Source organism: Rhinatrema bivittatum, chromosome 5, assembly GCF_901001135.1.
Source record: "Rhinatrema bivittatum chromosome 5, aRhiBiv1.1, whole genome shotgun sequence".
In the NCBI taxonomy this organism is placed as follows: domain Eukaryota; kingdom Metazoa; phylum Chordata; class Amphibia; order Gymnophiona; family Rhinatrematidae; genus Rhinatrema; species Rhinatrema bivittatum.
Window position 1 is genome coordinate 5,574,099 of NC_042619.1, and position 131,628 is coordinate 5,705,726.

A 131,628-nucleotide genomic window follows, 5' to 3' on the forward strand; every position below is an offset into this window, starting at 1 on the left:
TTGACAGGATTCTTTCGCTCTATTGCAAGCTATTTAGGCTTCCCTTTAGCTGCATCGTGAGCTTTACAGATTTATCCAGAATTCGGCAGTGCGTGTTCTTATTGGATTTGTTGATTTGACCATTATTACACTCATTCTTTTTCACTACATTGACCTCTAATTGAGTGGAGAATTAATTTTGAAAGATTAACTTTAATTCACAGAGCTACGAAAGCGATGCTCCTCAGTGTATCAGCCCGCTGTTAAATATTCATAGGTCTTCTGGGCAGTACCTGCTTGGCAGTAAGGCTCACAGAGTCCTGGAAGAGGACGTTTGCTGTTTCAGACCCGTGCCGTAGAATCATTCCCGGATAGTCTCCGAAGAGAGCCCCGTTTCAAAATCTTTAAAAGGGATTTGAAAACCTTTCCTTAGCACAAGTGAAGCTGGTTGAGGAATCCACTGTTCCTGTTCATACCCCAGATCTGTCTAGACAAGTGGGATTTCCATCCCTACCAGCAGATGGAGGCACAGAACAAAAGCTTTTCTGAAACTGTTACATAACTGAGAGGGCCACCTGCAGTCCCTCAGTATTTCTCTGACTCCAGCAGATGACAGAGGTGAAAATCCTGCAGTTTGGAGAATTAGATTAAAAAAAAAAGGGCAGTTAGAGGGGGATTGGCCCTTTGTTACAAGGAGTAGACCAAGGGGTGTACTGGATGTGATAAGAGGCAGCTTCATCTAAGATTTTGCTCATCTGGTCCAAGAAGATTCATGAGCTCCCTTTGCACGTCACGAGTAAAGAGAGACGCCGTGCACACCATGCTAGAAGCGTTTATAGCATCTGGAGCCGATGGTGGAATGGGGGAAAGGCAGATATTCAATCAATTTCAGAATGTCAAAGAAAGAAGATACTTTTACGGCCCGGTCTGGATCTGAAGAAGATCGGTGACGCATTCCAGGTACCTCGTTGTTGCATGGAAACATTAAAATCAGTAAGAGTGGCAGTTTGCAAAGGGCAGGTTCTGGCATCGGACTGTCAGAGGCTTCTCAGGACATCAGAAGCTTCTGTGGTTGGCCCTAGGTGAGCATTTTTAGTTCCAGGGGCTCTGCAGTTAGGATTGGCAACTGCTCCTCAGACCTTCACCAAGGTGAATGGTGGTGGTAGCTGTGGCCCTGTGAAGAGAAGGGTTCCTGGTACAGCTTCTCAAGGCAAAGTCCATGCCGTGGGTGATGCAGAGGTTGCGGTCTCTGGGCTGGTTGGTGAACTTAGCATAGAGCAGCCTTATTATTCCCTTCCAATCCCTGGAGTATCTGGGGGCGAAGTTCAATACCAGCTTGGGAAGACTATTCCTCACGGTGGAGAGGCTCAGGTCCAATGTCTATTGTGGCTTTGGTACTCAAAGTGTGGGGTTATTTGCAAGTCCTGGGTGCTGTGGCTTCTGTGCTGATTCCGTGGGCATTCGCACATATATAGTCTCTCCCGAATTTGCCCTCTGAGGAATTTCAGCTCCTGACATCGCTTCAAGAGATAGCCAGGTCCAGTCCTTCTCGCTGGCTTTCTCGGGCCAATTTAGAGCGAGGAGTGGAATTGGGGATCCTGGATTGTTAGGGTTGAGGACTCAGCTCGGCTGGGGGGGCCCCCAAGGGAACATTCCAGAACTCCAGGGGCAGACTAGACTAGGGGATCTTCAGCCTATACCAGCCACCTTCCCCGCAGGTTGGGCCCTTGGGTTCTGGTGGCTGGAAGGGGAGAGACCTAACGCTAATGCTGGACTGGAATCCGGAGTGGAGAAAGAAGTCAGGCAGGACTGAGAAGGCAGGCTGCAAGGCTGTAGGATGATGGATGTGACTAGAGACAGAAGCCAGAGCATACTTGGGATGCCAGCTGCAGGGCCGGAGGCTGAAAACATGGCTATTCAAAAATGCATTCAAACTAACTTAAAAACATCAGAATGTAGAGCTCTGCATTAACAAGAAGGAAAGGAGATACAACTGAAACAAGAAGAATAAATTATCAAGAGTGTAAGAATCTAAAGACAACGTACTGACTATTATGTGAAAATTGTTATATTATAATTCCTATACAACTAGCCTGATGTCTTACATCTTTAGCTAAGATGCATTAGAACATATCATTGGATTTAGATTAATTCCTGTTTACATCCATAAACTGTCATTATTTGTTGATTTACAGTATGAATGTTACTTTTGTAAACTGTTTTGATCTTTATATGGAACGATGGTATATAAAATATGTCTAAATAAATAATATTAGGAGCTACCACCCAGGAAAAAGATCTAGGCATCATAGTGGATAATACTTTAAAATCGTCGGCTCAGTGTGCTGCGGCAGTCAAAAAAGCAAATAGAATGTTAGGAATTATTAGGAAGGGAATGGTTAATAAAACGGAAAATGTCATAATGCCTCTGTATCGCTCCATGGTGAGACCGCACATTGAATACTGTGTACAATTCTGGTCGCCGCATCTCAAAAAAGATATAATTGCGATGGAGAAGGTACAGAGAAGGGCAACCAAAATGATAAGGGGATGGAACAGCTCCCCTATGAGGAAAGACTGAAGAGGTTAGGACTTTTCAGCTTGGAGAAGAGACGGCTGAGGGGGGATATGATAGAGGTGTTTAAAATCATGAGAGGTCTAGAACGGGTAGATGTGAATCGGTTATTTACTCTTTCAGATAGTAGAAAGACTAGGGGGCACTCCATGAAGTTAGCATGGGGCACATTTAAAACTAATCGGAGAAAGTTCTTTTTTACTCAACGCACAATTAAACTCTGGAATTTGTTGCCAGAGGATGTGGTTAGTGCAGTTAGTGTAGCTGGGTTTAAAAAAGGATTGGATAAGTTCTTGGAGGAGAAGTCCATTACCTGCTATTAAGTTCACTTAGAGAATAGCCACTGCCATTAGCAATGGTTACATGGAATAGGCTTAGTGTTTGGGTACTTGCCAGGTTCTTGTGGCCTGGATTGGCCACTGTTGGAAACTGGATGCTGGGCTTGATGGACCCTTGGTCTGACCCGGTATGGCAATTTCTTATGTTTTCTGCATTTTGGTTTTAACGCTGGATTTTGTTCGCTCTGTGAACATACCGCAGATTTTTGGCACCGGTTTGATTTGCATACCATTAGTTTACTGCATCGAGCAGGGCTGCGCGTTTTTAATGCGCGCGGTAAGAAAAATCAGCGCTAAAATGTTACTGCTGTTTGTGCACATGAGTGTGTCAGAGCTCCTCCACTGCTGTTGCTCTCAAAACTCAGAGTGAGTCCCCTGCAGGGCTGAGTGCCTGCTCTCCCCGGGGGACAGGACAGAGGCTGGCTGCGAGGAGCCCGGGTTACCCCGCTGCTGGCTGCAAGGAGCCCGGCTGCACGGGCAGGGCTGACTCCTTGCTGTGCTGCGCCTGATCAGGGTTGCGGGCTCACTGAGTCACATTCAGATCAGTTTACTGGATTCACAATTTTACAAGCGTTCCCAAAGTAATGTACAGAATGATTACATTAAAAAGGGTAGGAAAAGAAGGGAAAAAAATGACAAAATGGTAATAAGTCAAGCCAAGTTACAGGGTTCAGAGCGTGCAGCTTCTGGTGCTGGTCCGCATGGGCCATGGCCCGGGGGCTGCATCCCACAGACCCTGCTGCTCCTCTTTCCCCGGGGGACTGTAAAGAGGTTTTCTTGCTCCTTCATTTGTAGGAAGTCTCTGCTTTTCTCGGCAGCTCCCATGCCTTTGTATTTTGCACAGCTGCTGTTTCCCTTTCTCCAGTGCTGCTTTGCAGGCAGAGTCTGGCTTCCTGGGGTTTCATCTTTCTATTTCTCTGATTACTTACCCTGCATTGGGTGGGGGTCTGCCTGTTTCTTTACGTGCGCGACCTAGGTGAGGGATTCTCTGTGTACGGCCCTATCGCCCTCCTGTTTTCCAATCCGAATAGGAGGAGTATGGGTACTGTAGAGCTCATTGCAATACAATATTTGCATTGCTGCCTTTTCGTGTGCCGGCTGCCAGTCTGAGTTCCGGGTGTTGGTGCTGGATTGCTACAGCAGGTGCCCAGTGTCCTCTTCCAGGCTGCTGTGTTGTTTCTCCGAGAGCCTGCTCGCGTCGCTGCTACTGAGATGACCCCGGAATGTGAATATCCTTTTTTTGTTTTGCATGCTGAGCAGTAAGGGGGAAGCTCCCGATTCCGCTCTGCACGCGCTGTCCCTGCTGGACAGGGCGGCAGGCGGAGTCGGACTTCGGAAGCTTTGCTGGCACGAGAGCTCCGGTATCGGGCACCAGGACAGCGCATGCGCACACAGGGGGAGACTATGCAGGAGGCCAGGCCGCGCGCGCGGCTCTCCCGGAGGCGGAAGTGGCCCCCCCTCCCGCAGGCATGCTGGGAGTTGTAGTCGCCCAGGAGGCCAGGGGGAGAGAGCCAGGTCACAGGAAGTGGGAGGCGGCTGCCCGGAGGAGCACTGGGTAAGGGGCCAGCGGAGCCCAGGCTTTTGAAAAGCAGCGCCTTGTGTCCCGGGCATGGACTGAGTGGCCCGGAAGCCCGGTGAGTAGGGCCGGCGGCAGGCGAGCCCCCTCCGGGCCGGCTGGGCTGCTGCCCAGGCCTCCGCAGCCGGGCTCGGCTCCTGTGGGAGCGGGCACTGGCTGGAGGGGGCTGCGGCTGGCCTGCTGTCACTGGGCAGGGCTGGCGGCCGGGCTGACCCCGCGGAGAAGGGGGCAGCACGAGCGGCCCCCGGCTGTCTCTTTGTTGCAGAGACAGCCCCTCTCCATTCCGCTCCTTCTCCCCCCCCCCATCACCTCCTCTCTCTCTGTTTATACTGCGGCCCAGGGCCATTGGCTCTGCTGTACGTGCGTGTGTGCGCCTGCCGGAGACTGACAGCCCCTTCCCTTACACTGCGGATGGGGGGAAGGGGCTGCTCCTGACTGATAGATCCCTTTCTTATAATGGGAGGGAGGGGGGGGGAGTGCAGTGACTGATAGATCCCTTTCTTATAATGGGAGGGAGGGGGGGGGGGGGAGTGCAGTGACTGATAGATCCCTTTCTTATAATGGGAGGGAGGGGGGGGGGAGTGCAGTGACTGATAGATCCCTTTCTTATAATGGGAGGGAGGGGGGGGGGAGTGCAGTGACTGATAGATCCCTTTCTTATAATGGGAGGGAGGGGGGGGGGGAGTGCAGTGACTGATAGATCCCTTTCTTATAATGGGAGGGAGGGGGGGGAGTGCAGTGACTGATAGATCCCTTTCTTATAATGGGAGGGAGGGGGGGGAGTGCAGTGACTGATAGATCCCTTTCTTATAATGGGAGGGAGGGGGGGGGAGTGCAGTGACTGATAGATCCCTTTCTTATAATGGGAGGGAGGGGGGGGTGCAGTGACTGATAGATCCTTTTCTTATAATGGGAGGGGGGGGAGTGCAGTGACTGATAGATCCCTTTCTTATAATGGGAGGGAGGGGGGGTGCAGTGACTGATAGATCCTTTTCTTATAATGGGATGGGGTCTGTATTTGGGGGGGAGGGTGCAGTGACTGATAGATCCCTTTCTTATAATGGGATGGGGTCTGTATTTGGGGGGGAGGGTGCAGTGACTGATAGATCCCTTTCTTATAATGGGAGGGAGGGGGGGGGGAGTGCAGTGACTGATAGATCCTTTTCTTATAATGGGATGGGGTCTGTATTTGGGGGGGGAGGGTGCAGTGACTGATAGATCCCTTTCTTAAATGGGAGGGGGGGAGGTGCATTGACTGATAGATCCTTTTCTTATAATGGGATGGGGTCTGTATTTGGGGGGGAGGGTGCAGTGACTGATAGATCCCTTTCTTATAATGGGATGGGGTCTGTATTTGGGGGGGAGGGTGCAGTGACTGATAGATCCTTTTCTTATAATGGGATGGGGTCTGTATTTGGGGGGGGAGGGTGCAGTGACTGATAGATCCCTTTCTTATAATGGGAGGGGGGGAGGTGCAGTGACTGATAGATCCCTTTCTTATAATGGGAGGGGGGTGCAGTGACTGATAGATCCCTTTCTTATAATGGGAGGGGGGAGTGCAGTGACTGATAGATACTTTTCTTATAATGGGATGGGGTCTGTATTTGGGGGGGAGGGTGCAGTGACTGATAGATCCCTTTCTTATAATGGGAGGGTGCAGTGACTGATAGATCCCTTTCTTATAATGGGAGGGGGGAGGGTGCAGTGACTGATAGATCCCTTTCTTATAATGGGAGGGGGGAGGTGCAGTGACTGATAGATCCCTTTCTTATAATGGGAGGGGGGTGCAGTGACTGATAGATCCTTTTCTTATAATGGGAGGGAGGGGGGGGGGTGCAGTGACTGATAGATCCTTTTCTTATAATGGGATGGGGGGGTGTCTGTATTTGGGGGGAGGGGTGCAGTGACTGCTAGATCCTTTTCTTATAATGGGAGGGGGGTGCAGTGACTGATAGATCCTTTTCTTATAATGGGAGGGAGGGGGGGTGCAGTGACTGATAGATCCCTTTCTTATAATGGGAGGGGGGTGCAGTGACTGATAGATCCTTTTCTTATAATGGGATGGGGGGGTCTGTATTTGGGGGGAGGGGGTGCAGTGACTGATAGATCCTTTTCTTATAATGGGATGGGGGGGTCTGTATTTGGGGGGGGTGCAGTGACTGATAGATCCTTTTCTTATAATGGGATGGGGGGGTGTCTGTATTTGGGGGGAGGGGTGCAGTGACTGCTAGATCCTTTTCTTATAATGGGATGGGGGTCTGTATTTGGGGGGAGGGGGTGCAGTGACTGCTAGATCCTTTTCTTATAATGGGATGGGGGGGGTCTGTATTTGGGGGGAGGGGGTGCAGTGACTGATAGATCCTTTTCTTATAATGGGATGGGGGGGTCTGTATTTGGGGGAGGGGTGCAGTGACTGATAGATCCTTTTCTTATAATGGGATGGGGGGGGGTCTGTATTTGGGGGAGGGGTGCAGTGACTGATAGATCCTTTTCTTATAATGGGATGGGGGGTCTGTATTTGGGGGAGGGGGTGCAGTGACTGATAGATCCTTTTCTTATAATGGGATGGGGGGTCTGTATTTGGGGGAGGGGTGCAGTGACTGATAGATCCTTTTCTTATAATGGGATGGGGGGGGTCTGTATTTGGGGGAGGGGTGCAGTGACTGATAGATCCTTTTCTTATAATGGAATGGGGGGGTCTGTATTTGGGGGGGGAGGGGTGCAGTGACTGATAGATCCTTTTCTTATAATGGGATGGGGGGGTCTGTATTTGGGGGAGGGGTGCAATGACTGATGGATCCTTTTCTTAAAATAGGATGGGGGGGTCTGTATTTGGGGGAGGGGTGCAGTGACTGATAGATCCTTTTCTTATAATGGGATGGGGGGGTCTGTATTTGGGAGGAGGGGTGCAGTGTCTGATGGATCCTTTTCTTATAATGGGATGGGGGGTCTGTATTTGGGGGGAGGGGTGCAGTGACTGATAGATCCTTTTCTTATAATGGGATGGGGGGGGGTCTGTATTTGGGGGGAGGGGGTGCTCCTGTCTGATCTTTTTCCTCCAGGAGTTTGTCCACACCTTTTAAACCCCGCTGTGCTCGTCGCCTTGACCACGTCCTCTGGCAGCAGATTCCACTGCTTGAATGTGCACCGAGTGAGGAAGTACTTTTTATAATTTCTTGTAAGTCTGTTAGTCTCATGGTGTGTCCTCATGTTTTAGCATTATTTGAAAGGGTAAATAGTCGTCCTGTCTTTACCCGTCCCACCGCACTAATGATTGTATAAACCTCTATCCTGTCCCCTCTCAGCCGTCTCTCTCTTCCAAGCTGAAGAGCCCTCGCCTGCGTAGCCCTCTCATCACAGGAGAGACGTTCCCTCCCCTTTATCATGTCTGTCATTCTCCTCTGCGCTTTTTCTAGTTCTGCTATGTCTTTCTAGAGATGGGGAGAACCAGACCTGCGCACAGTGTTCAAGGTGTGGCCGCATCTTGGACACAGAGTCAATACGATATTTTCCCGTTGATAGCAGGGCTGAGTTAGCCCTGCTGTTATGGGAACTGTCTATCGGGGCCCAGGAGGCGGAGCTTCCATAGTAGAATTCAGAGCTTTGCTCTGTGTGGCTGTGCGTGCCTTCCTGTGCCAAAAAAAATTCTCCTCAGTCTGTTTTTTCTGCGTGCGGGATCGCACGCGGAGCTTCATTCTCCTCAGAAAGGAAAACAAAATGTCAAGAAAAACAGATCCTAGGCCGTCAGGCTTCAAACCGTGTTCATGTGGAAAGATCATGTCCATCACTGATGGACATGATTGATGCTACAGGTGCTTAGGCCCCGAACATGATCAGCCTTCATGTCCTCACTGTGGCCGGATGTCGCCGAGAGCTCAGCGGCAGCGAGCTCAGAAAATTTATCAGCTAAAAATGGCAGCGGGAGGGTCGTACACCCCTCCATCAGAGGCCCATTCTTCCCCGGGTCCAGCAAAGGATAAGGCCCCAAAGCTAAGGAGGGCAGCATCAGTCGAGCCCCGAACCTCCAGGATTGGAGGTCATCAGGAAGAGGTGAAAAAAGCTCGGCATCCAAAGTCCTCAAAAGGGCCTAGTCACAGTGACAAAGTGTCGGCCAGGCCTCGATCCGTCGAAAAAACCTTGACGCAGGCCGTTCAAATGCCTCACCCTTCCAAACGAAGTGCGGTCGAAGTCGGCAAAAAACCCGACGGCATCGAAGCACAGAGCACCCACTTCGAACGGAGAGTCAGGATCGACGCATGGAGCGTCGGGATCGACACTTGGAAAATCAAAATCCAGACATGATGGAAAATCTTCGACGCATGAGCAGTCACCCTCGACTCAAGATCCACACAAGAGGGGACCGCAGACAAAAAGAGGAACACAAATCTCAGGGACAAAACCCCATTCGGTTCACAGTTCGTCTACATCTAAATCCTCCTCTTAAAAACATCAAAAGTCAGCACATGCAGGTTCCAGCCAACATCAAGGAAGAATACCCAGATAAAGTGTTTCTGAACACTCTCCATCACCCATCGGGGATCAAACTCCAAGTTTTCCCCCACAGTCAGAGGAAGAGTACGTTCCAGTGACTTCACATTGTTCTTCGACATCTTCATCATCATCATTACTACAGGTATATTCTGATCTCTCATCTAATTTCAGACATAGGGAATAAGACATGGGTCTGCAAGAACCTTTATATAAACAGAGGAGAGTAACACGGGATTTATGACCACAAAAACATCTCACTGGGTTTCCAGACGCTGTTATAACTACAAGCAGCATTGCCACCTAAAAATTCAAAAGCTCAAGCAAAGCCTAAGATGCATGCACAGACAAGCAAGCTTTTTTCGCAGCTGTTGTCAGGTCTTTCTGACTTTTTTTCAAGTCATGCAATCCACCTTCATGTTACTTCCCTCTCCAACGGGAAGTGACGAAGAATTGCAACGCATTTCCACTCCATCCTCCCCAGGGGATAAAGACATGGAGTCAATAAGGGAGTCCTCACCTCCACCGATGGAGCATCAACCTCTTCCACGTGAGCCTTTATACACTGTGAAACCGGACTCTCCACAAACATCACCAGCTACGTCCACAGGATATCCATCTGATCCTCCGGAACCATACTCCCCTCCAGAGGATTTGTTGTACCCCAAATTCCTGGAGAAAATGGGCTTTATTCTGAACCTCGAGGTTCAAAAAACACTGGATCCAAGGGCAGAAACATTAGGATTACTAAAAATATTTGACTTCCCAGCTGAACCCACCTCATTGCCATCTCACAAGGTTTTGGATTCAGTACTAGAAAAATCGTGGGAAACTCCTTTCACGATCCCTCCGGTCTCCGGGAAAACTGACTTAAAGTTCAGAATGAGAACATCTCCATTCTATTCGGTAACGCAACTCCCTCATTCCTCTCTGGTCATAGAATCAGCTATGCAACACGCAAAAAAGACAAAGTTGCTCGCGTTGGTGCCACCTTGTAAACAACAGAAATTGCAGGACGAGTTTGCGAGGAAATCATTCCAAGGAGCAATGCTATCTGCCCATATTCAGCAACATCAGTTCTGTATCGTTCAATATTTATATGAATGTGTTCAGAACATGAAGAACAGGCTCCCTGAGACGGAACATCCTACAGGTGATATTATTCAACCGGTACAGGACAATGGAGGAGGGCATTCGGCACCTCTGTTTCCCTGTCTCACAAGGTCCTTCTGCAGTTCCTAGCTATGTGCTGCCATTTTAACAAATTTGAATAATTTTGTGTCGTCTGCAAATTTGATCACCTCCCTCCCTCGTCGTTCCCTTTTCCAGATCACTCACTTATGGATATGTTGAAACAGTACAGATCCCAGTACTGATCCCTGTGGTTCTACACTAACGATCTGACCATTTCGTCCCACCCTCTGTTTCCAGCCTCTTCACCAGTTACCAATCCACAGTGGGACACTGTCTCCTATCCCCTGACTTTATAAGTTCCTGAGGGGTCTCTCCTGGGGGACTTTGTGAAACACCTTCTGAAAATCCCTAAACATTATATCACCCGACTCACCTTTATCTACATGTTTGTTTATTTATTTATATTTTATTTATTTATTTGCTTTTATATACCGACATTCGATCGAGATTTCATATTGGTTTACATATAACTGAACAAATAAGGCAAGATCTGCTTATTTTACATTGTAACGTGGTAACTTGTATAAAGAGGGAGAGAAACATTTATAGTATAACATTTTAACTTGGGAAGATAAGTTATAGATTACGATCTAAATGGGATCTTAGAGTGGTTAACTGGGTGTGGAGACTTAGGGGGTAAGCTTTTAAGGTGTGGTAGGGAGGAGGGAAGGGGTGGGAAGGGGGATTAATTGTGGGGGGGGGGGGGGTGCTAAATATCTGGTGGAAAGGCTTTCTGAAGAGCCAGGTTTTGAGTTGTTTTTTGAATACTTGACTGGAAGGTTCATTTCTGAGTAGGGGCGGGAGGGAGTTCCAAAGTGTGGGGCCCGCCACGGATATGGCTCGTTTGCGGGTAGATGTGAGGTGTGCTGTTTTGGAGTTGGGAATGGTGAGGAGGCCAGAATCTGAGGACCTGAGATTTCTTTATGTGGAGTATGGGAGTATGGCAGTGTTTAACCAGTTCATCTCATTGTTGTTTATTTTTTTGTGGATGAGGGTAAGGGTTTTGTATTGAATTCTTTGGCTGATGGGAAGCCAGTGAAGTTCTTTTAGTGTAGGTGTGATGTGGTTGCATTTTTTTATATTTGTGATGGACCTGGCAGCGGCGTTTTGTAGTACCTGAAGAGGTCTGATGGTGGTTTCGTGGAGGCCAAGGAGTATAGTGTTGCAGTAGACAAGTTTTGAAAATATTATTGTTTGTAGTACTGTTCGAAAGTCCAGAGTGTGAAGAAGGGGTTTGAGCTTTTTTAGTGTTTGCAGTTTGAAGAGTCCATCTTTGATCATGTTGGATATGTGGTGCTTGAGTTTGAGTTCATTGTCAATAGTCACTCCCAGATTTTTTGTAGATTTTGTAAGTTGCACCCCTATGTTTTTAGAGGTGTTGATGTTGAGAGGGGCTGAGGGACGATCATTGGAGATATGAAGTATTTCAGTCTTGTTTTGGTTGAGGCAGAGTGATAATTGTGATAGCAGATGAGTTATTTTCGTGCTGAGTTGGTTCCATCTGTCTAGGGTGTGTTCGATGGTTTTGTTTATGGGGAGTAATAATTGAATGTTGTCTGTGTATACAAAATAAGTGAGGTGTGATTCTGAGAGGAATTTGCAGAGTGGGAGGAGGTAAATGTTGAATAGGGTGGAGGATAGGGAAGATCCTTGTGGGACACCGTGTGTAAGTGGTATTCGGGAGGATTCTGATGTGTTTATCTTACGTTGTAGGATCTGTTTGTGAGGTATGATTCAAACCATTTGATTGTGGTGTCTCGAAGTCCGATTTCTTTGAGTCTGATGAGGAGTGTTCTGTGGTTGATGGTGTCGAAGGCAGCGGATATGTCGAGGAGTATCAGGAGGTATGATTGGCCATGGTTGAGCCCTTTGAGGATGGTATCGGTGAGTGTAAGAAGGAGGGTTTCAGTGCTGAAGAGTTTTCTGAAGCCATGTTGTGCAGGTTGAAGGATGTTATGGGCTTCGAGGTGTTCCGTGAGTTGATTGTTGACCGTTTTTTCAAGGATTTTTGCTATGAACGGGAGGTTGGATACTGGTCTGTAGTTAGCTGGATCGGATTTGTCGAGTTGAGATTTTTTGATGATTGGTTTGACTATGGTGTTTTTGAGTTTGTCAGGGAATATTCCTTGCTCGAATGATAGGTTGATGATGTCAGTTATGGGTTTGGTGATGGTCTTGCTGATGAGTTTTAGGGTTGGATGGGGTCTAAGGGGTGGGAGGCGGGGTTGGTTTTTTTGATGATGGGTTCTATTTCTGTCGATGCAACAGGGATGAATTGTGACCACGTGGCGTTGAGCTGGAGAATTTCTGTTGCGTCAGGGTGGACAGGGGGAATTTTGGCGATGATGGTGTTGACCTTGTCTTTGAAGAAGTGTGCTAGCTTTTCGCTGGAGATGGTGGGGGTGTCCAGGGTTGAGTCATTCTGGGTTGGGTTGGTTAGGTCTTTGACGTAGGAGAAAAGGGTCCTGGGGTTGAATTGGTATTCATGTATCTTTGTTGTATAGAAGTTTCGCTTTGCTGTGTTGAGATCCATTGCGTATTTGTGAAGTAGTGTTATGTATTTGTCTTTCAGTTCTGTCGTTGGGGTTTTTCTCCTTAGTTTTTCCATTTGTCTTATGGTTCGCTTTGAGATTTTTAGTTCTGGGGTGTACCATGGGGATTTGGGTTTCGTGGAGGCTTTGATTACTTTTCTTACTGTGGGGCATAGTGATTTGGCCATATATGTGTTAATGGAGATCCAGGAGTTCGTGGCAGAGTTGGCGTCATTTTTGTTGAGGGTCTTTAAGGCCTCAGGTGGTAGATCAGTGAGGTCATCGCTGGAGCATGGTTTGATGAATTCGATGATGTGCTTGTTGGGTTTCATTGGGGTGCGTTGAAGTTGGAGTTTGACTTGAATGAGGCTGTGGTCCGACCAAGGGGTTGGGGTTGCCGTGGGTAGGCCTAGGGAGGATATTTTGTTGTTGATGAATATTAAGTCTAGGGTGTGTCCGGATTTTTGAGTGGGGATGTTGATAATTTGGGTGAATCCAATGGCGGACATGGTGGAGAGGAGGAGTTCGCTGGTGGAAGAGAGGGGGTTGGTGTCTATGTGGAGATTGAAATCCCCCAGTATAATGGCTGGCTCTTGTAGGTTGATGTGGGTTGTTATGGTTTCGATTAAGGGGGAAAGGTTGTGTTGGAGTAGTCCGGGGGGTGTATAGAGGAGGAGTATTTGGAGGTTTTTAGATTTAAATAGGTTGGTCTCAAAGGGGGGAGGGGGAAGGTTTAATGTGTGGGATGAGAATTTGTGTTTGTTGTGTGCTACGAATAGTAGGCCGCCTCCTTTTCTTTTGGGTCTGGATATGGAGAATATGTTGTAAGTGTTTCTTGGCAATTGATTCAGTAGTACAGTGTCTGTGCTTTTCAGCCAGGATTCTGTGATGCAGAATATGTCAGGTATATGTCAGGAATTTACACCTGGTAAGATGATGTGTCAGACAATGTGTCAGAATATGTCAGGAATTTATACCTGGTAAGACGAGCTATGTTGACTCTCTCCCATTAATCCATGTCTATCTATATGACCAGTGATTTTGTTTTCAAGAATGGCTTCTTCTATTTTGCCCAACTGCAAAGTCAGGCTCTCTGGTTCATAGTTTCCCTGATCACCCCTGGCACCACACTGGCCATCTTCCATTCTTCAAAATTCATAGCTGTTTTAAAGGAAAGGTTACCGATTATTAGTAACAGGTGAGCAATTTAATGTTTTACTACTTTAAAACACTGGGTGGATGCCACCCGGCCCCAGTGATTTGTTACTCTATAGTTTGTCCATCTGATCTCTGATATCCTCCATTGTCACCGATATTTGTTTTAGTTGCTCAGAATCTCTTCCATCAAAGAATGCTTCAGGCATGTGTATGTTCCCAGCATTTTCCCCAGTAAAGACCGAGACAGAAAATTCATTCAGTTTCTCTGCTATTCCTTGTCTTCCCTGAGCACCTCTTTTACTTCTCAATCACCTAGTGGTCCAACTGACTTGCTCACGGGCTTTTTGGTTTGGATGTACTTGAAAACATTTTTAGTATTAGTTTTTGCCTCACTGGCAAGTGTTTCTCAAATTCTCTCTTGGCCTGACTTACTGCTGTTTTATATCTAACTTCCTAGTGCTTATTCTCTTGCCTGTTTTCATCGTTTGGGTCTGCTTTCCATGGTTTAAACAATGCCCTTTTAGCTTTAACTGCCTCACCATTAAACCACCCTGGCAGCCATGTATTTGGTCTTCCTTCGACTTTTTTCTTATGCATGGCATACATTTTATCTGGGCTTTCAAGATGGCATTTTCATACAGTGACCATGCCTCATGCAAACATTTAACCCTTGCAACCACTCCTTTCAGTTTTTTCTAACTGATTTCCTCAGTTTGTCACAGTCTCCCTTTTTAAAGGTATCTGCTACTATGTAGTTTTACTTCATGTCCTCCCTCCATGTTTGCATTATGATCGCTATCGCTAAGCGCCCCTTCACAGTAACGTCGTGCACCAGGTCACGTGCCCTCCTCGTAGGTTCTAGGACCAGCCACTCCATGAAGCAGTCATTAATGGCATCTAAAATCCTGACATCTCTAGCATGTCTTATTGAGACATTTACCAAATCAGTACTGGGATATTTCAAATCTCCCACTATTATTGTGTTGCCAGATTGTCAGGCTTAGAGAGTTTCTTGCCCCTTGTGTCTGGGAAGATAGTGGAAACCGCCTGTGGCTTTTCTGTGTTTCTTGCCCGAGGACGTGGCCACTCTTTTACTGTTCCTTGTTAAGAGCTTCTGAGAGGGGCCACCGCCTCCCGGGTGTTTGTCCAGGTGGCAGGTGCTGCTAAGTCTTGTCGGTTTTCATTCAGGATTTGATGCTGTGGTTTGTGCAGTCAGGTTGCGTCACTTTCCTGACAGTTAAGTGATTTGGCTTTAATATCTGTTTCCTAGCGTGTAGCAGATGGACTCAGGACCAATGGGTATAGTGTACTCGTGCTAGCAGTTGGAGATGGATCAGATTTCAATCTGACGTCAGCACCTAGTACATAGACCCCTGCAGGAAGTGCAGAAGCTCAGTATTTTCCGTCTCCAAAGCAGTTAGGAGCTATCTTCAAGCTCGCTGAGCGTTCTACCAAATTTTAAAGAAAAATCCTACCTGAAGACGAGCCCCGCACTCCTGCGGTGATACCCTCGGGTCCCTCCCCCAGTTGAGTTTCCCGAGGTGATTTCCGTGGTCCCTCGGAGGTAAGAGCCTCGGTCTGGTGGCCGATTCGCGGCAGGGACCTAGCCCCCGAGCGAGAAGGGCTCGGGCGCGGCATAGAGGCAGCCTCGGTCCGGAGCCGTTCGCGGTGAGGACTTAGCCCCCGAGCAAGACGAGTTCGGGCGCGGCTTAGAGGCGGCGGGTGCACTTCCTCGAGCGCGGCGGTGAAGGTAATCACCCTCTCCCCCCGCAGCCGGAGACCGCCCGGGTCGCAACCGGGAAGCGCCAAAGACAAGGTAAGGCGTACATCCTTTACTTACTGGTCTCCGAGGATCGAGGATTAGCAGGGTCTGCCCACGTGGAGACCCTCCAAGGAGGTCGCCATCTTGCCTGCCCGCTCGCAGTCGCCATCTTGGCCTTGTTCGCCGCCCTCCGCCCAATCGAGCGCTCAAATAAAGCTAAGCGCACAAGTTAACGGGCGCGTATCTTAGGCGCCCGAAAATATTGGGCGCATATTTAAGCTAGGCGCCCAAGGTTTGGGCGCGTATTTTAGGCGCCGATAATTGGGCGCGTATTTTAGGCGCCGATAATTGGGTGCGCGTCTTTGCGGACGGTACCCTTGTTTTTGCTGAAGGTGGTATTGGCTTTTCAGGTGAATCAGTCTGTAGAGCTTCCGGCCTTTCTGAGATGGACTCTTCTCCATCTCATGCGAGGGAGCTTAAGCTGTTGGACGTACACAGAGATCTGTTGAGGTATCTCAAGGTAACGAATGAATTCAGAGATCAGATCATCTCTTTGTTTTGTGTAGGTTCTCAGGCTTCCAAGGCTATTATTGTGAGGTGGCTCAAGGAGGCCATGGATCCACGTACATAACGAAGGGATGTCTTGTACCTGAAGGTTTGAGAGCTCTCAGGCAGCCTTGTGGGCAGAGGCTGAGCTGGTTTTGCCACAGGAAATTTGCAGAGCAGTGATTTGGAAATCGCTGCATACTTTCGCGAGGCACTATCACTTAGATGTGGGGGATCCAGAGTCCCGGTTGTGTGGCGAGAATGTTTTGCGAGCGGGTCTCTCCGGATCCCACCCTTAGTAGGGAGCTTTGGTACATCCCATGAATCTAGACTGATCCTGGTATAAGAAAATTGGTTCTCACCTGCTAATTTTTGTTCCTGTACTTCCATGAATCAGTCCAGAATCTGCCTGATCTCTGGAGGTGGAGAGTCGTCCACTCAGCTGGGATTGATTGGTAGAGAATACAGATGTTCATGGTATGGAATACAGACTTGTTGAAAGTTTTTGAAAACTGGTGAATTGGTTGGTGTTTTTACGATTTTTGTGCTTGGGTACAGGTCAATACTGAGGAACTGCAGGTAGCACAAGTGATTATGTAGCTGGGTCAGTAAAACTTTCTCTGTCTCCATCTGCTGGCAGGGATGCAAAACCCCAGGAGTCTGGACTGATCTGTGGTACTACAGGAATGAAAAGTAGCAGGTAAGAACCAATTTTCCTATATCAACTGGCTCACTTTTACCTAAATATGAAATTATGTATTTATATCTTTTCTTTTAACTTTTGAAATGCAAATGTTTTTAAAGGAATATTTGCTAACAAGTGTAAACCAATGTGATATGTTCTCATGAACACCGGTATATAAAACATTAATAAATAAATAAAATAAAATAAATACATGTTTATTTACAGCTTCAAAAAGGTTGATAAGGCAAGACTTCCCTTTGCTAAAACCATATTAACTCTTCCCCATTAAGCCACGTCTGTCTATGTGGCCAGTGATTTAGTTTTAAAACATGGCTTCTACCACTTTGCTGGGCACTAACGTCAAGCTCACCAGTCTATAATTTCCCGGATCAACCCCGGGGCCTTTTTTAAAAAATTGCAGTCTTCAGGAATCATGATCGTTTTAAATTATTGGTTGCAGATGACCAGTAAGAGGTTAATAAATTCATGTTTGAGTTGTTTCAGGATTCTGGAGTAAATGTCATCCAGTGCTGATGATTTGTTACTCTATAGTTTGTCACTTTGATCGTTGACATCCTCCATGCCTTAGGAGCGGAGCTTAATTCAGGGATTTTTGATGCTTAGTAAGCCCCGTGAGGCATGCTTATTCTCCTTTTTAATGCAATGGTTTATTCTTTTTTTTTTTTATTGTTTACATTTTTTTTATTTTATTGTGTTAATTACTGGTTGAATTTTTTGTTTTAAATGTTTGACATTTTATGTTATACTTCTGTTCATCACTCAGGGCTGTTTAACAGGGAAGGTATAAAATGTGAATTATGAATAAATAAATAGTTGCTCAGAATCATTACCATGAAAGAATGTTTCAGGTGTGGATCTGTTCCCAGCATCCTCCTCAGTAAAGTCCGAGGACCTATTGGTTGTCTTCTACCAGGTCTCTGAGTTGCCTCTTACCATACGTCTGCATCTTCCGTTAGGACTATAGGGCTGCACTAGTTGACCTCTTGCTGTCTGCTTTAAGATTCTTACACCTGGATTCTCTTCCTTGTCCTGCAGGTGGATGGAAGATGAACGGAGACATGAAGGATCCTGGACCATGTGCTTTAACGCTGGGGCCTCAAGTGATACTCCCAGAGGAATGCAAAGGCATTTCTTCCAGTACTGAGCAGGAAGAAACCTGGGCGGGTCAGCAGCAGGGCCACCCGGCCGGAGATGGACAGGAGCAGTGCGCCGAGGGGAATAGAGATCTCGGTAATGGAGCGGTCTTCAGCATAGAGCAGGCAGGGGAAGGAGCACTGACCCCCTCTGAGGGTGACGGAGGTGTCGGTCACACAGGACCATTTGGCGTACTCCTGAGCATTCGGGCTGAAGAGGGGCCACGCCTTCCTGCTCAGGCTGGGAGCGCCTTCAGGAGTAAGAAGGCTTGCAGGCCCCGGCAAAGGATGGGTTCAGACGAGCGAGCGTTTCCCTGCAGCGAGTGTGGGAAGAGCTTCCTGCGGGGCTCCGACCTCATGAAGCACATGAGCGCCCACACGGGAGACAGATCGAACATCTGCAAGGTCTGCGGCAAGGGCTTCCGGCGGCACACCTCGCTCATCATCCACGAGAGGATCCACACGGGGGAGCGGCCCTACCAGTGCGCCACCTGCGGCAAGAACTTCATCCAGCGCCAGCACCTCACCACGCACGTGAAGACCCACACGGGGGAGAGGCCCTTTCTCTGCATTGAGTGCGGGAAGGGCTTCAGGTGGAGGTCTGAGCTTGTCAAACACCAGCGGGTCCATGCAGAGAAGGTAGGAGCCACGGATACCGTGCGCACGTGACTTCCAGAAAGCGTGGTACTTGGTGGGTTGTTTTTTTTTTTTTAAGAAGCAGATGCATAGAATGAGTAGAGAACAGACATAGAGGCGCAGAAGAGGGGGGAGACCATGCCGAGTACCCTCGTGTGTCTATGAGATCTGGAGCAGTGCACGGATCCTCTCCATCCACACGCTATAAACTTGGTAGTACATTCAGATCAGTCCTTTATTTGTATATTGGGCGAGGCACTGATCAATAGCAAGAAAGCTCATCCAATGCGTGTGATGTGCTATTGTATATCATGTAACTGTGTGCTCCATCAGGCGGGTGAGACGTAGCTGTGATGGGATCAAGCCAGGCCTCATGCCTGTTCCCTGTACGTACCAGGATCAGTCCAGACAGCTGGGTTATGCCTCCCCTCCAGCAGATGGAGGGGAGGCATAACCCAGCTGTCTGGACTGATCCATGGTACTACAGGAACGAAAATTAGCAAAGGTAAGAACCTAATTTTCCTATATGTTGTACTAAAAGTGCCCAGGTCTAATGATTACCCCATCCCCCACCACCTTGTCATGTTCTAAGGGAGCAGTAACTACCTGTGTTAGTGCAAACTTGGTGGATATTTTTTACCTGTGCGGTTTCCATGGGTGCATGGGCACTTTAGTTTGGTTATTGCTCCCTCAAGCATTACCTGCAGAAATACGCCCCTGCCTTCCCTGTGGGGAAGTTTTCTGTTGGAAACATTGCCCCCACACCCAGGACTGCCTCTTAACAGTTCAGGAAGAGATCCGCACTGTGTACAACGGCTTGCGTCTGTTTCCCTGCATTAAGGTTGGGTAATAAAATGCTGTGGAAAAGGCTTTTGTTGTTGTCCTCAAAATAAATAAATATTCCTTACAGAAAACATAGGAATAGATAATCAAAGTAACCACTGTCCAGCAAACCCATGGACGGATCTTACCTGTGGGGTTTGTTACAATAATCAGAGCAGGTACGATAGTTTTGCTTTGTGCTCAAACCTGCATTTTCTCTTTAGGGTGGATTTTAAATGCCCTGTGCGCGTAAATCCCTCGCGTGCCAGCGGCCTATTTTGCATAGGCCGCTGGCACACGCAGAGCCCCGGGACGTGCGTAAGTCCCGGGGCTTCATAAAAGGGGCGTGTCGGGGAGGGGGGCGTGACGCGGCGTTTTGGGGGCGGCGACGCGGGTGTGGTTCCAGCCCGAGGGCGTTCCGGGGGCGTGGCTGCGGCCTCCGGACCAGCCCCCGGGACCGGAACACGGAGCGGGGCAGCCAGCCGGCGCGCGCTGATTTACGTCTGCTGTTAGCAGGCGTAAATCATGAAACAAAGGTAAGGGGGGGGGTTTTAGATAGGGCCGGGGGGGTGGGTTAGGTAGGGGAAGGGAGGGAAAGGTGGGGGGAGGGCGAAGGAAAGTTCCCTCCGAGGCCGCTCCGAAATCGGAGCGGCCTCGGAGGGAACAGGCAGCGCGCGCTGGGCTCGGCGCGCGCAGGTTGTACAAATGTGCACCCCCTTGCGCGCGCTGACCCCGGATTTTATGATACGCGCGGCTACGCGCGTATCTTATAAAATCCAGCGTACTTTTGTTCGCGCCTGGTGCGCGAACAAAAGTACGCTATCGCGCAAATTTAGAAAATCTACCCCTTTGTGAAGCTGCCATTTAAAGGAAAAATGACATAATTGCCTCCTCTGGGTGGAAGTCGTCGTTCTTGCTGTGATTGCATTTGAGGAGCCTGGTTATGCTGATAAACATGGAAGGGGCAATGTGGAATGTAAGCTTTTTGAATGAGAAATACCGCACCTTCGATACTGCGTATAATTCTGGTCACCGCATCTCAAAAAAGATATAATTGCGACGGAGAAGGTACAGAGAAGGGCAACCAAAATGATAAAGGGGATGGAACAGCTCCCCTATGAGGAAAGGCTGAAGAGGTTAGGGCTTTTCAGCTTGGAGAAGAGACGGCTGAGGGGGGATATGATAGAGGTGTTTAAGATCATGAGAGGTCTAGAACAGGTAGATGTGAATCGGTTATTGACTCTTCCGAATAATAGGAGGACTAGGGGGTATTCCATGAAGTTAGCAAGTAGCACATTTAAGACTAATCGGAGAAAGTTCTTTTTCACTCAACGCACAATTAAATTCTGGAATTTGTTGCCAGAGGATGTGGTTAGTGCAGTTAGTGTAGCTGTGTTTAAAAAAGGTTTGGATAAGTTCCTGGAGGAGAAGTCCATTACCTGCTATTAATCAAGTTTACTTAGGGAATAGCCACTGCTATTACTGGCATCAGTAGCATTGGATCTTCTTGGTGTTTGGGTACTTGCCAGGTTCTTATGGCCTGGATTGGCCACTGTTGGAAACAGGATGCTGGGCTTGATGGACCCTTGGTCTGATCCAGTATGGCATGTTCTTTTGTTCTTATGGATGTGTCTGGGTAGATGATTGATTAGAAGTAGACGATAAGATTGGAGGACTACGTGCTGTTCCTTAATTTGTGTTGCAGTCTTTCAGACCTTGTCTCCAAGCTTGCTCCTCGTAGTGGCCAGGCTGGTGGTGGTGATGAGGTAGCGTTCACAGCCCCTGGAAGAGTGATTACCTGCTGTGCAATATCTGAGGGACTCAGCAGGGCAGGAAGGAACTGTCATGGGTGATATTGAACAGAGCCGCTCAGAGTGGGGAAGTACCAGAGGCGAGAGGAGCATGGGAGCCACAGTCCTGCCTCAGAAAACAGACAGATAATGGAAGGAAGCTGGTAGGACAGCAGAAAATCTCCCGCCCCCAACTCCATACCTTCGAGCTTTCTTCCAGAGGTGCGCGGCTGGGTCCGAGGCTCGCTGGAGGTGGGCAGCCCGGAGCAGAGCCAGGAATGCTACTTTTCAGATGTTACCTTGGCATCTTGGACATGTGTGCTGCAGACCTTACAATGACCTCACATTCTTGTCCTTCAGCTGCAATGGCCAGCAGTACCCTCCCTTAATTCTTCATCCTTCCCTGTTTCTGCGGCACCGGTGTGCCTGCCACGCCAGAAGTCTTGTAGTCAGAAGATAAAAACAGCTCTGGCTACTGATGTCATTTATTTTATATTTTGTATACCACCAATACCAAAACCCAAGGCAGTGAACAATAAAAACAAACAAAAAAACAAAACAAAAGCAGAGCAAGCAAGTCAGCAGTCTCTTCATCTACCCTAGCTCAGTCCAATGCAAGGCCAAAACAATAAATCTCTAACATCCCTTTTCATGTCTTAGTGCAGCTTATCAGACGCAGTTTCTGAGGGAAGGCATTCCAGAGGACTGGGGCTGCTCAGAAAGGGCTCGCCTGCAAGTCTCTGCCAGCCGTGCCTGGCACAATGTTGGAATGGGGGTGAATTGTATGGCGCGGAAGATACCATCATAAGCTTGCTGGGCAGACTGGATGGACCATTTGGTCCTTTTCTGGCATCATTTCTATGTTTGTGTCTAAAAGCCTTCTCTGGGAGGGCTGTAAGGCTCGGGATGGGTTGTAAACATGAGCCCATGGAAAGGAGTCTATTAAAAGAAATTTATGGACAAGCATTAATACTTTATAGGTAACTCTTGAGGTGATCGATAATCGGTGGAGGTCCTTGAGGACCAGAGAGTTCTGATATCTCTTGGAATGGCCGGAAATTAATCTTGCCGGAGAGTTCCGTAATATCTACCAAGATCTTAAAGCTGAAGTTGGGAGCTCAATGTACAAAGAATTGCAATAGCCTCTTATTAGCAAAATTAGGGCCTGCACAACAGAATGAAAATCAGCAAAAGGAAAGTAAAAGATTTAAGCCACGTAATACATGGAACTTAAAGAAACCTGACCTAAGAACAGAATTGATTGTATTGAGAAAAGTAAGACCAGAATCCATGGCCACCTCCAAACTCTTTGCATGAGCAGATAATAAATTGGGGGGTTCTCAAAGAAGCAGTATGCTGCAGCACTAGAATTGCACTTTTAGACAACTTGTTATGTGTCAGCCACTGTCTGATAGGACGCCAATGCGGAAGTATTGTCCCATGAGGAACCACTTGAATATTAAACTGTATGTTGTTGGCATTCAGCCGGTATCCCGAACAGAGCCCAGCCAATAGTCTGCAAATTGGGGCCATATAGATGTTTAATAATACAAATAAAGCTGAGCCAAATGGAACACAGAGTTCAGTGGGTGCCAATTGGAACAGCTTGACCCAATCCTGGCTTGCTGCCTTAGACCACACAAATAGGATGGAAATCAGTCTAAAACAGTCCTGAGGATTCCACACTCTCTCAATGGCATCGAATGCTGAGGAAATATCCAGCATAACCAGCACATATTTATTCCCCGTATCAAGGCCTCTTCTGAATGAATCGATAAGAGAGAGCAGTAGAACCTTGGGCTTTCCAAAACTGAATAATCATCAAGGATATTAGAGATCTTCTTCAACCAATGAATACCATCATTTTGGAAAGAAAAGAATGTGATGAAATAAGTCTGTAGCTTGCAAGGTCAGAAGGGTCAAAATGTGGTTATTTTAGAAGGGGCCTTACAGAAGTTTGTTGAAGAGAACACAGAACAATCCTTAGTAATCTACATTGGCTTCCCATTAAACAAAGGATACTCTATAAGGTACTCACAATCATCCACAAAGCGACAAACAAAATAGCTCCCATCACGTTAAGCTTTCAACTCCAACCGCACACATCTTCCAGACCTATCAGAAGCGCTTACAAAGGATCACTGCATGCCCAACAAGTAAAATCATCTCTGAGCAAAAGAGCGCTATCCTTAGCAGGCCCCCACCAGTGGAACATGCTCCCCCCAAATCTAAGACTTGAACCCAATCATCAAGAGTTCAAAAAAAGGCTAAAGACTCTTCTTTTCCAACAAGCCTTCCCAGACTCACAATCCTACCAAGACGGAAAGTCTTCCAAATAAGAAGTATCCCCTAATTATGGTCACCATACCAAGTCCTACCTTCAGGTCTCTGTAACTGGACAACAATCTTTGAGTTCTAAAAATTAATCTTATTTATATTTTCCTCTGCAACTGGACTACAATTTCTAAGTTCAAAATTCATTTTATCTTATTATTTATATTTGGCATGGTTAATATGTCACTATATCCAAGTTAAATATTTAAATTATACAGTTTATATTACATAATTTTATTAATTACAAGTAAAACTATTCTATATTATTTATTATCATTATGTTAAATTGTCATCCAGTTATAATGTTCCATATGTACCACTGTTCTATGTAAAGCCCCCTTATCTCTGTTGGGCAGTTTATCGTTATATGTAAACCGGAGTGATTTATAGTCTCTATAAGAACATCGGTATATAAAAATTAAAAATAAATAAATAAAATAAATAAATAAACAAAACCCTCATCCAAAGAGAGGTTAATCAAAGATGTCAAGAAAGGAACAATAATATCCTTGATAGCCTTTAGAATGGCTACATTACACAGATTCAAAGGACAAAAGGCTGGATTTAAAGATGACACCACATTAGAAACTTCAATTTCAGAAACCTTCTGACCTCATTTGCTTCAGGAAAGTCTAAAAATCAGCTATGCAGAGTGGAAAAAGTAGCTGAAATGTTTGCAGTTTTAGATAATAGGAAGGCCAAAAGATGTTCACAATTAATGGTAGATATTTGAGTGGATGAAGGCCCATACAAGATGTGGTCAGATTTTGAGCAATCCTAAACAATTCTTTAGCATTATTACTAGCACCTTGTAGATGCAATAAATAATCATATGCCTAGATGCCTCTAACATTGACTTGTACAACCTAAAAGCATCAGAAGATCGAACATGACACCGATGGCGTTCCTGCTTATGTAGAGAACGTCTGTTCTGTCCCCATTAAGGGTACAATGTCTGAAGCTCCAGAGAAAACCCAGATGGCTTCTTAAATTGCCAGTTCTGAAAGATCTATAAGGGAAAACTTTGTCCAATGCACTGGTCAGGGCTGTCTCTCAGACGAAATTGTTGATTTGGTACTGGCTGGTGAATACTCTTCCAGCTCAGATGTTAACATGACAATGATCAATATCAATATGATCCCTTTTAACACAGGTGGACTCCAATGGTGGGGGGGGCAGACTTATCTGAAGAGAGAGCATAAGGGATAAAGAAAAGAAATAAGAAAACGGTCAGATCATGGTACAGATGTAATGTTAATATTAATGGACCAAGCGCCAACTAAGAAGGCATTGACAAAAGCCAAGTTCACAGTTAGTGGACAAAGGTGATACGTCCACGTGTTGGTTAAAATCACCTACAAAAAGCATATTGTTCAGGTTGGCCTTTGATTGCAACAGGTGTTCAAACAAAAAGAGGAAGAATTAATACTTAAGAAGCTGGGAGGAGAATAAACCAAGCAAATACTAAACTCTTTAGAGAACAACATTAATATTTCATGACCAGAACAGTCACCCAGATTTTCGTGGGAGGATTTCTACATAGCTTTATGTACAATTAACGACCCCTCACCATGTTCTTTCCAATGAGGCTGAGAGACCATGAGATCGCCAAGTAAACATAACTGCTTCAATAAGAATATATCTGAATCTAAAAGCCAGGTTTCTGTAACTCTGAAAAAAATCAGGTGTCTCAGCAGATAACATATTGCATAGAAGAAGAGTTTTTTCCCTAACTACTTGCCCATTGATTAATAACATTTTCATCCCAGCCTTTGTTTGAGAAACCGAATCATGGGAATAATAGGCAGCAGCCGAGATGGCTGCCTCTCAGAGACAACCAGATATCATGGCAATAGATCTCCATCCCTGCCGTGAGCAGAAATGACTTGAATGGAAGCCAGGGAGCCATGAAGAGGAGTGAACGGATCACAGATTTGGTCTGGCGACTCAGCGCCTAAGAGAGAGAGCTCTGAAAGGGGAGTCCTTTGTCTGGCTCCTTCGTGTGTGTGCGACGGAGCGCATGCTCTTCCGGCACGCAACGCTTCCAGCATCCTCCACTGGCTCCCGATCCCCCGCGCCGGTGACATCGGAGCCGACCCATGACTGACGAGAAGAAGCTGCACCAGGGCAGGAGGCGGCGAGCAACAACCTGATAACCCGGGGAACATAGCCGAGCAGGTCCCAGGAGCAGGAAGCCTGCAAAGAATTTCCCTGGCTCTAGCTCTCTCCTATAAAAGTATTTCCCACAGAGTGATTCGGGAATAATCAGGCTTGGTCCAGGGCTCCGGCCTGCGTGGCCGCCCAGAGCTGAGCTGATCGCATTTAGTGTTTTCAACATTCTGGGTTTCCAAGTTTCTTCCTCTCCCTGCAGACCGTTCAGAACAGCGCCATGAGCCCTTCGTTCACACCTTACCCGCATTATTTTCCTGTCCAGACACCGTCGAGCCTCTCCTGGGCCAGGAAGCACAGAGTGACCGCAGCTCTCTGCACGTCCAGCGAGTCTGGCCTCAGGGCGTCGCTCTTCTTCCATGACTTGGAGCCCAGTGCCTTCCCCACCAGGGACTGTGAGCGCTGCCCCCACAACATCTCCAACCCTCCCCCCTGCAATTTGGGTCTCCTGGCATGGAGGACGGCCACCGGGCCCATCGTGTTTCCTTCGACCTTGAGCGAGCTGTGCCACAGTCCATTCCTTTCCCAGGCAATGCATTACTGTCTTCAGATGTAACTTGAGTTTTTCAATCCATACATTAAGTCGGCAAGAAAATAAAAGCACAGGGCCATCTTCTTTACAGAGAAAGCCGTAAAGTAGGGATGTTAGACAGCCCCCCTGCCCCCACATCCTGCCCCGTCCCTCTTGGAGAGAGGGCGGCAGTCGCAGCGCTGAGCTCTGATGTCCTCCTAGTGCAGCCAGAGCGTAAAGAAAGCTCAAGGCTTGGTTAGTACTGTAGCCCAGAAAAACTTTCAGTGCTTTCTTTCTGTGTTTAAATGACAGGGATTCTCCTCTCCCAGGGCAAGACGAGTGTGCGTGAGAGTGAGAAAGAGAGGCAGTGAGCGTGAGAGAGCCTGTGCGTGCGTGTGTCCGTGTGGAGGGTCAGCAGCAGTCGCTTTCTCCTCACCGTGCTTAAATGACAGGGATTCTCCTCTCCCAGGGCAAGACGAGTGTGCGTGAGAGTGAGAAAGAGAGGCAGTGAGCGTGAGAGAGCCTGTGTGTGCGTGTGTCTGTGTGGAGGGTCAGCAGCAGTCGCTTTCTCCTCACCGTGCTTAAATGACAGGGATTCTCCTCTCCCAGGGCAAGACGAGTGTGCGTGTGCGTGAGAAAGAGAGGCAGTGAGCGTGAGAGAGCCTGTGTGTGCGTGTGTCTGTGTGGAGGGTCAGCAGCAGTCGCTTTCTCCTCACCGTGCTTAAATGACAGGGATTCTCCTCTCCCAGGGCAAGACGAGTGTGCGTGTGCGTGAGAAAGAGAGGCAGTGAGCGTGAGAGAGCCTGTGTGTGCGTGTGTCTGTGTGGAGGGTCAGCAGCAGTCGCTTTCTCCTCACCGTGCTTAAATGACAGGGATTCTCCTCTCCCAGGGCAAGACGAGTGTGCGTGAGAGTGAGAAAGAGAGGCAGTGAGCGTGAGAGAGCCTGTGTGTGCGTGTGTCTGTGTGGAGGGTCAGCAGCAGTCGCTTTCTCCTCACCGTGCTTAAATGACAGGGATTCTCCTCTCCCAGGGCAAGACGAGTGTGCGTGTGCGTGAGAAAGAGAGGCAGTGAGCGTGAGAGAGCCTGTGTGTGCGTGTGTCTGTGTGGAGGGTCAGCAGCAGTCGCTTTCTCCTCACCGTGCTTAAATGACAGGGATTCTCCTCTCCCAGGGCAAGACGAGTGTGCGTGTGCGTGAGAAAGAGAGGCAGTGAGCGTGAGAGAGCCTGTGTGTGCGTGTGTCTGTGTGGAGGGTCAGCAGCAGTCGCTTTCTCCTCACCGTGCTTAAATGACAGGGATTCTCCTCTCCCAGGGCAAGACGAGTGTGCGTGAGAGTGAGAAAGAGAGGCAGTGAGCGTGAGAGAGCCTGTGTGTGCGTGTGTCTGTGTGGAGGGTCAGCAGCAGTCGCTTTCTCCTCACCGTGCTTAAATGACAGGGATACTCCTCTCCCAGGGCAAGACGAGTGTGCGTGTGCGTGAGAAAGAGAGGCAGTGAGCGTGAGAGAGCCTGTGTGTGCGTGTGTCTGTGTGGAGGGTCAGCAGCAGTCGCTTTCTCCTCACCGTGCTTAAATGACACGGATTCTCCTCTCCCAGGGCAAGACGAGTGTGCGTGTGCGTGAGAAAGAGAGGCAGTGAGCGTGAGAGAGCCTGTGCGTGCGTGTGTCTGTGTGGAGGGTCAGCAGCAGTCGCTTTCTCCTCACCGTGCTTAAATGACAGGGATTCTCCTCTCCCAGGGCAAGACGAGTATGTGTGAGAGTGAGAAAGAGAGGCAGTGAGCGTGAGAGAGCCTGTGTGTGCGTGTGTCTGTGTGGAGGGTCAGCAGCAGTCGCTTTCTCCTCACCGTGCTTAAATGACAGGGATTCTCCTCTCCCAGGGCAAGACGAGTGTGCGTGAGAGTGAGAAAGAGAGGCAGTGAGTGTGAGAGGGCCTGTGCGCGCGTGTGTCTGTGTGGAGGGTCAGCAGCAGTCGCTTTCTCCTCACCGTGCTTAAATGACAGGGATTCTCCTCTCCCAGGGCAAGACGAGTGTGCGTGTGCGTGAGAAAGAGAGGCAGTGAGTGTGAGAGAGCCTGTGTGTGCGTGTGTCTGTGTGGAGGGTCAGCAGCAGTCGCTTTCTCCTCACCGTGCTTAAATGACAGGGATTCTCCTCTCCCAGGGCAAGACGAGTGTGCGTGTGCATGAGAAAGAGAGGCAGTGAGCGTGAGAGAGCCTGTGCGCGCGTGTGTCTGTGTGGAGGGTCAGCAGCAGTCGCTTTCTCCTCACCGTGCTTAAATGACAGGGATTCTCCTCTCCCAGGGCAAGACGAGTGTGCGTGAGAGTGAGAGAGAGAGACAGTGAGCGTGAGAGAGCCTGTGCGCGCGTGTGTCTGTGTGGAGGGTCAGCAGCAGTCGCTTTCTCCTCACCGTGCTTAAATGACAGGGATTCTCCTCTCCCAGGGCAAGACGAGTGTGCGTGTGCGTGAGAAAGAGAGGCAGTGAGCGTGAGAGAGCCTGTGCGCGCGTGTGTCTGTGTGGAGGGTCAGCAGCAGTCGCTTTCTCCTCACCGTGCTTAAATGACAGGGATTCTCCTCTCCCAGGGCAAGACGAGTGTGCGTGAGAGTGAGAAAGAGAAGCAGTGAGCGTGAGAGAGCCTGTGTGTGCGTGTGTCTGTGTGGAGGGTCAGCAGCAGTCGCTTTCTCCTCCCCGTGCTGAATATTTCAAGATCACTTGTCAGAGGAGGGGTGAGGCCTGTCCTAGGTGCTGAAGTATGTGCGTCCGTACCCAACGCAGGGCCGCGCTCTGCTGCTGGCCAGTGCCACGGATGTGCCAGGGTTCAAACACTGAAACATGGAGGCTCTGACAGGCCGAATATCTGCAGATAAGCAGAAGGGAGGCCGCAGATCCCAGCTACTTCTTCTGCTGAGGGAAGCGCACCCCTGCTCTAACTGGGGCCCTGCTTTGTGTTTCAGGTCCCTGCAGCCTTCGACGATGTTCCCATCCCATTCTCGGAAGAGGAGTGGAAGGAGCTGGAGGAGTGGCAGAGAGAGATCTACAGGAACATGATGAAAGAGAACGTGGCCAGCTTCCCGGCACCAGGTAACCGCGTGCTCAGCAGACGGGTTGCATTTGCTGAGGCAGTGTTTCCGCACTGGGTCTGCCAGTTTCATGCTCAGGGTGAGAGTTAAGGCATGGGGAACCCGGGCACGGGCCTAGATGCCCAAAATCCAGGACACTCTGCCGCATTCTCCAAAATCTAGGAGGGTCCTCTCCCTGCCTTGCCAGCGTCCTGTCCTCTGGCCTCCAGAAGCGTGTACATGCAGTGTACCCGCCGTGCACAGGGTCAGGCAAGGCCCTGTCCCTCCCTCACTTCTATACGAGCGGCGATTGGAGCCCTCTGAAGAGGCGTTACACTACAGCAGGAGAGACCGGGATACTCTCTGACAAGATTTGCGGACGTATTTGCAAAGTTCTAAGTGGCTGTGCTGGTCCTAGAAGAGACGGAGCTCTCCGCAGGCTTTGATACTATTTATAGGCCCAAGCTAAGAAGTCTGTGGCGATGACGGGGTTCAGGAACCTCTGAGGCACCTAAGTCCCTCAGTCCTCTAGGACAGTGGTCCCCAAACCCTGTCCTGGGGGCCCACCAGCCAGTCGGGTTTTCAGGATATCCACAGTGAATATACATGAGAGAAAATTTGCATGCACTGCCTCCATAACATGCAAATTTTCTCTCATGCATATTCATTGTGGATATCCTGAAAACCCGACTGGCTGGTGGGCCCCCAGGACAGGGTTTGGGGACCACTGCTCTAGGACACCTAAAGAAGGGCCTCAAAAGCTCCTGTCCATCCTCCTCTCTGCACAAGTCTTACATTGGTCCAATAAATGACATCGCAGCCCATGCAGGGGACGTCTACTGAAGTACTGGATCTTGGGAAATGAAATCAGTGGCCCTTGAGTTGCGCCAAGCACCGCTCTCTGAGGTCAGCTGCTTGAAGGTAGCTCACCTCTTCTTCATCCTTCCACCCTCCCTGTCCGTCCCACCTATCCCTCCACCTCCTTCTCCTGTTATTCACACAATGCTGAAATGTAACAGGACTTATTAAATGACCATGTTCCCTGTACGTACCAGGATCAGTCCAGGACACCTGGGTTGTGACTCCGCACCAGTAGATGGAGACAGACTAAAACTTGTGGGCGGAGCCATATAAGCCCCTGTGCCAGTCACAGCCCCTCAGTCTTACTCTGTCTCCAGTAGGTGGTGCAGGTTTGGTCACAGCCCCGGTTCCCTGGGGTTTTTTTCTTTATGGTCAGGGTTCCTTGGTTAGTTAGTTTTGTTTAGTGTTAAACACATAAGTTTTCTGCTTTTTTTCTGATCTTTGGATTCCCGCTGGTCCTGCCTCCCAGGGGGGTTTTGGAAAGTCCTGAGGGGACCATCCCCCCCTGGTCGAGGCCGCTGCTAGGGTCGAGGACCCGCCTTTTGCAGTAGCAGCGTCGGGGGTGACACCGGGGAGCCCGGTTCACTCACCCCCGCTGGAACACAGGCCTCAGGACCGAGGACAGCGGCAGTAGTAAAAAAAAAAAAAAAAAGTTTGGCTGTTTTTATTTTGCGGCGGCTCCTGTTTTACTTCAGTGCCGGCTCTCCGTTCCTTCGAGGGGGGGGGACTGTTGGTGCGCGTCCGCTTCAATTATTTAATTTAATTTCTTTTTATTGCTTCTCTCCTCCTCCTCGCTCGCGCGGCTCGTGGCATGCCGAGAGGCTCGGTTTGCCGCGTGCGCGGCTCTCTAGAGAAAAAGTTTGCTCTGTCAGCATTTCTGGCGGCGAGGGTTCGTCGGGGGCCGCTCCGGGGGTCCGGGCTCGAACGCCACGATCGCCGGCGCGCGAATCTGCCGTCGCTGCAGGCCCGGGGGACCCGTTCCCGCTCAGCACAGGAGCGGCGGCCATTTTAGCATCAGGCCGGGAAACCACGAGGGAGGCAGCAGGAGATGGCGGCTTGCCTCCCGCGCTTTCTCCACAACGGCGACCCGCTGGGGGTGGCCCCGGGGGAGCGGGGTCTCCCGTGCATTCCGGATCTGGGGAGTCCGGTTCGGGTCTTCCTACTCCGCGGATTTCGCGCTCTTATTGCGTAAGATTTTAAAATGCAAGCGCCGCAGTAAATCCGGGAAGACAGGTGCAGCGAAGGGATCTGGCAGATCCACCAGATCCCGGAAGAGGAAATCTATCACGGGCCCTGATGGGGGCGCCATACGGCGAAGCCGTCCCTTGCGGGGTGTTCCGCAGGACACGGACTCAAGCTCTTCCTCCCAGGGAGAGGATGACCCGGCCGAGGAGCCTCTGGGGGGGGCTGATGGTGCGCCGGATGAAGGTCCGTCTCAGCCAGCAGGGGGAAAAGGAAATCCTGCCGTCGAGGGGGACGGCCCTAAGGTGGTTCGCTTGTTCCGTAGGGAGGAACTGTCCCCGCTTATCCCGGCTATACTCCAGGAGCTGGGAGTGGAAGCGCCTGCGGTGGTGCCCAGACAGGGAGCTAATATGGACCCAGTTCTACTGGGCCTCACGGGGCCCGCAGTGGCTTTTCCGTTCATCTTTACGGTCTCGGACATCCTGTTCCGGGAGTGGGACACTCCGGAGCTGGGCCTCAAGGTGAGCAAGGCCATGAGGAGGCGCTGGAACTGCTCCGTCTGCCGAAAGTGGATTCGGCGGTGTCCGCCGTAACGAAGCGGTCGACGATTCCTGTTACGGGAGCCACAGCTCTCAAGGATATCCAAGACAGGAAGCTGGAGGTACAGCTAAAGAAAATTTTTGAGGTGTCCGCTTTAGGGGTCCGTGCAGCCATCTGTAGTAATTTCGCTTGGCGGGCCAGCCTGCGCTGGGCACAGCATCTGAAGGCTAATGCAGGTCTCTCGGAAGGGGAGGCCAGGCAAGCTGATCAGCTCAAGGCGGCGATTGCTTATAGTGCTGATGCGCTCCATGATCTCCTTCGGTACCTCGGCTAGATCCATGGTTTCGGCGGTGTCGGCTCGTCGGCTCCGCTGGCTTTGCAACTGGGTGGCGGACGGATCATCCAAGGCCCATCTAGGGGCCCTGCCGTTCAAAGGAAAGTTGTTGTTTGGCAAGGAGTTGGATGAGTTGATGTTGTCCCTTGGTTAGAATAGGGCATTCAGGCTGCCGGAGGATCGGTCTAGATCTCGGTCTTCTTTCACGGGCCGTTCCCGCTTCCGCGGCGACAGAAGATCCCGTCCGCAGGGGGCCGCTGGCTCTTCTTACCGTTCGGGGCCCTCACGGTCGTCCTCTTGGTCCCAGTCCTTTCGAGGAAAAAGATTCGGCCGTCAGAGAGGAGCCCAGGGAGGCGCGGGTCCAAAATCCTCCCAATGAGATGAGGCCGGTCCATCCCTCGCAGCAGCTGCGGTCGTTCGTCCCAAACGTGGGAGCTCGGCTGCAGTTGTTTGCCGAGGTATGGGCCCAAATAACGTCGGACCAGTGGGTTCTCGATGTGATAATTCAAGGTTACACGTTAGATTTTGCACGGACCCCATTCGACAAGTTCCTGGTGTCGCCATGCAAGTGCCCCATAAAGCGCGCAGCGGTAAGGGGAACCCTCCAACGGTTGCAAGCCTTAGGGGCAGTTCCCCCGTGCCCATAGGGCAGCAGGGCTTCGGCCGTTACTCCATTTACTTCATCGTGTCAAAGAAGGACGGCACCGCAAGACCAATTTTGGATCTGAAAGGTGTAAACAGATGCCTTCGCATTCCACGCTTCAAAATGGAGACAATTCGGTCGGTAATTGCCTCAGTCCAGCTCGGCGAATTCCTGGCATCCTTGGATCTCACGGAGGCGTACCTTCACATCGGCATCCAGCCGTCCTACCATCGGTTCCTCAGGTTATGTATCCTGGGCCGACATTATCAGTTCCGAGCCCTTCCCTTCGGCCTGGCCACGGCTCCCCGGACATTCACCAAGGTGATGGTGGTGGTCGCAGCTCAGCTTCGGAGAGAGGGGTTGCTGGTACACCCCTACTTGGACGATTGGCTGATTCGAGCCAAATCCGAGACTCAGTGCCGGCAGGCAGTCAACAGGGTTGTCGCTCTCTTGCGATCCCTGGGATGGGTGGTGAGCCTCAGCAAGAGCCACCTAGTTCCCACTCAGTCTCTGGAGTACCTGGGGGCCCTGTTCGATACCAGGAAGGGCAAAGTGTTCCTGTCTCTGGACAGAGTTCGCAAGCTTCAGTGTCAGGTTCGCCGCTTGTTGTCTCTTCGGCTACCACTGGTCTCTGATTATCTGACGGTTTTGGGTTCTATGGCTTCAACTCTATCATTGGTCCCTTGGGCTTTTGCTCATCTGTGTCCTTTGCAATCAGCGTTGCTTTCCCGTTGGAAGCCGGTGTCGGAGGAGTTTCATCTACCACTTCCGCAAGCAGACCACTTGACTGGCGGAGTGTCTCTCCTGGGGCCCAACTGGACGGTGGTAACCATGGACGCCAGTCTCTCTGGCTGGGGAGCAGTCTGCCTGGACAGGTCAGGGCAGGGCAGGTGGCCCTCGACCCAAACTCAGTGGTCCATCAATCGTCTGGAGACCCGGGCGGTGCGTCTGGCTCTACAGTCCTTTCTGCCGCTGATACGGGGAAAGGCGGTTCGGGTGTTGTCGGGCAATGCCACCACCGTATCCTACATTAATCGCCAGGGGGGAACAAGAAGTCCTGGCGTGGCAGAGGAGGCGCAGCTCTTGCTAGCTTGGGCAGAGCGCAATCTCAGCGACCTAGCAGCGTCTCACATTGCCGGGGTCGACAACGTTCAGGCTGATTTTCTCAGCCGTCATCATCTGGATCCCGGAGAGTGGGAGCTGGCGCCGGAGACTTTTCACCTCATTTGCCGAAAGCGGGGGACGCCTCATATGGACCTCATGGCTACCTGGCAGAATGCCAAGGCGCCCAGGTTTTACAGTCGTCGGAGAGAGAGAGGAGCCGAAGGCGTCGACGCGTTGGTCCTTCCTTGGCCGACGAGTGTCCTGTTGTACGTGTTCCCTCCGTGGCCGATGATCGGCAAGATTCTTCGGCGCATCGAATTGCATCCGGCAAGTGTAATCTTGGTAGCGCCAGAATGGCTGCGGCGACCGTGGTTCGCAGACCTCTTCCAGTTGTCGATAGCGTCTTCCCTTCGCTTCCAGGGGTTTCCGGGCCTCCTCCGTCAAGGCCCCGTTTGTTCGGCGGATGCGGATCACTTCTGGCTCGCGGCATGGCTTTTGAGAGGCAGCACTTGCAGAGGAAAGGTTATTCGGATGCGGTAGTCGCTACGTTGTTGCGGGCCCGAAAGCAGTCTACCTCGATGACTTATGTTCGCGTCTGGGTAGTCTTCGACGAATGGTGCACGGAGCGCAATGTGGTTCCTACCGTGGCTCCCGTATCCGATATGCTTTTGTTTCTGCAGGCCGGCGTGGCTAAAGGCTTATCGTACAGTACCCTTAGGGTCCAGGTGGCGGCTCTGGGGTGTCTGAGGGGCAAGGGGCACAAGGGTTCCCTGGCTCTGCATCCAGATGTTGCGCGTTTTCTCAGGGGGGCTAAACACCTTCGTCCTCCATTGCGCCACCCCTGTCCGTCATGGAATCTCGATTGGGTACTCTCTGTGTTGTGCTCGTCTCCTTTCAAGCCCATTAAACGGGCAACTCTCAAGGATCTTACGTTAAAGGTAGTTTTCCTTGTCGCAATTGCATCGGCGCGTCGCGTCTCAGAGTTGCAGGCACTGTCCTGTAGAGAGCCGTTCCTTCGGATCTCGGATTCTGGAGTCTCTTTACGGACGTTTCGGCGTTCCACGTGAAGCAGTCCATTGAGCTTCCAGCTTTTCCCATTCACGATGCGTCGCTGCCACAGATGTAGGAGTTGCGGAGGTTGGATGTCCGGAGGGCAGTCCCTCGCTATCTAGAGGTCACCAATCCGTTCCGAGTTACGGATCATCTTTTTGGTCTCAGGCCCAAAGCGTGGGGGTCCGGCTTCCCGGGCTACGATTGCACGCTGGCTCAAGGAGGCCATTGGTTCGGCGTACATAGTACGGGGAAAGTCTATGCCGCAGGGTCTCCGAGCACATTCTACCCGTGCCCACGCTGCTTCCTGGGCAGAGGCTTCTCAGGTGTCGCCCCAGGAGATTTGCAGGGCGGCTACTTGGAAGTCGTTGCATACCTTTACACGTCATTACCGGCTGGATGTTCGAGACACTGCCGGGGGTTTTGGAGTGGGGGTACTCCGTGCGGGACTCTCTGCTTCCCACCCTTGGTAAGTTAGCTCTGGTACATCCCAGGTGTCCTGGACTGATCCTGGTACGTACAGGGAAAGGAAAATTATTCCTCACCTGATAATTTTCGTTCCTGTAGTACCAAGGATCAGTCCAGGATCCCGCCCCAGCTGCTCTGAAGAATCGGAGAGTCCGCTCGTTGAGTTGTTAGGTTGCTGTTTCTCGTTTTGAGAGTTTTGTTCCAGTTGGGCGTTTTTGGACATGGCTCCCGTTGGGGATAGTTTCTGTAGTTAGTTTACCTGTCCTATGCTACTTTGACATTACGTAAGACTGAGGGGCTGTGACTGGCACAGGGGCATATATGGCTCCGCCCACAAGTTTTAGTCTGTCTCCATCTACTGGTGCGGAGTCACAACCCAGGTGTCCTGGACTGATCCTTGGTACTACAGGAACGAAAATTATCAGGTGAGGAATAATTTTCCTTTGTATCCTGGGAGGGAGGTCCGTTTTTATCTCATTAAAGCCCCCACTACCACCACCACCACAAAGACAGCATACCTGGGTGGCAAGAGGAACCTTCTCCGTGAGATGGAGAGATGTCTCCTCCGAGACGACCCTTGGCATCACTCCTTACAGCTGGGAGGGGGAGCACCTCCAGTGCTGAGGCATTCAGTGCTCTCAAAGGAGCTTCTGGGGGATCGGAAGAGCACCAATCGCCTTGCCAGGTGATGCACAGCTGCCGAGACTCTAGACAAGGTCCTTCCGCCTCTTTCACTTTTTTAAAGATGCACTTGGAGTCCACGAATCTCCGTACAGCCCGCCTCCTTCTCTGACCTACCACCACCACCTCCCCACTTCTGCAGCTGCCCCCGCTCACCCATGCAGTAGTGGCTATAGTTATGAGTTTCCAGTCATGGCACAGTAGCAAATGAAGATGCAGATGAAAGGGTCAGACGTGCAGCTCCACAGGAAGGCCCTTAGGGGCTTCAGTCTGCTTCTCTTTGCTGGTGTAGCACAATTCGCGACCTTCTCTGACAGCGCAGTCCCAGTAAGTGATTGCTTTAGAGCAGTAGTTCCCAGTGTGGTCCTCAAGGATCACCCAACCAGTCTGGTATTCAGGATGTTCTGCATGAATATTCATATAAGAGATTATTTATACAGTATCTACTTTATGCAGATTTATTTCATGCATATCCATTGTGAAAATGCTGAAAACCCGACTGGCCAGGCGATGTAGGAGGACTGGATTGGGAAGCCCTGCTATAGGGCACAGAGTGCGTGGTGGATGGGAGGGATTGGAACTTGGGTTTCGGAGTTCACAGCTCTCACACAGCATTGCCAGTGCTTTGGGCTGGAAAGGGCAGGAGTTTACTGGCCGATGAGCCTCCAGAATGTGGACCTGGAGGAACTTGATGATGCATCACAAATGGCTCAGGACATGTTCCTTTGTTCTCTGGCATGATTAATGTCTGCCACTCTTTGTACAGCAGGTGATGGAGAGTCAGATAAATGCAGTGAGAAGAATCCTTCCAATCAGCTGAAGGCACAGGGGTGGTTAGCAGGAGTCTGCAAGGATGGAGATGGGGAGCAGCTGCAGCAGAGAAGCTCTGCAGGAGACGAGCCAGGCCCGTCCATGCAGGGTGAAGGCGGGGGTGGCAAGAGAGCCAAAGCCGCCCCCAACCTTAGGACTCCTAAAGGGGAGAGGGTGCACGCCTGCGCCGAGTGCGGGAAGTGCTTCAGCAGCAAGAGGACCCTGAAGACGCACTTGAAGGCTCACGTGGGCGAGAGGTCCTACATCTGTAACAACTGCGGGAAGAGCTTCCGGCGGCACACCTCCCTCATCATCCACGAGAGGATCCACACGGGGGAGCGGCCCTACCAGTGCTCCACGTGCGGCAAGAACTTCATCCAGCGCCAGCACCTCACCACGCACGTGAAGACTCACACCGGGGAGAGACCATTTCAGTGTACGGACTGTGGTAAGGGCTTCAGGTGGAGGTCGGAGCTCGCTAAACATCAGCGGATTCATGCAGAGAAGGTAGGCGTGGTATGTCTCCTGTCAGCCCCCATCCTGTCATTCTCTTGTCTGCTGAGATTGAGCTGGGGGGATAGTGAAGGGCTGCAGTGAGGTCAGAAGGTGCTAAGTGTGGACTGTTTTTATGTTTCAGGCACCTCAAGCTGCGAACGCTGTTCCTAAGAAGGAGAAGGTGGAGCCGGAGGAGTGGCAGAAGGAACTTCCTGAGAATGGGACTGAGGAGAGCTCAGAGGATTTGAAGCCCCCGTGTAACTGTGAGTGTTTGTTGTCACTCTGATTCGCTGAGAGTGAGTAGATAGTCAGCTACGCCAATGGGCCACAAGACAAGCCTCCCATGCTGAGTCAGAAGACTCTTCCAATGTGGCTCTTACTTATGATTGTCTTCACTGTTCATTGCAGGGCTAACCTTCCATAGTAACAAAGTAATGACGGCAGAAAAAGACCAAAATGGTCCATCTAGTCTGCCCAGCAAGCTTCCCAAGGTAGTAACTGCCGCTCCATGCAGGTAACCCCCATGCCTTCTGTTAAGGGCAGTAACTGCCAGGGCAGTAACTGCCGCTCTGTGCAGGTTACCCTCATGCTTTCTGTTAAAGGTAGTAACTGCCGCTCTGTGCAGGTTACCCTCATGCTTTCTGTTAAAGGTAGTAACTGCCGCTCTGTGCAGGTTACCCCATGCCTTCTGTTAAGGGCAGTAACTGCCAGGGCAGTAACTGCCACTCTGTGCAGGTTACCCCATGCCTTCTGTTAAGGGTAATAACTGCCACTCTGTGCAGGTTACCCCATGCCTTCTGTTAAGGGTAGTAACTGCCGCTCTGTGCAGGTTACCCCCATGTTTCTCTTAAGGGTAGTAACTGCCGCTCTGTGCTGGTTAAGCTTTTTTATTTATTCCCATCCTCTAGCCTTTTAGAGAGCCACAGTGTTTATCCCACTCCCCTTTGAAATCCTTCACAGTTTTAGTCTTCACCATTTCCTCCTGAAGAGCATTTCAGGCATCCACCACCCTCTCCGTGAAGAAATATTTCCAGCGGGCTGCTGCTCTCATGTTTGCACCTTCTCTGCTTCATTAGTGATCTGGAAGGTTTTCTTGGTTTTCTCTCTCTTTTAGTGCCTGATTCTTGAAGGTTTTCCTCTCATCCTGTATCTGTGAGAAAATATCTTGAAAAATCAGCCTCCTCTTCTCACTAATTGGCCTTTTCAACAAACTTTGTAAATTATTTCATGTACCACAATTTCTTAAAAACATCAAATCGGTGAGCCGCTCTCAAAATAGCACAGGAATTAATATACCTAATACAATAAATACCTACAGAAATGAAGTAGCACAATGCAGCAAATACTATGAGATACCAACTGCAATAAGATAACAATCAGAAGAATACAATGGACACTTACACGTGACTGTAGCTTCAGCCCTGATGTTGCAAAGGTCCTAACAGAAAAGGTGGAGGATGCCTGGAAGATAATCCCAGAGGAGATGGCAGAGACAAAAACGGTGACAGACTTCAAAAAGTCTGGGATAAAAGCAGAGGATCCCCAGTGGCAATAGGATGGTAATGAAGTCCCTGGATCTGATGGAAGCATACTTGCATATACCCATCCGCAAAATTTCTTCGATTCATGATTCTAGGTATGCATTTCCAGTTCTGTGCACTGTCGTTCAGTCTGGCTACAGCCCCTCGCAGGTTCACCAAGGTTATGGTGGTTGTGGCAGCAGCCCTGAGGAAGCAAGGACTTCTAATTCATCCCTACTTGGACGACTGGTTCATCCGGGCAAAGTCAAGAGACCTCTGCATAGAAGCGGTCAGCACAGTGGTAACTCTTCTGGAGTCGCTAGGATGGGTTGTCAATCAAGCCAAAAGCAACCTCATCCCATCACAGCTGATGGACTTCCTGGGGGCATGGTTCGATACCAGGGTCGGAAAAATATTTCTTCCACTGGACCAAGTAACCAAACAGATGGAGCAAGTTTGTCGCTTGTTATCGCTGCCGCTCCCCAAAGCCTGGACTATCTACAAGTCCTCGGCTCCATGGCATCCACCTTCGAATTGGTCCCCTGGGCTTTTGCTCATATGAGACTGTTACAACGAGCGTTACTTTCCCGTTGGGATCCCAGGTCGGAGGAGTTCCAGTTCCCTCTGCCGCTCACCGATCCTGCCAGGTCCAGTCTTAGATTGTGTGGGCAAAGACACCACCCGACTCGCAGAGTAAACCTCGATGTCCCACATTGGATCATGGTGACCACAGATGCAGTCTGCCAGTCCCACTCAGTCCAGGGCACTGGTCCAAGGAAGAATTCAGCTGGTCGATCAATCGTCTGGAAACCAAGGCAGTTCGGTTGGCGTTGTGGCAGTTCCTCCCGTTGTTGCACAATTGAGTGGTCAGAGTCCTGTCTGACAATGCGACGACGGTGGCCTACATCAACCGTCAAGGTGGCACCAAAAGTCAAGCCGTGGCCAACAAGGCAGAGCAGCTCATGATTTTGGCGGAAAAACATTTTGCTCTGCTGGCAGCGTCTCAATCACTGGGTCCGACAACATTCAGGCGGATTTTCTGAGTTGGAAGCAAATAGATCCAGGGGAGTGGGAACTGTTGGACCAAGCAATGGATCTTATCTCGCAAAGATGGGGAAATCCCCACATGGATTTGATGGCGACGAAAGACAATGCCAAGGCTCCTCGTTTCTTCAGCTGCAGAAGAAATCACGGCGCAGAAGGGGTCGATGCATTGGTACTTCCATGGCCCGCTTCAGTTCTTCTATATGTATTTCCACCCTGGCCTCTGGTGGGCAAGGTTCTACGCAGAATAGAAGTTTACCCAGGGAGCGTGATCCTAGTTGCTCCAGAGTGGCCCTGACGTCCATGGTTCGCAGATCTAGTCAATCGTGCAGTGGACGGGCCCCTGAGACTCGGTCATCTTCCCAATCTGCTTCATCAAGGCCCTATATTTTTCGACCAAGCAGATCGCTTTTGTCTAGTGGCTTGGCTTTTGAAAGGAGGAGGTTAAGGAAGAAAGGGTATTCAGAAGAAGTAATTACTACTCTGTTGCAAACCCAAAAAACCTCTACCTTCCTCTCCTATGTCAGGGTGTGGTGAGTTTTTGAAATGTAGTGTCGTGACCAAGGTATACTTCCCAAACAGGCTTCGGTGGCTCATATTTTGGCTTTTTTGCAGGCCGGCTTAGCGAAAGGTTTGTCCTTTAATTCCCTCCGGGTACAAGTGGCGGCCTTAGGCTCCCTGGTAGGTGTCTCCTTAGCATCACATCCGGATATAGTTCGATTCCTCAGAGGAGTGAGGCTTTTGAATCCGCCCGTCGGCCCGGTATGTCCCTCCTGGAACCTTAATTTGGTACTTTGAGTCTTGTGTGATCCACCTTTCGAACCTCTTAAAAAGGCGACGTTAAAGCTCACTTTGAAAACGGTGTTCTTGGTCCCCATATGCTCAGCTCGCAGAATCTCGGAACTGCAAGCACTTTCTTGTAGGGAACCTTTTTTGAGAATTTCTGAGTCGGGAGTATCGCTTCGTATGGTTCCTTCCTTTTTGCTAAAGGTGGTTTCAAGTTTTCATGTAAGTCAGTCAGTAGAACTCCCAGCCTTTTCCAATTTGTCCTCTGATGAGCTGCACGCGAGGGAGCTGCGGCGTCTGGATGTTCGACGAGCTCTTTTTCGTTACTTGGAGATCACTAATCCTTTCACATATTCAGATCATCTGTTTGTCTTGTGGAGCGGTCCTAAGAAGGGTCAGAAAGCTTCTAAGCCAACGATTGCACGATGGTTGAAAGAGGCTATTGCATCCGCTTACATTTGCAAAGGAAGAGCTGTTCCCGAGGGATTAAAAGCCCATTCCATTTTTCACAGGCAGCTTCGTGGGCTGAATGCCAGTTGGTGTTTCCAATGGAAGTATGTAGAGCGCCCTCATGGAAGACGCTCCATACATTTGCTCGTCACTACCTCTTGCATGTTCAGGCCCCAGATGTCAGTAATTTTGGCAGTGGGGTTCTTTGCGCGGGACTCTCAACGTCCCACCCTGTCTAGGGAAGCTTTGGTACATCCCACAGACTGGACTGATCCGGGTACGAACAGGGAAAAGAAAATTGGTCCTTACCTGCTAATTTTCGTTCCTGTAGTACCACGGATCAGTCCAGACGCCCGCCCAGGGAAGGGTTTCTCGACGAGTCCGTGCTGATATTCACTTTCATTGCAGAAAGCTAGAGAAGAAGGCTACAGGCTGCTTTCTTGTTCACAGACAATTAATTCACAAAAGTTCAGTTTTTTTACAGTTATTGCTTGATTCGTTGTTATGGTTATTATTATTATTCCTGTTCTGCTTGGATATTCTTTATACTGAAGGGATGCAGTGGGCACGCCAGGTTAAGAGAGGGCGCACTTCCAGTTTTTCTCTGTCTCCATCTGCTGGCAGGGAGGCCTGACCCACGGCCTGGACTGATCCGTGGTACTACAGGAACGGAAATTAGCAGGTAAGAACCACTTTTCTTATAGAACACCTCCTCTAGTTCATTGTCCAGTCCCTGGCTTGGCTGCCCCTGGCCTGACCTTTCTTACGTAATGCTTCTCGCTGCAGGGGCAGCAGGATTTGGGGGAGGGGATTCTTTCTCTAATACTAAAAGGACTCCCCTGTGCAGGAGTGGAGTGAGATTATAGGAGTAACTTCAGGCGCCTCATTCTCTACCATCTCCTGCCTCTAACTTCAAAGTATTTTTTAGGTTTCTTCTTTTTTAAGCGGCAGGAGAAGAGGACCTTGTTTGACTTGCTTATAGAAGCTAGTACATGTCAGAAAAAGACGTCTTCCCATTTCTATCCATGTGCGTCGCTGCCCCAGATCCCACTATAAACGTCTGATCCTGCCACACAGGACTGCACATTTGTGCTGGGGTTTTGTTTCTGTGATTTGCTTGTTTGCTTTTCAGTACTCATTTTTTTTTTTTTTTTCAGATCATATCTTCCCTTCTGTCCGCTCTGTGAATAATTCTTGATTCCTCTCTTGTGCCCTGCAGTGATAGGGGAGATGAGCAAGGAGCAATCTGCCTCTGGGGTGCAAGAGCCTCACATAACATCCTCTGGGGAATCAAAGGCCAGCGTGACCCTATGTGGCGAGGGTCAGCAGCAGGGCAGCCCCGCTGGAGGGGTCAAAGCCAAGTCCCCCGCGTGCGCCCGAGGCTTTGCTAAGCGAGCAAAGGGGCAGCGAGCTCACAAGCCGGAGAGGCAGTACGCCTGCGCCGAGTGCGGGAAGTGCTTCAGCAGCAAGAGGACCCTGAAGACGCACCTGAGGGCCCACGCGGGCGAGAGGTCCTACATCTGTAACAACTGCGGGAAGAGCTTCCGGCGGCACACCTCCCTCATCATCCACGAGAGGATCCACACGGGGGAGCGGCCCTACCAGTGCTCCACCTGCGGCAAGAACTTCATCCAGCGCCAGCACCTCACCACGCACGTGAAGACCCACACCGGGGAGAGACCATTTCAGTGTACGGACTGTGGCAAGGGCTTCAGGTGGAGGTCGGAGCTCGCTAAACACAAGAGGATTCACGAGGAGGTAGGATGGATTTTTATTCGGGTAACGTTCAGTAAGGTGCCAGATGCAGGTAAAGTCTGGATAAGGTAGGGGGGGAGGTGGGATTAAGTGGAGTCACCGAGGGTGGGTTTTCTCTCTGAAGGCCTCTCTCCTTCCCCCTGCCATAGTAAACAGGACGAGTCTAGCCATGGATGTGTCACCTTTGCAGAGTGTGAGACCAGTGCAGTGCCCAGGGCTCGGGGATACTGCTCTAATAATGTCTCATGTGAACGCTTCCTCTCTGGCGTATTAAGAACGATTCATGAATTGCAGCAGGGCAGGGAACACGGAGGGTTGTGGAGCAAGATTTCTGGGCCTCTTGTCAGGTTTAGATCAAAGATATTCAGCCAGGGCGAGAGGATCAGGTTAGAGCCCCCTCATGTGCCTTAGCAAGGTCTCTCCCATCCTGTTCCCCCCCCCTCCCTGGACCCTGTGTGCACAGTGGATGTTCTCTCCCTGATCCCAGCCTAAGCCGTCCAGGGCATGAAAGGGGGAGGAGGGGGCACGTGCAGATAGCTGGCCCCTGGCCAGTGATGTAAATGGGATTCTGAGCCCTCCCATGTCGAGGGGTGGGGGAAGGATTCGGCGGTGCAGAGAGAGCATAGCAGGTTCCTTTCCCCTGGCAAAGCAGCGGGATCTCTTGTTTCTCGGGATTTAAGTAGTGCTAATCTAGTGCTAGGCCTAGATGGAGGAGGGGATTAAAGCAACTCACACAGGCCCAGGGCCCTCACAAGGACTGCAAGCAATGAGCACAAGAGCCCTCCAGCCTTCTGATTTATGGGGCAAATGGCAGCAGCCCGCGATGGGTGGGTGCGTTTCTACCCACGGTCCCTGTAGTCAGTTTTCAGAGGGTACCTTGTGTTTGAAAAGCACCAAAAGGAACTTGGGGAGAAGGTGGCCCTGTATATAGCATTAGTTCTATCTGTGGTGGTGAAATGGTGCATAATGGTGCGCATGTACATCACAGAGACATAAGAACATAAGAAATTTCCATGCTGGGTCAGACCAAGGGTCCATCAAGCCCAGCATCCTGTTTCCAACAGAGGCCAAACCAGGTCGCAAGTACCGAAACACGAAGAAGATCCCATGCTACTGATGCAATTAATAGCAGTGGTTATTCCCTAAGTAAACTTGATTAATAGCCGTTAATGGACTTCTCCTTCAAGAACTTATCCAAACCTTTTTTTAAACCCAGCTACACTAACTGCACTAACCACATCCTCTGGCAACAAATTCCAGAGCTTTATTGTGCGTTGAGTGAAAAATAATTTTCTCCGATTAGTCTTAAATGTGCTACTTGCTAACTTCATGGAATGCCCCCTAGTCCTTCTATTATTCGAAAGTGTAAATAACAGAGTCATATCTATTTGTTCAAGACCTTAAAGACCTCTATCATATCCCACCTCAGCCGTCTCTTCTCCAAGCTGAACAGCCCTAACCTCTTCAGCCTTTCCTCATAGGGGAGCTGTTCCATCCCCTTTATCATTTTGGTTGCCCTTCTCTGTACCTTCTCCATCGCAACTATATCTTTTCCTTTATCATGCCCGGTGGCTGCATCAACCACCCATGGTCATCGAATTTGTTTTTGCTTCTATAATTTTACATCTGGTCATGGATAAGTCTACCAGTGGCTTCAAAGGATGCCTCCTGTATGACAGAGTCATGTCTTTCAGCAATTCCCATGATAGATGTCTCCTGTGCCTGGGTGCAACACATGATGTTCCGGGGTGTTGTCAATTATGGTCATGACCCTTAGGGAGCACGCATCCTGGCTGAAGCTCATAGAGAAGGACTTTGGGCAACATGAGTCTGGCACATTGGCATCAAAAACATCAACATTGGTACTGAGGGACTCAGGAGCTGGACTAGAAGCTGGTGATGCATAGACATTAGGAGGGCAACGAACCTCTTCAACATTGAGCATTAGGAGGGACCACATGGACAGACTGCTGTCTGACTTTTCCTGTCCGAAAAAGGCCAAGGATTTATCTTCTTCAGCTTTGTCATCGAGGAGGTCTAAGGCCGAGCATCAAATGAAGGCAAAGAAGCAGCAGCATCCATTGGTGCAGGATGCTAGGAATGGGAACTTTCTGCCACGGTTGTGAATCCCCTGAAATGGTCCTATGGAGAGGGGAGAGTTCATCCTCTATGCTTTCCCGGGAACTGCAACAGTCTCCAAGGATCCAGCTGTCTGCCATCGATACATCTTGTGTTTCAGGAAAACATGGCCTCCTTTCCTGCCTCCCAACCAGCGCTGACATTGGCAGACTTTGAGGAGAAGCTGGATAGGGAAATCCAGCAGGTCAAAGTCCAAGTGCTGTTTGAGTGTCTACAGCTGCTTGGCAGCCTTGATCCCCACCAGTACCAATGTCTATTCCCAGAGGGGAATCGATGTTGATTGTGGCTGCTCCAGTGGTGATCTCCAGCCCATTGGGGGAGGAAGCTTCACCGATGTGCAGGAGTTCCTTGGGTCCCATGTCTCGAAAGACAAGTGCTCTCCTCTTTGAAGCCTTCTCTGCAGAAAGGGCAGAATATGGATCTTCTCTCTAGGCAGTTCAGTCTGAATCAGACTGGGAGTATTCCGGAGGGTATGGCTACAGGTCACCTCTCTGATCCTTCTCCTCCAGAAAGAAAGAAATCCCAACCTGTGGACCTTTCCTTTGCCGGCTTTGTGCAGAGAATGGCTGAGGCCATTCCATATCCTTTAATGAAGGAAGATGAAACCAGGAACAAAATGCCGGACAATCTCCAGTTTGTGGGGCCTCCTAAGGTGATCACAGCAGTCCTAATACAAAAGATCCTTCAGCAGGTACAGATAAGGACGTGGGAGAACCCCCCTCTCTGTGAGTACTGTGAACAAGAAGGTGGATGTGATTTATCTTGTCCAGAAGGCTCCCGGATTTAAAAAAAGGCAACACTGCAGCAATCTGCAGTGATCAAATCTGCTTGTAAGAGGGCTAAGAGGAGTAGAATCCATTTATTTTATTTCATTTTATTTCTCAGCTTTTCTATACTGCACAATCTGCAACCGTGCCTGAGCGGTTTACAACTATTAAAAACCTTCCAATCACTTCTCCTCAGTGCTGCTGGTGAAGGATTCCAAAACCCTGGATACTCTTGGGAGAAAGGTTCCCCAGGGAGTGACCTAATGCTCGCATTGCTTCTTACTCTCTCTTTATTGGCCAATATATGTGGGACTTGCTAGAGCTGTTGTGGGAGATGACCAAGCAGCTTCCTCAGAAGCAACCGGATGACCTCCAATCACGGATGGATAAGGGAATGGAGTGTGGAAAACACATGGTCAGGTCAACCTTTGATGTTTTCAGATAGGCATTGAGAGCCTCTGCCATGGGGATCGCCTTACTGAAGGCCTCCGCCTTCTGACCCGAAGTCCAGGAAAGAATCGTGAATGTATCATGCACTGGAGAGAGTCTCTTCGGAGAAAGGGTCAAGAAAGCAGTGGCACAGATTAGAGAATACTGTGCAATGCTTCAAAGGTCCTTCACTGCCACTCCAGTCTGACTCCCCTACCAGGAGGTAACCGAGGGGGGGGAGGGCTGAGGAAAAACTACCCAAGCGATGAGGCGTTATCTCCCAGTCATACACAGCAGAACGTCTGTCCTCGTCAAAGGCAGTCGAGGGTCCCTCAGCCAGTCAGGCACAGGGTTTTGACTCGATTGCAGAAAGCATAGCCCAGATCCTAGTGCCTGTGCCAGAGGACCTTCCAGTTGGAGAGAGGCTAAATTTAATATTAACTTTTGGCCTTCAGACTTGTTGCTCCTCAGTGTAATATGAAGAGAGAACGGATTACATCTATTGGTGTTTCCAGTAAATTGGGGGAAGTCTGCATATCAGGATGTGTTTCAAAAGGAGCTCTCCTCCCTTTTAAGAGATCAATGTGGTTGAATCTGTTTCACCAAGGGAAAGAGGGCAGGAATTCTGCTCCAAGTATTTCCTGATTCCAGAAAACAGAGAACCTTGAGCAAGTATCTATGTGGAAAAGTTCAAGATAGTTTTCCTGGGCATCTTAATTCCCTTTCTGCAAAGCGGGGACTGGCTAAGCTCTCTCTGTTTGAAGGATGCTCACACTCACATAGAGATATTTTCAGATCACATAAAATATCTCAGATTTCTGGTAGGGGATCTTCATCTCCAGTTTCATGTCCTGCTGTTTGGCCTAGCATCAGCCCCAAGTATCTTCTTTATCAAATGTCTCACCATGGAGATGGTGTATCTATGAAAATTGGGGGTGCATGTGTTCCCCCTACCTGGGAATGAGCACATCTCAGGTGGGGGCCACAGAATCGGTGTGCAAAAACATCTAGTTGGTGGAGTTACTAAGGTTCATTATGAATTACCCAAAGTCCTACCCGAGCCTATCATTTCAAATAGAAATTATCGGAGCACTGCTAGGCACGACTGAGGCAAGAGCCTTCCTTCTACATTGATATTCGCAGTGGAGATGGTTCAAGTCAGGAGGCATCAACGTAGGACATATTGAGGATGTTGGGCCTCATGGCATCAGCAATGTATGTTACTCCTTTGTAACAAGAGAAGAGCCCAGTGGACCTTCTGATCACAGTGGCTGCAGACCACTCAGGATCTTCGAGACAGCATCTGCATCAAGGACTCCCTGTTCTGGTGGTAGAACAATTCCAATTTGACCAGAGGCATACCCTTCCAAACTCCTTCAGTCCAAACTGACCGGACTACAGATGCATCCAAGCTGGGGTGGGAGCCCATGTAGAGGGGTTTCTCACTCAGGGCCTGTGGTCTGCTCAGGAAAAACGTCATCAAATAAATGTTCTAGAACTAAGGGTGACTCAGTGTGCTCTAAAGCAGGGGTGGCCAACTCAGGTCCTCGAGAGCAACAAACGCCTGGTTTTAAGGAAATTCACAATGAATATGCATGAGATGCATAAACATGCACTGCCTCCATTGTATGCAAATCTATCTCATTCATATTAATTGTGGGTATCCTGAAAACCAGGCCTGTTTGTGGATTTTAAGGACTGGAGTTGACCACCCCTGCTCTAAAGGCTTTCAGAGATCAGTGGTCCAACAAAGTGATCTTGGCACAGATGGACAATCAAGTAGTGATGTACTACATCAACAAGCAGGAAGCATGAGATCATACCTCCTATTTCAGGAGACCTGGGACTGGGACATCTCGCAGGGGATGGTCCTTAGGGCCAGGTATCTGGCAGGCAAGGAGAATGTCTTTGTGGACAGACTTACTCAGGTTCTGAAACATTATGAATGGTCCCTGGATGGGGGGGTTGCAAACCAGATATTCTGTGAGTGGGACACGCCTGTGATAGATCTGTTTTCCCCAGAACAGGAAGGTCCCGCTCTTCGGTACCTGGAAAAGGACGCAAGGCAAACTAGTCTCAGACGTCTTTACCCTCAGTTGGAGTGAGGGCCTGCTGTACACTTCTTCTCTGATTCCGCTTGTCACAAAGTCTTTGTTGAAGCTAAGAGAAGACAAGGGAACTATGATTCTCAAAGCCTCCTATTGGCCGAGACAGATTTGGCTGCCACTCCTGTGGGAGATGTCCATCAGGGTTCCAGTCAGACTGGGGAACCCCCCCCACTCTCATCTCTCAGGATCAGGGGTGCTTGCACTTATCCCAGTGCCAGGTCCCTGGATGTTGAGAGGGTAACTCTGCAAATCCTGGATTTCTCAGAGGATGGGACTCATGTTCTGTTAACTTCAAGGAAAGAGTCCACAGGGAAGTCCAGTGGACTGAATTGGAGGAGGTTTTTCGTGTGATGAGAGCAAAAGGCCTTAGACCCTTCCTTCTGCTCCATACAAAAACTGCTTGATTACTTTCCACAGTTGTCAGAATCAGGTCTCAAGTCCAACTCAGAAAAAGTTCATCTCAGTGCAATTGGCACCTATCACCAACATGTTGAAGGTAGATCCATGTCCTATTCATGTGGTGCTTGCTTCATTTGAACTCTCATATCTGGCCTCCCATTGGGACCTCAGTGTGGTTCTGACCCAGCCGATGAAAGCTCCTTCTGAGCCACCTGACATGGAAGGTTGTCCCCATGTGGATGCGCGGTATCATTCCAGCCTACACGTACCCAGCAGGGGCACAGTCGCAATTCTAGACATAAAGGTTCTGGGCCAGGCTGCGTCAGAAGATGTCACCCACTTCTGCTATCCTTGGAGGGCACCTGTTACCGGTAAGCAACTCAACTCTGCCTGATGTTGTTCATTCAATTTTCAAACACATCAGTGAAAGAAGAAAAAAAATAGCAAATCGTATTACTTCAAATAAAAAATAAAAGCTTTATAATAAAAATTATACAATAATGCAATAAAAGAAAAGTCAATCATAAATAAATCAATCCCTATAGATTCTTAATAATAATAAAAACAATATCATATATAGATTAAAACAATTGAACTCTGGCAATAAGATCATTCAAATAAGCTCACTAAAATATAAAAGTTAAATAGATGGAAAAGGTTGCAGGAAAAGAAAGGTCTTCAGGATTTTTCTAATGTCTTTCACTCCCCCCATCACATTCAGCTCTCTTGGATTGCCGCACCCCAGATGCAGGACTCTGCACTTCTTGGCACTGAATCCCAGCTGCCAAACCTTCGACCACTCTTCAAGCTTTCTTGAATCACTTTTCATTCTCTCTGCTCCTCCCGGCCTGTCCACTTGGAGCAGATCTTAGTATCACCCGCAAATAGACAAACTTTACCGTCTATCCCTTCGGCCAGGTCGCTCACAGAGATATTGAACAGGGCCGGTTCCTGAAGCACTACACTGCTCATCCTTCTTTCCACTTACTACCAGCAGTTTCTAATCCATTCCACCGTCTTGGGACCCGCTCCCAGGCTGCTCGTTTTATTCATGCGTCTCCTCTACAGGACGAACGCTTTGTCCTTGATCTAATTACCTTGTCACCTAATTTAAAAAATAAAATCAGATGCATTTGACATGATGTTCCTGTCATAAAACCATGTGGCCTCGGATCCCATTGGATTGTAGACGGTTCACTATCCTTTCCTTCAGCAGCGTCTCCATTAATTTTCCCACCACCGGGGTGAGGCTGACCGGCCTGTAGTTTCCAGCCTCTTCTCTGCTCCCACTCTTGTGAAGCGGGACCACCACAGGGGTCACTTATTAATGTCCTCACCACGAAGTTACCTCTTAGCTTCCGAGGCAGCTTTGTACTGCCAGAGCTCCTGTAACACCCCCCTCCCCCTGACCTGCGAGAGGGGGGGGGGGGCAGGAAGGCCGCATTCACAGCTCCCTATAACTCCCCTCCACCCGTACTGAGATTGGAGGGGGGGGAGAGGGGTGGGTGGCTACAGTTATTTGGGTGTAGTTGGCACAGAAGGTTACTGAATGCGGAGATGTTTTTTTTGTTTCAGGCGCCGCTGCCGCAGGATCAGGTCCCGGTCCTTAAGGAAGAAAAGCTGGATGGGGAGGAGTGGCAGAAGCAGGTGACAGAAAATCCCGAGACCAGGAGCAGAGCTCGCGCCCGCAGGAGTCAGCAGCAGCAGGGCAGCCCCGCGGGAGTGGGGAAAGCCAAGCCCCCCGCCTGCGCCCGGGGCTTCGGCAAGCGAGCGAAGGGGCAGCGAGCTCACAAGCCGGAGAGGCAGTACGCCTGCGCCGAGTGCGGGAAGTGCTTCAGCAGCAAGAGGACCCTGAAGACGCACCTGAGGGCCCACGCGGGCGAGAGGTCCTACATCTGTAACAACTGCGGGAAGAGCTTCCGGCGGCACACCTCCCTCATCATCCACGAGAGGATCCACACGGGGGAGCGGCCCTACCAGTGCGCCACCTGCGGCAAGAACTTCATCCAGCGCCAGCACCTCACCACGCACGTGAAGACCCACACCGGGGAGAGACCATTTCAGTGTACGGACTGTGGCAAGGGCTTCAGGTGGAGGTCGGAGCTGCTGAAGCACCAGCGCGTTCACGCGGAAAAGGTGGGTTCTCCTTGGGATCCCTGTGCAGCTCACACAGGGTGCAGTGTGTGTTGGTAGCACATCGTGGGGTGCCTGTAAGTTCTTTATAACCAGGCTGGGGGGGGCACCTCCCATATTTTCCTGGTCTCCAGTCTCACCATTTGATACCTGAGGAGCTTCTCTCTTTCTCTCTCTGTGAGAGCCACAGAATGATCAGCTGGTACCGAGGCTTTTATCAGCAATGCTCCTTTATACAAAGGGCCGAGGTTCCTGCCAGAAGAAAAAAGCAAATGTTAGAAATGACTGACACGTGCCTGCTGTGTGTAATGTGTGTGTATGTGCATGTGAGGCGTGCACTGCTCTTGCCTGTGTGGTGCCTGTCCTGAGGTGGCACAGTGCCTGGGAAGCTTGCACTGTTGCTGCCTCGACTGTACTTGTTCTGTGCTGCGGCAGAGAAGAGTGGGTGTGTGATGTGGGTGAGGCGCACTGTGTGTTTGTGTGTGTGAGGGAAACTTGCACTGCTGCTTCCTGTGCTGTATCTATCCTGTGATGGGGCTGTGTGTGTGTGTGAGGGAAGCTTGCACTGCTGCTTCCTGTGCTGTATCTATCCTGTGATGGGGCTGTGTGTTTGTGTGTGTGAAGCTTGCACTGCTGCTTCCTGTGCTGTATCTATCCTGTGATGGGGCTGTGTGTTTGTGTGTGTGAAGCTTGCACTGCTGCTTCCTGTGCTGTATCTATCCTGTGATGGGGCTGTGTGTTTGTGTGTGTGAGGGAAGCTTGCACTGCTGCTTCCTGTGCTGTATCTATCCTGTGATGGGGCTGTGTGTTTGTGTGTGTGAAGCTTGCACTGCTGCTTCTGTATCTATCCTGTGATGGGGCTGTGTGTTTGTGTGTGTGAGGGAAGCTTGCACTGCTGCTTCCTGTGCTGTATCTATCCTGTGATGGGGCTGTGTGTTTGTGTGTGTGAGGGAAGCTTGCACTGCTGCTTCCAGTGCTGTATCTCTCCTGTGATGGGGCTGTGTGTGTGTGTGAGGGAAGCTTGCACTGCTGCTTCCTGTGCTGTATCCATCCTGTGATGGGGCTGTGTGTGTGTGTGAGGGAAGCTTGCACTGCTGCTTCCTGTGCTGTATCTATCCTGTGATGGGGCTGTGTGTTTGTGTGTGTGAGGGAAGCTTGCACTGCTGCTTCCTGTGCTGTATCTATCCTGTGATGGGGCTGTGTGTGTGTGTGAGGGAAGCTTGCACTGCTGCTTCCTGTGCTGTATCTATCCTGTGATGGGGCTGTGTGTGTGTGTGAGGGAAGCTTGCACTGCTGCTTCCTGTGCTGTATCTATCCTGTGATGGGGCTGTGTGTGTGTGTGAGGGAAGCTTGCACTGCTGCTTCCTGTGCTGTATCTATCCTGTGATGGGGCTGTGTGTTTGTGTGTGTGAGGGAAGCTTGCACTGCTGCTTCCTGTGCTGTATCTATCCTGTGATGGGGCTGTGTGTGTGTGTGAGGGAAGCTTGCACTGCTGCTTCCTGTGCTGTATCTATCCTGTGATGGGGCTGTGTGTGTGTGTGAGGGAAGCTTGCACTGCTGCTTCTGTGCTGTATCTATCCTGTGATGGGGCTGTGTGTTTGTGTGTGTGAGGGAAGCTTGCACTGCTGCTTCCTGTGCTGTATCTATCCTGTGATGGGGCTGTGTGTGTGTGTGAGGGAAGCTTGCACTGCTGCTTCCTGTGCTGTATCTATCCTGTGATGGGGCTGTGTGTTTGTGTGTGTGAGGGAAGCTTGCACTGCTGCTTCCTGTGCTGTATCTATCCTGTGATGGGGCTGTGTGTGTGTGTGAGGGAAGCTTGCACTGCTGCTTCCTGTGCTGTATCTATCCTGTGATGGGGCTGTGTGTGTGTGTGAGGGAAGCTTGCACTGCTGCTTCCTGTGCTGTATCTATACTGTGATGGGGCTGTGTGTTTGTGTGTGTGAGGGAAGCTTGCACTGCTGCTTCCTGTGCTGTATCTATCCTGTGATGGGGCTGTGTGTGTGTGTGAGGGAAGCTTGCACTGCTGCTTCCTGTGCTGTATCTATCCTGTGATGGGGCTGTGTGTTTGTGTGTGTGAAGCTTGCACTGCTGCTTCCTGTGCTGTATCTATCCTGTGATGGGGCTGTGTGTTTGTGTGTGTGAAGCTTGCACTGCTGCTTCCTGTGCTGTATCTATCCTGTGATGGGGCTGTGTGTGTGTGTGTGTGAAGCTTGCACTGCTGCTTCCTGTGCTGTATCTATCCTGTGATGGGGCTGTGTGTGTGTGTGAGGGAAGCTTGCACTGCTGCTTCCTGTGCTGTATCTATCCTGTGATGGGGCTGTGTGTGTGTGTGAGGGAAGCTTGCACTGCTGCTTCCTGTGCTGTATCTATCCTGTGATGGGGCTGTGTGTTTGTGTGTGTGAGGGAAGCTTGCACTGCTGCTTCCTGTGCTGTATCTATCCTGTGATGGGGCTGTGTGTTTGTGTGTGTGAGGGAAGCTTGCACTGCTGCTTCCTGTGCTGTATCTATCCTGTGATGGGGCTGTGTGTGTGTGTGTGTGAAGCTTGCACTGCTGCTTCCTGTGCTGTATCTATCCTGTGATGGGGCTGTGTGTTTGTGTGTGTGAGGGAAGCTTGCACTGCTGCTTCCTGTGCTGTATCTATCCTGTGATGGGGCTGTGTGTTTGTGTGTGTGAGGGAAGCTTGCACTGCTGCTTCCTGTGCTGTATCTATCCTGTGATGGGGCTGTGTGTTTGTGTGTGTGAAGCTTGCACTGCTGCTTCCTGTGCTGTATCTATCCTGTGATGGGGCTGTGTGTTTGTGTGTGTGAAGCTTGCACTGCTGCTTCCTGTGCTGTATCTATCCTGTGATGGGGCTGTGTGTGTGTGTGTGTGTGTGAAGCTTGCACTGCTGCTTCCTGTGCTGTATCTATCCTGTGATGGGGCTGTGTGTGTGTGTGTGTGTGTGAAGCTTGCACTGCTGCTTCCTGTGCTGTATCTATCCTGTGATGGGGCTGTGTGTTTGTGTGTGTGAAGCTTGCACTGCTGCTTCCTGTGCTGTACCTGTCCTGTGATGGGGCTGTGTGTGTGTGTGAGGGAAGCTTGCACTGCTGCTTCCTGTGCTGTATCTATCCTGTGATGGGGCTGTGTGTGTGTGTGTGTGAAGCTTGCACTGCTGCTTCCTGTGCTGTATCTATCCTGTGATGGGGCTGTGTGTTTGTGTGAGGGAAGCTTGCACTGCTGCTTCCTGTGCTGTATCTATCCTGTGATGGGGCTGTGTGTGTGTGTGAAGGAAGCTTGCACTGCTGCTTCCTGTGCTGTATCTATCCTGTGATGGGGCTGTGTGTGTGTGTGAGGGAAGCTTGCACTGCTGCTTCCTGTGCTGTATCTATCCTGTGATGGGGCTGTGTGTTTGTGTGTGTGAGGGAAGCTTGCACTGCTGCTTCCTGTGCTGTATCTATCCTGTGATGGGGCTGTGTGTGTGTGTGAGGGAAGCTTGCACTGCTGCTTCCTGTGCTGAATCTATCCTGTGATGGGGCTGTGTGTGTGTGTGTGTGAAGCTTGCACTGCTGCTTCCTGTGCTGTATCTATCCTGTGATGGGGCTGTGTGTGTGTGTGAGGGAAGCTTGCACTGCTGCTTCCTGTGCTGTATCTATCCTGTGATGGGGCTGTGTGTTTGTGTGTGTGAGGGAAGCTTGCACTGCTGCTTCCTGTGCTGTATCTATCCTGTGATGGGGCTGTGTGTTTGTGTGTGTGAAGCTTGCACTGCTGCTTCCTGTGCTGTACCTGTCCTGTGATGGGGCTGTGTGTGTGTGTCTGTGTCTGTGTGTCTATGTCTGTCTTGCACTGCTGCTTCCTGGGCTGTACCTGTCCTGTGATGGGGCAGTGTGACCCTCCCCTCGTGCCCTGCTGAGATTGGGGGGTGTTGTGAGGGGGAGGGGGCTGCGGTCCCTGCTCCTGTGACCCTCCCCTCGTGCCCTGCTGAGATTGGGGGGTGTTGTGAGGGGGAGGGGGCTGCAGTCCCTGCTCCTGTGACCCTCCCCTCGTGCCCTGCTGAGATTGGGGGGTGTTGTGAGGGGGAGGGGGCTGCAGTCCCTGCTCCTGTGACCCTCCCCTCGTGCCCTGCTGAGATTGGGGGGTGTTGTGAGGGGGAGGGGCTGCAGTCCCTGCTCCTGTGACCCTCCCCTCGTGCCCTGCTGAGATTGGGGGGTGTTGTGAGGGGGAGGGTGCTGCGGTCACTGCTCCTGTGACTCTCCCCTCGTGCCCTGCTGAGATTGGGGGGTGTTGTGAGGGGGAGGGGCTGCAGTCCCTGCTCCTGTGACCCTCCCCTCGTGCCCTGCTGAGATTGGGGGGTGTTGTGAGGGGGAGGGGGCTGCAGTCCCTCCCCCTGTGACCCTCCCCTCGTGCCCTGCTGAGATTGGGGGGTGTTGTGAGGGGGAGGGGCTGCGGTCACTGCTCCTGTGACCCTCCCCTCGTGCCCTGCTGAGATTGGGGGGTGTTGTGAGGGGGGGGGGCTGCGGTCACTGCTCCTGTGACCCTCCCCTCGTGCCCTGCTGAGATTGGGGGGTGTTGTGAGGGGGAGGGGGCTGCGGTCACTGCTCCTGTGACCCTCCCCTCGTGCCCTGCTGAGATTGGGGGGTGTTGTGAGGGGAGGGGGCTGCGGTCACTGCTCCTGTGACCCTCCCCTCGTGCCCTGCTGAGATTGGGGGGTGTTGTGAGGGGGAGGGGGCTGCAGTCCCTGCTCCTGTGACCCTCCCCTCGTGCCCTGCTGAGATTGGGGGGTGTTGTGAGGGGGAGGGGGCTGCGGTCCCTGCTCCTGTGACCCTCCCCTCGTGCCCTGCTGAGATTGGGGGGTGTTGTGAGGGGGAGGGAGCTGCGGTCACTGCTCCTGTGACCCTCCCCTCGTGCCCTGCTGAGATTGGGGGGTGTTGTGAGGGGAGGGGGCTGCGGTCACTGCTCCTGTGACCCTCCCCTCGTGCCCTGCTGAGATTGGGGGGTGTTTGTGAGGGGGAGGGGCTGCGGTCACTGCTCCTGTGACCCTCCCCTCGTGCCCTGCTGAGATTGGGGGGTGTTGTGAGGGGAGGGGGCTGCGGTCACTGCTCCTGTGACCCTCCCCTCGTGCCCTGCTGAGATTGGGGGGTGTTGTGAGGGGAGGGGGCTGCGGTCACTGCTCCTGTGACCCTCCCCTCGTGCCCTGCTGAGATTGGGGGGTGTTGTGAGGGGGAGGGGGCTGCAGTCCCTCCCCCTGTGACCCTCCCCTCGTGTCCTGCTGAGATTGGGGGGTGTTGTGAGGGGAGGGGGCTGCAGTCCCTCCCCCTGTGACCCTCCCCTCGTGCCCTGCTGAGATTGGGGGGTGTTGTGAGGGGGAGGGGCTGCAGTCCCTGCTCCTGTGACCCTCCCCTCATACCCTGCTGAGATTGGGGGGTGTTGTGAGGGGAGGGGGCTGCGGTCACTGCTCCTGTGACCCTCCCCTCGTGCCCTGCTGAGATTGGGGGGTGTTGTGAGGGGGAGGGGGCTGCGGTCACTGCTCCTGTGACCCTCCCCTCGTGCCCTGCTGAGATTGGGGGGTGTTGTGAGGGGGAGGGGCTGCAGTCCCTGCTCCTGTGACCCTCCCCTCGTGCCCTGCTGAGATTGGGGGGTGTTGTGAGGGGGAGGGGCTGCAGTCCCTGCTCCTGTGACCCTCCCCTCGTGCCCTGCTGAGATTGGGGGGTGTTGTGAGGGGGAGGGGGCTGCGGTCACTGCTCCTGTGACCCTCCCCTCGTGCCCTGCTGAGATTGGGGGGGGTTGTGAGGGGAGGGGGCTGCGGTCACTGCTCCTGTGACCCTCCCCTCGTGCCCTGCTGAGATTAGGGGGTGTTGTGAGGGGAGGGGGCTGCGGTCACTGCTCCTGTGACCCTCCCCTCGTGCCCTGCTGAGATTGGGGGGTGTTGTGAGGGGGAGGGGGCTGCAGTCCCTGCTCCTGTGACCCTCCCCTCGTGCCCTGCTGAGATTCGGGGGTGTTGTGAGGGGGAGGGGCTGCGGTCACTGCTCCTGTGACCCTCCCCTCGTGCCCTGCTGAGATTGGGGGGTGTTGTGAGGGGGAGGGGCTGCAGTCCCTGCTCCTGTGACCCTCCCCTCGTGCCCTGCTGAGATTGGGGGGTGTTGTGAGGGGGAGGGGCTGCAGTCCCTGCTCCTGTGACCCTCCCCTCGTGCCCTGCTGAGATTGGGGGGTGTTGTGAGGGGGAGGGGCTGCAGTCCCTGCTCCTGTGACCCTCCCCTCGTGCCCTGCTGAGATTGGGGGGTGTTGTGAGGGGGAGGGGCTGCAGTCCCTCCCCCTGTGACCCTCCCCTCGTGCCCTGCTGAGATTGGGGGTGCTGGGGGGGGGGGCTGCAGTCCCTGCTCCTGTGACCCTCCCCTCGTGCCCTGCTGAGATTGGGGGGTGTTGTGAGGGGGAGGGGGCTGCGGTCACTGCTCCTGTGACCCTCCCCTCGTGCCCTGCTGAGATTGGGGGGTGTTGTGAGGGGGAGGGGCTACAGTCCCTGCTCCTGTGACCCTCCCCTCATGCCCTGCTGAGATTGGGGGGTGTTGTGAGGGGAGGGGGCTGCGGTCACTGCTCCTGTGACCCTCCCCTCGTGCCCTGCTGAGATTGGGGGGTGTTGTGAGGGGGAGGGGCTGCAGTCCCTCCCCCTGTGACCCTCCCCTCGTGCCCTGCTGAGATTGGGGGGTGTTGTGAGGGGGAGGGGGCTGCGGTCACTGCTCCTGTGACCCTCCCCTCGTGCCCTGCTGAGATTGGGGGTGTTGTGAGGGGGAGGGGGCTGCGGTCACTGCTCCTGTGACCCTCCCCTCGTGCCCTGCTGAGATTCAGGGGTGTTGTGAGGGGGAGGGGCTGCAGTCCCTGCTCCTGTGACCCTCCCCTCATACCCTGCTGAGATTGGGGGGTGTTGTGAGGGGGAGGGGCTGCAGTCCCTGCTCCTGTGACCCTCCCCTCGTGCCCTGCTGAGATTGGGGGGTGTTGTGAGGGGGAGGGGGCTGCGGTCACTGCTCCTGTGACCCTCCCCTCGTGCCCTGCTGAGATTGGGGGGGGTTGTGAGGGGGAGGGGGCTGCGGTCCCTGCTCCTGTGACCCTCCCCTCGTGCCCTGCTGAGATTGGGGGGTGTTGTGAGGGGAGGGGGCTGCGGTCACTGCTCCTGTGACCCTCCCCTCGTGCCCTGCTGAGATTGGGGGGTGTTGTGAGGGGGAGGGGGCTGCGGTCACTGCTCCTGTGACCCTCCCCTCGTGCCCTGCTGAGATTGGGGGGTGTTGTGAGGGGGAGGGGGCTGCGGTCCCTGCTCCTGTGACCCTCCCCTCGTGCCCTGCTGAGATTGGGGGGTGTTGTGAGGGGGAGGGGCTGCAGTCCCTGCTCCTGTGACCCTCCCCTCGTGCCCTGCTGAGATTGGGGGGTGTTGTGAGGGGGAGGGGCTGCAGTCACTGCTCCTGTGACCCTCCCCTCGTGCCCTGCTGAGATTGGGGGGTGTTGTGAGGGGGAGGGGGCTGCGGTCACTGCTCCTGTGACCCTCCCCTCGTGCCCTGCTGAGATTGGGGGGTGTTGTGAGGGGGAGGGGCTGCGGTCCCTGCTCCTGTGACCCTCCCCTCGTGTCCTGCTGAGATTGGGGGGTGTTGTGAGGGGGAGGGGCTGCGGTCACTGCTCCTGTGACCCTCACCTCGTGCCCTGCTGAGATTGGGGGTGTTGTGAGGGGGAGGGGGCTGCGGTCACTGCTCCTGTGACCCTCCCCTCGTGCCCTGCTGAGATTGGGGGGTGTTGTAAGGGGGAGGGGCTGCGGTCACTGCTCCTGTGACCCTCCCCTCGTGCCCTGCTGAGATTGGGGGGTGTTGTGAGGGGGAGGGGGCTGCAGTCCCTGCTCCTGTGACCCTCCCCTCGTGCCCTGCTGAGATTGGGGGGTGTTGTGAGGGGAGGGGGCTGCGGTCACTGCTCCTGTGACCCTCCCCTCGTGCCCTGCTGAGATTGGGGGGTGTTGTGAGGGGGAGGGGCTGCAGTCCCTGCTCCTGTGACCCTCCCCTCGTGCCCTGCTGAGATTGGGGGGTGTTGTGAGGGGGAGGGGGCTGCGGTCACTGCTCCTGTGACCCTCCCCTCGTGCCCTGCTGAGATTGGGGGGTGTTGTGAGGGGGAGGGGCTGCAGTCCCTGCTCCTGTGACCCTCCCCTCGTGTCCTGCTGAGATTGGGGGGTGTTGTGAGGGGGAGGGGCTGCGGTCACTGCTCCTGTGACCCTCCCCTCGTGCCCTGCTGAGATTGGGGGGTGTTGTGAGGGGGGGGGGCTGCAGTCACTGCTCCTGTGACCCTCCCCTCGTGCCCTGCTGAGATTGGGGGGGTGTTGTGAGGGGGAGGGGGCTGCGGTCACTGCTCCTGTGACCCTCCCCTCGTGCCCTGCTGAGATTGGGGGGTGTTGTGAGGGGGAGGGGCTGCAGTCCCTGCTCCTGTGACCCTCCCCTCGTGCCCTGCTGAGATTGGGGGGTGTTGTGAGGGGGAGGGGGCTGCGGTCACTGCTCCTGTGACCCTCCCCTCGTGTCCTGCTGAGATTGGGGGGTGTTGTGAGGGGGAGGGGCTGCGGTCACTGCTCCTGTGACCCTCCCCTCGTGCCCTGCTGAGATTGGGGGGTGTTGTGAGGGGGAGGGGGCTGCGGTCACTGCTCCTGTGACCCTCCCCTCGTGCCCTGCTGAGATTGGGGGGTGTTGTGAGGGGAGGGGGGCTGCGGTCACTGCTCCTGTGACCCTCCCCTCGTGCCCTGCTGAGATCGGGGGGTGTTGTGAGGGGGAGGGGGCTGCAGTCCCTGCTCCTGTGACCCTCCCCTCGTGCCCTGCTGAGATTGGGGGGTGTTGTGAGGGGGAGGGGCTGCAGTCCCTGCTCCTGTGACCCTCCCCTCGTGCCCTGCTGAGATTGGGGGGTGTTGTGAGGGGAGGGGGCTGCGGTCACTGCTCCTGTGACCCTCCCCTCGTGCCCTGCTGAGATTGGGGGGTGTTGTGAGGGGGGGGGGGCTGCGGTCACTGCTCCTGTGACCCTCCCCTCGTGCCCTGCTGAGATTGGGGGGTGTTGTGAGGGGAGGGGGCTGCAGTCCCTGCTCCTGTGCCCCTCCCCTCGTGCCCTGCTGAGATTGGGGGGTGTTGTGAGGGGGAGGGGCTGCGGTCACTGCTCCTGTGACCCTCCCCTCGTGCCCTGCTGAGATTGGGGGGTGTTGTGAGGGGAGGGGGCTGCGGTCACTGCTCCTGTGACCCTCCCCTCGTGCCCTGCTGAGATCGGGGGGTGTTGTGAGGGGGAGGGGGCTGCAGTCCCTGCTCCTGTGACCCTCCCCTCGTGCCCTGCTGAGATTGGGGGGTGTTGTGAGGGGGAGGGGCTGCAGTCACTGCTCCTGTGACCCTCCCCTCGTGCCCTGCTGAGATTGGGGGGTGTTGTGAGGGGGAGGGGCTGCAGTCCCTGCTCCTGTGACCCTCCCCTCGTGCCCTGCTGAGATTGGGGGGTGTTGTGAGGGGGAGGGGCTGCAGTCCCTGCTCCTGTGACCCTCCCCTCGTGCCCTGCTGAGATTGGGGGGTGTTGTGAGGGGGAGGGGGCTGCAGTCCCTGCTCCTGTGACCCTCCCCTCGTGCCCTGCTGAGATTGGGGGGTGTTGTGAGGGGGAGGGGCTGCGGTCACTGCTCCTGTGACCCTCCCCTCGTGCCCTGCTGAGATTGGGGGGTGTTGTGAGGGGGAGGGGCTGCAGTCCCTCCCCCTGTGACCCTCCCCTCGTGCCCTGCTGAGATTGGGGGGTGTTGTGAGGGGAGGGGGCTGCGGTCACTGCTCCTGTGACCCTCCCCTCGTGCTCTGCTGAGATTGGGGGATGTTGTGAGGGGGAGGGGGCTGCGGTCACTGCTCCTGTGACCCTCCCCTCGTGCCCTGCTGAGATTGGGGGGTGTTGTGAGGGGAGGGGGCTGCAGTCCCTGCTCCTGTGCCCCTCCCCTCGTGCCCTGCTGAGATTGGGGGTGCTGGGGGGGAGGGGGCTGCAGTCCCTGCTCCTGTGACCCTTGTGTAGGCGAGTGCTGCCGTTTTTGGGGTGCACTGGAGGCAGTAGGCAGTGAGTGTGCATGGGTTTGTGTTTCAGGTACCAGCACCAGTCCCGGAGGCCGAAGTCACTGTCCCTAAGGAGGAGAGGATGGACCTGGAGGAGTGGCGGAAGCTGCTGTATAGCAACATCGTAAAGGAAACCTCGGAGACGCTGATGTCGCTGGGTAACGCCTTCTGTTAATTTGGTGGATGAGTGTGAAATGCTATCTCCCTGTCACGGGCAGAGAGTGGTTGAGGAGATTTTTGGTTGAACTGGTCAGGGTGAGCACCATGACCTCCAGCGGGCTAGGAACTGGAGGATGGGGAGAGCAGATCAAAGCTGGGAGAGGAGAGGGCTCACCAGGGGGTTACAGAGAGGGGACTCGGAAAGGAAAGATCCTGGGCCCAAGGCTGTAATGGCAGCAGAAGCGTTTGGATATTGCTGCTCTCTCTGTGATGTGATGCAGCGAGAGGAAGCCAGGAAAAAGTGGATCAGCCCCAGCGAGTGAGGAGTGACGCTTCACGTAAGGGAAAGCATAGTAATGGCCACGTGCTCCAGCCAGTCTGCCCAGCAAGCTTCTTATGCTAGTAAATGCCGCCCCAAGCAGTTATCCCCAAGCCTTGAGAATTCAGACAGCGCCGATGTGCTTTGCTTTAGAGCTTGAAGCAGTCCCTGTGCTTTTTCCCTTATGTCTGCGTATCAGTACCCCGGAGCGTAAATGGCAGGGACCATGCTGGTTGTTGTCTAAATCTAATTTCTCTTCTACCCCCTCCCCCACTGCCATCAAAGCAGAGAGCGACGTTGCAGTTGCGTTAAAAGCATCAAGGCTTATTGCATAAGAGTAGTAATCCCAGGCCTTCCATTAAGTGTAGTAACTGCCGCTCCGTGCAGATTATCCCCCATGCCTTCCATTAAGTGTAGTAACTGCCGCTCCGTGCAGGTTACCCCCATGCCTTCCATTAAGTGTAGTAACTGCCGCTCCGTGCAGGTTACCCCCATGCCTTCCATTAAGTGTAGTAACTGCCGCTCCGTGCAGGTTACCCCATGCCTTCCATTAAGTGTAGTAACTGCCGCTCCGTGCAGGTTACCCCCATGCCTTCCATTAAGTGTAGTAACTGCCGCTCCGTGCAGATTACCCCCATGCCTTCCATTAAGTGTAGTAACTGCCGCTCCGTGCAGATTATCCCCCATGCCTTCCATTAAGTGTAGTAACTGCCGCTCCGTGCAGGTTACCCCCATGCCTTCCATTAAGTGTAGTAACTGCCGCTCCGTGCAGGTTACCCCCATGCCTTCCATTAAGTGTAGTAACTGCCGCTCCGTGCAGGTTACCCCATGCCTTCCATTAAGTGTAGTAACTGCCGCTCCGTGCAGGTTACCCCCATGCCTTCCATTAAGTGTAGTAACTGCCGCTCCGTGCAGATTACCCCCATGACTTCCATTAAGTGTAGTAACTGCCGCTCCGTGCAGGTTACCCCATGCCTTCCATTAAGTGTAGTAACTGCCGCTCCGTGCAGATTACCCCCATGACTTCCATTAAGTGTAGTAACTGCCGCTCCGTGCAGGTTACCCCCATGACTTCCATTAAGTGTAGTAACTGCCGCTCCGTGCAGGTTACCCCCCATGCCTTCCATTAAGTGTAGTAACTGCCGCTCCGTGCAGGTTACCCCATGCCTTCCATTAAGTGTAGTAACTGCCGCTCCGTGCAGGTTACCCCCATGCCTTCCATTAAGTGTAGTAACTGCCGCTCCGTGCAGGTTACCCCCATGCCTTCCATTAAGTGTAGTAACTGCCGCTCCGTGCAGATTACCCCCATGACTTCCATTAAGTGTAGTAACTGCCGCTCCGTGCAGGTTACCCCCCATGCCTTCCATTAAGTGTAGTAACTGCCGCTCCGTGCAGGTTACCCCCCATGCCTTCCATTAAGTGTAGTAACTGCCACTCCGTGCAGGTTACCCCCATGCCTTCCATTAAGTGTAGTAACTGCCGCTCCGTGCAGGTTACCCCATGCCTTCCATTAAGTGTAGTAACTGCCGCTCCGTGCAGGTTACCCCCATGCCTTCCATTAAGTGTAGTAACTGCCGCTCCGTGCAGGTTACCCCCATGCCTTCCATTAAGTGTAGTAACTGCCGCTCCGTGCAGGTTACCCCCATGCCTTCCATTAAGTGTAGTAACTGCCGCTCCGTGCAGATTACCTCCATGCCTTCCATTAAGTGTAGTAACTGCCGCTCCGTGCAGGTTACCTCCATGCCTTCCATTAAGTGTAGTAACTGCCGCTCCGTGCAGATTACCCCCATGCCTTCCATTAAGTGTAGTAACTGCCGCTCCGTGCAGATTATCCCCCATGCCTTCCATTAAGTGTAGTAACTGCCGCTCCGTGCAGGTTACCTCCATGCCTTCCATTAAGTGTAGTAACTGCCGCTCCGTGCAGATTATCCCCCATGCCTTCCATTAAGTGTAGTAACTGCCGCTCCGTGCAGGTTACCCCCATGACTTCCATTAAGTGTAGTAACTGCCGCTCCGTGCAGGTTACCCCCATGCCTTCCATTAAGTGTAGTAACTGCCGCTCCGTGCAGGTTACCCCATGCCTTCCATTAAGTGTAGAAACTGCCGCTCCGTGCAGGTTACCCCCATGACTTCCATTAAGTGTAGTAACTGCCGCTCCGTGCAGGTTACCCCATGCCTTCCATTAAGTGTAGTAACTGCCGCTCCGTGCAGGTTACCCCATGCCTTCCATTAAGTGTAGTAACTGCCGCTCCGTGCAGGTTACCCCCATGACTTCCATTAAGTGTAGTAACTGCCGCTCCGTGCAGGTTACCCCCATGCCTTCCATTAAGTGTAGTAACTGCCGCTCCGTGCAGGTTACCCCCATGCCTTCCATTAAGTGTAGTAACTGCCGCTCCGTGCAGGTTACCCCCATGACTTCCATTAAGTGTAGTAACTGCCGCTCCGTGCAGGTTACCCCATGCCTTCCATTAAGTGTAGTAACTGCCGCTCCGTGCAGGTTACCCCATGCCTTCCATTAAGTGTAGTAACTGCCGCTCCGTGCAGGTTACCCCCATGACTTCCATTAAGTGTAGTAACTGCCACTCCGTGCAGGTTACCCCCATGCCTTCCATTAAGTGTAGTAACTGCCGCTCCGTGCAGGTTACCCCCATGCCTTCCATTAAGTGTAGTAACTGCCGCTCCGTGCAGATTACCCCCATGCCTTCCATTAAGTGTAGTAACTGCCGCTCCGTGCAGGTTACCCCCATGACTTCCATTAAGTGTAGTAACTGCCGCTCCGTGCAGGTTACCCCCATGCCTTCCATTAAGTGTAGTAACTGCCGCTCCGTGCAGGTTACCCCCCATGCCTTCCATTGAGTGTAGTAACTGCCGCTCCGTGCAGATTACCCCCATGCCTTCCATTGAGTGTAGTAACCGCTGTGCCGTGCAGGTTACCCCCATGCCTTCCATTAAGTGTAGTAACTGCCACTCCGTGCAGATTATCCCTCATGCCTTCCATTAAGTGTAGTAACTGCCGCTCCGTGCAGGTTACCCCCATGCCTTCCATTAAGTGTAGTAACTGCCGCTCCGTGCAGGTTACCCCCATGCCTTCCATTAAGTGTAGTAACTGCCGCTCCGTGCAGGTTACCCCCATGCCTTCCATTAAGTGTAGTAACTGCCGCTCCGTGCAGGTTACCCCCATGCCTTCCATTAAGTGTAGTAACTGCCGCTCCGTGCAGGTTACCCCCATGCCTTCCATTAAGTGTAGTAACTGCCGCTCCGTGCAGGTTACCCCCATGCCTTCCATTAAGTGTAGTAACTGCCGCTCCGTGCAGGTTACCCCCATGCCTTCCATTAAGTGTAGTAACTGCCGCTCCGTGCAGATTACCCCCATGCCTTCCATTAAGTGTAGTAACTGCCACTCCGTGCAGGTTACCCCCATGCCTTCCATTGAGTGTAGTAACTGCCGCGCCGTGCAGCTTACCCCCATGCCTTCCATTAAGTGTAGTAACTGCCGCGCCGTGCAGGTTACCCCCATGCCTTCCATTAAGTGTAGTAACTTGCCGCGCCGTGCAGCTTACCCCCATGCCTTCCATTGAATGTAGTAACTGCCGCTCCGTGCAGGTTACCCCGTGCCTTCCTTTGAGTGTAGTAACTGCCGCGCCGTGCAGCTTACCCCCATGCCTTCCATTAAGTGTAGTAACTGCCGCGCCGTGCAGCTTACCCCCATGCCTTCCATTAAGTGTAGTAACTGCCGCTCCGTGCAGGTTACCCCCATGCCTTCCATTAAGTGTAGTAACTGCCGCGCCGTGCAGGTTACCCCCATGCCTTCCATTAAGTGTAGTAACTGCCGCTCCGTGCAGGTTACCCCCATGCCTTCCATTAAGTGTAGTAACTGCCGCGCCGTGCAGCTTACCCCCATGCCTTCCATTAAGTGTAGTAACTGCCGCGCCGTGCAGGTTACCCCCATGCCTTCCATTAAGTGTAGTAACTGCCGCTCCGTGGAGATTACCCCCTTGCTTATCAGTTCCCCAGTCCGTAAACTTTGGGGCCAGCATTAGCTGCTGTCTGAATCGACTACCGTATTCCTCTGCCATCGAAGCGGAGAATAATGTTGCAGTTGCATCAAAAGCATCAAGACCTATTGGTTAAGAGCAGTAACCGCTGCACCAGCAAGTTACCCCCATGCACTCTTTTCTTCACTTCCATCCTCTTAGCCTTTAGGGATCCACAATGTTTATCCCATGCCCCTTTGAATTTTTTGACTGTTTTTGTCTTCACCCCCTCTTCTGGAAGGACATTCCAGGCATCCACCTCCCTCTCCATAAAGAAATATTTCATGATGTTGGTTCTGAGTCGTTACCCCTGGAGTTTTATATTGTGACTCCCTGGCTCTAGGACGGACCTCAGATAACTGATAGAAAGTGGGAAGGCCATGCCCCTTGGTGTTATCCTCAGACTTCTGGCACAGAGCAAACAGCTGGAAATTTACTGGTTTATTTAAAAACACTTATAGCCTGCAGCTCCGAAAGTCTTGTGCTCCGAAGACAAGCAGGATGGTAGTCCTCACACATGGGTGACATCATCAGATGGAGACTGATACAGAAAACGCATGCCTTATTCCATGCGGGATCCCTTTTCAGTCTCTTTTTTTCTGCGGAGCTGTGAGCCTTGTGGTTTGATTGAGTTCTAAAAATTTTGGCGTTTTGCCTTTTGCAAAAAACGTCTATTTTGCCGTTTTTCGCTGTCTTTTAACTTCTGTCCATCGCTGGGTCCCTCCTGGTGCCTCCCCGTAATGACAGCAGTCAGGGTCTTCGGCATTTGGGTAAGTTTCCTTTCACCATTGGTTCCCCCCCCATGGTGGCGGTGTCTTGGTGCCCGTTTTCCATCGATGCCCGCTGCCATCATTTTTTGTTTTTTCCCATTGTTTCACCCCATCATGGCTGCGACTGGTTTCCGCCAATGGTCCCAGAGCCCAAGGACCATGTCGATCAATGATCTTCATGAAGTTTGCATCCTCTGCGTTGAGCATTGCATGACGTCCGGGGTTGCCGCTTGTGTGCCCAGATTACCCTGAAGGGATATCGGCTTCAACTCGAAAAGATGGACAACCTGAAGGGATGTCTGCTTCAACTCGAAAAGAAGGACAACCTCTTCAGGTCAAAGAAGTCAGAGCCATTGGCATTGGCATTGGAGGACCTTGGAGCCGCACTGATGGACACTACACCATCAACATCAGCAGGACCATCGGTTCCATCGAGGGCGTCGGAGACCAACTGTTTTCTATCTCCTCCAGGCCGAGGAAGGGGGAGGCCGAGGAAGGGAGCGTCGAGTCCAGCTAGCGGTGGAGCAGGTGCTTCAAGGCTTCGTTCCCATGGCAACAATGGCACTGGAACAAGTGCCACCCATGCTCGTATCGCTTCTGGCGATGCATTGAGGTCTCCCCCCTTCCCCGAGGAAGGGGGAGGAAGGGCATTCTAGGCATCCACCACCTTCATCGTTCTCGACCTCGGCATGGGGGGGAAAAACCAGGCCAAGCATTGTGGGAAGACCAAGAAACATCGGCACCGGTCCCCATCGATGCACGGTGCTAGGCATGGGGATGCACCGGCTTTTACCTCAATGCCTCCGAAGCGACCCCATGGCGAGGAGTGCTAAACCTCCAGCGATACCCGGGGTCCACGACGGTCTCCACCGGTCCTGGTGCCAGTCGCCTATCTTCCTTATGGGACCAAGGAAGATATGACCACCCCTCATTCCTCCCAGTCAGTGTTGGCATTGGCAACATTTGAGGAGTTGCTGGAGCGTTGAGTTCAGCTAGCGGTAGAACAGGTGCTGCAAGGCTTCGTTCCTGTGGCAACGATGACATTGGAACCGGTGCCACCCATGCTCCTATCGCTTCTGGAGATGCTCATTGTGCTCTATGGTGCCTTAGCAACCTAGCTGGGGTCAGTTCCCGGGGTGGCACTGGTGCCTGGCGGGGCATCAAGGCCTCCCCCTACCGATACGGTGGTCATTGCCGGTTCTTTCAAGGAGGAAGCTTCGCTGAAGCCTGTAGTCCCCCGTCCAGTTTCATCAGTGCCTGCACCACTGGACGTTAGCCAAGCACCTAGAGAGCCATCCCTTGTGGGATACAGTGTGGATGAGGGTCCCTATGACTTCTGGGGGATGATCAGATGGAATCTTCCTCCAAGTATTTGGATGGTCTCCCATCAGACCCTTCTCTTCTAGAGGAGCGAAGGAAGTCTCCGCCAGAAGATTTAACCTTTGCAGGGTTTGTCAGGATGATGGCGAGCTTTTGACTGAAGAAAATACCAGGCACAAAATGCTTGAGGTTCTTCAGTTCATGAAGCCTCCTAAGGAGATTGTGATGGTCCCGGTACCCGAGATCCTTACAGAGTTGATGCTGAGGATTTTGGAACACCCCCTCACAGTGTCTCCGTGAATAAGAAGGCAGGCGGGGATTACCTCATCCAAAAGGCTGCTGGATTTGATAAGCATCAGCTGCCCTACGAATTGTTGGTTGAATCCGCCCTCAAGAGGGCCAAGTGCTCTTGGACCCACTCCTAGGTGTCCCAAGAGAAGGACAACAGAGTGTTGGATGCAGTTGGGAGGAAGGTGTTCCAAGGTGCCATGCTTATGGCCCATACTGCTGCTTACCAGCTCTACATGAGCCAATACTCGTGGGAAAACTGAAAGCAGGTGCAGGAGGTGGCTGAGCAGCTGCCTCAACAGCAGCAAGACACCCTCATGTCACTGGTCTTGCTGCTGTTGTCCGACCTATGATGTTTTTGAAATGGTATCGAGGTGATATGATACAGACTTTCAGATACTTGAAAGGTTTTAATGATCCAAAAACAACGACAAACCTCTTCCGTAGGAAAATAATCAGCAGAACCAGGGGTCACGATTTGAGGCTCCAGGGAGGAAGATTCAGAACCAATGTCAGGAAGTATTTCTTCACGGAGAGGGTGGTGGATGCCTGGAATGCCCTTCCGGAGGAAGTGGTGAAGACCAGAACTGTGAAAGACTTCAAAGGGGCGTGGGATAAACACTGCGGATCCATAAAGTCAAGAGGCCGCCAATGAAGAGTGGGTGACTCGCCAGAATGATGGCTACTGCCTGGAGACAATACCCTTATTCAATAAACGTACACATGCTTACTGTGACTCCAACATCGCTCTAAGCTTCAACAGCAAGAGGAAATGGAAAAAAGGATTTGCACTCACAAAGAGGGGAGTAGCTGGCTTGTTACGGCGGTTACTACCCCAAACCAAATATGCCTGATACTTCACTTTCAATGCATATACAGCATAGCTCTCTGCTTCAATGACAGGGGAGAAGAATAACTGATACTTCACACATCCAGCAGAGCTCTCTGCTACAACGGCAAGGGAGAAGAAAAAGGGTTCGCACTCAAAAAGCGGGGAGTAGCTGGCTTGTTACGGCGGTTACTACCCCAAACCAAATGTGCCTGATACTTCACTTTCCATGCATATCCAGCATGGTTCTCTGCTTCATCGGCATGGGAGAAAGACTGATACATCACGCATTTCCAGCATAGCTCTCTGCTTCAACGGCAGGGGAAAAAAAAAACAAAAACAAAAAACTGATGCTTCACGCATATCCTGCATAGCTTCAACGACAGGGGTGAAGAAAAAAAGGATTCGCAATCACAAAGCGAGGAGTAGCTGGCTTGTTACGGCGGTTACTACCCCAAACCAAATAAGCCTGATACTTACTTATTTATTTATTTATTTATTTATTTAGCATTTTTCTATACCGACTTTCCAATAACAGAATTACTGATCAATTCGGTTTACATTTTAAACAATAACAACAACGACAAGTAAATGTCTTACAATGAACAGGTCGAATTAACTTGGATTAAGATATATGGGGGTAATAACATAATTAACATGTACGGAGCCTAATATAGGCTAGAGGTTGGGTTTTGATAATAGACTGCCAAAGATCATGTGATTTCTAGAGAGGATCTATATAGTTCTCTAGCGTGTTACCACTGAGGGGATATTGGCAGGGATATTTCGCAGGTTGATGTTATGGGAAGGCTTGGTTGAATAACCAAGTCTTGAGTCTTTTTTTAAATGTAGTGGAGCATTGCACTGATCTGAGCTCTGATGGGAGAGTGTTCCAGAGTTTAGGCCCAGCTGTGGAGAAAGCTCTTTTACTTAATGCTGACTTCATCGGTGGAATTTGAAGGTTGTTTTTGTAGGCTTGTCTCACTGGTCTGGAAGATGTGTGGAGTTGGAGAGGGAATGTGAGCTCGAGTGGTGCCAGGTTGTGTATTGCCTTGTGGGTTACTGAGAGCACTTTGAATAGTATTCTGAATTTGACGGGAAGCCAGTGTAGGCTTTTTAAGATGGGTGAGATGTGGTCTCTTTTGTTGGACTTGGTTAAGATCCTCGCTGCAGCGTTCTGCAGCATCTGTAGCGGTTTTATGGCGTTGGCAGGGAGACCCAGTAAAAGTACTTCACTTTCAATGCATATCCAGCATGGCTCTCTGCTTCAACGGCAGGGGAGAAGAAAAAAAAAAACAAAAACCAACAAGGGCTGTACAACATAGTCTAGGTAAAACAAATAAGCATGGGTGTAGCTTGCTTATTGCGGCGGTTACTACCCCTAACTAATCAAGCTAGATATTTCACTTGGATGCAGCTCCATCACTGCTATCTACATTAAAGGTGGGGGAGGAAGGGAAACAGAACCAAGAGCTAAGAGAAACAGATAAGTATGAGAGAGAAAATGTGTGAAGCTTGCTGGGCAGACTGGATGGGCCATTCGGTCTTCTTCTGCCGTCATTTCTATGTTTCTATGTTTCTATGATCTCTGCAGTGGGAATTAGCGCCCACAGTCTGGCATGGCTGAGGGCCTCAGATCTCAGGCTAGAGGTACAGGAACCACATGCTGGCATGCCATGCACTGGAGAGAATCTCTTTGAGGATAGGGTGAAGGATGCTGTGGCCCAACTCTGGGACAATCATGAAACCTTTCAACAACTCTCCGCCAGCACTCTGACCCATACTCCTCATTCAGGAGGCCATCGAGTCTGCGGCCCAGGAAATCTTTCTTTTGCCAAAGGAAGTACTATCCTCCGCCTCCTCGATCTTGACATCAGAGCTCCCATGACCGTTCCAGGCAGCAGAGAGCTCCCAAGACCCAGACAGCTCCCAACCCCCAGCCAACTCTTCAGTCAACTCCAGGGACGGAATTTTAGCTGGGCTGTAGGGAGTGTAAGCCAGTTGCCCGTACCCAGGATGATGGACCCTCTGGTTGGGGGCAGGCTGCAGTTCTTTGCAAACGGGAGGCCCAGTGTAATCTTAGACCAGTGGGTTTTGTCCATCATCTGCCAGGGGTACCAATTAAATCTATTGCGTGTCCTTCTAAATTGCCCTCTGTGCCCATTTTGGGGGGCCAGTAGCGCATCAGGAGGTACTGCTAATGGAGCTCTCCTCCCTCTTAACAGCCAGAGTGGTCGAGCCTATCCCACCAGGGCAAAGAGGGCAGGGATTTTACTCCAGGTATTTCCTGATTCCAAAGAAAACAGGGTGACTCCATCCCACCCTAGACCTGAAGGCCTTGAACAATTTTCTAAGAAAAGAAAAGTGCAAGATGGCTTCTCTGGGCACCTTGATCCCTCTTTTGCAAAAAAGGGCACTGGCTATGCTCCCTCGACCTAAAGAATGCCCATTTTGAGGTCTTCCATGGTTACAGAAAATATCTCGGATTTGTGGTGGGAAAAAATCAATTCCAGTACCGGGTGTTGCCATTCGGGCTTGCGTCTGTCCCACTGGTCTTCACAAAATGCCTGGTCATGGTGGCAGCACACCACCGCAGACTGGGAGTGCATGTTTTCCCATATCTGGACGATTGACTGGTTAAGAACATGTCTCAGGCAGGGGCAGCTGGTCCATTCGCTTGACCATTTGGGTGTTGGAGTCACTAGGGTTCATTCTCTACCCAAAGTCCCATCTCAGTCCGTCACCTCAGTTGGACTTCATTGGAGCCCTGCTAAACACAGCTCAAGCCAGGGCCTTTCTACTGCGCCAGAGGGCCATTGCTCTGGCGACTGTTACAACATAAGTGCAACAGAGTCAGCAGGTATGAGCCTGGCACATGTTGAGACTGTTGGGGCACATGGCTGTGACCGTCCATGTCACTCCCTTGGCATGCTTACATATGTGCAGAGCCCAATGGACTCTGAGGTCACAGTGGCACCAGGCCACTCAGAGACTCCAGGATTGCATCCGGGTCACCCTGACTCTCAGAGACTCCTTGTCCTGGTGGTGGGTACTCTCTAATCTGGAATGGGGAATTTCCTTTCGAAGTCTCCCTACTCAAATTGTGCTTTCCCTGGGGTTGGAAGCTCATGTAGATGGGCTTGGCATCCAAGGGAATACATCTGGACTGCGCTTCTAAGATGGTATTTTTTTTTAACAAAGTCCTGTTGCCGACAGCAATCTGTAATGATCTGTCACTCAGATATAATATAAGCCATTTTAGAGGTTGTCCAATAAATTCCCAATGTCTTGAGATGGTGGATGAGAATATTATGATTGATTTTATTGGACAGCCAACAGGACTGATAAATAGTCCTGACCACTGTCAAAACCCGGCAAAACAATATTGCAAATAGATAATAACAAAATCTCACTACTGCTATGCTTCCTGAACCCGAATTGATTTGGAAACAGCAACGAATTTTCCCCTAGAAAATCAGAGAGCTGAGATAGAACTAGATTTTCAATTAACTTGGCTACAATTGAAAGAGAAGAAATTGGCCAGTAGCCGCTTAATATATGAGGATGGAGGGTGCCATTCTTCAATACAGGTCTAACAGTAGCTCTTTCAGTTGCCCTGGGCAAATGACCCTCTTTAAACAACAAATTAACTATAGAAAGTAACGAAGTGCAATCACCTCTCCTAACGGCTTTTAACAAACTAACTGATATGGGGTTCAATCTACTGGGAACAAGATTCATTTTAGCAATTCTCTGTTCAACTTCCAAAATGGAAGTTGAATCAAACTCATCTCATCATGAGGCTGAAACATTACACAGTTCCTCCAGGTTCACATCAATTGTTGGTAACGTATCCATTTTTTCATTAAATAAATTAGGAAACATCTTGCATGTAAGAAAACTGTTATGGGCTAGATCCGAGTATGCATTTGCACTAAGAACCTAAGAACATAAGAACTTGCCATGCTGGGTCAGACCAAGGGTCCATCAAGCCCAGCATCCTGTTTCCAACAGAGGCCAAACCAGGCCACAAGAACCTGGCAATTTCCCAAACACCAAGAAGATCCCATGCTACTGATGCAATTAAAAGCAGGGGCTATTCCCTAAGTAAACTTGATTAATAGCCGTTAATTGGCTTCTCCTCCAAGAACTTATCCAAACCTTTTTTGAACCCAGCTACACCAATTGCACTAACCACATCCTCTGGCAACAAATTCCAGCTTTTTTACTGTATTAAATAAAGCACAGCTATTGAACCCTGCAGCATAAATTTTCATTGTATAAAACTCTCTTCTACTGTTGTTGATCGCTAGCCTATATTTATGGAGAGTAATCCTATAGTTTTCTAAATTAGCTATGGATTTGTCTCTTTGCCAGGTCTTTTCTTTTAAAATCGTCATTGTACCAGCATGGTTCCTAGTAAAAGTAAGAGTCTTCACGGGAGCTAAACTATCAATAATATCAGAATTGATATTATTCCATAAATCAATGGCATGATCACAATCAACAAATTCTGCAACTGCAATTTATCAGTAAACTATTTTTTCAGGTCCTCAGTATCAACATTTCCTCTCTTATCAATTTGAAATATTCCAGATTCACGAAGGAATTTATCCAATCTTAATTTGGCCTTGAAAGAGATCATACAATAGTCCAACCATGGAACAGAAGTAAGATAAATTCACTTTTTATTGATAGCATAATCCTGATTTGAGACAACTAAATTGAGCCTGTGTCCAGCTTTATGTGTAGAGCCAGAGATAACTTGTGAAAGTCCCAAAGCTCAATACGAGTGTCCATTTTATCCTGCTTCAGGTTGATTTCACCCAATTTACATGCACAGTATACACGCACAATAGCAAGGGGCGAAATCGGCCTGGAGCATGTATACTGTGCATGCATATTAGGTGTCCAGAAATCGGCCTGGAGCATGTATACTGTGCATGCATATTAGGTGTCCAGAATTTTTTTTTTTTTTTTTTTACATCAAACTTTTATTCTTAAACACCACAAGCGGTAGATTTAAGTATCATAACTATACTAAGTAGGAGGAACCACAGAGGACAGTATTTTTTAATCTATAATGAGCTCTTGACTCGTGGACTGACTCAATCAAGTTCCAGGATTGGAATTAATTTTGCCAAGTTAAAAAGTGTGCATTGGGTGCCAATGATTTCCTGCATCGGGGGGTAATAGCTAATAGCCTCATCTACATGGAATTTACATGTGATGAGTGCTATTGGCGTTGTATTTGGGCACATGTTTTGGATGTGCTAATCTCCTTATTGCAGCGGGTGCTAGTTTAGAACGTCCAAAACGTGCATCCAACCGGGTGTAAACCTGGGTGCTAGGCTGGGCGCACGTTATTGCATCAGCATCCGATGCAATAAAATGTCACAGAAGGTTTTCAGCTTGGGCTGATGTACTTGGTTTTGTTTCCTTGCTTAGCTGGCAGAAATCATGATGCATGCTACAGTCTTGAGTTTTCTTAATCTTTTTTTTTTAGCAAGGTTTGTGATGGTGCCACCTGCATGACTGAGACATCACACAGTAACCCTAGTGGCAGATTCAGTGGCTGCTCGCATCCTTCGGCATCCTAGCTCATGTTCAGAGAGTGTTCCGGCGATCCTAGATTTGGGGTTCTCATTTGGCCTGAGATTACAGTGGACAGCTCTCTGTTCCTATTTCTGGTTAGCTTTCTGTGCCTCTTGCTGATTTCTTCTCTGGTTATCCGATTGCAGCAGGAGATAAGTGACGTGTGTAGCCCGGCACTGAGCTTCGGGGAGTTCTTATTGCTTTATCTCTTGCTCCATGGCATTGGAGATGGGGGCGTTGCCTTTACTCGAACTGTGGGGTTCTGATCTTTCTCCTCCCCAACTATGAAGATTAGATAGGATGGAGGTACAGAGGAAGGGCTAGGGGCAGAGATGGTTGGAAGTTGCCTGGGGATGAACAGGGAAGGTGAGCACGGTGGGTGAGCAAAGACTTGAGGGAGTGTCTAGGAGGAGCAGAAGATTGTTGGTTGCGTGTACAGTAAGATTGGTGAGTTAGAATGTGTGGCATTATATGAAGATATAGACATAGGCATTTCAGAGATGTGGTGGAAGGAGGATAACCAGTGGGACACTGTGATACCAAGGTATAAATTATATTGATGTGACAGGTCAGATCAAATTGGTGGAAGGATGGCACCATATGTAAAAGATGGAATAGAGTCTAGCATGATAAAACTCCTGCAGGATACTAAATGTAGTGTGGAATCTTTATGGATAGAAATCCCATGTGTGATGGGTCAGAGTATAGCAGCAGGTATATACTACCAGCCAACTGGCCAAAATGAAGAAACAGGCTGTAAAATGCTAGCTGAAATTAAAAAAAAAAAATTTCCCAACACAATAATGAGAGATTTCAATTACCTCAGTTTTGACTGGGTCAATGTCTCATTGGGACATGCTGGAGAGATTAAGTTTTTAGATGCCATAAATGACTGTTCATGGAGTGGCTGAGCCTAAAACCGACAGAAGGAGCAGCTACTTTAGATCTAGTCCTCGGTGAAACACATGACGTGGTATGAAAGGTTACTGTGGTGGCGCCACTAAGCATTAGTGATCATAAGGCAATAAAAATTCTACAGTAACATATAACTTTAAAAGGGATTCTGTGATAGAATAAGGAAATTAGAAAAAGCTAAAAGGAGCGGTTGCAAGGTTAAAAGTTTGTATGAGGCATGGGTATTGTCTAAAAATACTATTTTGGAAGCCCAGATAAAATATATTCCATGCATTAAAAAAAGTCAGAGGAAGATCAGACAACTGCCAGCATGATTTACTGGTGAGATAAATGAGGCAGTTAAAGCTAAAAGGGCATTGTTCAAAAAATGGAAAGCAGATACAAATGATGAAAATAGGCAAGAGCTTAAGCACTGGCAAGTTAGGTGTAAAACTGTAGTTAGACAGGCCAAGAGAAACTTTGAGAAAAAGCTTGCCAGTGAGGCAAAAAATAATAATAAAAACATTTTCAAGTACATTTGAAGTAAAAATCCTGTGAGGGAGTCAATTCAGCTGTTAGATGACTGAGGGCAAAAGGAATGCTCAGGGAGGCCAAAGAAATAGCAGAAAAACTGAATGAATCCTTCCCCTTTGAGAACCATGTTGGAAACATCCCCCTACATAAATCATTCTTTAAAGCTGGAGATTCTGAGCAACTAAAAGAAATATCTGTGACAAAGGGAGGATGTAATAGATCAGATTGACAAACTGAAAAAGTAACAAATCCCCGGGTCCAGAGGGTATCCACCCTAGAGTTCTAAAAGAACCAAACGTGAAATTGCTATCCTGTTTCTACTAATGTGTAACATATTTAAAACAACCACGATTTTTGAAGATTGGAAGGTGGCTAATGTGATGCCAGTTTTTTGTTTTTTTTGTAATTTAAGTTTTATTAGCGAGAGAACAGCAAAAATACAAAACCAACAGTCATCTGCATGGAAAGTACATTAATATCATGTACAAAAATATTTATTTTATTTATTTATTTATTTTAAGTTTTTCTATACCGGCATTCGCGATAAATATCGCATCATGTCGGTTTACAATTAACAAGTAGATAGGGAACAAAAAGGCAATAAATGACATTGATCTAAGTAATAATAATAAAATAATAGTAATGGTAGTAAAAAACATTAAACAAGAGAAGGCTAAGGAATGCAGTTACAATAAAACAAGGGAGTAATATAACTTGGATCAGAGAAAAGAAGCAGGGGTTTAAATATAGATAACAATATGCCAGTCAATGTGCTTATAGCGTTGAAGAATTGCCCTTATGAGGTAGGGATATTAATTACTATGATTAAGGCAAAGTCTGAGCGAATAGGTAATAATGGAGTAGGTTCAGTTTAGTTCAGGAAAGGCTTTCATGAATAGCCACGTTTTAAGTCTTTTCCTAAAGGTAGGAAGGCAGGGTTCCTGTCGCAAATCTGGTGGGATGGAGTTCCACAGTGTTGGTCCTGCAGTGGAGAAAGCCCTGTCTCTGGTGGTTATGTGCCTCATGGATTTGGATATAAATACAATATGGATTTGGATATAAATACAATATAAATACAAATACAATATAAATACAATATAAATACAAATACAATATAAATACAAATACAATATAAATACAATATATATAAATACAATATAAATACAAATACAATATAAATACAATAAATATAAATACAATATATATAAATACAATATAAATACAAATACAATATAAATACAATATATATAAATACAATATAAATACAAATACAATAGATTTGGATATAAATACAATAAAGACATTGAACAGACTCTCTGCGTTTTTCAATGATTTGCCCCCCCCCCTTCCCTCCCTCCCACCATCCCCTTACCCTCCCCCCTACATCCCGTGGGATCTCACAGAGAAGGAGAAGACAATAAAGAAAAACTAAACACCAACACAAATCATAACTGCTTCTGTTGTTGTCGCCATGTGAAGTAGAGAGTCCAAGTACGCTGGAATGCCCCAAGTTGCTGTCGCCTATGCGCCGTGATCTTACTAAAGGTACAAACCTTGGCCACACGAGCCTGAATCTGTACCAAGGTAGGTGCCCCCCTTGCTTTCCAATGCAACGCAACCTCACATCGAGCAGAAGTGACCACTAATCTAATAAAGCGTTGTAGTGCGTGGTCAAACTGAGGATGTGATGCCAGTTTTTAAATCCGGAAAACTATAGACCACTGAGCTTGATGTCGGTGGCAGGCAAAATGGCAGAAGCCATTCTTAAAAGCAGAATTTCTGCCCATAGAGAGAGACATGGCCTAATGGGGAATAATCAGCATGGTTTTAGCACAGGGAAAGTCCTTCTTTACCAGTCTTTTAGGTAAATAAAGGTTGAGCTGGTTGACTAAAGAAAGCCATTGCTATTCCCAGAGGGAGCACCGGGAGTTAGATCTGCTGGGTACTTGCGACCTGTCAGAAACAGGACACTGGGTTTGATGGACCTTGGTTGGCCCCCGCATGGCACTTCTTATGTTCTTATGGTGCATGAGCTCGGAGAGGGGGGGTGACTGTAAGTAATGGAAACGGGCCTGCCAAGGAGAGAGGAATCTATGATGGAAAGAAAGAAGCAAAATTAGGAAACTCTGGTGAGCAAAAAAGACACAAGGGACACGATTTCTAAGTGCATTTCCTGGCTCGCTCAGTATTTGCACAGGACCTCGTGTCGCATGCTAACGCCTGGATTCCAGTTAGCGAGGGAGCCCCTGCCTTCGTACCCCTCTGCCTCCTGTGCTTGTTCACTTGACCCCTGTGTTGGGTTCCCATTTTTCTGACACGACCTCTGTGACAGAGCGATGCTGCTTGCCCGTCGTGCTTCCAGTAAAATGGCCGACAGCCGCTGAGCAAGGCGATTGGTTGGGACAGCATCACGTGGCCGCGTTTGGCAATGCTTTCATTGTGAGCACTGGCCAACGGTGAGGCAGAGTGGGCAGTGCCTGATGACTTCATACTGAAATGCAGAAAGGGGGGGGGTGTGTGTGTGTGCTGGCAGGTGGACGTCGAAGGTGTCCTATCGCGTCCCTGGACCATGAAGCCGCAAGCCCAGCGCAGCTCCTCGGACTGCCCCCACAGAAGCTTTGCACCGCCCAGTCACCTCCAAGACCGTATCTGGTCTGCTTGCTGGTTTCTGCTCCTTCACTGCTGAGGGAAACTTGCCTCCGAGGCTCTGAATGTGTTCTTCCTGTAGGCGATGCAGTGAGAGTTTCTCAGGGGTGGGGGACAGCTCAATCCTGCCTTTTCTGCTCTCCCTCCACAGTAAAATGAATGTGTGCGGTCCCTTAAACCGAGCAGAAATGAGCTGGGAGCCCCAGAGCGGCCACAAAACAGACTTTAGCAGGAGGGGTCAGTCTGACCTATAAGCGGGTGACAGAGTGCATTAGACTTTGCTAAGCACCAGGGAGCCGATGGCTGCAGATGAATGGAAGCTTCCAGAGGGTTTGCACAGGGCATAACCACCTGATGCATTTTTTTTCTCTTTCCTAACCCAGCAAACAAAGGTCCGGATTTCCAAACGCTGACCACCAAGCTTGGGGATAACTGCCCCGGGGAGCTTGGGACCCAGGGGACGGCGTCGGGAGGAGCCCACGTTCCCGAGGGACCCCAGCAGGCGAAGCCTGAGGGGCAGGCGGACTGCAAGGAGCAGATATCCCTGAACGGAGAGGGCCCGAGCGTGGCAGGGGAGGGAAAGCGGCAGCCGCGACTCTACCCGTGCACGGACTGCGAGAAGAGTTTTCTGGCGCGGCGCCGACCTGGTCAAGCACCAGAGGAGCCACAGGGGGGAGCGGCCCTACGTCTGCAAGAGCTGCGGGAAGGGCTTCCGGCGCCACACCTCCCTCATCATCCACGAGAGGATCCACACGGGGGAGCGGCCCTACCAGTGCGCCACCTGCGGCAAGAACTTCATCCAGCGCCAGCACCTCACCACGCACGTGAAGACCCACACCGGGGAGAGGCCCTTCCCCTGCGGCCAGTGCGGGAAGAGCTTCAGGTGGAGGTCCGAGCTGGCGAAGCACCAGCGCATTCACGCCGGGGAGGGTAACGTCCGCGGAGAGGCGCGCGCGGGACCCTCAGCCCTGCCGCAGGGCCGTACAGGTCCTGAACTCTCATGCGCCACAAATAGAACCGGACTCCTGGGACCCCCCCCCCCGGGGAATATTCATCAGATTCCTTCCCATGTTTGGGCTCTCACCAAAGCAAATGATGCCCCATACTTACTGCCCCATACTTACTGCCCCAAAGCATCTGGAAGAACTGAACCAGAGCTTCCATAGCCCCCCCTGAGATTGGGGGCTGCAGTCACAGCTCCTGTAACCCCCTCCCTTTCTGCCCCTAAGATTAGTAGGGGAGGGGGACTCCTAGCTCCTGTAACCCCCTCCCTTTCACCCCTAAGATTAGTAGGGGAGGGGGAGTCCCAGCTCCTGTAACCCCCTCCCTTTCACCCCTAAGATTAGTAGGGGAGGGGGAGTCCTAGCTCCTGTAACCCCCTCCCTTTCACCCCTAAGATTAGTAGGGGAGGGGGAGTCCTAGCTCCTGTAACCCCCTCCCTTTCACCCCTAAGATTAGTAGGGGAGGGGGAGTCCTAGCTCCTGTAACCCCCTCCCTTTCACCCCTAAGATTAGTAGGGGAGGGGGAGTCCTAGCTCCTGTAACCCCCTCCCTTTCACCCCTAAGATTAGTAGGGGAGGGGGAGTCCTAGCTCCTGTAACCCCCTCCCTTTCACCCCTAAGATTAGTAGGGGAGGGGGAGTCCTAGCTCCTGTAACCCCCTCCCTTTCACCCCTAAGATTAGTAGGGGAGGGGGAGTCCTAGCTCCTGTAACCCCCCTGTCTTGCTGAGATTGGGGGCTGCAGTCATTCTCACCCTCTCCTGCTGCAATGGGGGGGGGGGGTGGGTGCAGGGGTTGCAGTTCCTGGGGTGCATTGGGGACAGGAGGTGCTGAGTGTGGACGACTTTCTCGTTTCAGGCCCCAGTAACCTTTGAGGACGTTGCTGTCTATTTCTCAGATGAATGGAAGGAGTTGGAGGAATGGCAGAAGGAACTTTATCGGAACATGATGAAGGAGAATTCGGAGACCTCCATTTCCCTAGGTAAATTCTTGTGTCCGTCCTCTAACATCCCCCACTGCTCCCTGACTCACATTCCTGTGTCTGGTTCCTGTGGAGGACATGCGTGTGTCTGGCCTGTAACGTCCCCTGCTGCTCCCTGACTCACATTCCTGTGGAGGACATGCGTGTGTCTGGCCTGTAACTTCCCCTGCTGCCCCTGACTCACATTCCTGTGGAGGACATGCGTGTGTCTGGCCTGTAACTTCCCCCACTGCTCCCTGACTCACATTCCTGTGTCTGGTTCCTGTGGAGGACATGCGTGTGTCTGGCCTGTAACCTCCCCTGCTGCTCCCTGACTCACATTCCTGTGTCTGGTTCCTCTGGAGGACATGCGTGTGTCTGGCCTGTAACCTCCCCTGCTGCTCCCTGACTCACATTCCTGTGTCTGGTTCCTCTGGAGGACATGCGTGTGTCTGGCCTGTAACTTCCCCTGCTGCCCCTGACTCACATTCCCGTGCCTGGTTCCTGTGGAGGACATGCGTGTGTCTGGCCTGTAACGTCCCCTGCTGCTCCCTGACTCACATTCCTGTGCCTGGTTCCTTTGGAGGACATGCGTGTGTCTGGCCTGTAACTTCCCCCACTGCTCCCTGACTCACATTCCTGTGCCTGGTTCCTGTGGAGGACATGCGTGTGTCTGGCCTGTAACCTCCCCTGCTGCTCCCTGACTCACATTCCTGTGTCTGGTTCCTCTGGAGGACATGCGTGTGTCTGGCCTGTAACCTCCCCTGCTGCTCCCTGACTCACATTCCTGTGGAGGACATGCGTGTGTCTAGCCTGTAACGTCCCCTGCTGCTCCCTGACTCACATTCCTGTGTCTGGTTCCTGTGGAGGACATGCGTGTGTCTGGCCTGTAACCTCCCCTGCTGCTCCCTGACTCACATTCCTGTGTCTGGTTCCTGTGGAGGACATGCGTGTGTCTGGCCTGTAACCTCCCCTGCTGCTCCCTGACTCACATTCCTGTGCCTGGTTCCTGTGGAGGACATGCGTGTGTCTGGCCTGTAACCTCCCCTGCTGCTCCCTGACTCACATTCCTGTGTCTGGTTCCTGTGGAGGACATGCGTGTGTCTGGCCTGTAACCTCCCCTGCTGCTCCCTGACTCACATTCCTGTGTCTGGTTCCTGTGGAGGACATGCGTGTGTCTGGCCTGTAACGTCCCCTGCTGCTCCCTGACTCACATTCCTGTGTCTGGTTCCTGTGGAGGACATGCGTGTGTCTGGCCTGTAACCTCCCCTGCTGCTCCCTGACTCACATTCCTGTGCCTGGTTCCTGTGGAGGACATGTGTGTGTCTGGCCTGTAACCTCCCCTGCTGCTCCCTGACTCACATTCCCGTGCCTGGTTCCTGTGGCGGACATGCGTGTGTCTGGCCTGTAACGTCCCCTGCTGCTCCCTGACTCACATTCCTGTGCCTGGTTCCTGTGGAGGACATGCGTGTGTCTGGCCTCTAACTTCCCCTGCTGCCCCTGACTCACATTCCTGTGTCTGGTTCCTGTGGAGGATATGCGTGTGTCTAGCCTGTAACTTCCCCTGCTGCCCCAGACTCACATTCCTGTGTCTGGTTCCTGTGGAGGACATGCGTGTGTCTGGCCTGTAACTTCCCCTGCTGCTCCCTGACTCACATTCTCATGCCTGGTTCCTGTGGAGGACATGCGTGTGTCTGGCCTGTAACTTCCCCTGCTGCTCCCTGACTCACATTCCTGTGTCTGGTTCCTGTGGAGGACATGTGTGTGTCTGGCCTGTAAGCCCCTGACTCACATTCCTGTGCGGGGTTCCTGTGGAGGACATGCGTGTGTCTGGCCTGTAACTTCCCCTCCTGCTCCCTGCCTCACATTCCTGTGCCTGGTTCCTGTGGAGGACATGTGTGTGTCTGGCCTGTAAGCCCCTGACTCACATTCCTGTGCCTGGTTCCTGTGGAGGACATGCGTGTTTCTGGCCTGTAACTTCCCCTGCTGCTCCCTGACTCACATTCCTGTGTCTGGTTCCTCTGGAGGACATGCGTGTGTCTGGCCTGTAACTTCCCCTGCTGCCCCTGTCTCACATTCCCGTGCCTGGTTCCCGTGGAGGACATGCGTGTGTCTGGCCTGTAACTTCCCCTGCTGCCCCTGTCTCACATTCCCGTGCCTTGTTCCTGTGGAGGATATGCGTGTGTCTGGCCTGTAACTTCCCCTGCTGCTCCCTGACTCACATTCCTGTGCCTGGTTCCTTTGGAGGACATGCGTGTGTCTGGCCTGTAACATCCCTGCTGCTCCCTGACTCACATTCCCGTGCCTGGTTCCTGTGGAGGACATGCGTGTGACTGTCATGTAACATCCCCGCTGCTCCCTGACTCACATTCCTGTGCCTGGTTCCTTTGGAGGACATGCGTGTGACTGTCATGTAACATCCCCGCTGCTCCCTGACTCACATTCCTGTGCCTGGTTCCTGTGGAGGACATGCGTGTGTCCGTCCCCTAACATCCCCCACTGCTCCCTGACTCACATTCCTGTGCCTGGTTCCTGTGGAGGACATGCGTGTGTCTGGCCTGTAACTTCCCCCGCTGCTCCCTGACTCACATTCCTGTGCCTGGTTCCTGTGGAGGACATGCGTGTGTCTGGCCTGTAACAGGCTCCCTGACTCACATTCCTGTGCCTGGTTCCTGTGGAGGACATGCGTGTGTTTGGCCTGTAACTTCCCCCGCTGCTCCCTGACTCACATTCCTGTGTCTGGTTCCTGTGGAGGACATGCGTGTGTCTGGCCTGTAACTTCCCCCGCTGCTCCCTGACATTCCTGTGTAGGACATGCGTGTGTCTGGCCTGTAACATCCCCCGCTGCTCCCTGACTCACATTCCTGTGCCTGGTTCCTTTGGAGGACATGCGTGAGTCTGGCCTGTAACTTCCCCTGCTGCTCCCTGACTCACATTCCTGTGCCTGGTTCCTTTGGAGGACATGCGTGTGACTGTCATGTAACTTCCCCTGCTGCTCCCTGACTCACATTCCTGTGCCTGGTTCCTTTGGAGGACATGCGTGTGTCTGGCCTGTAACTTCCCCTGCTGCTCCCTGACTCACATTCCTGTGCCTGGTTCCTTTGGAGGACATGCGTGTGTCTGGCCTGTAACTTCCCCCGCTGCCCCTGACTTGATTTCCTGTGCCTGGCTCATGACCCCATGTGTGTCTCGCTGGAGCATTCCCCGTTGCCAGCTTGCTCACCTTGCCGGCCAGGCACCGTGGATGCACACGCATGTGTCAGCTGGGACAGGTGTCTGTGCATTTCTGCCCTGTCCTCTTCCTACCTCCTCGGAGGATTTCAGCCTTCGTCTCTACACAATTCATTAACTTCTCCCTTTTATTCAGAAGCCTCTCAGGTCTCTCTGTGCTCATTTTTTTTGCCTGCTCAGTGTTTTCCTGTGCACCCAAGAATTGTTAATATAAAATTCACTAAATTGCCTCACAGCTTTTTCTATGCTTTTCCCCCCTTGTGGGGAGGAGTTTACCCTAATTTTGGCTAAAGCTTAAATCTGATTGTTGGACTACTCTTCGAAATGCTTTCAGCTGCTTTCCTGCAGTGATACTAGAAATTCCATCTTTAAAAATTGTATTTGAAGCGACAAATACAATTAAAATCTTCCATTTCAGATCTTGCAGGGGATTTTTATAATTGTACATTTCCTAGCATGTAGACAGATGTACTCAGGACCCCAGTGGGTTATGCACCTCTGCCAGCAGATGGAGACGGAGCAAACTGACATCACAGTATATATATACCCCAGCAGTGACATCAGCCTGTCAGTATTCTCCGTCTCCAGCAGATGCTGGATGTGCATCTCCCTATGGGGATTGCTTCATATTTTAGAAGGAGAATTTTATAAGGAAAAATAAAAGCCCCGCTCTCCTGCGGTGATACCAAGTGGTCCCTCCGCCAGTTGAGAATCTCTGATGTGATTTCCGTGGTCCCTCAGATGAGTGCATTGGTCCGGTAGCTGATTTTCTGCTGGCGTGGACTTAGCTGATTGTACAGCTGAAAGGCAGTGGGTGCAGGAAGCTGAGCGCGGTGGTGAACGGTACATGCCCTCTTCCCCCCGCAGCCGGAGACCGTCTTTGTACTCAGCTGGGAAGGGCTGAGCTCAGGTAAGTTTAAAAAAAAAAAAAGGAATGTCAGAGACAGAAGGGTTGTGTAGGACTTCCTCCGGTCTCCTTGCTCGCTGTGCCAATCTGATGTTTGTTCTCGTTCCCGTTAGGGTTAAGGGAACGGGAGAACCTGGCGGGTTGAGTAGCCCAGGTGGGCTAGGCCCCGCTGTTAGGCTTTTACTTGTGTGCCGCGTGATAGGCCGCAATGGCATTTTTGTGCGCGTTCAGCTACCCTCTGCAGGACCGTCTGTGCGCGCAGTGCGTCCGACTGTGCGGCCAGCGTTCCCTGTGCGCTCATTATAACACGTATCAGTAGTGCATTCAGGTTTGGTACGGTGTCAGTGTGCTTAGTTTTGCGGGTGCCTAACTTTATGTGCGCATACATATTTTGCGTTTAAAAAAAAAAATTTAAGCACAAATCGGCCGGATGCACATCTTCAGTTGCCTGTTAAGCATACTGATGAATTTATGGCGCCAGTGACCAAGAAAACTTAGCGCCTTTCTCTCTGAGTTGTCTGTCAGCCTGGAGGGCTTTCTAACATGAGTCAGCGCTGCTTCGAGGCTCGGGGAGAATAATCTTCCTCTGGTTCTGCTAAGCCTGGTTCTTCCCAGCCTGATGATGGCCTGGTTAAGGATTTGCCTGACCTGGGAACTCCTGCACAAGTGCCTTCTGGTTCTGGCATGGATCCTTCTGCCTCTTCTTGGGTTGAGTTTTTTTTCAAGGATTGCAGTCCTGAACTCTGCCCAATCCTGTCAGGTCAGATGCTCGGGCGGTGGCCTCTCCCTCTTCCGCTTCTAAGTTTAAGTGCTGAAGCACACCTTGGTTAGCTGCGGGTATTCCCGACAGGTATCCGGATGGCACGGATGATGAGGCAGATCCTGATTCTCTGGAAGATGGGGAAATTCCTCCGGGACTGGAACCGTACAGGACTATGGTACGGTTCTTTCATAGCGATGAGCTGCTGGCCTTGATTTCCCAGACTTTGGAGATGCTGGGAGTGCCTGGGGCAGATTCCACGTCTGAGCCAAAGAAGAATCCCATTTTGGTTTCCTTGCGTAAAGCCTCTTGTTTTTTTCCCTGTTATGGAAGCAATTCAAGAATTGATTGATCTCGAATGGGACGCTCCGGAGGCAAATTTGAAAGGGGGTCGGACATTGAAAGGCCTGTACCCTCTGGATTCGGTGGTGAGAGAGCAACTGCATTTTCCGAAAGTGGATGCGCATATCTGTGCCATCTCTACGTAGACGACTATCCCCTTGGAGGAGGGAGGAGCGGCCTTGAAGGATGTGCATGATAGGAGAATTGAGGCCATCCTTAAGCAAGCGTTTGAAGCAGTGGCAATGACCTTGCAGATAGTTTCCTGTTGCGCCCTGGTGGCTCGCTCTTGTTTGCTTCTCTCTCAGGAGATCGAAGATTCTGGAGTGACTGAGTTCCAGATCAGTTATGAAATCCGCTGCCGCCTTTTTAGCAGATGCAGGATGCAATTTGGTCCATACCTTAGCTAGAGGAGTGGCTTCGGTAATAGTGGCCAGGCGTCAGTTATAGCTGCGAAATTGGTCGGCCGACGCAACCTCCAGAGCTAATCTTACAAAATGACCTTTTAAAGGCTCGCTCTTGTGTGTGAGCGAGTTGGAGAAACTGGCTAGTAAGTGGGGCCATTCCCCGCTTCCCCGGTTGCTGGAGGATAAGAAGCAGTTGTAGCGCCCTTTGAAATGAGGCGGTGTCTCAGGGATTCCCAGCAGATTTGGCCCTACAGAAAGTCAACCTTTCAGAGGACACAGCCTCTCGGCAGGTCTCAGTCCTTTTCTCCTAGACAGCTCAAGCAAGGCACGGACTAGGGTAGCAGATCCTCTTGAGCCTCACAATGAAAGTTTGCCGACCCACACTTGGGAACAAGAGATAGGGGGATGTCACTCTCTCTTTTATCAGAGGCGGGTCGAGATCACATCGGATCAGAGGGTCCTGGAGGTGATACGAGAAGGATATGCGTTGCACTTTTATAAGTGTTCTTCAGGACGGGTTCATGTGGTCTCCTTGCCAATCCCCGCAGAAGAAGCAGGCAGTGGAATCTATGCTGTCAACAGGCCTCATTCTGAGAGCTTGGTTCCCATCCCTATATCTCAAGTAAGTACAGAGCGATATTCCATTTATTTTATTGAGCCCAAGAAGAGGGCTTCTTTCGTCCCATCCTGGATCTCAAAGGAGGCAACCGGCATTTGCGAGTGACACATTTTCGCATGGAAACCTTGTGCTCAGTGACAATGGCCGTGCAGTCGGAGGAATTTCTGACCTCCCTGGATCTGTCTGAGGCCTACCTCCTTAAGAACATAGAAATTACCATACTGGGTCAGACCAAGGGTCCATCAAGCCCAATCTCCAATCCAGGCTACAAGTACTTGGCAAGTACCCAAACATTAAATAGATCCCATGCAGTGGCTATTTCTTAAGTCAGCTTGATTAATAGCAGTTAATGGACTTCTTCTCCAAGAACATATCCAAACCCTTTTTAAACACAGCTACACTAACTGCACTAACCATATCCTCTGGCAACAAATTCCAGAGCTTAATTGTGCGTTGTGGAAAAGAATTTTCTCCAGTTAGATTTAAATGTGCTACTTGCTAACTTCATGGAGTGCCCCCTAGTCCTTCTATTATCCGAAAGTGTAAATAACTGAGTCACATCTACTGGTTCCAGACCTCTCATGATCTTAAAGACCTCTATCATATCCCCCCCTCAGCCGTCTCTTCTCCAAGCTGAACAGCCCTAACCTCTTCAGCCTTTCCTCATAGGGGAGCTGTTCCATCCCCTTTATCATTTTGGTAGCCCTTCTCCGTACCTTCTCTATTGCAATTATATCTTTTTTGAGATGCAGCAACCAGAATTGTACACAGTACTCAAGGTGCAGTCTCACCATAGACTGATACAGAGGTATTCCATTTTCTGTTTTATTCACCATTCCCTTCCTAATAATTCCTAACTTTGTTTCCTTTTTTGACTGCCGCAGCACACTGAGCCAACGATTTCAATGTATTTATCCACTATGACGCCTAGATCTCCTTCTTGGGTGGAAGCTCCTAATATAGAACCTAACATCGTGTAACTACAGCATGGGTTATTTTTCCCTATATGCATCACCTTGCACTTGTCCACATTAAATTTCATCTGCCATTTGGATGCTCAATCTTCCAGTCTCACAAGGTCCTCCTGCAATTTATCACAATCCGCTTGTGATTTAACTACTCTGAATAATTTTGTATCATCTGCAGATCTGATCACCTCACTCGTCGTATTCCTTTCCAGATCATTTATATATATATATATATATTGAAAAGCACCGGTCCAAGTACAGATCCCTGAGGCACTCCACTGTTTACCCTTTTCCACTGAGAAAATTGATTATTTAATCCTACTCTGTTTTCTTTTAAAGGGTTTGTAATCCATGAAAAGACATCGCCTCCTATCCCATGACTTCTTAGTTTTCTTAGAAGCCTCTCATGAGGGACTTTGTCAAATGCCTTCTGAAAATCCAAGTATACTATATCTACCAGTTCACATTTATCCACATGTTTATTAACTCCTTCAAAAAAATAAGCAGATTTGTGAGGCAAGACTTCCCTTTGGTAAAGCCATGCTGACTTTGTTCCATTAAACCATGTCTTTCTATATGCTCTACGATTTTGATCTTTAGAACACTTTCCACTATTTTTCCCGGCACTGAAGTCTGGCTCATTGGTCTAAATTTTCTTGGATTGCCCCAGAGCCCTTTTTAAATATTGGGGTTACATTAGCTATCCTCCAGTCTTCAGGTACAATGGATGATTTTAATGATAGGTTACAAATTTTAACTAATAGATCAGAAATTTCATTTTTTAGTTCCTTCAGGACCCTAGGATGCATACCATCCAGTCCAGGTGATTTGCTACTCTTTAGTTTGTCAATCTGATCTACTATATCTTCCAGGTTCACAGTGATTTGGTTCAGGTCATCTGACTCATCACCCCTGAAAACCATCTCCGGTACTGGTATCTCCCCAACATCCTCGTTAGTAAACATGGAAGCAAAGAATTCATTTAGTCTTTCTGCAATGGCCTTATTTTCCCTAAGAACCCTTTTATCCCCTCGGTCATCTAATGGTCCAACCAACTTCCTTACAGATTTCTTGCTTCAGATATATTTTAAAAAGTTTGTATTATGAGTTTTTGCCTCTATGGCCAACTTCATTTCAAATTCTCTCTTAGCCTGCCTTATCAATGTTTTACAGTTAACTTGACAATGCTTATGCTTTTTCCTATTTTCTTCAGATGGAGCCTTCAATTTTTGAAGGATTTTTTGGGCTATAATAGCCTCTTTCAATTCACCTTTTAACCATGCCAGTAATCGTTTTGCCTTCCTTCCACCTTTCTTAATGTGTAGAATACATCTGGACTGCGCTTCTAAGATTGTATTTTTAAACAATGTCCATGCCTGTTGTACACTTTTAACCTTTGCAGCTGCACCTTTCAGTTATTTTCGAACTATTTTCCTCATTTTTGCAAATTTAGTGTTAGAGCTCTAGCTGTAGATTTACATATTGTCCCCCTTCCAGTCATTAGTTCAAATGTGATCACTTTGCCAAGTGGCCCCACCATCGTTACCTCTCTCACCAAATCCTGCGTTCCACTAAGAATTAAATCTAAAATAGCTCTCTCTCTTGTTGGTTCCTGAACCAATTGCTCCATGAAGCAATCATTTATTACATCCAGGAACTTTATGTCTCTAGCAAGTCCTGATGTTACATTTACCCAGTCAATATTGGGGTTATTGAAATCTAAACACCACTCGGGCTAGAACTGCACTTTCAATAAGAAATCCCAAACAAAACAGCAAGTGCAGAGTAACTCGTTGGATCCAAGTATTTATTTAGTTTACAACAGTTCAAATGGCAACTCCACTGTCAGGTTTACCTGTTGCTGAAATTCTTCAAGATTTTGTGATTGTACGGTGTTGTCCTGCCCGACGCAGCCAGTGGGCGAAGGGGGGACCCCTACCTGCGTTTGGAACTATATGATAAACCTGACAGTGGAGTTGCCATTTGAACTGTTGTAAACTAAATAAATACTTGGATCCAACGAGTTACTCTGCACTTGCTGTTTGTTTGGGTTATTGAAATCTCCCATTATTACTGCACTGCCAAATTGGTTAGCTTCCCTGATTTCTCTTAGCATTTCATCATCTGTTGATCATTTTGGCCAGGTGGACGGTAGTATACTCCTATCACTATACTCTTACCCAACACACATGGGATTTCTACCCATATAGATTCTACTGAGCATTTAGTCTCTTGTATGATCTTTATCCTGTTGGACTCTATAGCTTCCTGGACATAAAGTGCCACACCCCCCACCAAGTTGATCCTCCCTATCATTGCGATATAATTTGTACCCTGATATAGCACTGTCCCATTTGTTATCCTCCTTCCACCAGGTCTCTGAGATGCCCATTATGTCTATCTCATCATTCACTGCTATACACTCTAACTCTTCCATTTTACTTCTTAGACTTCTGGCATTGGCATACAGATATTTCAAGGTGTTTTTGTTTGTATTAACAACCTGCTTTTCAGTTGATAGGGATAATTTGGAATTCTTTCGCTCAGGTGATTCTTTACTTATAGGCACATGGACTACTTTTCTTATTATTGGAACCTCTCTGTTGGGATGCCCTAACTCTCCTGTTTCATTAGTATCCTTCAAAGATTAATTCTGCGAACCGTGCACTGCTGAGTGACTGTCAGCTTTCCCCCTTTTTTCAGTTTAAAAGCTGTCTTATCTCCTTTTTAAAAGTTAGCGTCAGCAGCATGGCTCCACTCTGGCTCCCATCTGATTGGAGCACCAACATTTTCTGTGTTTTGCAGTGTTGGAATTCCATTACCAGTTTCGGTCTTTTTCCAAGGTTATGGTGGTTTGGTGGCAGAGTTGAGAAAGGATGGGATTCTAGTACATCTGTATTTGAACGACTGGCTGATTTGGACCAAGTCTCTGGAGGAGAGCTGCCTGGTGACCCACAAGGTAATCTACTTATTGCAGGAACTCAGTTGGGTAGTGAATCCAGCCAAGAGCAGTCTTCAGCCATCTCAGTCGTTGGAGTATCTAAGTGTTCGGTTCGACACGAGAAAGGGCAAAGTTTTCCTGCCTGAAGTTCAGATTCAGAAGTTGATGTCTCAGGTGTGTCTTTTGTGAACACTATATGTCTGACAGTGTGGTCCTATCTACAGGCCTTCGGCTTGATGGCAACAACCCTGGAAGTGGTGCTGTGGGCGAGAGTGTCACGCGCCGAAGGAGCGCGACATAGGGGCCTGCCCCTTTGAGCGCCCCTTCGAGCAGCCCCTTCAAACAGCCCAGAAGATTTTGTTTCATTGTTTCAGTGTTTCATGGTCGTTCCTTAGTGGTTTTCTCCAAGTGGACACGGAACATATGCAGTAAGTCCAACGCCTTCTGCCACGCTCTCACCCGATATGCCTTTACAGCACCTCGCATGTACAACCTAAGCAAAGCCTTTCCAAACAGTCACGCTATCGACCTCCAAGGACAGAAACACCACCAACAATCGGTCAGACAACTCCTTTCACAACTAATGAGGACAGAGCACTCTTCCAGCCGAACCAACAAACTTACAACACTTCCAAAAACTCCCCAACCTCCTCAATCAGACAGACACCTTCTTTCAACCATTCGTCTCAGACCAAACCTCCTCCAGAATTCCACGCATCATGCACACTTACAACATCCCCATCATTCACAACCAAAGGAGAATACCTTCAACTAATACCACCAACGTCATACAAAAAAGAATCATCCCTATCATGACATCTCCATTAAACCAACTTCTAGGCCTCACACTTCTCTCAGTCACCCTCTTCAACGCGCAATCCTTAACTAAGAAGACACATATTCTCAATGATTACCTTGTGGATTCCAACCCAGACATCTGTGCCATCACAGAAACCTGGTTAAAAAACTCGGACATAGCCTTAACCAACCAACTACCCATCCAGACATATGACATTTTCACCTTCCATAGACACAAAAAAAGAGGAAGCGGACTTCTTCTTGCCTCCAAGAAAGAACTCAGACTGACCGCTCTCTCAATCAAGACAGAGTCCAAATTGGAAATGGGTCTAGTCAAGTCAAAACATCTACAAATACTCTTAGTCTACGCTCCCCCGGGAGTTCTAGAAACGGACCCTTCACCTCTTATAGAATCCATCGTGAAACATATTAATTCAGACCTTCCTACAATGATCATGGGGGATTTCAACCTCCATACTAACGCAACACCTCTTTCTGCAAACTGCGAAGCCCTCCTCACCACCCTCGGCGCTATGGGATTCACTCCGACCATCAACAGCCCTACACATAAAGCTGGACACACGCTGGATCAAATATTCATCAACTCCAATCTCACTTGCAAAGGAGAACCTTCCTGTACCCCAATCCCTTGGTCAGATCATTTCCTGATAGAATCCTCCTTCTCCACACACAAACAGACACACACCGCCACACACCTTTCCACCATTCAATTCAGGAAAGCATGTCCATCGGATACACTCAGCGATCAGCTCTCCAAAGAACTATCTAACTTAGACTTAGCCAACCCCGACTCAGCCCTTTCCTCCTGGCAAAAGATCACAGAAGCTGTCGCAAATAAATGGTGCCCTATGATCTCCAAAACAATCAACCCAACAAAAAAGGGAAATCAACCCTGGTTCAGCGCTGAACTTAAACAAATGAAACAGACCTTACGCCATAAAGAAAATAGATGGCGCAAAACCCCCAACACCTCTACACTTTCTACATACAAGGGATTCTTACATCACTACAGGACTGCCATTCTACAGAAAAAAAAGGAATACTATGCAAACAAAATACATCATTTCCAATATGATGCCCAGGCCCTATTCGCCTACGTGACACAAATCACCAAATCTACCCCCCCACCTATTCCAGATGAACATGCTCTTCACAAGGCTAATGAACTTGCTTCATTCTTTCAACAGAAGATCTTAAATACTCTCGCCCTCCTGCCTTCAAATACTACACCTCCCAAATCTCGTGAGAATCCCCAGTCTCTCACTAGACCTAAATTCGACAGTTTTGAGTCAATCTCCACCAAAGAGATTGAATCCCTTTTAAAAAGGCAGAAACCATCAAGCCATCCGGCCGATAACATCCCATCGAGACTCCTGCTTCTCATCCCAAATGCGATCTCAGGACCTCTGACCAGTATCATAAACAGTCTTCTAACGCAAGGAAGCTACCCAGACAGTCTAAAAACCGCCTCACTCAAGCCCCTCCTCAAGAAACACAACTTAGATCCGAATGTTTTAGCTAATTTCAGACCCATTTCGAACCTCCCATTCGTCGCCAAACTAACGGAGAAACTGGTAAACACCCAACTTTCTGAATATCTCGAAGACCACAAGATTCTATACCCATCGCAATATGGTTTTCGTAAATCACGCAACATGGAGACCCTTCTCATTTCACTCACTGACCATATTATCATGGGGTTAGACAAAGGACACTCCTTTCTGTTAATCCTGTTAGACATCTCAGCGGCATTCGACACCGTCAACCATACCATCCTGCTGGATCGCCTAACAGACATCGGCATCTCCGGATCTGCCCACAATTGGTTCGTCCTTCCTCAGCAATAGGACTTTCAAAGTCAAAATCAACAATAGTCACCCATAACTAAATCAACTCTTGGCGTACCTCAGGGTTCCTCCCTATCTCCTACCCTCTTTAATATTTACCTCCTCCCCCTCTGCCAACTGTTAACAGACCTCAACCTAATTCATTATCTGTACACAGATGACGTACAGATTCTAATCCCAATAACAGAATCAATCTCAAAAGCGCTCACCCATTGGAACAACTGCCTTCTATCCATCACTAACCTACTTAACAGCTTAAACCTGGTTCTCAACGCCTCTAAGACAGAGCTGCTCCACATCTCCTCAAACGAAATCAATATCTCCTCTCCATCACCACACAGCCCTCACATTAACTGCAAGCAGGTTAGAGACCTTGGGGTAATACTAGACAATCGACTAAACCTTAAGAAAATGGTCAACACAACATCCAAAGACTGTTTCTTCAGACTGCAGACTCTGAAACGTCTTAAACCACTCTTATTCTTCCACGACTTCAGGACAGTCCTCCAAGCGCTACTGTTCGCCAAAAGAGACTACTGCAGTGCTCTTTTCCTAGGCCTCCCCAAATCCACTACCAAACCACTGCAGATGTTACAAAATGCGGCTGCGAGATTGCTGACCAGTACCAGCTGCAGCGAACACATCTGTCCCATCCTCAGGAACCTACACTGGTTACCAGTTAATTTCAGAATTCTATACAAATCAATCACAGTAATTCATAAAGCTATCCATCATCATCTTCAACTCAACCTGGAAATTTCATTCAAACTCTACTCCTCTAACAGACCAACCAGAGATACTCTCAAAGGCACTCTGAAATTCCCTCCTACTAAAGCCTCACGCCTCTCGATGACAAAGGACAGAGCTTTTTCAATAGCTGGCCCATCTATTTGGAATAGCATCCCATCTAGCCTCAGAGTAGAGCCTTGCCTGTTAACTTTTAGAAAACGACTTAAAACCTGGCTCTTTCACCAAGCCTTCGCCGACCCACCAGACAATCACTAGTTGTCCGTCACGCCTACCCGTCACGGTGTTTCACTCTCACGAATGGACTCTGACTCTTCCAGTTTAAAGCACCATTAAGCTTTAACCCGTACGCACTATGGTAACACTTTGTATTTATTTATTTCCTGCCTCGTCTTCCTTCCAGCTTCCTGCGAGCTTCCAAGTTCTCTTACCCTGTTGATTGTAACTTTTGACTCATTCCTACCTATTGTTCACCTTTCGTTTACTTGAATTGCTACCCCAGTTATATTCTTGTTTATTGTAAACCGATCCGATATGGTTATTTACTATGAAGGTCGGTATATAAAACTGTTAAATAAATAAATATACGTCCTCTTCAGCACTCCCTGCTCTCATATGAACCCACAGACTCATTGAGGAGCTCACTGTCAGGAACTAATGGCGGAAGGATGCTGGAATTCAGAAGAGTTTCTCTAGAGCATCAATTGCCTGGAAGCCTGGGCAGTCTGGTTGGCATTCTTGCAGTTCAGCGACAGCTGCAGGGTCAAGCGGTCCGAGTAATGTCGGACAATACAACGACAGTGGCTTACATCAATCGGCAGGGAGGAACCAAGAACGTACGATTTTCCATACTGGGTCAGACCAAGGGTCCATCAAGCCCAGTATCCTGTTTCCAACAGTGGCCAATCCAAGTCACAAGTACCTGGCAAGTACCTAAATATTTGGTAGATCACAAGCTACTATTGCTTATTAATTACCGTTATAGCAGTTTATAGATTTTTCCTCTAGGAACTTATCCAAATCAGATACACTAACTGCTGTAACCACATCCTCTGGCATTGAATTCCAGAGCTTAACTATGCACTGAGTGAAAAAGAATTTTCTTCAATTTGTTTTCAATGAGCCACTTGCTGACTTCATGGAGTGCCCCCTCGTCCTTTTATTATCTGAGAGAGTAAATAACTGTTTACATTAACTTGTTCAAGTCCTTTCATGATTTTGTAGACTTCTATCATATCCCGCCTCAGTCGTCTCTTCTCCAAATGAACAGCCCTAACCTCTTTAGTCTTTCCTCATAGGGGAGCTGTTCCATTCCCTTTATCATTTTGGTTGCCCTTCTCTGCACTTTCTCCAGTGCGGCTATATCCTTTTTGAGATGCGGTGACCAGAATTGTACACAGTATTCAAGGTGTGGTCTCACCATGGAGCGAAACAGAGGCATATGACATTTTACGTTTATTAACCAATCCCTTCCTAATAATTCCTAACATTCTGTTTGCTTTTTGACTGCTGCAGTACACTGAGCCGATGATTTTAAAGTATTATCCACTATGACACCCAGATCTCTTTCCTGAGCAGCAAGTGTCGAAGGAAATAGACCAACTTATGGAATGGCCTCTCACATTACAGGATAAGACAACGTGAGAGAAGACTTTCTCAGTAGGGAGAGTCTAGACCCAGGAGAATGGGTTTTGTCGGATGAGGCATTTCAGTTGATAGTGGCTTACTGGGGCTTTCTATTCCTAGATTGGCTGGCGACTTCTCACAATGCGAAGGTTCCTTGATTCTTCAGTCGCAGGAGAGATCCGAGGTCCTTTGGTATCGATACTCTTGTGCAGGTCTGGCCGGAAGACAAGCTTCTTTATGCCTTTCCCCCATGGCCCCTGTTGGGCCAGAATAGTTAGCAGGATTTAAGCCCACAAGGGGATGGTGCTCCTGGTGGCACTGGATTGGCCCAGGAGACCATTGTATGCAGATCTGTGAAGACTCCTGGTAGAGACCTCCCTTCGTTTTCCACCACACAAGAATCTTTTGCAGCAGGGTCCTGTCCTTCACAAGATCTGACTCTGTTTTGTCTTATGGTATGGCCCTTGGGAGGGCTCGCTTGTTGAAGTATGGATATTTTTCTGCGGTATTTGCCACCTTGCTACGGGCTCGAAAGTTCTCCACTGCCTTAGCCTATGTGCGGGTTTGGCAAGTATTTGAGACTTGGTGTGAGGATCGAGGTGTTGCTCCTCTTTAAGTTGATCCCTCTCATTTTGGAATTTTCGCAGGACAGGTTAAATAAAGGCTTGGCCCTTAATTCCTTGAAGGTACAGGTAGTGGCTCTTTCCTGTTTCAGGGGCCAGATGAATGATGAATCCTTATCATTTCATCCTGATGTGGCCTGTTTCTTGAAGGGAGTAAAACATTTTTGTCCTCTCTTGTGGTTACCGGTTCCCTTGTGGAGTCTTAACCTGGTGTTGGATTTCTTGGCGGGCCCTACTTTTAGATCGCTGTGTAGCCTTTCCTTGTGGTTATTGACCTTGAAAACAGTGTTTCTGGTGGCAATATGTTCTGCGCATCAAATTTCCGAGCTGCAGGCCTTATCTTGCTGGGAGCCGTTCCTCGGGTGACTCCAAGGATGATACAGCTGCGTACTGTTCCCTCTTTCTTGCCTAAAGTGGTCTCGGATTTTCACTTGAATCAGTCCATTTCCTTGCCGTCCTTAGATAAGGGAAGAGGTACAGAAGAGTATCACTTATGCCCTTCGGATGTCAAGAGACATGTTGTGTGGTATCTGGAGTTTGCTCAACTTTTCCGAAACACGGATCGTCTGTTTGTCCTTCATGGTGGAGGAAAGCAGAGAGAACGAGTCTCGCGGGCTACAATAGCTTGCTGGATTAAGGAGATAGTCATGGCCGCGTATGTGGATACTGAAAAGCCATTGCCTACTCAGTTTAGGGCTCATTCCACTAGGGCTCAGGCAGTGTCATGGGCAGAGGTTAGATTGTTGTCTCCTGTCGACATGTGCTGAGCTGCGACGTGGTCCTCCTTTCAAACCTTTTGCAGGTATTATCATCTGGATGTGCAGGCCCGGGAGGACGCAGCCTTTGCATGGTTGGTGTTGACTGGACCACGCGTAGCCTCCCATCCTATTCGGAAGAGGCTTGGGTACATCCCACTGGTACTGAGTCCATCTGTCTACATGCTAGGAAAGTAAAAATTACTGCTTACCTGATAATTGCGTTTTCCTTAGTGAAGACAGATGGACTCAGCTTCCCGCCCTTGGCTGCCGAATGATTGTGTTAATGGTCCTGACTGAGGGGATTACCGGTAAGTGTTACCCAGATCCTAAATTGGGGTACATACATTCTTTACCTGAGTTCAATATTTCCTGTTGGTTGAGTACAGAAATGATTGACTGTTTTTAATCAAGGTTTTTGCTAGTCTGTCCATTGAAGAGAATACTGGCAGGCTAGGGTCACAGCAGGGTTATATATACTGTGATGTCAGCTTGCTCTGTCTCCATCTGCTGGCAGAGGTGCATAACCCACTGTCCTGAGTCAATCTGTCTACACTAAGGAAAACGAAATTATCAGATTAAGTAGTAATTTCTCTGTGTTTTATACAGAGACGTGACACAGGTAAAGAGACGCAGCACAAACCAGCTGAGAAGGAACTCTCGGGTCACCCAGCTTGCCCGGTTGTGCCCTGCCTTCGGTGTCCCCCCATGACCTTACACCCTTATCCTTAGCAGCACTCTCTCTGTCTGTCAGCAAGGCCCGGCTCGTCTGCAGGCCCCGTCTGGCTTCCAGCTTTACCTCTGTGCTTATCCCAGGCTTTTCCTGAATTCTGTTACTCCATCACTTCCCTGGGGAGGCCATTTCCAAGCGCTTTGGGCTGCTTGGTGGTGACTGTGCTGCAGAGATGGGAAGGTCAGGCACAGGGAGAGGGAGCATCAGAGACATTTAGGGTTTTGGAGCATTGACTGAAGCCTTAAAGTGGAGTGACTGACGAGGAAGTGTACAGTCTGCAGAGCAGAGAGAGACTTAGGGACTCTAGGAAAGGATTCATCGCCGTATCTGTTGTCAGTGTTCGGAGTACAGTGCTACCCCTTTCACCGTGGCATCATTTATTTATTTATTTATTGTTTTTGTTATACCGAGTTTCATGATAGGCATCACATCAACCCGGTTTACAAATAACAAGGAGTGTAAAGCATCATCAGGAGGATATTTGCCCTGGGGCATGGCAGGAACTGAGCCTGAAATGGAATCAGGAGACAGTCAAAACAAATAAGCAGGAACTTACGAGAAATGCTGGGAAAACAGAGATTTATTTTACAACCAAAAGGTTCTCGTATGGGACTGTCCGTTTTCTATCTGATATATAATACTTCTGATCCAGTCTGTCAGGAGTGGCATCACACACTGCATCCCATTGGTCTGTGATGTCCATCCAGTGGTTCTCAACCCTGTCCTGGGGACCCCCCCAGCCAGTCGGGTTTTCAGGAACTCCACACTGAATATGCATGAGAGAAAATTTGCATACACTGCCTCCATAACATGCAAATTTTCTCTCTTGCATATTCATTGTGGATATCCTGAAAACCCGACTGGCTGGGGGGGGGTCCCCAGGACAGGGTTGAGAACCATGTCCTATAATTTCCCAGGCATTGCCGGCAGCTGCTTAAAGCCTTCCAGAATTCAAACCCGGTGAGACAAGAGTGGCAGATGTGCTTTCCAGGCGCTACACAGCAATGTTTTTGTTTGCACTGCTGGTAAGTTGGGGGTTGCAAACAGATGAGGTTGCCAGCCCAGAGTCTGTAGGAAACGTTATTAAAAGATGGGTCAGTGGCCTCTCTATGCTTTGAAGTTGCCTTTACCACGCTACCATAGAGTTATTTTGGGTCTCTCTTTCTCCAGGTGATGACGCGTGGATGAATAAAAACGGGAAGGAGAATCATCATGTAATAAGTCCCGAAGTCTCCGTGCCGCAGCCGGCGTTCTCTGGAGAATCCAAGGACGGCACTGCCCCTTGTGTTGAGAGGGAGCAGAACTGCGGGGGTCAGCAGCCGGGGCACCCTGCAGGAGACAGACTGGAGCAGCCCACGAAGAAGGACACGGCCGTGGGCAGTGCAACAGACAGTGCCATGCCGCAGGGCGTGCCGGTGGAAGGACCACAGACCTCCTCTGAGTGCACCCAGCGTTCTGGGCTGTGCCAGGGCCTCGCTGAGCCCCCGAAGCAGCAAGCGCAAGAGAGACCATTTCAATGTACTCAATGTGAGAAAGGTTTCATTCGGAACTCGGATCTTATAAAACACCAGAGGACTCACATGGGGGAGAGGTTCTACATCTGCAACGAGTGTGGGAAGAGCTTCCGGCGGCACACCTCGCTCATCATCCACGAGAGGATCCACACGGGGGAGAGGCCGTATAAGTGTACCGAATGCGGGAAGAACTTCATCCAGCGTCAGCATCTGACGACGCACCTGAAAACCCACACGGGGGAAAGACCCTTTCCATGTACTGAGTGTGGAAAGGGCTTCAGGTGGCGGTCTGAGCTGATAAAGCACCAGAAGGTTCACACGGGCTACACACGGGGCTGACCTTTTGACCACGTGCTAGACATGTGAAAGACTCCAGCAAGAGGCGGGCTTCCGGGACGAACCCAGAGCACTTCTACACACAATGCAGAAGGCATGCATGTTTACAAAGGCACGCAGGACTGGCAAGGCTTTCTGGGGGAGCGAGAGAGACTGCCGCAGCTGAGGACTCGCCCAGGGGAGCGGTCACTGCAGACGGGGGTGTGAGATATGGCACAGTGTCTGCACATACTGAGCATATACCCGAGGGATCAGACTGAGCCACCGTATAGCACTGAGAGAAACACACACAGAGCTAAGGACTAAAATTCTTTTATAATCTATGCCTTCCTGCCCCATGTCTGGACAGACCCTGTTTGGGGACCGTTAATGTCACATGTTGAATTGTGACACCAGCAAATCCGTGTGGTGGCCACCCTGAGAATCTTTTAAAACCTTGTTTTTTATATAACAGAAAAATGAGTGTACTAGTTAGCGCCAGACTAATAAATAATCTTATTCTATTTACAGGTGTGTGAGTGTACGTCGGTGACCTCATTAAGCCCAGGGGGGTCTGTACAACTTGACGCAGGGCAGGCCCCTCTGTTCTTTCCAGGAAGCCGTTTGGTCTGTGTGCGGTAAAGCACTTCAGAAGCAACTCGTGTAGGGCTCGAGGAGCCGGATCATTCCTGGACAAAAGAGGGGTCTTTGTAGGCAGTGATGCCCCTAATGGGACCGAGAAAAGAACTAGTCGAAGGCGATGATCGAGCTGAGATTTGGAGATCCTTTCCTCAGGCCTTCTTTCTCCCTTACTCTTGCTTTTTTCTTTCTTGTGTGGCGCGGCGCCCCCTAGTGACGGGTCCTCTGGGGTGACTTCTTGCTTGGAAGCTTATTTCCACCTAATCAGTGTGAGCTTTGATTTGCTATCCTTTTAATCCAGTGATTCATTGAAATAAAACAACAAGCTTCTTTCTCTCTGCTCTACTATGCTTTCCTTCAACGTACGCACAGGCAATGCAGGTTTAATACAACGGCGACTCCTAATTCTCCCAGATATAAAGTAGCATGGGAAAATCCCCATCAGAAGAAGGGCTCCCTAGGTCAGCCACGTAGCCTTAATTACAATTCTCAGCAGCGGCCACAGTTTAATGCAATAACCCTTTTTACACAGCCACGAGCTCATAGTTACTGTTAACCCCTAAAACAATTACTTTTCTTCGTAGTAGTTCCTACTTGGTTTCCAACAAAAATAAGTGCTCTCAGCATTTAAATCAAACCTCTTTCAGTAATAGACCTAGCAACTCTAACCCATAACAGCGCTAGAGACTCTTATCCAGAAGTGAACAGGGAAAGTGAGATAATCTTAGGGCTGACCTTAGAATAAAGGTGCGCCTTCTGCCTCAGCCTCTCCACCCTCCTCACCTTCCATTCAGCTCTCCTGGATTGCCTGCTGCTCTCCCTGCCTCCTGGAGGGCCCCTCTCTTTATACGAGTTAGCCTACCCCTCCCTAGGAAGACACCGCTTCTTTGTTTCCCTGCCCCCAACACTTCCAGGGGCTGACTACTAGGGCATCTGGGAAATGTAGTTTCCCTTTACTTCCTGCTAAGGAACCTTCACACCTGAAGGGAAAAAAACCACCTAAAGCTTTACAGCGCAGAACATAAGAACATAAGAAAATGCCATACTGGGTCAGACCAAGGGTCCATCAAGCCCAGCATCCTGTTTCCAACAGTGGCCAATCCAGGCCATAAGAACCTGGCAAGTACCCAAAAACTAAGTCTATTCCATGAAACCATTGCTAATGGCAGTGGCTATTCTCTAAGTGAACTTAATAGCAGGTAATGGACTTCTCCTCCAAGAACTTATCCAATCCTTTTATAAACACAGCTATACTAACTGCACGAACCACATTCTCTGGCAACAAATTCCAGAGTTTAATTGTGCGTTGAGTAAAAAAGAACTTTCTCCGATTAGTTTTAAATGTGCCCCATGCTAACTTCATGGAGTGTCCCCTAGTCTTTCTACTATCCGAAAGAGTAAATAACCGATTCACATCTACCCGTTCTAGACCTCTCATGATTTTAAACACCTCTATCATATCCCCCCTCAGTCGTCTCTTCTCCAAGCTGAAAAGTCCTAACCTCTTTAGTCTTTCCTCATAGGGGAGCTGTTCTATCCCCTTTATCATTTTGGTCGCTCTTCTCTGTACCTTCTCCATCGCAATTATATCTTTTTTGAGTTGCGGCGACCAGAATTGTACACAGTATTCAAGGTGCGGTCTCACCATGGAGTGATACAGAGACATTATGACATTTTCCGTTTTATTCATCATTCCTTTTCTAATTCCCAACATTCTGTTTGCTTTTTTGACTGCCGCAGCACACTGCACCGACGATTTCAATGTGTTATCCACTATGACGCCTAGATCTCTTTCTTGGGTTGTAGCACCTAATATGGAATCCAATATTGTGTAACTATAGCATGGGTTATTTTTCCCTATATGCATCACCTTGCACTTATCCACATTAAATTTCATTTGCCATTTGGATGCTCAATTTTCCAGTCTCACAAGGTCTTCCTGCAATTTATCACAATCTGCTTGTGATTTAACTACTCTTAACAATTTTGTGTCATCTGCAAATTTGATTATCTCACTCGTCGTATTTCTTTCCAGATCATTTATAAATATATTGAACAGTAAGGGTCCCAATACAGATCCCTGAGGCACTCCACTGTCCACTCCCTTCCACTGAGAAAACTGACCATTTAATCCTACTCTCTGTTTCCTGTCTTTTAGCCAGTTTGCAATCCACGAAAGGACATCGCCACCTATCCCATGACTTTTTACTTTTCCTAGAAGCCTCTCATGAGGAACTTTGTCAAACGCCTTCTGAAAATCCAAGTATACTACATCTACCGGTTCACCTTTATCCACATGTTTATTAACTCCTTCAAAAAAGTGAAGCAGATTTGTGAGGCAAGACTTGCCCTGGGTAAAGCCATGCTGACTTTGTTCCATTAAACCATGTCTTTCTATATGTTCTGTGATTTTGATGTTTAGAGCACTTTCCACTAGACTCAGCACTGGCTCAATCACCACACTTGCCAGCAGTTTCTTCCTATTTGTTGTGTTCAGGCCTGCTCTTCGCCCTCGCTCCACCCTCTCTACCTCTATGGCGACTCCCTCCGGGCCTGATGGACAGCTTGCTGCCGCGGCGTCTCCATGCCGCTTCTCCCTGGCGTCCCCGGACCAGCTCAACGCGTATCCGCCCTGTTCCTGATGACGTAGGGTGCGCATGCATAACAGCAAGGGCGCGAACCTCAGGGGTGTCCCCCTGTATTGACGTCATCCGCTTCCAACATAAAAGGTCTTCACTTACACTGACTATTCGAGTTAGCAAGGACAGCAACAGACTACTATGGATTCGTCCAAGCTACTCTGCCTCCTCGGACTTACCAGGGGTACCCGCTCCTCGGAGGCCTCGCTCTCTTTTCTCTATTTCAGATTGCAGATAGGAACCGGTACTCACTCCTCGAGGGCCCATGTTCCTAAACACTCTGAAGATTCTCTACTGCCTGGAAGCTATCGCAGGTACAGACATTTGTGAGTTACCACCGCTCTCTCAGCTTTCCCTGGAACCAGGTACTCGCTCCTCGAGGGCCTAACCCTTTCCAGCTACTGAGCCTCTTTAAGATTCTATGTGAGATTGTTATCTACTACTGGCTATGTATTCAGCATACCCTGTCTATTCACTATAATCTCCTTACAGCTCAGCAACCCTGGGATCGCAGTTCCAGTATCTGAGGGACTCCAGCCCTGCCGGGCATATCAGCTCACTACTGCCACCTCTGGTGGTTCTACTAACCTGTCTAATAAAAGAACTATCTGTGTCTGTCTCCATACTCAAGCCTAGCCAGTGGTCCCTCTCAGGATATCCTCCTGGGGGTGCTGTCATCTGCCATTGGCCCAAGGATTCACCTATTTACTACAGTGTGCTCACTCCTCCCACTTCAGTGCTAGCTCTCATCTAGTGTCTCCATCCATCAGACATCAGAACCATAACAGATTGCAACGTAGCACGGAGATTATAACAGAGTGCTAACTCCTCCCTCCTGGGGAGTTCACTCATACAGATTGCTAACTCCTCCCCTCTGGGGGAGCAAACTCTAACACTATTGCTGTGGGCTGCGTGGGTGCAGAAGGAGAACCCACCATGGCCACCCCCAACCGAGCTATGATTTCTGAAGAAGGAACCTGTCCTCTCCAGATACAAGTACCATGGCAAATCCTCCCCCCTATCAATTCAAAATGCTATTTTGAGTTATCACTTTTTAAATTCTTTTAGCAGCCCATTTTCAGCCAAAGGAAAGCCAGGCCAGGGCAGTAGAATCTCAGATAAATTCACATGCACTGCATGCACTTCATTTTCCCGTCAATAGCAGGGCTGAATTAGCCATGCTGTCATGGGAACTGTCAATCAGGCCCAGGAGGCGGAGCTTCAAAAGTGATGTCAGAGCTTTGCTCTGAGGCTGCGCATGAGTTCCCTCGCTGGAATTGACTCTCCTCAGTCTGTTTTTCCGCACGTGGGATCGCACTCGGAGCTTCAGACCACCTCAGCTCTGAAAAGAAAAAACTTCACAAAAAGACAGAAAATCACCCAAAAAATGAAGGAACACGGTAGGAAAGAAGGAGGACGACCATTGGGGTTTAAACCGTGCCCCTGCGGCAAGGCCCAGACCACCCGATGCAGACCTGCCCGCTGTGCGGCAAAATGTCCCCCAGGGTGTGTCGTCAGCGCGACGAGAAGATGACGGCGCTGACAGACCGTAAACAGGGCTCCTACGCTCCATCCTCGGAGGCCCAATCTTCACCGGGACCGGCCGCTCCAACGCCCCCAGAAATGCGTCGAGCATCGTCCCTGGAACTGGCGACAGCCAGGTCGGGCACATAGCATGGAAAGAAGCCCAAACACGACAGGCCTCAAGGCCGAGACCAAAAACGCACCGACTACCACGGTTGCAATGCGTCGGTGAGCCGGATGGCCAAACAGCCCGCGACGCAAACCGAGGCTTCGACCAAGCCACATGGCGTGCCGGCATCACGAAACGCCTCATCGGTGCAGACACATGGCACATCCTCATCTGCGCCGACGCACGGCGTTGCCACATCGACGCTGACACAAGGCGCATCTAGCATAACGACGCTTGATGTGGCGGTGACACCGACGCAGAAGCGACCCTCGAAGACTACGCCCACCACGAAGATGCACGAGAAAAGGAAGCATGCATCGACGACACCAGGGGACAAATCATCGACGCACCCACAGCGCATATCGACGCAGGAGCACGGGAAAAAACACAGGATGTCTCCCATACGTCTGCTCCTGGCGCCAGCAACGCAGGCATCAATGCCGGGACTGAAAGTGGCTTACAGGACGATGCAGCCCTCAGGGAAACCACAGGGGACACAGTCTACGGTACATCCCAGCTGCTCCGGATCATCGTCCCCATCCGAGAGCGAGGCACAACACCATGTTACATCTGTCTCCTCGGGATCTTCCTCGCCATCACGCCAGGTTTTCTCAGACCTCTCCTCTGCGTCGCACCACAGGTCCACAGAGGATATGCTACAGGAGCCCCTCTCGAAGAAACATAAATTATCAAAGTCTGCCCGGGTGACCCGTTACCTCTCACCACCGCCAGACTCGGACATCCTTAAAGCGGCGATACCACCGGGACACCCCTCGGCTTCGCCTCACCCTCCGATGCCTCCCCAAACAAAGGAGGCCTTTTTTTTTTTTTTTTAATTTTTAATTTTGCACTTTTCAATATTTGATACATTCAAACTTTTTTCATAAATGCAGGAGTAAGAATTAAACAAACATACATGTTTATCCTAAACATTTCCCAACCCCAAAAAGCTCAAACTCAAATTCTTTTCCCCATGTTACAAAACTAGAGAGGGAGAGTGTCAGAGCAAAATTATTACAATACTGCAATTACAAAACTGTAACAGTTATAAAAGAGAGAGATTCTCAGAGATTCCTTCATACACCAACTTTCAATAGATGTTATTATTCAGCCACTATTCCTTGATTCCTTCGGTTCTCAAGGTATTCAGCTAATGGCTCAGGCTCATAATATACAAATTTTTTCCCTTCAACTTTCAATACACATTTACAAGGAAACCTGACATTAGCTTGAAACCCAAAGGTTCTTGCTTGATTAGCAAGAATTAGAAATTTCTTCCGTCTTGTCTGTGTCTCTGGTGAAACATCCGGGTAAAACCAGACTTTTTGTCCCAAGTACAGCATAGATCTTTTAGCTAGAAATATTTTAAGCACATTATCTCTTTCTTCCAAATATTTAAATTTTACCAACAAAGTCCCACGCATCTCTACTTGAGAGCTATACGAGGATTCTATTAACTCCGTCACATTCAATGAAGCTCCTTCTGATGGTAAATTCCCTTGTGGGGATTTCTCTCCTTTTTTCAAAAAGAAATAAGCCTTTTGGATTGCGGGTAACTTTTCTGCAGATATTAATAGTATCTCTTGGAAGTAATTTTTCAATTGCTCCTTCGGAGAAGTCATTTTGCATTTAGGAAAGTTTATAATTCATAAGTTATTATATCTCAAGGAATTTTCAATACTTTCCACCTTCTTTACAAGCAAATGTTCTCCTTTTATTATTGTAAGTTGCACTTTCTTAATCTGGCATATTTCTTCCTCTACTTTAATCATCTTGGTAGAATGTTGGTTAATTTCTGGAGTTAAATTACATATAGAAGTTTGCATGTCCTTTATATTTGAAGATAGATTTAATATAACTTTTTGCATAGTCATTATTGCCTGCCATATAGATTCATTCGTGACAACTTTAGGTTTTTCCATCGCTAAGAGAGGAGACAAGTTTAAAGCTTGAGGTACAAAAATACCTTGATTTTCTTGGTCTCTCGGTATAGTGGCTGTTTCCTTAGCCGGTCCGGCCACTTTCTCGCCAGGCCCCGCTCGATTTACTCCACCATTTTCCTCCACCCGGGGAGAGGAGGTAAAAGGAACCTCCTGATCTTCAATTATCGCCGTCCCTCCTGCGGCTCCCTCTCCGACTGGGCTCCAATCTGGGGACGCCATCCGTCCTCGGGTAGAACCTGGGTAAGCGGCAGTGTCGGCGTATCCGGGTGGGGTGGGGGTAGTTGGAGCCCCGGGACTAAGCGTGACGTCTCCCAGGGGCAGAGGCGTTTGCTCCCCGCCTTGCTGCCCAACGGGACTCTCCGGGGCTTTTTGCTCTGAGGTAGGGTGGAAACCCGTCAAAGTTGTCTGGATTAACGCGGGTCTCGAGGGGGTCGGGACTCCCTCTCTCACCCGTCCTTTCCGCTTCGTGTGAGGCATCCCGAAGGGGCCTTAACAGGAAACAAAGTTACTATGTAGAAAGCAACTTTGCGGAGCTCACAACCCAGAGTCTTTCTCCAGCGCCATCTTGGCCACTCCCCCAAGGAGGCCTTCTTTAATTTATCCATGGCTCTCTCCGGATTCTATGAGATCATGCAAGCTTCCTTCCATATGCCAGGTTCCTCGCCAAGCGGGGATGGACAATCTCCACATCCCTCCACTCACAAATCGCCTTCAAGATCCAGGTCGCCGTCTCCATGGGCCCAATCCCCATTATCACCAGGGGTGCCACCTGCACCAGAACCTGTCATTAGACCAGTCTCTCTGGTGATGCCTACGACATCCTCGGATTCCTCCATGGGATACCCCTCCGATCCAGAAGAGGGCCCAGCGGAACCTTACTCCCCACCGTAGGACTTAACATATCCAAAGTTTTTGGATAAGATGGGTAAGACACTGAACATACAAATCCAGAAGGTGCTGGGCCCGAGGGCAGACACCCTTGACCTCTTAAAGATTTTTGACCTACCTTCAGAACCCACTGCGCTACCCGTACATGAGGTACTCAATTCGGTTCTAGAAAAATCCTGGGAGATACCCTTCACACTCCCGGCAGTGTCTCGGAAGACGGACCTCAAATATAAGATGCAACCATTCCCATATTATGCTACCCCTCAATTACCACATGCTTCCATCGTCGTGGAGTCCGCCATTGCAAAGGCCAAAAAGTCCAAACTTCACTCTGCAGCACCCCCGGGACGGGATCTGAGATCCTTGGATGACTTTGCGAAATGAGCTTTTCAGTCTTTAATGCTGGCAGCTCGGATCAACCATCACCAATTTTATTTAGTACAGTACATCTATGAGTTGATCCAATGTGTGAAGGACATGTTCCAAGTTTCGGACCCCACTTCTGAGAACCCGGACCTCATCAGAGACATGGAAGAGGCCACCAGGCATCTCTTGCGGACAGTATATGAGGGATTTGAGGCCTCCTCGCGTACCTCAGCAGCGTTGATTGCAGCACGACGTATGGCCTGGCTTAGAGCAAGTTCCTTCAGGGACGACGTACACGACAAATTGTCTAACTTACCCTGTAAGGGAGACAATTTGTTTGGCACCAGGTTCCAGGAGACTGTAGCCCAACTTAAAGAACAGTCGGTGGCGGTCCAATCGCTCACTGCCCCGCATCCGTACTCTTCGTCACGCAGATATTATGCTCCCCCTAGGAGACAGCCTTTCCAACGGAGAGCATACCAGCTGTATGCGTCGTACAGACCTGCTCCTTACCAACCGCAGGTTCGGCCACAGAACCAGACTTCACAAATTCGAAGGGGTCGCCCACGCCCTCAACGCCAACAGGCTCAGCAATTGACCACCTCCAATAAACCGGTCCAGTCTTTTTAACTGCACCCACGCCACCATCAGAGAAGGTGTTAGCAGGGGGCATACAGAAGCATATCCAACATTGGCAAGCCATCACAACAGATCAGTGGGTACTGGACATTGTTCGTCTTGGCTACCGAATCCCCTTTCCCTCTCTACCTCAGCTCCCTCACTTATCATTACGAGGGACCAAGACCAATCTTACCCTCTTGGAGAGAGAAATTTTCACCCTGTTACAGCAAAGAGCGATTCAACGCATTCCCACCATCTCATCAGAACACAGGATTCTACTCCCCCTATTTCCTCATACCCAAGAAATCGGAGGATCTCCGAGACCTCAACAAATACATTGCCAAAGAGAAGTTCAAGTGATATCCCTAAAAGCCATCTTACTGCTGATCTAACCCAATGCATGGATGTGTTCGATAGACCTCAAAGATGCATACACTCATATTCCAATGCATCCTTCCTCCTGGCAATACCTATCTTTCCAAGTCAACAGCCAGCACTTCCAATACAAGGTACTCCCCTTTGGTCTCTCAACAGCATCCTGTGTGTTCACCAAGTGCATGGCAGTGGTGGTGGCGTTTCTCAGACAGCAGAGCATAATAATATTTTCGTATCTCAACGATTGGCTAATTGTGGCTTCCACCCAACGCACACTTCGCCAACACCTCCACGACACTATCAGTTGCCTCACCACATTGGGCCCTAGTAGTCAACTACCAGAAATCCCACCTGCAACTGTCTCAGCACCTTCAATTCATAGGGGCCTGCCTGGACACGGTCAAATACAGAGTATTCCTGCCACAGGTAAGACGGTCTACCATGCGCAACCTTTTTCGTCTTCTCAAGTTCACCCCATTCCCATCCGCCCATCAGGTGTTAATCATCCTAGGGCATATGGCGGTGTCGATTCACACAGTGTCCAACGCACGTCTCCACATGCGGCAGATTCAGTGGGATCTCAAGAGACAATGGAAACAACATTCACAGCCGTTGACATACAAACTACGCTTGACGAAGGGCATAGTCCAAGAACTAGACTGGTGGCTACAACATTCAACACTCACCAAGGGCGCCCCGTTTCTTCTGCTCCCGCACAATGCAGTACTCACCACAGATGCCTCCCACAAGGGATGGGGAGCACATCTCAACCACCTGCAAACTCAAGGTCTATGGACCAGACAGGAGCAGTCCTATCAAATCAATTTCCTGGAACTACGAGTGATACGATATGCCCTCAGAACTTTTGTTGCTCACCTCCAAGGTCACCGGGTAATGGAGTATACGGACAATCAAGTAGCCATGTTCTACATCAACAAACAAGGAGGATCGGGCTCTTGGATACTATGCAAAGAGGCCCTCACCATCTTCAACTGGGCAAACAGTCACTCCATCCACTTACAGGCAACTTACATACCCGGCATTACCAACACTCAAGCGGACAAATTGAGTCGAGTATTTCACCCACACGAATGGTCCCTCCATCCCGACGTAGCGGAAACCCTCTTCCACAAGTGGGGAAGATCCTCGATAGACCTCTTTGTCACCGAATTCAACCGGAAGATGGCCCGTTTTTGCTCTGTGTGGCCCAGCCCCTGCAGGGATGCCCAGGATGCTTTTCTTATACCATGGACAGAACCGTTGATGTATGCGTTTCCACCGATTCCGCTCATCACACGTACTCTACAAAAATGCATGCAGGACGAGGCTCAACTAATTCTAGTAGCATCGGCATGGCCTCAACAGCCATGGTACACACATATACTGCAACTATCAGCAGACACACCGCTGCATCTACCACCATGCGAAGACCTCCTGTCACAAAAGTAGGGAACCCTGCTCCACTCGTCTCTGCATCTAACAGCTTGGAGGTTGAATGGGTCTTTTTCTCTGAACAAGGTTTCTCCATCACAGTCCAGGATATAATGTTAGAATCCCGGAAACCATCCACCAGACACAGTTATCAATTCAAGTGGCAGAGATATGCGACATGGTGCAGCTCCAAGGGTTTAGACCTGCTCACCTGTACTCCGGACAAGTTATTAGACTATTTACACACCTTGTATACTGCAGGTTTTGCCACTGCCTCAGTCAGAGTTCACCTAAGTGCCATTGCAGCCTACCATAGACTCTTGGATAGTCAACCAATTTCATTACACCTGTCCGTTTCTAGATTCATGCGAGGTCTCCTTCATCTTCGTCCACCAGTCTCCAAGCCGCCAGTACCCTGGAATCTCAATTTGGTTCTAGAACAATTAATGTTACCACCATTTGAGCCGATAGACTCTGCACATATTAAATACCTCACTTGGACCCTCAAGTCAGGCAATTAGCGCCTTTGGGGAGCTCCTAGAGACAAGTCACTCTTAACCCGGCTGGCCTTCCATGGGGCACATGCTAGATTCTGTGTTGGTCGCTATCTGATCCTCATAGCGCCCGGAGATTCTCTAGGAGAAGGGGGAGGGGGGGTGGGGGGCTGGGAGGGGGTTGGGGGTAGGGGGGATTATTGAAAAAATTTTATTTGGGTGCTTCTGATATGTTGTATTACTGATCTGTTGTTTTGTACAGTGTGATGTTCACCCAATACATATATTTTGAAAGAAATACCTCACTTGGAAAGTAGTATTCTTAACAGCAGTTACGTCGGTCCGACGCATAAGTGAGTTACAGGCATTGGTACATTATAACCCGTATCTCCAATTTTTCCACCACAAGGTTCTTCTACGAACTCATCCAACTTTTTTGCTGAAAGTTATCTCCCAGTTCCACCTCAACAAGTTCATTGAGCTCCCAACGTTTTGTCCAAAGCCGCATCGCAATGATTGGGAGAAATTATTGCACACCTTGGACTGTAAAAGAGCATTGGCGTACTATAAACAACGAACCAACTCGCAGAACAGACCTTCACAGCTCTTTGTCTCCTTCAATCCCAATGCTCCGGGCCTTCCAGTAGCTTAAGCGTACGATCTCTAGCTGGATAATCCAGTGTACACAATTCTGTTACGAAAAGTGACAATGCAAGCTGTCTTCTCAGCCTACAGCTCATCAAACACGTGCAGTTAATCACAGACTGAGGAGAGTCAACTCCAGTGCAGGAACTCATGTGCAGCCTCAGAGCAAAGCTCTGACATCACTTTTGAAGCTACGCCTCCTGGGCCTGATTGACAGTAGCCATGACAGCATGGCTAATTCATCCTGCTATCTATGGAAAAACCGTTTACGGTAAGCAAACTTGCTTCTCCCAGCCAGAGGGTCAAAAATTCCTACAAGAGGCCATCAGATGTCTGATTTCATGAAGGTTCAACGACACAGAAAGATGGAGCTGGAAGGGACCTTCAGAGGAAGTCTAGATTCACAGAGAGACAAGACTGGAAAGAATCTCCAGAGGCATCCAGAATCACAAAAAGACCAAGCCAGAAAGGATTTCAGGACCTCAGGAGGGCATCCAGAATAACAGAAAGATGGAGCTGGAAGGGACCTTCAGAGGAAGTCTAGATTCACAGAGAGACAAGACTGGAAAGAATCTCCAGAGGCATCCAGAATCACAAAAAGACCAAGCCAGAAAGGATTTCAGGACCTCAGGAGGGCATCCAGAATAACAGAAAGATGGAGCTGGAAGGGACCTTCAGAAGGAGTCTAGATTCACAGAGAGACAAGACTGGAAAGAATCTCCAGAGGCATCCAGAATCACAAAAAGACCAAGCCAGAAAGGATTTCAGGACCTCAGGAGGGCATCCAGAATAACAGAAAGATGGAGCTGGAAGGGGCCTCCAGAGGGAGTCTAGATTTGCAGAGAGACAAGACTGGAAAGAATCTCCAGAGGCATCCAGAATCACAAAAAGACCAAGCCAGAAAGGATTTCAGGACCTCAGGAGGGCATCCAGAATAACAGAAAGATGGAGCTGGAAGGGGCCTCCAGAGAGTGTCTAGATTCGCAGAGAGACAAGACGGGAAAGAATCTCCAGAGGCATCCAGAATAACAAAAAGACCAAGCCAGAAAAGATTTCAGGACCTCGGGAGGGCATCCAGAATAACAGAAAGATGGGGCTGGAAGGGGCCATAGAGGTCACCTAGAATCAAAGATGCATTAAAAGGAAATGATTAAGTCCGAAACTTCAGGAGGAGGCTGGCTTTTTTTCTTTTTTTCTTTTGGGGTTTTTGGTTTGTTTTTTTTATCAACAGCCTCATTAATTTTGGTGGCTGTGGGAATTTGCCTTACTGGGTCAGACCAAGGACCATCAAGCAGAGCATCCTGTATCCAACAGTGGCCAATCCAGGTGACAAGTATCCGGCAGATCCCATAAAGCAGATCTAATTCCTGTCACTCACTCCCAGGTATAGCAATGGCTTTCTTTAGTCTTCCTGGCTAAAAATGTGTTATGGACGTTTTTTCCAGGAACTTCTCCGAACCTCTTTTAAACCCCTTGACTACATCCTCTGGCAACAGACTCCACAGCTTGAAGGTGCGTTGAGCGACAAACTCCTTTCTATGATCTGTTTTAAATCTGCTGGTTGTTAGTTTCATGGAGCGTCCCCTTGTTTTAGTATTTTTTGAAAGGATAACCCTCCTTTATTTACTCACTCTGCCCCACCAAGGATTTTATAAACCTCTATCCTGTCCCCTCTCAGCCATCTTTTTTCCAAGCTGGAGAGTCCTAACCTGTGTAGATTCTCATCATAGGAGCGTGATGTTCCCTCCCCTTTATCCTTTTTGACATCCTCTTCTGCACCTTTTCTAGTTCTACTATGCGTTCTTGAGATGGGGGCAACCAGAACTGCACACATTACTCAAGGAGCAGTCGCACCACTGCTTGATACAGAGGCAGTATGAGATGCTCCATTTGATTTCTCCTTTTCATATTATTTCTATCAATCTATTTGCATTTTTGATTGCTGTTGCACACTGGGCCAAGGATTTCACTCTGTTGTCCCCCAGAACGCCAAGGTCCTTTTCCCGGGTGGCGACTTCCTATATGGAACCAGCATCGTATACCTGTGCTTGGGATTATTTTCCCTACGTGCATCACTTTGCACTTTTCCACATTAAATTGTATCTGCCTTTCAATTGCCCACACTCCCAGTCTCACAAGGTCCTCCTGCACTTCCTTGCAATCCGCAGCTGATTTAACAACTTTGAATAATTTTGTGTCATCTGCAAATCTGATCACCTCACTTGTTAACTTGTTCAGATCACTTATGCATATGTTAAACAGTACAGGTCCCAGTATTGATCCCTGTGGTACTCCATGAATGACCATTCTCCGTTTGAAAATCTGACCATGTAGTCCGGTCCCTCTGTTTCTGGTCTTTTAACCAGTTACCAGCCCACAACACAGCACTGCCTCCTATCCCATGACTTTGTAATTTCTCGAGGTGTCTCTCACCTTCTGAAAATCCAAATATACCTCTATCCACATGTTTATTGACACCTTCAAAAAATCTAAAAGATTGGTAAGACAAGACTTTCCTATGCTAAAACCATATTGAGTTTCCCCATGGGTCTATCTGCATGGGCATGGGTCTATCTGCATGGCCTGTGATTCTATTGTTAAGAACGGCTTCTACCATTTTGCCCGGCTCACCGGTTTATGGTTTCCTGGATCACCCCTGGAGCTTTTTAAAAAATCGGTGTCACATTGGCCACTTCCAGCCTTCAGGAATAATGGCTGCTTTAAATGAAAAGCTGCTGATATTAGAAACAGGTTGCAATTTCATGTTTTAGGTTTTTTTTTAACTCTGGGTGGATGCCAAACAGTAAATAGATCCCATGCGCCTGGCACGTAGAGAGAAGTAGTGTTCTTTTTAAAAGTCTACTTAAGTAGATACATAAAGAGGAGGACACCGGGGAGGAGAGAGAGACAGGAGGACCCAAGGAGGGAGAGAAAGATGAGGACATGGGGATGGAGGAAGTTAGAGACAGGAGGGGGCTCAGAGGAGGGAGGGAAAGAGGGTTTGAGAGCCAAGTGGCACAATGGAGACTGACATTAAAAAACACCTGGGAAGCGTTTATGGAAAGGGGGCGAGAACCAGCTGGGAGAAAGGGTTGGCAGAATAGAGAAGATGCTGGGTGGGAGAGGCTGGAGGAGGAGGGCTGGGAGAGGGAGATGGAAGGAACAATAAGGAAATAAGGGAGGGGAGGTAAAAAAAAATATCAGAGATACAACAGAGTGGGAAGAGCGAAATAATGGATTGAGAGAAGGACATTGGAAGGAAATCAACATCTGTATAGGGGAGAGCTAGAGAAAGGAGGAGAGGCATAGAAGAGACAAGTAAAAAAGGAGAGCCAGAAGATGAAGAGTGTGATAAGGGGAAAAGGTAAAGATTACATGAGTAGAAAGCTTTTAGAATTATTTTAGATGCAATGTTTAAAATTCTAGCTTTAATGTCCAACATCTGACAATTACAATGGTCTATTCTTTTAGCTTCATGTCCTGACATTTGGGAGAGGAGCATTTCATGCATTAACTTTTGCTTCTCCCCCTCCCCCTTGCTTGTCTGTAAGAGAGAAGAGGCTGTGTGTTTGGGAGTGTTTATGTGTATGAGAGAGGAGGCTGTGTGTATGAGAGTGTGTGTCTGAGAGGAGGCTATGTGTGTGAGAGTGTGTATGTGTATGAGAGAGGAGGCTGTGTGTATGAGAGTGTGTGTGTCATAGAGAAAGCTGTGTGTGTGGGAGTGTGTGTGTGCGTATGTATGAGGGAGGAAGTTGGGTGTTTGCAAGTGTGTTTGAGAGAGGAGAACTGCGAGTGTGTGTGTGTGTGTAAGAAGAGGCTGCGTGTTTCAGAGTGTGTATGTCTGAGATGAGGCTGTGTGTGTGGGAATGTGCATATGTCATAGATGAGGCTGTGTGTGTGGGAGTGTGTGTCGAGAGGAGGGTGTGTGTGTATGAGAACAGGTTGTGTCTTTGGAAGTGTGTATGAAGTGTGTGTCAGAGAGGAAGCTGTGTGTGTGGGAGTGCGTGTGTATGAGGGAGGAGGTTGGGTGTTTGCAAGTGTGTATGAGAGAGGAGACTGCGAGTGTTTGTGTGTGTAAGAAGAGGCTGTGTGTTTCAGAGTGTGTGTTTGAGAGGAGGCAGTGTGTGTGGGAGTGTGTATATGTCAGAGATGAGGCTGTATGTGTGGGAGTGTGTGTGTCTGAGGGAGAAGGTTTGATGTTAGGAGTGTGTATGAGAGGAGGTTGTGTCTTTGGGAGTGTGCATGTATATGAGGAGGCTAGGTATGTAGCTGTGTGTGTGTGTATGAGAGAAGAGGCTGTGTATTTGGGAGTGTGTGTATGTATGAGAGGAGGTTATGTGTTTAGGAGCGTATGAATAAACATATGAACATAAGAATTTCCATACTGGGTTAGACCAAGAGTCCATTAAGCCCAGTATCCTGTTTCCAACAGTGGCCAATCCAAGTCACAAGTACCTGGCAAGTACCCAAACATTAGATAGATCACAAGCTACTATTGCTTATTAATTACAGTCATAGCAGTTTATGGATTTATCCTCTAGGAACTTATCCAACCCTTTTTAAACCCAGTTATATTAACTGCTGTAACCATATCCTCTGGCAATGAATTCCAGAGCTCAACTATGCCTGAGAGAGGAGGCTGTGTGTTTGGGAGTGTGTGTGCCTGAGAGAGGAGGCTGTATATTTGTGTGTGTATGAGAGGAGGTTGTGTATTTGGGATTGTGTGTGTGTATGAAAGAGGCGGCTAAGTGTTTTGGAGTGTGTGTGTCTGAGAGAGGAGGCTGTGTGTTTGGGAGTGTGTGTGTCTGAGAGAGGAGGCTGTGTATTTGTGTGTGTATGAGAGAAGGTTGTGTATTTGGGAGTGTGCATATGTCTGAGAGGAGGTTGTGTATTTGGGATTGTGTGTGTGTGTATGAAAGAGGAGGCTAAGTGTTTTGGAGTGTGTGTGCGTGTTTGAGACGACGTTGCGTGTTTGAGAGTGCCTGTGTGTAAGAGAGGAGATTGTGTGTTTATGGGGTGGTATGTATACATTTTCGAAAGGCTTTAGTTGTGATATGGTCCATGGAAATGGCCACTGTAGTCTCACTGAAACACCTATACAGATTTTGAGAAAAGAGACCCACCTTTGGGGGATGGACTTGTGAAGGTTAGCAGGTGAGTGAGCCCTTGGTGCTGTGATGTAGTTGACGCAGCCTCAAGGGCGAACCCCAAGGCCTACTTTGGCAGCTGGTGAACGCGTCTTGTAGCGGAACAGTCTAGAACTTCCCGATTACCAGCCACCTCTCCCGCAGGTTGAGCCCTTGTGTTCTGGCAGTTGGCGGGTCCCTAGGACAATGAAGATAACTGATGGAAGGCCTGCACTGAGTTTCCAGTCCCAAAGTTGCTGCTGCTGTTGGGCTGCTGCCTGAATAGAGAGGGGCAGCTCAAAGGTGCAGTAGGAGCGGGAAGACACTGGGGGCGGGGGGATATCCACCCCATTGCCCATGGGCACCTACAAGTTAACGCCGACCCTACAGGACCATTTGGCTGCGGTCTGATGGGTAAAGATTGGATCTGAGGATCAGGGTATTAATCTCTTTGATATCAAGGTCGTTTAGAGTATAAATCCATGACTCTGTGGCCGTGGACTGGCAGTTTTGTCCTGCTCCTTTGGGCTACCAACTCAGTTGGAGTTGCCCTCTATTGAGCCTTTGTTTGCAAGTACAGTAATAAAGAAATAAATTACCCGGAGTCTCCCCTCGCAAGTCATCCCAGCCCTCAGAGGCCACAGACTGCAGATGCCCCTGGAATCTGGCTATTGTGAACCCGAAGTCTGGCCACTGACTGCTTCCATTGCAAGAGGTCTGAGACTCCCTCCCCCTCCTGCAGAGGCTGTGAGCGCTGCCTCAGGAGCATCCCAGGGAGCAGAAGACCTGAGCCAAACAGCACTTCCTGTGGCCCAGAACTGGGCAAACCCCTCACGTCTCATTACGCACTCCCTTCAAACTCCCGCAGAGCCTCTGCTCCAGTGTCTCAGCCTTCCCGGATAGATATTCACTTCCGCCTCCTGTCCACAAACCCAGCATGTCTCATTACGCAGTCCCTTCAAACTCCCGCAGAGCCTCTGCTCCAGTGTCTCAGCCTTCCCGGATAGATATTCACTTCCGCCTCCTGTCCACAAACCCCGCACGTCTCATTACGCACTCCCTTCAAACTCCCGCAGAGCCTCTGCTCCAGTGTCTCAGCCTTCCCGGATAGATATTCACTTCCGCCTCCTGTCCACAAACCCCGCACGTCTCATTACGCACTCCCTTCAAACTCCCGCAGAGCCTCTGCTCCAGTGTCTCAGCCTTCCCGGATAGATATTCACTTCCGCCTCCTGTCCACAAACCCCGCACGTCTCATTACGCAGTCCCTTCAAACTCCCGCAGAGCCTCTGCTCCATGTCTCAGCCTTCCCGGATAGATATTCACTTCCGCCTCCTGTCCACAAACCCCACACGTCTCATTACGCAGTCCCTTCAAACTCCCGCAGAGCCTCTGCTCCAGTGTCTCAGCCTTCCTGGATAGATATTCACTTCCGCCTCCTGTCCACAAACCCAGCACGTCTCATTACGCAGTCCCTTCAAACTCCCGCAGAGCCTCTGCTCCAGTGTCTCAGCCTTCCCGGATAGATATTCACTTCCGCCTCCTGTCCACAAACCCCGCACGTCTCATTACGCACTCCCTTCAAACTCCCGCAGAGCCTCTGCTCCAGTGTCACAGCCTTCCCGGATAGATATTCACTTCCGCCTCCTGTCCACAAACCCCGCACGTCTCATTACGCACTCCCTTCAAACTCCCGCAGAGCCTCTGCTCCTGTGTCTCAGCCTTCCCAGATAGATATTCACTTCCGTCTCCTGTCCACAAACCCCAGACGTCTCATTACGCACTCCCTTCAAACTCCCGCAGAGCCTCTGCTCCAGTGTCTCAGCCTTCCCGGATAGATATTCACTTCCGCCTCCTGTCCACAAACCCCGCACGTCTCATTACGCACTCCCTTCAATCTCCCGCAGAGCCTCTGCTCCAGTGTTTCAGCCTTCCCGGATAGATATTCACTTCCGTCTCCTGTCGCACAAACCCACACGTCTCATTACGCACTCCCTTCAAACTCCCACAGAGCCTCTGCTCCAGTGTCTCAGCCTTCCCGGATAGATATTCACTTCTGTCTCCTGTCCACAAACCCCACACGTCTCATTACGCACTCCCTTCAAACTCCCGCAGAGCCTCTGCTCCAGTGTCTCAGCCTTCCCGGATAGATATTCACTTCCGCCTCCTGTCCACAAACCCCACACGTCTCATTACGCACTCCCTTCAATCTCCCGCAGAGCCTCTGCTCCAGTGTCTCAGCCTTCCCGGATAGATATTCCCTTCCGCCTCCTGTCCACAAATCCCACACGTCTCATTACGCACTCCCTTCAAACTCCCGCAGAGCCTCTGCTCCAGTGTCTCAGCCTTCCCGGATAGATATTCCCTTCCGCCTCCTGTCCACAAACCCCACACGTCTCATTACGCACTCCCTTCAAACTCCTGCAGAGCCTCTGCTCCAGTGTCTCAGCCTTCCCAGATAGATATTCACTTCCGCCTCCTGTCTATTGGGTGAATTCATCCTGTAGTGGTTCCTGCTAATTGCTCCCAATTCATTGGTTCGCTGGTATCTTGTGTTCTTGGTACGGCTGTAAGCAGGAAGGGCACAGTACACCACCTGCTTGCTAGCCCCCTTGGCCCAAGTTCAGGAGGTTGGACATGCCGTGGGCCAGGAAACAGCCGGGTGTTGTGTACGGCCCACGTGGACCCATTCTAGGTGCTCTGTGTCTTTACAGCCCCAGTGCTGGATTGCATTTCTTTATTGTCTGCGCGACCCCACCTGGAAGGGGTACATAAAACATGGCCGGCGCCTGCTTAGGAGGCAGACCACAGACATGACTGAACGGTCAAGCAGGCTGAGCAGTGGACTGGCCCCAGAGGCAGGGAAGGGGGAAGGCTTCACACCACCTCGTCTGACTGCCTCCCCACTCTTCTCACCCCCACCTGGGAGTAAATTCTGGGGTCTGCGCTGAGAGCTGACAAAAGATGGGTAAAAGGCACTGCTGAGACGTGAGCTCTCACAGGTGTCTGCAGCCAGGCTGCAGAGTCAGCGTAAAACAGGAACACATTGTCACGCTGTTTTTTCCTTCCCCTCTGGTAGGAGTATTAGCAGGAAAGTGCTCCTTGGCTCTCTGCAGACAGGAGCCCCTGTTACACCCGGTCCTCTCTAGGACAACTTCCCTCCAGGGCACTCTGCCACTCAAAGTCCTTTCAGCATGAGCATAAGGTTCAGTTATTCCGCCTCAGCCAATAGAGTAGATCAGTGTGGGGGATAACAAGGTAACATAATCACATTAAGCAGAGTTACATAGATTCTCACTCATTAGACATACAGCAGCTCTCTTTATCCCCGCACAAAACGTATCCTGTGCGCACTGCCTCCTGACCTCTCCTCCACGTATCCCAAGCCGTCACCCCCTCTGAAATCTCTTCCACCCACTCAGGGGGCCCAGCGTCACGCCTCCCTTATTGGGACCCTGGTCACCCCCTCCAGCCTCGGGGGAAAAGCCCCTGCACAGCCCTGTTACTTCAGGGGATGCTCCCCGGGCGCGTCTCACTGTCCTGCTGGGGTCCTGCCAGCTCCTTTCCCCAAACCTAGGACACAGACTCGGAAACCAGTCCCTTTACATGACTTTCCCCCAACCTTTCTTAAAGGCATACGCAGCACAAATTCACCACGCACTCCATTAGCGAGCAGATCCCATATGTATTTGTCGTGTGCTCTGCTATTTAGTGGTTACTCAAGATAATTATTTTTCTCAGCCTGTGACTGTAATGATTGACTTTTCAGGAATCATTCAGTTTCACCAACCTGGGAAAACATTATGAGGTCTCCCTAGCCAGACCTCTGCCTCTAGACCGCACTCGAATGACTTAAAATCCTACTGGGGAGCCTGCTGCCTGTCACATCTACGGCAAGGATTTTATACATCATTATTAATCAATGCACGGCAAGCAGCACTGTCTGAATTTACCAGAAAGCTCGTCTCCCAGTAAAAAAATGTTGCTAGCTGAAGCTTCTATGGGTTATCATAAAGCTTGGGACAACTGCACGGAGCGGCCCTTACTACCATGGGAAGCTTGCTGGGCAGACCCGATGGACCATTGCTGACTCCATCTGACAAACACCGGTGCCCCATTCAGTGAGTGACACTGACCCCTTCCTACCATTTCTGGAATATTCTGAAAGCACAAACCCAGGCCAGAGCAGGGTTCAGCACTGTTTGGATTGCACTAATGGAAAGGGATGGTTTAGATCTGGTGCCTTTGTGCATTAGATCACTAAGGTGTACTTTGTAATTACTGAAATCTGTGGTTCCGTCCGGGCCTGGGTTTGTCAGTGGGCGCACTAGGCCTGTGCCTAGGGCAGCAGAAACCTGGGGGCAGCAGGCCGGCTGAAGATTTACTGCCTTCCCACTGTGCTGAATCTCTCTCAGCAGGGAACAGGAGAGCCTGAGGCAGACGGAACAAACAGGGACCCTGCTTCCCTCCCAGGGAACAGGAGAGCCTGAGGCAGACGGAACAAACGGGGACCCTGCTTCCCTCCCAGAACAGGAGAGCCTGAGGCAGACGGAACAAACGGGGACCCTGCTTCTCTTCCAGGGAACAGGAGAGCCTGAGGCAGACGGAACAAATGGGGACCCTGCTTCTCTTCCAGGGAACAGGAGAGCCTGAGGCAGACGGAACAAATGGGGACCCTGCTTCCCTCCCAGGGAACAGGAGAGCCTGAGGCAGACGGAACAAACGGGGACCCTGTTTCCCTCCCAGAACAGGAGAGCCTGAGGCAGACGGAACAAATGGGGACCCTGCTTCTCTTCCAGGGAACAGGAGAGCCTGAGGCAGACGGAACAAACGGGGACCCTGTTTCCCTCCCAGGGAACAGGAGAGCCTGAGGCAGACTGAACAAACGGGGACCCTGCTTCCCTCCCAGGGAGCAGGAGAGCCTGAGGCAGACGGAACAAACGGGGACCCTGCTTCCCTCCCAGGGCACAGGAGAGCCTGAGGCAGACGGAACAAACGGGGACCCTGCTTCCCTCCCAGAACAGGAGAGCCTGAGGCAGACGGAACAAACGGGGACCCTGCTTCTCTTCCAGGGAACAGGAGAGCCTGAGGCAGACGGAACAAATGGGGACCCTGCTTCTCTTCCAGGGAACAGGAGAGCCTGAGGCAGACGGAACAAATGGGGACCCTGCTTCTCTTCCAGGGAACAGGAGAGCCTGAGGCAGACGGAACAAACGGGGACCCTGCTTCCCTCCCAGGGAACAGGAGAGCCTGAGGCAGACGGAACAAACGGGGACCCTGTTTCCCTCCCAGGGAACAGGAGAGCCTGAGGCAGACTGAACAAACGGGGACCCTGCTTCCCTCCCAGGGAGCAGGAGAGCCTGAGGCAGACGGAACAAACGGGGACCCTGCTTCCCTCCCAGGGCACAGGAGAGCCTGAGGCAGACGGAACAAACGGGGACCCTGCTTCCCTCCCAGGGAACAGGAGAGCCTGAGGCAGACGGAACAAACGGGGACCCTGCTTCCCTCCCAGGGAACAGGAGAGCCTGAGGCAGACGGAACAAACGGGGACCCTGCTTCCCTCCCAGGGAACAGGAGAGCCTGAGGCAGACGGAACAAACGGGGACCCTGCTTCCCTCCCAGAACAGGAGAGCCTGAGGCAGACGGAACAAACGGGGACCCTGCTTCCCTCTCCTGGAGGGTGGGCAATGTAACCCCAATTTTTAAAAAAGGCTCCAGGGGCGATCTGGGTAACTATAGACCGGTTAGCCTGACTTCAGTGCTAGAAAAAATAGTGGAAACTATTCTCAAGATCAAAATCACAGAACATATAGAAAGACATGGTTTAATGGAACAAGTCAACATGGATTTACCCAGGGCAAGTCTTGCCTCACAAATCTGCTTCACTTTTTTTGAAGGAGTTAATAAACATGTGGATAAAGCCTCTTCCAATAAATCTGCGACTCTTTACTGATGGTGTTCTCTGATCTTCAGTTCCACGTTCCTTCCCAATTGCAAGGGCGGTTTTGTTGCTCCCTCCCAGGATAGGTGAAATAGAATACTTACCCCTAGATCCATCAAAATGCAGTGGAAATAGCACCCACAAGAAAAAAGGGGGCGTGGTTAGGGGGCTCCGCCTAGCTTGGTGCACTCTCTACCGAGCTGCAATCAAGCTAGGTAGAGAGTACATCGTACAAATCAACTCCTCTTTTACCTTCCATCGCTCCAAATGACAAAACTGCGTCAAAAAACCTACGCCACCCCCCAAACCTCACCTCGAGTTAATAGTGCCCCCTCTTACAGTGATGTAAATAGTAAATGTACATGTTGGGCTTTATATAGCCTCTCTCTCTCTCTCTACTGACACAATTATGCCAGGGCATTACCACTCAACACCAAGATATACAGTCCTGAAGCATCCACATTAAAATTACAGACTGACTACATACAACTATTCTTAAAGAAAAAGGTTCAGACAGTTCCTAAAATGTTTGTAATCAGACATTAAGTGAATTTCCTGCAGAAGCTTATTCCATAAGAGGGGGGCAATTTGTGAAAAAGCAGGCTTAGATGTAACCTTTAGGTGTGTATCTTTGGGTTATGAGTGAAACATTGCATTTGTACTAATCCCAGCAAGTAAGGAGGACACTTCCCCTGTATTATCTGATGCACTAATGCCAAGCTCTTAAATTGGATTCTATACTGAACTGGAGGCCAGTGCAAGTCCCTCACTATCGGAGTAATGTGAGCTGATAAGGCATGTTAGTATGTTTCTGTGCAAATGCATGTCTTAGTAAGTAGCTGAGTTTATGTGGAAGTATATTTATATATGTGTAAGAATATTTATATATGTGTAAGTATATTTATATATTACTCACATTTGTAAAACTATCATGGAACTTATAGGCTCTGGGTAGGTAATCAAAATATAACATAAAATATAAATATTATCAAAAACATATACAGCATAGTAGAAACCATCAACAATAAACCAGCTAACAGTTAATACAGTATAAGTAAAATAAATACTTAAAGTCAGAATCTGCAAAGAGCAATTAGAGGACTGATATAGGAACGTGTGTTAGTGCGTTGATGCATGTGAGGTCTCTGACAGGCCTTGTTACATCAAACAGATGGAGTAGTAGAGCTCATGTGACAGAGGAGAATAGAGGATATGACTGTGTTCTCCTAAAAATTCAGGTCACACAGTTATTGCGTTCCCAGCCTGGCTGCTTATATTTACAAAGTTTACGACAGGTTTCCAGAAACCGGGTTCTCTTGGCGCTTCTCCAAATTTCAGTACCACATTCAAAGCCAGTCACCTTCTCCCGCCCCCATCAGAGGCACCTTCAGGACACTGTCCCACTCCTCTGCCCACATCAGCAGCAGCACTGAAGACCTCCTGGCTCTCCTCAGGCTCTTTGCCCAATACTTGGCCTCCTCACCAGGTAACGGCATTGCTCAAGGTCCTTAGGATCTCCTCAGCCATTCTGCCCGAACATCGGCTTCCTTCCCCAACCTCTTTCCTCCAGCCTGACCTCTCCCAGGTATTATTGTGTTCTGCTGAATTTGTAGCGTTCAGGCATCCTCGGCGGTTGCATCCGTCTCCTTCTACGTGATTCACAGAGGGGATACGTTCCCTGCTGGAAACTGCGATGACCCTGCCGGGGAATCTGCCCCTGCACGCTCCGTCTATGCTGCTTCCCCCCTTTTATCTGCAGGATTCCTCCGAAGTCTCTCCCGGAATCGGGATCTTCCTCTCAAGCTGCCCAGTTACCGCCTGAACTCGACCCACAGGGAGTGTTACTTCAGGGGTATTCCTGGGGCTGGAGGTGCGTTACTGCACTGTGGGGGTGGGGGTGGGGGTGTGTGTGTGTGTGGGTGGGTGGGTGTGAGGGTGTGTGTGTGTGTGTGTGGGGGGGGGTGTGAGGCAGGGGTAGCAGCTGCTGGGGCAGCTCACTTCAGCGCAAACTTGGTTACCACATCTGATGAAGGTTTTGCCTTCTGTGTACAGACTAAAGTAAATGTTACTAATATAATCTGGAAATCTATCCCAAACATCTCAGAGGTCTTTACTTTCCACTGACGCCAACAAGCCTGATAACAGGACGGCTAACACGAATAACATTGTTATATGTTTATACGGCATTAGATAAAGAGAGATGGAACATTACACGGAGACAAGGAATGATTAACGCGTTAGTTAAAAGAGCTTCCTGCCCCACAGAGCTGACTGGGAAGAAAAGGGATGGAGACAGGGGGGTGCGGTGGGATTTAGGGAAACAAATGGAAAAGCTGGATGACGTCCCTGAGTTAGGGGGACTGACGTGAGCTGTGAGTAGCACTTACCCAGAGGGGGGGATGCTAGAGGAAAGCCCGGGGAGGAAGAGGAGATCTGAGAGAGGACAGAGAGGGAGGTTGAGGAAGATCAGGAAAGGGAAGCTTGCGTTAGTGGAGGACGCAGCACAGAAGCCGGAAATGAGAAGACGTTGTCCAAGGAGCAGGGGGATGGAAGGGAGGAGAGAGGTTGGGTGGTACAGGTTTAGGAAGAAGGAATTAAAAGAGGGTGTTTCAAGCTTGAGCTGAGAAGGAAACATTTGAAGGCAGATGGGGATTGCACAGCTAAACATAAGAACATAAGAACCTGCCATACTGGGTCAGACCAAGGGTCCATCAAGCCCAGCATCCTGTTTCCAACAGTGGCCAATCCAGGCCATAAGAACCTGGCAAGTACCCAAACATTAAATAAATCATTAAACATTAAATAAATCATTAAATAAATAAACCAAATCCATTTGGTTCTGTAAATAATCACTAAGTTATTTATTTTATCCCCCTACAGCTCTTTTACTCCTCCCCGTTCATCTTTTCTTCCTCTCCCAGTTTTATACCCCTGTTTTTTGTAACTGCTTCCCCCTCGCACCAGTTTAGTTCTACTGTTCGTTGCACCCCTTGTTTCTATGTAAACCAGCATGATGTGACCTGGTCATGAATGCTGGTATAAAAAAAATCTAAATAAAATAAATAAATAAAATCACAAGCTACTATTGCTTATTAATGACCATAATAGCAGTTTATGGATTTATCCTCTAGGACAGCGGTTCTCAACTGGTGTGTCGCCAATCACTGGCAGGTGTGTCACGCAGTTTCAGGTCTCCTACTGCACTTCCCTCCCTCTCCTCCACCCCAGTGAGAAGCACCCATTTCTTCGTTGAGCACTGCTGCCGTTCCTGCCCAGGCTATCAGCACATTCAAGCCCGGAAGGCCATGGCAACAGTGCTCGTGAAAGCGAGTGGTGAGGTTTAGCTCTGTGCTGTTGAGGTTCCCACCCCCACCAGTAGGACAAGGACGGCACGATTTTTTGACTGTTCAGCAGGCAGAGAGTTCATCGCGAGTGCAACAGCGCAGTTTGATGTCATACAAGGCCCCTCCGGCAAGAAGAATAATGGTGTGCTGGCTGGGTTTCCACACTCTAGCTCCAGAGCAGAAGCTTGCCAGGAAAAAGAGGGGGTGGAGGAGGGCTGAGGGAGAGAGAAGCAGTCGTGGATGAGGTGAGAGGAGAAGGAAAAGGAAGGTGCAATTTAGGGATGTGGTCAGTGCAGTTAGTATAGCTGTGTTTAAAAAAGGATTGGATAAGTTCTTGGAGGAGAAGTCCATTACCTGCTATTAAGTTCACTTAGAGAATAGCCACTGCCATTAGCAATGGTTACATGGAATAGACTTAGTTTTTGGGTACTTGCCAGGTTCTTATGGCCTGGATTGGCCACTGTTGGAAACAGGATGCTGGGCTTGATGGACCCTTGGTCTGACCCAGTATGGCATTTTCTTATGTTCTTATGACTTATTCAAGATTGACTGTTTCATCTATAAAAGAAGAAATAGCTGATGTATAGCGTGAGACAGAAAGTAGTGCTTCTCATGAGCATTTTGCCAGAGCACTGCTGCGACTCTGTGCCTCCCAAGGATACCTGTATTGCTTACTGATGTGCAATAAAAAATTGATAGTTGTTTCTACAAATGTTGGCGTGGTCTCCTTGTGTCCATGGAGAAGAAGTGCCTTAGGCATGTTTGGCAATTAACAAGTACCATGCACAGCACTGTACAGCTGCATATAAGAGACTGTCCCTGCTCTGAGGAGCTTACAATCTAGTCAAGATGGACAGAGAGACTGAAAAGCTAATTAAGCATTAGAAGGGAAGTCTCAAGGTGGAGTTTAATTGATGTCAGGGACCATTTTATGTAATTGGGCAAAGCTGTGCAGAGGGGGTTAGGTTTCCCCATAGGGAAGAGAGAGGTGGGAGGGTCTGTCTCCTAAAGGCTGAGTCATTAGGCTGCCACGATAAATGGTGACTCCATGGGTCACTTGGAGGAGTCGAGTTGGGGTTGGAGGTTGGGTTCCAGACGGGTTTTTTTCCCAAGCAGCCAAGGAGCCGTGGCTCTCATTGGGCTCGCAGGAGAGAGGGTTTGGTGGCCTCTTTCTCTGAAGTGAAGAGGGATCCAAGCTGGGCTCCTTATCCCAAGGCAGGAGGAAGAAAGGGGGAAGTCTGGCAAAGGAGCTGCGAGTAACTTCGGGAACAAGAAAGGAGGATCCTCTGCAATTCTTTTGGGACTGGAGGTCAGAGGCTTTTTGGGAGAATATTTATTTATTTAGTTAATATTCCGCTTTTTCGGGCCGCTTCATGGCAGATTCCGTTCGGGTGCTGCGGGTATTTCCCCGGCTGCAGAGGGCTCACAAGCCACGTTTGTAGCTGAGGCAGCGGAGGGTGAAGCAGTGGGGTATCCCCCAGATCCCAGCGCTCCTGTCTAATGCTTACGTGGCACCTGTAGATGTGGTTAATGTCGTGAGTCTTCCATTCCCCCTCAGGGCATCCCCCAGATCCCAGCGCTCCTGTCTAATGCTTACGTGGCACCTCTAGATGTGGTTAATGTCGTGAGTCTTCCATTCCCCCTCAGGGCATCCCCCAGATCCCAGCGCTCCTGTCTAATGCTTACGTGGCACCTGTAGATGTGGTTAATGTCGTGAGTCTTCCATTCCCCCTCAGGGCATCCCCCAGATCCCAGCGCTCCTGTCTAATGCTTATGTGGCACCTCTAGATGTGGTTAATGTCGTGAGTCTTCCATTCCCCCCCAGGGCATCCCCCAGATCCCAGCGCTCCTGTCTAATGCTTACGTGGCACCTGTAGATGTGGTTAATGTCGTGAGTCTTCCATTCCCCCGCAGGGCATCCCCCAGATCCCAGCGCTCCTGTCTAATGCTTACGTGGCACCTGTAGATGTGGTTAATGTCGTGAGTCTTCCATTCCCCCGCAGGGCATCCCCCAGATCCCAGTGCTCCTGTCTAATGCTTCCGTGGCACCTCTAGATGTGGTTAATGTCGTGAGTCTTCCATTCCCCCTCAGGGCATCCCCCAGATCCCAGCGCTCCTGTCTAATGCTTCCGTGGCACCTCTAGATGTGGTTAATGTCGTGAGTCTTCCATTCCCCCGCAGGGCATCCCCCAGATCCCAGTGCTCCTGTCTAATGCTTCCGTGGCACCTCTAGATGTGGTTAATGTCGTGAGTCTTCCATTCCCCCGCAGGGCATCCCCCAGATCCCAGTGCTCCTGTCTAATGCTTCCGTGGCACCTCTAGATGTGGTTAATGTCGTGAGTCTTCCCTCCCCCCGCAGGGCATCCCCCAGATCCCAGCGCTCCTGTCTAATGCTTCCGTGGCACCTCTAGATGTGGTTAATGTCGTGAGTCTTCCATTCCCCCTCAGGGCATCCCCCAGATCCCAGCGCTCCTGTCTAATGCTTCCGTGGCACCTCTAGATCTGGTTAATGTCGTGAGTCTTCCCTCCCCCCGCAGGGTATCCCCCAGATCCCAGCGCTCCTGTCTAATGCTTACCTGGCACCTCTAGATCTGGTTAATGTCGTGAGTCTTCCCTCCCCCCGCAGGGTATCCCCCAGATCCCAGCGCTCCTGTCTAATGCTTACGTGGCACCTGTAGATGTGGTTAATGTCGTGAGTCTTCCCTCCCCCTGCAGGGCTGGGGTTGGACGCCTTGCCCTTGTTGGCCCAGCCAGTTTACAGCTCGGTGCGGTCAGACTTATGGGACCTGTGAACAGCGAGGATATTTAGCTTTTACTCTCTGCTGGGGCCTCCCAGCCTCACCCTGCACTTTCAGTTTGAACCTCATCGTGCACCCCCTGCCAAAGGGGGGTCCTTATCATACAAATTACATAAAGATAGATTTTAAACCGGATTCCCTTTTTGGGGCAAAGGGGCTCTCATCCTGCGGACAGAAGGCCTGTGAGCACCACTCTGCTCCCTGACTGGGATTCTGCTGAGAGAGGCAGTGATGGCTGAAGATGTATCCAGTTTTACCATTTAGAAGTATTTTTTGGACGTCGGCTGTGTAGGAGGTTTTTCTCTGATTCACCCCTCCCCACGGGCATGCGGTGCTGATCCCCTTTTGACTTCCTGCCAGAGAAGTCCCTAACCACAGAGGAAAAGAGAAAGTGCAAGGCTGGGAGGCCCCAATCGGATCAGCACCCATGGGAGCAGGGAGGGCTTGTGTGGCCAGGGAGACTGTGGGTTCAGGTAGGACTGTTTGGCTGTGATTGGGGATTCCTGATTAGCCTCTGGGTGGAGCTTTGCACATTTAAAATCTCCGTGGGAAACTCTGCTCACATGCCTGAAACTAAGATCACCAAACCTACAGAGAAAGGCGCCTGTTCCAGTGGTCGGACGTAACTTCAACATTTATTTATTTATTTATTTATTTATTTAACATTTTTCTATACCGAACTTCATGACAAGCTTCATATCAGGCCGGTTTACATCAAACTTAGGGATTAACTGAACAAAACCATATAACAGGAAGGCCGAAGCGCAGATACAAATAACAGGGAGAAAGAACTTGGGGGCTAGAGTAGCCAGGAAATAAAGGACAGAAACAACTGGAGAATGAACACGACTGAATATACAATGGCTGGGTCGGACATTTAGTCTATTGGGCTAAATGAAAGAACTGTTGCAATGTTAGGCTTAAGGGAAGGCTTGGATGAAAAGCCAAGTCTTGAGTTTCTTTCTGAATGTAATCAGGCAGGGTTCCAGTCTTAGATCAGTCGGCAGGTTGTTCCAGATGATGGGGGCAGCTGTGGAGAAAGCCCGTTCTTTCGTGGAAGTTAGACGAGAGGATTTAGTTGGGGGGACTTGAAGGGTTCCTTTGTGTGCCTCTCTGATGGGTCTTGCGGATGTGTATAGTTTGAGTGGAAACTGAAGGTCTAGAGGTAGTTGGTTGTGGATGGATTTTTGTGGATAACGGTGAGTGCTTTGTGCAGAATTCTGTATTTAATAGGTAACCAGTGTAGGTTTCTAAATATAGGGGTGATGTGAGTTCTCCGGTTAGTGTTGGTTAATATCCTGGCTGCTGAGTTCTGGAGCATCTGTAGTGGTTTAGTGGCAGAGATCGGGAGTCCTAAGAGGAGAGTATTACAGTAGTCTGTTAGAACATAAGAACATAAGAAAATGCCATACTGGGTCAGACCAAGGGTCCATCAAGCCCAGCATCCTGTTTCCAACAGTGGCCAATCCAGGTCACAAGTACCTGGCAAGTACCCAAAAACTAAGTCTATTCCATGTAACCATTACTAATGGCAGTGGCTATTCTCTAAGTGAACTTAATAGCAGGTAATGGACTTCTCCTCCAAGAACTTATCCAATCCTTTTTTAAACACAGCTATACTAACTGCACTAACCACATCCTCTGGCAACAAATTCCAGAGTTTAATTGTGCGTTGAGTAAAAAAGAACTTTCTCCGATTAGTTTTAAATGTGCCCCATGCTAACTTCATGGAGTGTCCCCTAGTCTTTCTACTTGGAGAATATTTTTGGAGAATATTGTTGACTGAAGGACAGTTCTGAAGTCCTGGAGATGGAGGAGGGGTTTGAATCTTTTCATAACTTGGAGCTTGAAGAAACAATCCTTCGTAATATTGTTGATTGATTTTTTTAGGTTCAAATGGTTATCAATGGTGACTCCTAAATCTTTAACTTGAGTGGTCTGAGGAATAGAGGTTGTCTGATCATGGCTGGAAGAATGGTCAGTGGAGATGAGAAGGATTTCTGTTTTGGCTGCATTGAGGACCAGGTTCAGGCTGGTGAGTAAGTGGTTGATGGACTTCAGGCAGTTCTCCCAGTAGGAGAGCGTTTTTGGAAGGGATTCTTTTACTGGGATCAGGATCTGAATGTCGTCAGCATATAAGTAGTGAATTAGGTTAAGGTTTGTGAGCAGCTGGCAAAGAGGCACTTTTATTTAATCGCTGCCAAATCAGGAAACTTTGTTTTACCACCCGAAAGCCTGGTCCTCTCTGGTTTGTCCCAGCACCTCAGGCCTTGGGATGCAGCTACTATCTACCCACGCTGGAAGCAAAACCAGTGCCGTAAGCGAGAGCTTCCCCCACAAAACGAGAATCCACCAAGGGATAGAGAATTGCTGGCCGGAGCAGCCCCTTAGAAGCTCCCCAGGAAGGGCCACACTTAATCTGCATGAGGAGGTGCATCTGCCTGTAAGTGACTCGTGACATTCAAAGCGATGTTTCCTGTTTCTGGTGACCTTTATAATCTGCACTGGGTCCGGCTTTTGTAGCTGCTCAGCTTTTCATTTTTTTTCCTGTTCGGACCACAACGCATTGGTGTGGACGCTGCTTATTTTAACGTGAGCCCCCCTTATCCCGCGCCCATCGCAGAACCTGTGCTCCCAGCCTGCAGTGAGTGGCTCAGTGCTCAGCAGTACATGGAAGGGCGAGCGCCTTGTAGACTTGAGGCACGGGGAAGGTTTACAGCTGTAAGAATTGACTTCATTGCCCCACAAGCAATCTACGGAAGAAGGGGGGGGGGGGTGATGGAGGAATAAGGTGGGAGAGCAGGCAGACGCTCTCACCCCCAGAACTGTGAACTCCCCCGGTGTTTGCCAGCGCGTAGAGAGGAGAATTGCCCCATCTTGCCTCATCAAAGGCTGGGATCTGAGAGCAATACTCAGGTCTCGTGCATTTCTAAGGGACACAGGAGTTAAGTGAGCACCTAGACGGCTGCTTAAGCCCAGAAGACAAGGCCAAGACTCTCAGCTCTCCAACCTCCCCGGGCTGGGCGGGAGTTTATTCTCTGCCGGTGGAAGTTCGGGAGACAGCAGTTGGAAATATGAGTTTTCTGCTCAGTCCAGGAAACTTGGCACGTCTGAATCATGGGACCTAAACCCGGCCTCGATTCGT

General features: G+C 49.9%; 2 protein-coding genes across 2 annotated transcripts; both read left to right on the forward strand.

Annotated features, from left to right (window-relative positions):
* Positions 1-7,524: 7,524 nt before the first annotated feature.
* On the forward strand, positions 7,525-99,011 carry LOC115091748 (zinc finger protein 420-like). The gene is made up of 11 exons (XM_029601926.1): positions 7,525-7,646; positions 17,889-18,625; positions 29,190-29,316; positions 36,924-37,474; positions 37,605-37,725; positions 42,482-43,020; positions 50,435-50,995; positions 61,074-61,200; positions 78,814-79,360; positions 80,288-80,410; positions 98,882-99,011. Exons 2-10 carry the CDS (start codon positions 17,900-17,902, stop codon positions 80,301-80,303), a joined length of 3,315 nt encoding a protein of 1,104 aa, XP_029457786.1. The 5' UTR covers positions 7,525-7,646; positions 17,889-17,899; the 3' UTR covers positions 80,304-80,410; positions 98,882-99,011.
* On the forward strand, positions 98,896-99,564 carry LOC115091576 (zinc finger protein 436-like). The gene has a single exon (XM_029601755.1). It carries the CDS (start codon positions 98,896-98,898, stop codon positions 99,562-99,564), a length of 669 nt encoding a protein of 222 aa, XP_029457615.1.
* The last annotated feature ends 32,064 nt before the right edge of the window (positions 99,565-131,628 follow it).

Bases quoted from the DNA above. Each gene is read 5' to 3' on its own strand.
- LOC115091748 (XM_029601926.1), top strand. From the start codon at position 17,900: ATGAACGGAGACATGAAGGATCCTGGACCATGTGCTTTAACGCTGGGG. The intron at 18,626-29,189 runs GTAGGAGCCACG...TTTGTGTTTCAG, and splicing joins AGCGGGTCCATGCAGAGAAG to GTCCCTGCAGCCTTCGACGA. The intron at 43,021-50,434 runs GTAGGATGGATT...TTTTTGTTTCAG, and splicing joins ACAAGAGGATTCACGAGGAG to GCGCCGCTGCCGCAGGATCA.
- LOC115091576 (XM_029601755.1), top strand. From the start codon at position 98,896: ATGAATAAAAACGGGAAGGAGAATCATCATGTAATAAGTCCCGAAGTC.